The 144,179-nt window shown below is 45.3% G+C and overlaps 2 protein-coding genes and 1 non-coding gene across 12 annotated transcripts; all 3 read left to right on the forward strand.

Moving 5' to 3' along the window:
• Positions 1-402: 402 nt before the first annotated feature.
• On the forward strand, positions 403-25,614 carry ZFX (zinc finger protein X-linked). 2 transcript variants are annotated; one of them, XM_039495279.1, is made up of 8 exons: positions 403-694; positions 6,229-6,317; positions 6,838-7,404; positions 16,756-16,905; positions 17,118-17,261; positions 17,358-17,492; positions 22,050-22,190; positions 24,163-25,614. In XM_039495279.1, exons 2-8 carry the CDS (start codon positions 6,257-6,259, stop codon positions 25,347-25,349), a joined length of 2,385 nt encoding a protein of 794 aa, XP_039351213.1. In that variant the 5' UTR covers positions 403-694; positions 6,229-6,256; the 3' UTR covers positions 25,350-25,614. The 2 variants fall into 2 exon arrangements, with proteins under 2 accessions (XP_039351213.1, XP_039351219.1); XM_039495285.1 differs by lacking the exon at positions 403-694 and adding an exon at positions 1,317-1,373.
• A 2,822-nt stretch (positions 25,615-28,436) lies between these two features.
• On the forward strand, positions 28,437-106,101 carry LOC120396423 (organic solute transporter subunit alpha-like). 9 transcript variants are annotated; one of them, XM_039521276.1, is made up of 9 exons: positions 84,530-84,648; positions 86,113-86,229; positions 88,737-88,888; positions 89,013-89,086; positions 91,530-91,688; positions 95,396-95,507; positions 98,570-98,716; positions 102,829-102,934; positions 104,443-106,101. In XM_039521276.1, the coding sequence occupies exons 3-9, from the start codon at positions 88,781-88,783 to the stop codon at positions 104,628-104,630; spliced, it is 894 nt and encodes a 297-aa protein (XP_039377210.1). In that variant the 5' UTR covers positions 84,530-84,648; positions 86,113-86,229; positions 88,737-88,780; the 3' UTR covers positions 104,631-106,101. The 9 variants fall into 9 exon arrangements, with proteins under 9 accessions (XP_039377247.1, XP_039377237.1, XP_039377228.1 ...); XM_039521258.1 differs by having other exon boundaries at positions 84,543-84,694; positions 85,950-86,229; XM_039521267.1 differs by having other exon boundaries at positions 84,616-84,694; positions 86,016-86,229.
• A 10,102-nt stretch (positions 106,102-116,203) lies between these two features.
• LOC120396160 lies at positions 116,204-116,366 on the forward strand. Its single transcript, XR_005593027.1, has one exon. It is a non-coding gene; the product is annotated as a U1 spliceosomal RNA (small nuclear RNA).
• The last annotated feature ends 27,813 nt before the right edge of the window (positions 116,367-144,179 follow it).

Genomic DNA, 144,179 nt, shown 5'->3' on the forward strand with positions numbered 1-144,179 from the left:
CCCGGGCCACCCCCCTCCTCCCGAGCTCCGCTACTCAATCCGATTTTATTTCCACATGCAAAAAAATACAGAACCCCCCCCAACTAATAAAAAAACCAAAAACGCCTTAATCCCCCCCCCCAAAAAAAAGCGCGCGGGGGGAGGCCTGCCAAGTTTCCAGGATGGGCTGAAAATATATTTTGGGGGACGCGGGAGCCAGGCCACCCGATGGGTCAGTGCCACCGACTGGAGCGGCGGTGCCCAGGCCCCACCAGGCAGGGGGCCCGAGCCCCAGCTCCCCTCTCCCCGGACCGCGCTGAGCGGCTCTGAGCCCCGAGCGGAATTTTACGGCCGAGCTGGAGCGGAGGAGGAGCCGCCGCCGCCGCCGCCCTCCTGTTCGTCCGACCCCGGCAACGGCGCCGCCGAGTCCCGGGCCCGCTCCGCTGCCCGCGGCCCCGGGCGCTTGGCCTGAGAAGCGGCGCAGGTAGCGGCGGCGGCGTCTCCCTTCCGCATTTTCCTGGGTCTCTCTCGGGCAGTGACGTGACGTGCTGACGGCGGGCCCGGCCCGGGGAGCTTGGCCGCTTCCACTCAGCTCCGAGCTCGGCCCCTCCCTCCCCTCCCGCCCGCCCCGCCGCAGCCACCGCCGCCGAGCTCGGCCCAGTCGCGCTGCGAGAGGCCGCCCCGAGCCGAGCGCCGCCGCCCGCCACCCCGCACGGTAAGCAGCGCGGGCCGGGCCTTCTCCTCCCCGTGCCCGCTGCAGGCCGCGGCGCGGCGCGGCCGTGCTGGCCCGGTGGAGGCCGCCGCTTGGCCGCGCCAGGGCTCCGGCCGGAGCGGGCCGCAGGGCCGCGAGCCGGGCTCTCGCAGCGCGACTGGGTGCGGCGCAGCCGGGGCCGGGCCGTGTGGGGAACGGGGTCTGGGCCGGGCCGGGCCGGGGGGCGGCGGGGCTAGGCCCCGAGCTCGGCCGAGAGGGACTCGCGGAGCCTGTGGAGGAGGAGACAAGATGGCGGCGGGGCACAGAGGCTGCGAGAGGCGGGGGCAGGGCGCCGGCCGCCATCTTGAATTAATCGCTCGTCCCAGCAGCCGGGCTCCCCTCGTGCGGGCCGGGCCAGCGAGGGCGGCCCCAGCCCCGCTCCGCTCCTCGGCCGCTACCTCCCCCCAGCCCACCCCGGGGCTGCGTGACAGGGGCTGGTGCTGTCCGCCCCCGGCGGCTTCCTGGGCCCCTGCAGCGCCAGGGCCGCCAGCAATGCGCCCCGCACTGCGGAGAGAGGAGGGCGCCCGCCCGCCCTACCGCCACCAGCCTCGGGAGGGGGCAGGGCAGGGCGCGCCGCGCTGCAGCCCGACACACACACCCCTCCCCCCTGGCGGTGCCTGCAGCGCGGCAACGCTGCGTTGTTGTGAGTCCCGAGCGGGGTCCCCTCCACACTGCTCCCTGCTCAGCCAGGGGGCTCAGCGGGCGAGGGGGAGTCTGGTTGCCTGCCTGTGGGGGGCAGTGAGTTCTCCCCCAGCCCCGGCTGTAGAGCCCCCTTCACTGAAGAGTTTCAAAGAGATACTGGGGGCTAAATATTTCCCCGATTTAGGCTTTATTAAAATCAGCACAGACACAGTCTGACCCAAAACATCCCCGTCGCCCTCTTTTCTTAATCCAGAGGAAACATCCTTTTGCCCAGTGTTTGCAATTCCAACATCCAGCACTGAGTTAGTGCATGAGAGTGAAAATGAGTTTGGAGCCTGCCTGTAGGCCACAGGGAAACTCTGCTGCTTTTACTGCCCAAACTGAGGGAGATGCAGAAAAAGAAACAGGCAGCTAATCGTATTTTGAACATTTTTCATGGTTTTAGGACTTATTTGTGAAATTGAGCCCTTGCTTTGTAAAGGTGTAATTCTGAACATGATTTTTCCTTTGTGTGTGTGTGTGTGTGTGTGTGTGTGTGACATGCTCAATGATCAAGTCAGGCAGGGAACCTGGTTTCAACACAGTAATAAGTTGCTAAGGCATTGAACTGCTCAGGGCTTTAACCCAATTATGGGGACACAGTTAGATCCTGTCTATATTACATTTATTACACTACTTTTAAAACTGATGTGACTAGATCAGGGAAAAATCTTGTAATTGGTTTTCCTGACTCAGTTATACTTCTGATGTAGATGGAGGTCTTTCACTGTGGGTGGAAGGTAGGGAATTTTGCTCATTGCTCTTCACCAGTGGAAGTGAGGTCTGGATTTTGTTGTGCTTTTTAAAAATTTGGTACGGGGATAAGGGAGATTTTACTCTGTATATTGGTATCTTTATGGGAATGGAGGTGGGTGAATGATTTTTTTATATTATTCTCATCCATAAGGATGGAGAAATGATTTTGCTGTATCTTAGGGTTTGTCTACACTTAAAACACTAGTGGCACCCCTGCAGCTGCGCTGCTGTAGTGATTCAGTGTAGATACTACCTGTGCTGACAGGACATAGTCTCCCATCCGTGTAGATAATCCACCTGAGAGGCAGTAGCTAGGTTGATGGATGAATTTTACATGTGAACTTAAGGTCACCTTAACTATGCTGCTCAGGCATCTGGATTTTTCACACCCCTGAACAACACAGTTATGCTGACCTAATTTTGTAGTGTACACCAGGCCTTAGTCTTCCTCCTCTTGCTTCCTTTGGAAGGGGGTTGGGTAATGGAATCTGCATGTTTCAGTGGCATATTACCATCTCACTAGCTCCTGCACATGTTCTTTCTCCATTCATTGCTTTCTTGAATGATTGTATTTAAGGTCAGAGTTATGGGGAAAGATGTAAATAACATCTTGGGAAATGAAGCATTTTTTGTAGGGTATTTTTATTGAATTGCTAGCATTTTAATATCATCTGTATTCCAAATATATATTTTTCTTGTCCTCATATCAGAAATTTGCCTTGATTTTCATTTGCCCAAATAAAGTTATATTGCTTATATAAGCAGATATTATAAGCATCCTGTTAGAGCTGTCTTTATAGTTTAGCTTTACAGACTAAACTATGCAATATTTAAGGTCATTCTTATTCTACACGCACATGAAACTGACTTAGTCCCTGATCTTTCAGTTGGATCTGACTGTAGGCGGATCTGTATACCTGCAAAGAGGCTCTTTGAAGCCATTGGGGTTCCACATGGGTGCAGAGGTCTCTGCATGATCTAGTTGTAGGACTGGGGTCTTAAAGTGTATTAAGGCAAATCTTATTTATTCCAGTAGAGGCTAGTTTTAAAAAAAAATTATAAAACTTCTATGTTGTACAAGCTACAAGTGGTAGAAAGTGTATCCTTGATTCACCACACTAAATCTTAAAAATCCACTTGCTTGGAAAGCTTTCTCAGATGACTGAAATCAACATTTGCAGAATGTAAGCCTTTCCTTTGCAGAATTTCTGATCTCAGTGGTTGAGCATGAACAGAGTCAAACAGATATAGTACTGTCTTCCTGAATTTTGCAGATGGACAGCTCTAGCATCTCTACTGTTGTTGGTATCTTTACTAAGTTGCATCAGGGTGAGAACTGACCTTGAGATTTGTCAGTTTTTACTGTTACTACCCAGAATCTGTGGGCAGCCTTGAGTAATGATGAGAATCAGGTCAATTTCACACTTCTGGAACTTAGAACATCAGTACAGGAAAGCAGTGGAATTATTCCTAGGAAAGAAGGACCCAAAAGAAGCTGAGTAATGGAGACCTCCCTGTGCAGTAGCCAGAAATTTGAGGGAAGGATAGGATAACAGATGGATAACATCCATCACAGGAGCAAGGAGGCCATGGCGTGGGAGTGGGGAATAGAGAGCGTGAATGCTCCTTCTAGCAGCCAGTGGGAATTGGGGCTTCAAAGTCATCAAACTTGAACTTATCAAAGGTTAATATGTATGATAAGATGGAGCCATTAAGTAGGATCCAGAAATAGTACTTCTACTTGGCATTGCTTGGGGACAGAGCAGGTCACTCCATTTTTTTTGTCAGTTTTTGGCTAGCAGGTTTAGTTCTTGCTACTAGGTATCTGATACATTTATAAATCCTGTGTGTGTGCATGAATGAGGGGGATGCATAGAGGGATATATTAGAGAGGGTAAGTTAGAAAAGAGAAATAAATGACTGGGAGTGTAGTATGAGAAAATATAGGTAAGACAGCAGAGAACATGATGTAGGGAAAGATTGAGAGATGCCAATGGGTGGAGAAAGAGAGAAGGAAAAGAAGCAACCATAAGAAGGCACCACAGGAAAACATACTATTATAGGAAAGAAATTCTTAATAGACTTAATAGACCTGAACTTGTTTAGTTACTAAAGCTGAACAGATTTGGGACTGGTGATTAATACTTGAATAAATGATTGTCTTAGAATACCTGGGGTGCTAGAGTTCTTGCTTTTCTACGATAACAAAAGTCGACAAATCTGTGATCTTTCCCAGATCCAAAGCTAAAAAAGTTTCTTTCTAATGAGTATTTGGGGTCCTAGATCTGTGGAGGGATCTGCTTGGGCAGACCCTTAAATCAGTGCAGAATGCCATTGACATAATATCTTAACATTCAAAATGGCCTGATTGATCTCAACAGAACTCCATAATGATCTGTCAGTGCAGATTCCTTTTCAAGATCGGGTAGCCTTGGACTAGAGTCCTCCACAGTTTGTCAGTGCAGATCCTTTTTCAGAATCGAGGGTTCTTCAACTGGACTTCTCCAAGTAACAAGGGAGTCCATGGAAAAAAGTATAATTTTACATTGTACTGCAGCTGCTGTTCTCATAGTTTAATTTCTGGTTACATTCCCTCTCTTTCCCCCTCCCCCAACTTGTTTACATTATTTTTCTCAACAGGAGGATTTGTTAGCTGAGAGTAGCAGAGGATTGGGTTGTGCAAGGATGGGGTTGGAATATATTTGCTTCTGGCTGGGTGTATATGTTTGGGAATGCTTGTTTGTTTGTTTATTTGTCAAATAAAGAAACTCCCCCATGCAAAAACTTAATTAATATAAAGGAAAGATGGAGAATGAAAACAAATTGTTGAAGTTTTCAGTTAAGGTTTCCATAAAAATCTTAACTCTTTATATTGGGCTCATGCATTGTAATAAGGCACTATGGTGATAGTGGGGATGGGGGGGGGGTGGGTTACTGCCCATTATTGGCAAAAGTGTTTCGAGGGAAGAAAACCACATGCCTTCTACCTACTGGCATAATTCTTATTGGAAGAAATTTTCAAGGAGATTCTGTGGCCTCTTCCTGGTCTTACACATCAAATCCCCGTAGCTTGGATTAAGTTCAAGGGACCAGTTTAGACTGGTTTGCTCAACCCTAATTCTGATGCATATATGCCAGGGGGTCAGAGTTAAGGTTAGAGTGGTAATTTGTAATGGGAATTACTTAACCTTTAGTATTTAGATTTTTTGGGCGGTAGGGTGATTTAAGATCTAATCAGTTACTATTCATCAAATAAGTTTTGACATTGTATCAAACTATAGAGAGTTGATAGATTTTGAAATTTGATCATGTTTGAGACCAGGTGGTATTTTTAGTCTAAAAGCAAATGGATGATGGCTCTGGGGAGCCTCTGCATAATCTCATTCATGAGATTCGGCGTGCCTGTGACATGGGGGTCTGGAACCTTGTGGCAATGACCATTTGGGACCCTGAGGGCAGTATGAGATGCAAGCCCTAGCTACCTTAGTTCCTTTCTGGCTGCCAAAGGCTGTGAACATAAGTGACCCCAGAGCAGTGTCCCTTTCTGATTCTATTAGACATATATCTTTACTCACCTTGAGTAATTTTGTAATCATTATTAATTTGAGAACTCCTCAGCCCATCATCCATCTGGGTTGTATTGTTCACCAGTCTCTCATGAGTGGAAATGTGCAGAGATTTTTCTCTTTGGGGAATATCTGTATGTATTCACTTTCTCTGCCCATCTTCCTCAGAGTTTTCTATACCTCCTTGAAATAATTAGGTTAAGGAAAAATGAACTGAGGTGTTTAGGGGTCATCTACCCTTTGTTCAAGCCCTGAATGTTCAATCACATGAGATGCTTTTGAGAGTCCCAAAGGGTGTGGCTTTCCAGAGATTTAGGAACCGTACAGGCATCTTGAGTGAAATCTTGGCCACACTGAAGTCAAGAGGCATTTTGCCTTTGACCTCAATGGGGCTAGGATTTCACTTCTTGAATAAAAGTGTGAGATATGCATAGGGAACTCTCGGAGAACTATAGTTACTGGGCAAGTAACCTTTCTCTTCTTTATTTTTCTCAGGCACTGTGACTGATGAGAATTAAAGGCCATGGATGAAGATGGACTTGAACTGCAGCCACATGAGCCAAATGCGTTTTTTGACCCAACAGGTTTGACAGGAGATAAAGCATATAAGGCCCTTCATGTTAAACATAAAATAGATTATAACCAGTCAGTTGTAGTTACTGAATCGGGCTGGGCTGTTTTATTATTATTTTTGGACTGAAAGCTGCATTTGTGATTTTATTTTTAGTTCAGAACAATGTAACTAAAATGTACTGGCTATAGGATACTCTGAAAGTAGACGTGTTTGGGGTTATGGCAGAGGCTCAAAAATGGCTGACCTTATCCATAAAAAAATTTATGGTCTCGTTTAGTTGAATGCTAGAAAACTGGTCTATGTTAATTTGTCAAAGAAATGTCAGTGGCTAATAAGAAAGTAACAGTTTTCTAGTGCTTTTTCAACTAATATATAATAGATATGGTCAAAGATACCAGAAAGCTTGTGGTAGATAGATACATTGTTTATAATCTGAAGACAAATTGTAATAATTTACAACCGATAAATATCAGCCATGTTCCTTGAATTACTGTGGATGTTTTAAACATTGGTTTAATTATATTTTGCAGGATCTGATGCAGCTCATATGGATGGAGATCAGATTGTTGTGGAAGTGCAAGAAACAGTATTTGTTTCAGATGTGGTGGACTCAGACATAACTGTGCATAACTTTGTTCCTGATGATCCAGATTCTGTAGTCATCCAAGATGTCATTGAGGATGTTGTTATTGAGGATGTTCAGTGCTCAGATATCATGGAAGAGGCAGATGTGTCTGAAACTGTCATTATTCCTGAACAAGTGCTGGGCCCAGAGGTAGCTGATGAGGTTTCTTTAGCACACTGCACTGTTCCAGATGATGTTTTAGCTTCTGACATAACAGCAGCAGCATTGTCTATACCAGAACATGTACTGGCAAGTGAATCAATGCATGTACCTGAAGTTGGGCATGTGGAACATGTGGTTCATGATAATGTTGTAGAAGCAGAAATTGTCACCGATAGTCTGGGAGAAGATGTAGTTTCTGAAGAAGTGTTGGTAGCAGACTGTGCCTCGGAAGCAGTGATCGATGCCAATGGAATCCCTGTGCAGCACCAAGATGATAAGGGCAACTGTGAAGATTACCTTATGATTTCCTGTAAGTTTATGGGGAAAGCAGTAAAGATAGAGTGAATGACATTGACTGGGGTGCTGTTTGAAATTTTTTGTTCCTTTTAAATAATGCCAGAGAGAGAGTTTTCTGAAATAGTTATAAAAATAAAGTCTCATAAATATGCATGAATATTTTCAGTTATAATTGTGTTCCTGCTGAGGTGGTTTATTTATGAAGCTAATATAGATAAAGTAGTTTTTCCAGCTATCTGATTATTAAAATAAGCCTTTTAAAATAAAATACTCATGTATTAGTTTACAGAAGAATATTTTATATGAATAGTTTCTGTAACAAAGGTGTAAAATGCCATTTACTTAATAACAACTATAGGAAATAAACCTGGCATTGCTCCAGTATATGTTGCAAAATCACTAAGAAAGCAAAAGAATGGTCTCACGTAAGTGAAAGAGGGACAGCCACAGAACTGTTCTATTTTTCTGCAGTTTGAAAAATGTCTTGCACCTGAAATATTATCCTTAATGCTTTTGCTAAGCTCCTCTTTTAGATATAAAAATACAGGTAGCAATAACTTTTTTCTTTTCTATTAGAATGTTTTTTTTCTCTTGAATAAACTGACCGTGTGAAGGCACACAATTAGCAAAAAGGACAGCCACTATTGCACATAATTGGGAAGCTACCTTGAACTCAAGATTTTGGTTTTTGAATTTTTTTAAGCCCCTTTGTACCAGTAGAATGGTATATTAGAATTGCAGTATTGAAACACGTGTGTGTGTATGGGGGGGGGGAAGGGAACGAACAGGGACACCACCAAATCATAAAGTCAATTCCCCTGTGGGAAATAACCCTTTGCTCAAACTAACACTGATTTTAATGGTGTAATCTGATTAACATTCTTGTGTCCTATATAATTTATGAAAGTAATGCTATTAAACAGGTTTTTGTCATAGAATCATTGTATCATTTAGCCCATTTACACTGATCCTTGCAGGATTATTTGTTGTGTCTAGCTTTTAAAGACTAAAATAATGGGACTTAACTGACTTTATATATTGATTCTTGCTTCATTTCCAGTACAGGTTCTTTGACTAGTTGTTCTTTGAATATTTCTTTTTTAATGGAATTTTAGTTTGTTTTGGCTTAACTATAATATATATCATCTTCCGCACTTATGGATTTGCATAATTCTTCTTTGCCTCCATGATCACTTGATTTCTTAATTCCCTAACATTTGACTTCCTAGTGTCGAATACCCTTGTGTAGCTGTGTTTTAAATTAATATGGAGATCAAATTAATGGTCCCTAGCTAAGAAACCATCCTTTTGTACTTCTTAACTGTAGAGAGTAATTTATTGAAAACATGAGAGAGCCTCATCATGTTTAACAGAACCAAGGTTTTTTATTCTTAGTCAGTTACTTCTACATGGTAAGAAGTAGATCCAGAGTGGTTCCTCCACTGACTTGATTCTTTACTTTCATTGCTATTAAATGCTAATGTGTTTTTAAATATTTTTGTAATATATTTGGCCCTTCTAGCTCAGGTACTTAAGTAAATTTAGTATTTTATATTCCTCTTTTGTTGCAAAGTGTATCTGTTGTTTTCCTTTATATTTTGAATTGAAAGTACATTCTAGAATTTGAGTTAAATGAAAGTTTCCTTCATTACCTTCTACTGTATTTAAAGCCTGCCTAACAAGTTCTACTGCTTTTGAAGTCAGGAGGTTAGTACTCCCTCTTGTTAAATGGAGATTGTCTAATCTGAATAGTCAATTCATTAGAGAAAAAAAATCAAATGATTTTTAAATTCAAATCTCTCCTCTTTACATCTGTAGTGTATGTCTGTCTTGGTCTTCAGGCTCAGTCTTCTTTCTCCTTCAGTTGCACTTGGTACCAGATGGCTCTCAGAGAAGATCACCAACATCAGTCTCACCTTTGATTTCCCCCCCCATCCCTGAAATCATCCTTGATTCTATCACAACTTTTTTCAGTTATGTTTATCTAAATTAATCATTTTGGGCAAATGAGTGAGTAGAATTTTGCGAGGTTGACTTAATCTAAGGTACCTGCATCATAGTATCTAAATGCTGCCGGTTGCCATTTATGCTACAATACATGGACATTTGCCTGTTTTCTTGGGAATACTTTTGCCCTTTGTATTATGCTCTGTCTCTTGAGAGGCAGAATATTACTCAGATCACTTTATATGGGTCACAAGTTATCTATCCCATGTTCTTCAATGGAATTCCTAGGTAAGATCACTTGCCACCTTCTTTCTGTCTGTTGGTTCCCTTTCATTGTTTTTCCTTTTCTGGATAGGCTACTCTTTGTACCTGGCTTCTTCTTAATCTGATCATCATCTCATTATTCAAGATTGGTTTAGCTGTTGCTCAGGTGAGAATGGTTGAATGAGTGTGTAACAATTGAATGGCTCCACACATGCTTTGCTTATTCCCTCCTCCTATTTAGGGATTGAACCTGAATTTTCTTTTCTGATGGTACCTGTCTTAGTGAGCTCCTTTCTGTGAGACTTTCCTTCAGCAAATTTATCTACTGTTTGAATCATCCCATTACAAATGAAATCTCTCATGTATATGAGACTGTCTTGATTTCCTTGGTATGCATTCCGTTTTAAAGATAATGCTTCTTACCACTAGTGATACCCCCTTTTTGTGTAGATACTCTGTCTTTGCTTGCCTTCAGAAACTCAGTTGTTTGATCTGAACGGAGTCCTGGCTATTTATACCTAACTCAACTCTGCCTTTGGATCCCTAAGCAGAGAATGAAAACCACTGCCAGGTGTTAAGCAGCATAGGAAAGGATTTCAAAGGTTTTGATAAACCACACTTTTCCGTTTATCCATGCCAGAAAAGGTCATTTAAGGAGGACTCTTGATATATATTGGCCAAAAGGAGACAGATTATGGACAGACATACATCAACTCAACTCCTCTAGCCATAGACCAAAATTATGATTTGGAAAGCCATTTCTCCCCTAAATGGAAATGTAACATTTTACTAAAATGTTAAAAAATGGCCATAAACAGAAAGATGTTGGAGTTTATCAGGGAGGACAGTACCTTAGATCTGGACAGCCAACTGACATTAAGGTTTCTACATTTCTGATTTTATTCAGTTCGTCAAAGCAGGAGACATGCAATTAGCTTTTTGTGGCTGAACACTGGCAGTAGAAACAGCTCCATCAGAAGAGAAGTTGTGCTGGATGTTCTCAGTATGTTTTGTGTAATAAGAATGGTAAAATATAAATAATCAGTATAGGAAATCTGAAGAGATGAAGGCTAACCTAGGAAACTTTGTATTGGTCCAGTATTCCGCAAATCTAGGAAATTATATGATGTCAACAGATACAGCAGGCACATTACATTGACATCCGAATCAGGCCTAGAGTAAGAAATATTTGATTCATGTACCAGAACCAACATTTTCAATACAGGACTTTTTCAGAACCAAGGGTATTCACAAAGATGGTAACAGTGATTGTATAATTACTTAGGTTTAGAAGGGGCAAGTTCTCCCCCATCCCCCCCGGATGATATTTTTATAAAGTCAAGAGCAATGGACGTAGTCAACAGAACCATAATCCATATGACTTCAGTATTGAAGAATCATGGTTTTGTAGCAGATATAAAAAATGTTTTTGTTTTACAGGCTGTCTTCATCAACAACCTGGGAGTACAGAGATATTTTCTCTTGAGGCGATTCTTAAAGGTGCAAGACATAGTTTTTTCCCTCAAAAAAGTAACATTTTCTGTCAGACCCTATTTAACCATTATAATGGTACTGTGCATAACTGTCTTGGCCAAGAATGTTTATGAGATCACTGTGTGTTGATCATAAGATGAAAGACATTAGGATACATTGGTAAGAGTAATATTCAAGAGCGTAGTTTTTACTGTGCTGTGTAGACAGGAGCCAAATTATAGGAATTGGAGCTACTTTGCTGAAGAGCTCACCAAGACCGACTAATGGCAGATATCAGTCTTGAGTCCTGGGAAATTTATCTAAGATAGATTTCTGTTTCTTGGGATTGTAGGAAGTTCACATTAAAGAAATGTCAGGATGGCCTGGCATTGTGTTGGACACCATCATAACAGTGTTCTGTGTGGAAAAGAAAGTGGGCACAAGATATACTAGACTACATCAGGAAGTAAAATTGCCATTTCAGTGTACAGAAAGTCTAGCCTTTCAGTTGCAATACAAAGAAACAGGTAAATGTACAGATTGAGCGAAAGGTCAGTTTGGGAAATACAGCCTGTTTAGGAACCTACTTGAGTATAAACATTATGGAAGAATGCAACAACCTTTTGCGTTAAGGAAATACTAAACTAAGCAAGTTGTTCTAGAAGCTGGCAAACAACTTATCCTAAGTATTTTGTCTGTTACCTGTGATAGTGAGAATCTTTGGCAATGTAAGGACAGAACACAGGTTGTTCTTATTGTTCCTGACTGGCTCCAGAGACCTGGGGCCAGATTCTTAGTGAAATTGATGTAAATGTGGAGTTATTTTTTTTTATTCAAAAACTGGATTGATGTGGTATTTATTGATGAGTATGTACATGTAAAAGGATGGCACTTGAATTTTGCCCAATTTGTATATTTTTGGAGTAGAGAAATGTAAGAAGGTTATACCATTTGGTCTTTCCAGGGTCACATTTTGACATAATTTGTAGTGCAATTTGTTCATATATAAGAATTTTTCATTTTAGATTTAATGTTTGGTGGGAGGCAAATGCTGTAGTAGTATGATGATTGTGGGTGATCACTTGTTACCGAGTATGATCATCTTCCATGGGAGTTATGGGTCCTCCGATGGCTAATAAGACCAGTCCTTGAACCACATGTTTTATTTCAATGAGGACAGATGTTTTCAGGCTCAGCAGGAGGCTGTTGACCATGACTGGAGACCAGTCTCTTCTTCCTCCTGCGCCTCTTGTCCTCTTCCGCAAGTTCAAAATGCAGGGGACAATCATGTAGGACTTCACTCCATTTTAAGCGATCCTGGGCAAGTGTCTCCCGAGTATCATTGTCAATATTACATTTTTTTAGGTTGTCCTTCAGCAAGTCCTTATAACGCTTCTGTTGTCCACCCACGTTATGGTAGTAGTATAGTAGAGAACAGATTAATTCAATGTTATTAATATATAAGCTATATTTTGTTTTTCCTTGTACTGCTCTTAGTCATTCCCGTATTATCTCTTGGTCTTACTGTTATTCCTCCATATGGAGACTATCTAGATATGCTTTAGATTAGGGGTTCTCAAGATTTTTCATGTTGTGGACTACATTAAAAGATTCTTTGATGGACCACTTCTACCTTTGCGCACAATTGTGCAGTCCACCTTCCTCTTTCATTTGTGATCACGTAAAATCACTGTAGCGACTATAGCAATTGCATACATAGAAAAGTAACATTAGGAAAGTGTATTTTTCACCATTTTTTAAAGTAAATTTAGCAACTGGAAATGAGAAAAGAGCCAGCGTCATGTGATCATGAGCTCTATAAAGACCACCAGCAAGTGAGCATACATTCTTTGAGAAATTAAATTAACAGATAGGAACACATTTTCCTTTTTTACTTCCAGGAGGGAGAATATAAGAAAATGGCAGCATCCTGTGTTTGGCGCATTCATGGGTAAGACAGGTATGGGGTAGTACCCATGGATAGGTCATGTATTTGAATTAAAAATTCAAGCATCTAAGAGGCTTCACATTTTAAACATTGACCAAGTTGATGTTTGTAAACCTCATTTTCTCTAACTGAGGTTGAGAAGCTTGGAAAATGCGTAGAAAGTGTTCATTTAAAAAAAAATTCACTATGTAACCAAAATAACTTTTTTAGATTGCACCCTAAAATAAGTAATTACAAGGATGATACCAAAGCCCAAATAAACCAGTATAGACAGATGCTTCAGTGTGGCAGGCACACTACGTGTCTTGATCACTAATCAACCACCCAGCTACACTGTGGATAGCAGACAATGGCCAGCAGCTGCAGCCAAACTGTACTTCAGTGGAAACATGCTTTATACATAGAGCCAATTGGAGAGGGAAATGGAGTTATTCCTGCTGGGATATATTTTGTTTTCCCCTTGTTTCCATCGGACCTTCTGATTTCCTTTGCCTTCTTTCCTTGTTATTTCTGATCTTGTCTTGTACTCTTTTCTCATCCTTTCTTCCTCACTTTTCTCCTATTAAATTTACTGCACTATTTATCATATTTTCTACTCTTTTCCTCTAATCTGCCAAGCACTGCTAGCATGTTAATGCTGCAAACTCTCCCAGAAATATGTATGGGAATTTTTCTTCCAAGGGGAAAATTTGGTCCTATATTTCTACAGATACTCACATTTTAAAAGTTTGGCATGTTTTTGTTGTGTTTCTTAAATAGGGCTATTAAAGAATACTTATATTAAATAGGAGTCATATCTGAGGTGTTTATGTAATGAGAAGGGGAGTCAGGAAACAAACTAATTATAATTGTGTACGTTGAAATATGCACCAATTGTCTTAAAATTACATCTTTCACAAAGATTACTCTCCAGCGTAGGAAGACCTTATCCTTTGTCTGGAGGAGAAGGAACTGAGTTTCTGATTCATAAGCCAGAAACCTTCTATACATTATTTAAAAAAAAATTAAAAAAACAAACAAAAAAACCCCCACCTGACTCTACAATTAGAAGTTTGTTTTAAAAAAAAAAAAACAACCCAAAACAATCCCTGCCTAATATAGTATTCTGGGCTCTAGAACTTTGTTATTTTTTTCCTTGTTAAAGACTTGTTCCTGCATCCATTTAAGTCAGTGGCAAATTTCCCAGTGACTTCAGTGGTACAGTATCAAGCCCTATTGATGAGAAAGCACTATCTAGATGGACAGTGCTGATAATCAATTCAGAAGGGAGTAATTAAATCCTACAGAAGGAACAAAACAAAAAGTATACTTGAGGAATGATAGTAATACATTTCCCCCCAGAATTTTATTTATGGTTGGGGTCTCATGTATATTCCAAGGAATTTTTTATAAAAGTGCATCCAGGTAGCTGAGAACACCACCTGTAAGGTTGCATTTTCAAAGTGATCAGTAATAACGTATCACCATAATGTCTTGTCTTTTTTCTCCGTTTAAAAGGTTCTGAGTTTCATTACAGCTATGTTAACAAAGACATTATCTCTTGATCTAGGATCTTGTTTCTAAAGGCATTTCAGATAGTACTCTTGGTTTTCTAGGACTTTGGAAGCAATGTATTACGCAGTGTGTGTTCATCATTCACTTGAAAAAGTAGTGTTTGGTTCATTCCTGCTGCCATTTCTAGTAATGGGACTAGTAGATTAAAGAACATCTTTAATATTTTGTGATGTAATATAATGCATAATATTCTCTGCAAATAGTGATAGCTACTAATTTACATTCCTTGTTGAGAAATTGTATGCATGTGTAAACGTATGTATAGTACGGATGAGAGACAGAATATATTGATTGTATATGGTATAAAGGTTTTATGTTGACATAATTGCACAATAATAATAATAATACCTAATCTTGTATAGCGCTTTGCATCAGTAGATCTCAAAGCATTTTACAAAGGAGGTCAACATGATGCTCAGGCTGGCTTCATTATTCTTGAGTGGCAAAACCATGATGGACTAATGCAGATCATTCCAGATGAGCCAATAAGACTTTTATGCCATGACATCATGTGCTGTGTATATGCCACATGTTACAGAAAGCTATTAGAAAATTTTTAGTGTTTTAAAAGATTTTATTGGTACTGTTTTGCATTTCTTTTCCTCTAAAATTTGTGCCTTTTGTTACCATGATTCCAAAGTATACATAACTTTGAAGGAGCCATAAATACCTCAAAAAGAGACTTAAAGTATTTATTGTACATAATGTCACATATTTTAAGTCCAGTTCTTTGGACTCTGCCAGTGCTAGAAGAAAATGCTGGATCCTACTGGAAATGGGAAATCCCTGTAGGATTGTGAAATAGTGGACTTTGTGAGCCTGTGGAAATTAATATTTTGGGATAGAAGTCCACATTTGGGCAAAGAAATATTTTCTTATGGTATGTGTTTTAAAAAGTTGTCAGATTTCTGAAGCTGCTTATGAGGTTGCCGTGTTAGAAGCACTACCAGTACTAGTGGCTTAGTGGGCAGAGAGCAGATGAGCCAGTTAAAAGCTGCGTGAAAAATAAATTTATCACATGAATGTGGGTATATGTGTGTGAACTATATTTTCATTCTGCTGCTTGGAGGAAGTCCATTGAGGAGCAGCCCTGGAACAGGCACAGTCTTCCTTTAAGAGATTGTTTTGCAATAAATTCAAAATAATAGTGGGGAATGGATATAGGACTGTAATACTACATACAATTTAAATTCCTTTCTGTAGGGAAGTTGACAGGAATTAGTGGAATCAGAATTTGTCAGTGTTAGAGTGTCAATTCATTAGTTTGAAACTGAACTTGGTCCATTCTTTTATGAGCAAGCAGAGTCTGGGATTGCTTAAAATGCTGCTTCTTGGTTAGTGGGAAAAGACAGACCTAGTGTTTTTGTGTAGTTAACCCCCTTTCTAGCCAACTAAAGGAGCAGTATTAATAGGCTTAGAAGGGAGCTAGGCCCAGTTCTCAACTGAAGGGACATCTGTAATACGTGGCCTTATGGGAGAGGTGAGATGAGTGAAGGACAGCTCTTGACAGGAAGGGAGTTAATAGCTTGTTGGATGTGTGTGTGGAGGGGAGAAAGTTGTTAAAAATTGAAGTGTATGAAACCTGGGCTGTAGAATAATTACTAGTATGCTGTTTTTTCCCCTCTTCTTACTGCAGTTTGCTATTTTGGGAGATTTCCTGATGGTTGTCATTCATCTTCTCCTCTTTGCTCCAAATTGTAGTGCTGGTTCTCTATATTAGTGGTCAAGGAAGGGCAACCTAGAGAAGTTGTGAAGCAGTTTTGTGTTCTTCACTGTGGCTGTTTCCTATCTCTTACTGCCTTCATCGCCACTATATTTTGGCTAGCTTGGGTTGAAATAGAGCATAAGGGCTGCCCTTGTTTCATCAAGTAATGCAACAATGCTGCTGCCTTTTTTTCTAATCGAGTGGTGCAGCTTATCGCTTTTATCTTATCTAGATGATGAAAATTTTGCATCTTGGATTTGCTTCCGTCTTTCTTTCTCTCTCTCTCTCTCTCTCTCTCTCTTTTTTTAAGGACTCTTAAGCAATTCTTTGTGTGGCTTCTTCCACTGCAGTGTCAAACCAGTAACTTTATTTTCATTTTTAACCATTTTAAAACTGAAATGATAAAGTGAATCCTCTCTCATTTGCAGCTGTTCATATAGATTGTGTGATCATATCATAATTTGTCTTTGTAGTGGATGATACTGGGAAGATAGAACATGAAGGTTCTGCTGAAATTACCATGGAAGCAGATTCAGAAGGTGATCCGTGTAAAGTGGACAGCATTTGTCCAGAAGTCATCAAAGTATATATCTTCAAAGCTGATCCTGGAGATGATGATTTAGGTAAATCAGCATGGTCACTTTAGAATATTCTAACTTAACTTCTGAAATCCTGTATACTCTGAGACTATGTTTTTTCTCAAATCATTTACGAAGAGCCATGGATTCTAAATGTTAAAGAATATAAACATTTTTAATATTATTTTTCAGTTTAGAATGTAATTTGATAGAAATGTACTTTAAAAAAACACTTTTATTCTGGTCTTCTTAATTAGGAGGCACAGTAGACATTGTGGAGAGTGAATCTGAGAATGATCATGGAGTGGGACTACTGGATCAAAACAGCAGTGTTCGTATTCCAAGGGAAAAAATGGTTTACATGACTGTAAATGATTCTCAGCATGAAGATGAAGATTTAAGTAAGTAGGTGGCCTTTTTTTGGGGACAGGGTTTTTATTTTCAATTATGGGAAATTATTATTAATGCTGTTTATTCTTAATTCCTTTTTCTGTTAGATGTTGCAGAAATTGCTGATGAGGTTTATATGGAAGTGATTGTAGGGGAAGAAGATGCAGCAGTGGCCCATGAACAGCAAATTGATGACACTGAAATTAAAACTTTTATGCCCATAGCTTGGGCAGCAGCTTATGGTAGGTCATGTACAAGCACTTCTTCAAGACTGGGATTGGTGGTAGCAAAATATCTGCAAAAGCATTTACAATCAGAATGTCATGGCATTATGTGTCCTACAGTTCCAAAATGCTTTCACCCATACATCTCTAAACAGATTCCTGAAAAGGAAGATGAAAATTTTAAAGCAGGCCTCTGTTTCCATTTTAACAGGCATTTCCTTCATATAAATAATGTAGAAGGAGGTACAGCAAGAAGTACACAGTCTTCCGGCTGAAAAATTGTATCTTGAGTACCTCTGGCCTTTACAGTTTTGGTGTACAATAAAGGCTGGCTTGGAAATAGAGAGATGAATATTTTTGTCTAAAGTGACAACCAGGAGAATCTAGGATGCATGTAAATCTTAGCTGAGAAGCAACATGTGACTTTATTTTGGGGTGCCTGGATGAGTGCATAAATATATAATCTGGTACTTGGAAAATGAAATACTTTTAAAAAGCAAGCAGGAAGGGGATACTGTTACTGTACTTTCCATTTAAATAATTCTTGGGTAGAACCCAGAGTTGTTCTCCAATATTTCAGAATTGTTGTTCTTGATTATTGGTATCTGGGCACTAACTGAGATCTGAACTGATTTTTCTCCTTGTTGGAGTAGATCATTTATGTATTTATGTTATAGAAACAGGTACCTCATCAAGATGGGGACCCTGTATGCTAAGTGCTGTCCAAACACATAGTAAGAGACAGTCCTTGTCCCAAAGAGTTTACAGTATAATTTTAAATAAATTGCAACAAGTGGTATAACAAACTAAATAATGAAGGAGGAAGGATAAAGGCAACAGTGATAGGAACACATGGCTAAGTAGTTGTGTGAGTCATTTAAAAAAAAATCCCTTTTGTATACCTACCTGTCCTTTATTAGTCGAAAGTTTCATGTACTCCTCACAGTTGAAGTGAATGTTGAGGAGGGATTTGAACAACAGGGTAATGACTACAAATTAATTTAGAGACGGCAATCGAGGCTGGCATTAGCAGCAACCTGGAAGAGATGAGGTGAGAGGTAACACAGTAAGATAGAACAGTGTTTCCCAAACTTGGGACACCGTTTGTATAGGGAAAGCCCCTGTTGGGCCGGGCCGGTTTGTTTACCTGCCGCGTCCGCAGGTCCGGCCGATCACGGCTCCCACTGGCCTCGGTTCGCTGCTCCAGGCCAATGCGAGCTGCTGGAAGCAGCGACCAGTACGTCCCTCGCCCTGCGCCGCTTCCAGCAGCTCCCATTGGCCTGGAGCAGCGAACCGCGGCCAGTGGGAGGTGCAATCAGCTGGACCTGTGGACGCGGCAGGTAAACAAACTGTCCCGGTCCGCCAGGGGCTTTCCCTAAACAAGCGGCGTCCGAAGTTTGGGAAACACTGAGATAGAACAGTGGATAGGTGGGTAGGGGCAGCATACTGAAGGGCCTTAAAAGATGAGAAGAAGATTGAATTTCTGATGGGAAAAGGATGCCAGTGGATGTACTCAAAAGAGGAGCAGCAATATGGGCAGAATCTTAACCCCATGTGGATGGACATGAGTGGACTGAAGTGGATTTTCCAGGATAGAGAAGGAGGAGATAGATGATTAGGGCTTGGATGAGAGTGTTAGTTGTGCAAACAGAGAAAATTCTAGATTTTAAAAATGTTTTTGAGGAAGAAGCAGCAAGATTGGTACATATTTTGGATGTGTGGCACTAGAGAGAGTGGAATAAAAGATGACATCTCGATTACAGATCTAAGTGACATGGAACATGGTGATATTGTCAGTAGTGTCAGAGAAAAGGGGCAATGAAATGCTGAGGAAATGATTGGAAAAGATGAAGAGAACGAAGATGGTGACATAAAAGGCAAGGAGAACAAATATGTCAAGAAGGAGAATATTTGTTAAAAAGTGCTGAGAGATCAATGAAGGTGAGGGTGGGAGTTGAGACCTTAAATTTGGCTATGAAGAATTCATACAAGACCTCAGTGCAGTGTCAATGGGGATCCAGAATGGAATTTGAAGAACTCAAGTCAACAGTTGTAGACAGCACATTCAGTGAGTTTTAAAGATGAAGGAAAAAAGGGAGGACAGTAGTCAGAAAGAGGTGATACGTCTAAAGTGGAGATTTTTTAGGACGTGGGAAACAGTAGTGTGCTTGTATTGTCAGATTTGGGATTTGATAGGAGAGGTGAGAAAAGGGGAGCAGAAGTCATGGCCTGGAAGGCCTGGGTGTCACTGGAGTAGGTTGAAGATGGCTTAGAGGAGATCAGATGAGAAACCTCGAAGTCAGTGACAGGTTCAAAGGAGGAAAGAGTGATGGAGGTAATGTTACTGGGGAGAATTAAAAAAAAAAAAAGCACATTTTATTATTTTTCTGCTGCAATGTGGCAGAATCCAGTGGTTCTACTACTTTCCATTCTAGAAAGTAGGGAAAACAGTTTTCTGTATTTGAGAACATTTAGGTCCAATTTTGTCATGTCATAATCTGTAAGGACCCTTGTGTACATAGCTCAGTTATGTTTTGCGGTCAGATGTGAAATTGGTTCTCTCTTCCAAACTCATCTGTCACTTGCCACACAGACTCTTCAGCCCTTTTTCTGGTTTTCCTCAGCTGATACATGAAGTTCAGAATCCTCAGGTTATGCATGAGTCTGTTCCTTCCTGCATTTTTTCTCTCATTCGTTCCTAAAAACCCACTTCAACTCTTTACTTTTATTTAGCTGCTTACTTTGTCTTCTTCCTATTCCTGTCTTCACACCTTCTTATATGCTACCTCTTCCACCTTGAACTGCCTCCCTCTCCTGGAGCATAAAGAGACCACTCTTTGTGAGACCATTCCTTAAAGCTTACATATTCCACAAAATCTTATCAATGTTTAATCAATGTTAAACAACCAACAAAAGATGTGTTCTTAAATAAAAAACAAATCTTAATGATTTCACTTGTAATTGAACCCATTATCTGGTGTGTTATATGTCATTCTGGTACTGTTTGTATATTTAGAATGTAAGCTCCTTGGGGCATGGGTGGTATCCTCCTCTTCGTTTTATAGAGTGTTGACTTTATTGTTCACTCTCATTAAAATTACCGTATATACTCGATTATGAGCCGGTTTGTTTATAAGCTGACCCCCCCACCCCAGGTGGATAAGTAAAAATGGAAAATTTTTATAACCCATTCGTAAGCCTACCCTATAATTCAGGGGTCAGCAAACTTTGGCTCCCGGGTCATCAGGATAAGTGGTTGGGGGGCCGAGATGGTTTGTTTACCTCGAGGGTCCGCAGGCACGGAGGTAAACCTAAGTAGACAAAGTGTCCCAGCGTGCCAGCTGCTTACCCTGGCGGGCCGGGACAGCAACTGATGGGGAAATTTTGGGGGGGAGGGAGAAGTTGAGAGTCAGGGGACCACCCCCCATATGACCCCACCCCTACACTCTCCCCATCCCTTCCCACCTTACCTGGGGAGGGCCGGGGAGGATGTCTCTGACCTGGTTGGAGCTGCTCCTGCAGGCTGGGCAGCGCGACCGCAACCTGCTCCAGCGGGCCAGAGCGGGCGGCATGGTCGCAGCATGTTCCAGTGGGCTGGGCCGGGCGGCACGGCTGCAACATGCTCTGGCGGGCAGTGTGGCGCGGCCACAGCCTGCTCTGGAGCTGGAGCCCTGGAGCTGCAGCTGCTTCGGAGGCTGGGAGGAGAGCAGTGTGGCCAGAAACGGAAAGACTCTAGACCTGCGTCTTCCCTTCTGTCTCTGCTGACTGTGCTGCCTCTCCTTCTTCCCTCTGTTGGGGGGAGGGGCTGTGTCCTCCCTCTCTATACCCGTTCGTAAGCCGAACCCCTTCTCTGGTGCTTCCCTTTTTTACTAAAAAAATTCTGCTTATGAACGAGTATATATGGTAATTTGTATAAAGTTAAATCTCCAGATTTGCGTAGAGTGTGTTATGTATATTCATGTTATTCTAGTTCGTATTAAAGTCTCTGGCACATTCAGCAATGACTCCAAAATTAAAGGTCCAATCCTGCAAATCCTCTGCATATGGAACTTTCATTATCATCCAGTCAAGTTAGTTGGCTTGAACAGAATGGGCATTCACACACAGAGGTCTTACAGGATTGAACCCTAATGGAATAATGGACATCAGGTATAAAATGTGTAACTTGCACATGTTCCCTAAGATTAGAAATTCTTTGTACAGAATTACTAACCAGAAATGTATGGGAAAATCTTTTCTTAAAATGCAATATTGAGATTAGAAAGAGTGAAACCTTTGTTTTCTTCTGTAAACTACATTGGATTTGAATCCAGATCCTTCCCCATACAAATCCAGTACCTGCACCATTCAGTTTATACTCAGTTATACAGTTGTTTTAGTCCTAGATTTTGTCGTATACTGAAAAGAGTGCTTGTGGATGAATTAATTTTAAAGGCCTTTTGGTTTAACAACATTACCATAGTTTAGCTAAAAGTTATCAAGTTAAAAGGTTCTCTTGCCTATTTTTCATTTATCATTATAGTTTTTATAGTCCAAATAAATTTTAGAGTAGGTAATTTTAATCTATTTTATTAGGTAATAATACTGATGGGATTGAAAGTCGGAATGGCACTGCAAGTGCTCTCTTGCACATAGATGAGTCTACTGGACTTGGGAGACTAGCTAAACAAAAACCAAAGAAAAGGAGGAGACCTGAATCCAGGCAGTACCAAACAGGTGAGTACTTAGATGCTTAGGTAATTTAGCGATAGGGCCATAAAAGTACCTTGATAGAGACATATGGATGCTCATAAACAAATGTGCATTGCCACTGAGGACTTGAAGACACAACGTTCTGTAGAGAGAATATGGTTACTTTGTTTCTCGAATTTGTTGGCAAGATGTTCAGCTCACATACCCAACTTGTATTTTCTTTTTAAAACTCTGAAATAAAAATGTTACGCAAAGTTATCATCACAGCTTCAAATGGAAGTGAATCCTTCTCAGACAAAACAAAAGCAGTATTGTGGCAAAAAGTTACATTTGTATACATTTAATTTGTTAAACAAATCTGAATTGACTAGCATATACAACCTTTTTCAAAAACTGATCTTGGCCAAATAAAATATTGCTGTAAATGGTACTTTTCTAAAAAGCTGGTTGTCTTTTTTTGTATATACAATAAACTGAATAAAGTTAGTTATGGCAGTTAATTTAACAAGTAACTAAAGAAGTTTGAGTATCATAAGTTACTTTATCTGGTATAGCTTCTATACATGTTCTCTCATGTCTCTTAAACTTACTATAATTATGAAATAAGTTGCCCTAATGGTTTTTTCAGAATCTTTACTTGAAACCACAAGAGCAGCTGCATGGTGTTGACATTAGTAGGCTTCTACCTTCCCTGAATTATTTATTTTTCTAATGAAGTAAAAAGAGCACCTCTCCATTTGTTTAGGTGTTCTTGACTTAAAATACAGATATCAAAAACGCCTTTCCATTGTAAGTAAACTGCAGCAGTTCTAGTTCATGTAGCCCCCACATAGCAGACCAGGTGAATTAGAGGTTGAAATAATCCTTCCTTTTGCACCACAAACTACCCTGTTAATTTTCCCTTATTTGGGGAAATGTTCCCAGAAGGTAATCAAATTCAGGCTAATTTGGACAAAGATGAGGGAATGAGTTTGAAAGCTGAGGAGTCCTTACCTAAAATGTTCTCCCGTTGACCCACTCCCATTCATACCAAGAGGAGTCGAGCTTGAACATCTCTCCTGCTTGTAACCATGACATATGGCATGAGGAGAGAGGTAGTCTCTCAGATACGTAGGTTCTGGCTATTTAGTGCAGATCATGTGGCACCAATGTAATATCCTCACAGGGCGATGTTCTGCTTAACAAGTGAGCTGATGAGTTTTGTACCAGCTTCAGTCTGAGAGTGGTTTTAATGTGTAAACCTATGTAGATTTCATTGTAGTTGTATAATCTTGAGAAGAAAAAGACATGGATGACACATGTAATTTCTGCTTCCGAAAGAAATGATTGCTAACTCCTTGCCATTCATATATGAAAAAAATCCATCCTCTCCACTGCTGCAATCTGATCTCATAGCAAACAGAATGTACACTATATTACAGAAATTATATTGCATAGAAGTGTTTGTGGTATGAATGGACTTAATTCATTTTGTTAAAAAATATAACTTTGAAATCTGGAATGTTGCGGGGAGCATAAATAGTTCGCTGTGTGAGGTTGTGTCATTGATTCATAGAAGTTGTCCTTTAATATACATTTTCCATTTTTTATTAAATTGTATCAATTCTGATTAAAGACAATGTTGAGGAATGTTGAAGGACCTGTAATCACTGACATGTTAACTTATTCCTTATCGAGTTTCTACAAATTTCTTTCATGTAGTCTGTGTGACATTGATTCATTGGTTGTAAAGATGCCTTTCTCTCTGTATGTCTTATACTTGACAGTAGTGCCAAATATAGAAGTTTTGAGTCTGCACTTGTTAGTGTTGGGAAATTCTGACTATCAGTGCTATAGGATTAGTGCAGAATAGTGGTTAAAGTGAACTTAATAACATTAATGGAAGTAACTAATTTGGATTTATTTAACAGTACTACTTATTGTTACATAATATTTATTAAATGATTTGAAGTAGAATGTTTGACGGTCAATTTCATGATGCTTTGTTTATTTTCAGCAATAATCATTGGCCCTGATGGCCATCCTTTGACTGTCTACCCTTGCATGATTTGCGGAAAGAAGTTTAAATCCAGAGGTTTCTTGAAAAGGCACATGAAAAACCATCCAGAGCACCTTCTTACTAAGAAGAAATACAGATGCACGGACTGTGATTACACTACCAATAAAAAAATAAGTTTACATAACCACCTGGAGAGTCACAAGCTGACTAACAAAACAGAAAAGCTTATTGAATGCGACGAGTGTGGGAAAAGCTTCTCTCATGCAGGAGCTTTATTTACTCACAAGATGGTGCATAGGGACAAAGGAGCCAACAAAATGCATAAGTGCAAATTCTGTGATTATGAGACAGCGGAACAAGGGTTACTGAGTCGTCATCTGCTGGCTGTCCACAGCAAGAACTTTCCTCATATTTGTGTAGAGTGTGGCAAAGGATTTCGTCATCCATCAGAGCTCAAGAAGCACATGCGAATCCATACTGGTGAAAAGCCATATGAGTGCCAGTATTGTGATTACAGGTCTGCTGACTCTTCTAATTTGAAAACTCATGTAAAGACTAAACATAGTAAGGAAATGCCATTCAAGTGTGATATTTGTTTTCAGACTTTTTCAGATACCAAAGAGCTGCAGCAGCATATACTTATACATCAAGAGAGCAAAACACATCAGTGTTTGCATTGTGACCACAAGAGTTCAAACTCAAGTGATTTGAAACGGCATATAATTTCAGTCCACACAAAGGATTACCCTCACAAGTGTGAGATGTGTGATAAAGGCTTTCATAGGCCTTCAGAACTGAAAAAACACGTGGCAGCCCACAAGGGTAAAAAATTGCACCAGTGCAGACATTGTGACTTTAAGATTGCGGATCCATTTATTCTAAGTCGCCACATTCTCTCAGTTCACACAAAGGATCTTCCATTCAGGTGTAAGAGATGTAGAAAGGGGTTTAGGCAACAAAATGAGCTAAAAAAACACATGAAAACACACAGTGGCAGGAAAGTTTATCAATGTGAGTACTGTGAGTATAGCACTACAGATGCCTCAGGCTTCAAACGGCATGTTATTTCTATTCATACAAAAGACTACCCTCACCGTTGTGAATTCTGCAAGAAAGGTTTCCGAAGGCCTTCAGAGAAGAACCAGCACATTATGCGGCATCATAAAGATATTGGGCTGCCTTAAAGTCTCTTTTACAGACTTATGGCTTGGCGTTGTAAAGGATATTGCTTTTCAGGCAGTCAGCTTATTTTAAAGCCAATCACCTGCGATCACAAAAAAATAAAAATAAAAAATACTGTGCATTTGATTTATTGCTGTATACAAATAGGATTATTGCTTCTAGTTGACTTTTATACATTTTGTTCAATAGCGTGTTCTGAATTCTATTCAGTTTGTTTAATAAATGAGGAAAAGATGGCAACAATAAAGTTGCATTTAATAAAGTAAACCCTGTCTCATACTGAATTTTTCAACCGTAATAGCTTATTTAAACATTTATCTTACTGACTTTGTTGGTACTCACAGTGTCCATGTTAATGCAGTTTTGTTGTGAATTTTAAAAATATTTTAAATTTTCTCTTGCTAAAATTGTCAGACATGTACAAAATAACATGGAGAATTTTAATGTCAAGAATAATGTTATTAGGGCCAACCTACTTGTCTTATTTAGTGTATACAGAACTTGTGGCAAATTACAAACTTTCCATTTGAGCAGTTATATTTAATATTACTGAACAAAAAATACGTTTTGCATTTTTATTCAGGTTTCCTTTACAAAGGATCTCATTCCTCCCTTTATAATAAGTAAAAATGATGGGGGCATTTTTTCAATACGTATGCTTTTTGGAGTAAGAATTTATTCATAAGTATTATGTTTATTCTCTGTGCTTCTTTGTCTTTGAATGGTTATGTATCACAAAAGAGTTTTGGTTTTCTCAACTTCCTGCTGACTAACATTGGAAACATAAAATATAGCTCTTCCACTTACCTGGATAGGCTGCAACTTCGTGTGTGTACCCCCAAATTGAATATGATTATATGTATAACAACATGCAACAGCAGTATTCGGGTCAAATCACATTTTGCTGGGAATTATTTTAGTTTTATTCTAAAGTCCAACAGATGTCTCAGATAATTTTGCAAATGTATTATTTAGAGAGAGAACTTCAGGAAATAGTAGGAGCAGATGATTTTTAAGGAACAGAGATCCAATTTTAATGCAGATATCCTTAATAAAAATAAATTATAACAGAGGCAGAACTGTTTTTAAATAGAACATTTTCATGAACCATCAGCAGCTGTTCTAAGCTGCTGTTTATTAAATACTTAGTATCCAGAATTAACCCAGTTTTTCTAGTCTGTTTATAAACAAATGGGAGAGCATTACAATTGTATGTAATTTTACCACCTGAAGTCTATTACTAAGATAAAGCTGCAATGCAATATTGGTTACTAATTGCTGTATAAATGTGTAAGATATAAAGTCATGTATCTTGAGATGATAAAAGGTAAAACAAAACTGAATTGCTTAATTACAAGTCACGTATTAGGGCCTGATCCTGGAGTCTTTATTCAAATTCCCACTGAAATAAGTGGTTGATTGAGTAAGGATTGTAGGATCTGGCCCCAAATGACTATAGGATTAGACAGATTCTGCAAGCATTAATCCCACCAAGTAGCACTTACTGATAGTAGTTCCATTATCTGTAATAGGACTACTCACTGGGAGCAAGGGATGCAGAAGTTGGCGCTCAGGCCTTAATCAGACCCATAGTGAATGAGTTTTCCTCTTTCAGATGTTTGTGTCCTAAATCTTTACTATTTTGTTTTCTTATTGAGAACTGCAACTATCGCTCAGCCGGTCCATATGTTTTATTGTAAGTGTAAACACTTGAGTTTAACTTGGACTTGTCTTTTCAGGCAAGGCTAATGCTTTCTAATGCTGTTTTTCCCCATACTTTTTTGTGATGTCTGATTAATAGTGCCAGACGTACTGATCCAGTCCAACATTGGCTAATGTTGCTAATAATAAAGAGATCCTGATCATTTCACGTGTAACTGGGGAACAGACTCCTGTACCTGACTTCAATGGGAATCTATGTGGTCATAGCAGTCTGCCTGCAAGCTGTATATTGCAGGATCAGGTCCATAGTGTGTGAAAACTTGGTGCACATTTTCTATTGAAATATTGCAGAATGTCTTTGTTCAGATAGATTTTTCTCTCTAAGTGTTTTGCAAGTGGAAAGCTGAAAACTATAAATTCCACATAAATTCCCACCATATTATTGAGACGTTCCAGCCATTTTGAACCATATATTTTTAAATAAGCTGAAAGACAAAGAACACAAACACTTTACACACTTTATTTCTCTTATGTAGTCTGGAATCATACACACTTTTTTTAAAGCACAACACTGAAACCTTTTTTTTAAAGGAGTAATTAAAGGTTTGGTCAAGTGGATTTTGTAAAATGTATTTGTCTGTATAAAGAGAAAATGAAATTGTAGTTATTGTTAATGTACTGACATTAGTTACAGGCTAGTTTTAATTCTTAAATAATTTGAATAGCATATGCTATAAAATGGATGTTTCAGTTAAATGTTTTTAAAAGGTACAGATTTTTACAAGGACACAATATAAATTATTGTTCTGTAGAAATGCCCTGTTAAATATTGTATGTCCCTCCCTCTGTACACTTTGTAAAAAAGAAAAAACAAAATACATAGAATCATATAGGGATGTGTGACATTATTGTAATTGTGTACTTGATAATAACGTGGAAAAATAAAAATCAGAATATTTTCTTGTTAACGAACGTTTAGTTTACTTGGTTCCAGTACTAAGATAATATTACTTAATGATACACACTTTAGGTTTTTTTAAAATAATTTAGCCTAAATGTTTATTTTTATTCCCCCATTTCTCAACTTGTGTGCAGTACTGGATACAAAGAGTTTAAACGGTTTACATTTGTGAAGCAAATAGAATGACTAATGATCCTTCATTTGGGCATTTGATCATTTCTTATGCTTAGGTTACAGGTGCTTTGAGACCCTAAGAGGGCAGGTCCTCTGAGTTCACTTAACTTCTATTTCCATGTTGTTAAAACGATTAATTTCTATTAAACTGTTTTTAAAATGTCAGTCTCCTCCAACAAAGTGGTTAAGTACTAAGTGAAGTTCTACTACAATATCCAGACAACGGATAATTTTTATTTTGTTATTTTCCAGAAGGAACAGCATATGCAGCTATCATAATTAAACTAAATGGACCACACACAAATAACATCTAGATTACAGAGAAGGTAAGAAACATTTATCCACTGGGGGCCTAGAGAGAACATGTCTAATAATGAAAATGCCAAACACTTCAAACTAGTACCCTTTAACAGGACTCTTACTGATGGATGACTTTGTGTATGGGTGGGTTGATGGAGATCTAATCAATTGTCCTGGCCATTGCAGGAAGAAAAACTAAGACACCAAGAATATGGTTTAACTAGGCTGCAACCAGACATGCCAAACCTGTGAAAAAATGCAGAAATTGGCCTTGTTTGGCTTAATTGGCTTGTGAGTTGCTTGTTGGCGAGTTTTTGGCTTGTAGCTCGTTTGGCTTGTAGTTTTTTTTTTTTTTTTTTTTGGTCGGCTCCTGGCAAGCAGGGCCAAGGGGAGGTAAGCGGGGGAGAGAGTCAAGGGTGCACAGTGGCCCCACCACGATCCTAGACTGCATGCCAGGGGAATCTAGAGTGTTGGGGTTCTTAGAGATTGGCTTGTTTTGGCCTTGTTTTGAAATGGGATTAACTTGATCTTTGGCTTATTGTGAAATTTGGGGTGCTTATTTACCGTGTGAAAGTTGGCAACTGTGGCTCCAACTTTACTAAGTAACATATTTGGGAACTAGCCAGCAATAACCCATCCAACTCAGGTCATCCAGTGTAATCTCTACCACCTGTGATATGCTCTCCACCCTCTATTCCATTTGGTGAGTACCTTGGGGGAACTATTTGGGGATTTAGTGACCCCATTACCTTGGCCCCAACATCATTGCTGGGGCCCCATTGCCTTCCCCCTGTACTGGTGAGGGTTAATGAGGTGAGAAAAAGAGTTGTGTCACTATACCAGACATTAGGAGACCCAGCCCAATTCCCTAGCTTCTTTAGGAGATGCCTTCTAGTCTGCTTCCAATGCCAGTTTTCCAGGGAACTGGATCCTTATTGAATGAGTACATGCACTGGCATCTGTCACAAGGAGGTGCCAGCAATTTCCTTGGCTGCTTCCCGCCATGCAGACTGTTACCAATTCCTTCCTTAATAGCCACCAGAATCATACCCACTTCTCAGTTGGAGAAGCATACCACCTTTTCTTTGAATAACATGAAATTTTGTGATGGGAAATCTTTATCCTTACTCACTCATCTGATTTAGCTACTAGCTGATTTACCCCTCTCCTGGCCTTGTCCCCTCACAAAGGCCAGGTAGCTCCCCTTCCAGACCCTCTACTGTGGCATCTCTGGCCAGGTTACACTTACTCCTGGAAAAGGACTTGGCTCCACTCCCTAATCTTTGTCCTAATTCTTAACTCCACCCCTTTACCAAATCCCCGGATAGTTTCCCCCTCCCCCAGGTGTACACTGATCTAGTCACATGGCTTCTCCCAGCCCAGCAAGCATAAAAGGGGCATCTGCTAACCCCAGCTCATGCTCCTCCATTCAGGCCAACTCAGAGCTGCCTCACCATTGGGGCCCAGCTGTGAGCTTCCTGGGGAACTGGCAACCTACTTGCGGCTAAATGCACGATACTGTGCCCACATGTCTAGCCGCCAGCTCCTGGGATCCGTTCTCTTGAGCCTGAAGAAATAAACAGGAAGAACTTAGCACATTTATACCACTGAATTATTATTCCTGTCAGGAGATCTCTATACCCTTCTCTGCATTCAGATGCCACCTTCGATAGCCAGAAGCCATGGGACTCCCATTCCAAGCTGTGCTGTGGATGTAGTCACTCCAATCCTGAATGGATGGGATTCTAATTCACCAGGAGAACCTCAACAATATGTGCTCTTCTACATCATGAACTGGTTTCCTTTTCCAAGGTAACTTCCTGTGAAGAAAGAATGGCCTGACAAACAGGTTTCTGCACTATGCTAGTCTGTACTGCTTTGATTAGCCAATCCCAGCTCCCTTACTCTGGTAGTAGTATAATTCACTGTGGTCTTTTGACACTCAGGATAAGAGCCACAAACAAGACAGGCATTGCAACGTCTTTCTTTTAGGTGCTCTGCAGCCTACTAGAATCCAAAACCCTGAGTTAGGTGCCCAGGCTCCCCATACAAGGCATGGGGATAATTGGATGCCTAAGAATGGGATTCACAAAAGCCAATAAACTGAACAGCTAATAAGCTGGCCAATAAAAAAATCCTGAAGAAAGGAGCGTGACCTAAGCTCCAACCCTTAAAGAGAGTTAAGCGGACACTTTCTTCCACTTGTGATTCATAGTCATGTGCCTTCCTGGAGCCTCTGTCCTAATCACTGGGCTATGGGGCTTTCTTAGGTGGGGCTCCCTCAGTCTCTCCTGTTGAAGCTGTTTCACTTTGTATAAATAATTAAATAGTCAGTGGAACAGGTTGGAACTTGGGTTTCCCACCTCCATGGGGAGTGCCCCAACCCCTGGGCTATAGAGTCATTCTCATGCATGTTCTGGTCCAATGACTATGTAGTTGATAAAATTGGAACAGCTTCCCACAGGTGAGCAGTAGGAGCCCAGTATGGCCTAGTGGTTGGGACATAGAAAACCTAGGTTCAAGTCCCTGCTTCACACCAGGCCGAGGGGGATTTGAACCTGAGTTTCTCATAGCCTGCATGAGAGCTCTAAGCATTGGGTGATCATACATAAAGGGAGCAGTGACACCACCATCATTTTGTGTGGGGGCTCAATCTGGTAAGCATGCTCAGAGCATGCCTACCACATCAGCCAAGATAGGTGGGGCAAATGCCTACTTAGGCAGAAGCTAGGTGCTGGGCATCAGGACTGAGTTGGCTTGCATGCTCACCAGCAGAAATTTAGGCATCTATGGGGACTTGGAAACTGATGCACTTAGGGAATTTAGGTGCCTGTGGGGTTAGCTGCTAAAGTGGGGTTTTGAGGATCTAAATTTTGGATTTAGGTGCCTAAATCCTTCATGGCTCTAGCCCTCGGAGTCAGATCTCTTTCCCCCCATACAACCCCTTTGTAGACTCATAAACTTCCAAAATCTATCTGAATCCTCCCTTGCTGACCTTTAATTGCTGTGATAGAGACCATCCCTCCAATAGCCTAACAAAAACCCACTATCAGGCTTCTGGTAATTGGTATCTTTCTGTAAAGTGGGTTGTTCAATAAACAACCCAAAATACCATGTGATGCCAGCCCATGGTGTACCCACTATACCACAGCATATGGTATGCAGTTGGGAAATAAGTCAAAATCTGAAAGGGCACACACCTGCTCTCAAGCGGAGTTGAGTAAACTCCAGAATGAACCAGAATGTTCATGGGGCTAGTTGCTTTGCAGTGAAGTAAAACTGGTCACATGCCAAGGTTCTAGAGGCCTAGTTGGAACTGAATGGGCTCCTTGCTGGCTCCCAGCTGCAAATCTCAAGCTCTGCCCACCTCACACACTGAGGGTAGGTCTATACTTACTGCACTGGTCGACGCGGAGAGTTCGACTTCTCGGAGTTCGAACTATCGTGTCTAATCAAGACGCGATAGTTCGAACTCCCCACGCACTCCGGTCGACTCCGGAACTCCACCACCGCGAACGGCGGTGGCGGAGTCGACCTTGGAGCCGCGGACTTCGATCCCGCGGCGTCTGGACGGGTGAGTAGCCCGAACTAAGGTACTTCGACTTCAGCTACGCTATTCGCATAGCTGAAGTCGCGTACCTTAGTTCGACCCCCCCCGCCCCCCCTTAGTGTAGACCAGGCAGTTATCAACGTGGGCCACTGCTTGGTATTTCACTTCAGAATTGCCTATCTTGCTCCTAACCTTGCCCCTGCAGATAGCGAGTGACACTATGACAAGAAAGCACCTCAGAGAAGTATGTCTTTTACTAGCCTCTCTGATACAGTCAGCACTATGTGCTCTGGTGGACACCCCAGACTCAAAGCCAGCATCTGAATTAGGTTTCAGGTCCACTTCTGGCGTCCAATCTTCTCATCAAAAGAAATCCTACTGCACTGATTCAGAACGCAATCAATCCTCCATTCCTTGATTTGCCCTTAATAATAAATTGGGTCTGGCCATGGTAAGCCACTGCTAAAGCACAGCTTGGATTCTTTAGGATAGATCATATTTTGGGCATAGAGAAGTACTAGGACAGAATTATCTGTCACCTCCAGTATCCTCTCTGACAGTGATCAATAGCAGACACCTCAATGGAAAGCATGAAACTCCTGCAGTAAATCTAACTGCACAATACTACCGCCTAAGCAAAGATTTCTACTATGTTGCCATTCAGCAGCAGCTATCTATATCACAGCATATACCTTTTGAGGGAGCAGGGTCTAGTGATTTATAGGGATATTGATACTGAAGATGGCTCTTCACAGTTCTTGAGCCAAAAGTACCTCTCCCCTACTCCTGAGGTGTTCTTCAGTATGTTCCTGTTTTGTAGGCTTGGCTCATTTATTGGTGCTGAGGTAAATGTATCTGATCAAGATCTGTGGACATCTAGTGGGAGGAACTGACCACTATGACATGGTAATTAGTATCTGCTCACAGGACAACTGAATTTGGATTCCTCTAAAAAGAAAATCATCTGGCAGGAATAATGGAGTGGGGGAAGCAGTGGTGTTGAATTGCTAAGTTATGCAATATTCATTGGAAAGTGTGAGCCTAAAACTTCTCTAGAAATGAGCAGTTCTGCTACAAAACAGGATTATTCAGATTGCCTCACTTCCTGGTGGCTGTTGCACCTTTGACTTCTTAACGTAACTACAGCTGAGTTTGTGAGGGCCTAATGACATATTTGGAGGGAAACAGTTGACAGATTGTCTTCCTTCCTCTGGATCAAGTTGGAGAAAAGGAACAACTGCCTGCTTGGCACGTATGAGAGTTTCTATCACCATGAGTGAAAGAAGAAAAAGGCTAAAGTAAGACTCCCCTTTTTTACTAAAAACCTCTTCTCTTAACCTAGCTGCAGACACACTATACAGTCCACTGGTTTAGCTCTTAATTAGGGCTAAGTTTGGGCTGCAGAGAGGCATGTATCTCTGCAAACAATCCACAAACTGAGAGAAGATAGATGCTTGGCCATCCAAGTCATGTGAGAGGGGCCTGAGTGGATAGGTGTTCTGGAGGAGGACGAGAAGGAAGACCTGCCTTATAGCCTTCAGACTAGTGGATAGGTATTCAGGTACAGGATGTGAGAGACCCCTTGTGTGAGGCCCTGTTCCTCCTGAGTAGGACCAGAGATTTGAACAGGTTTTGGTCACTGTGATGGAATTCAGTTCATGCAATCCAGACCAGTAAGAAGTTGTGTCATCACTTGCCCTGCAGCCCTGGCTGCCTCACAATGCTTTGGTGTTTTAGCTCCCAGCCTGGGATGCTCACAACCAGCCACCAAGCATGTAGGTCACACTCTGAAGCAGAGGTGGATTAAGGTTTCCTGGGGCCCTGGGCCAGAGCAAGTGTGTGTGTGGGGGGGCTTCCCGGTGGGCCCCTCCCTATCCCTTCCACCTGTGGCTCCGCTCCTTCCACAAGTGGCTGTGCCCACGGCCCCATCCCTCTCTGCCCCCTTCCACCCAGGCCCCCCCGTTCTGCCCCCCACTGCAGCCCCACCACTGGAGAAGCTCTGTTCCCCTGCCGTGGCCCCAGGCCACAATGGGGAGTGAGAGCTCCCTCAGCACTGAGGCCGCAGCGATAACGAGAGCTTCTCTGGTCCTGGGGCCGCAGCAGGGATCCCAGGGCTGGGGCTTCCCCTACTGCCCCTCAGCTTCTGCCAAGGATGGGGTTGGGAGGGTGCCGGGGGCTTTCCCTGCCACCGTGCCTGGCACTGCTGTTGGGGAGCAGGGTCTGGGATTGTGGGGGTTCCCCCACCGCTGCACCTGGCATGCCCACCAGGGAATGGTGTTGGAGCAAGTGGGGGCTTCCCACACTGCTGCCCCTGGCAGGGGGCGGGGGCACTGGGGTTCCCCTGCTTCTGCACCAGGCTGCCATGTCCACCTGGTGCTGCTTCTCAGGAAGAGGGTCAGGGCATGGGCGCTTCCACTGTCCGCCCGGGTCTCTGAGGCCCCCAGTTGGCCAGGGCCCCTTGGCACGGGCCCTGTAGGCCCAGTGGCTAATCTGCCACTGCTCTGAAGTATCTGTGTGCTTAGCCTTGGTTCAGCAGCTCTGACCCCAGTAGCCTGTATATAGCCCCAAAGCCCTACTCTGGCTTCCACCAGCCTTAGTTACAACCAGCAAGGTGACCCCAACACACTTCCCATCCTGAACTTTCCCCAAATAGTGTACCCTACAATGTCCAGCCCTCTCCTGCACAGTCCAGAGAAACGCTGAAGTCCGTTTGTTCCTCTAAAGACAACCCAAGAGCTTGCCACATTAACTGGAGTTAATATTTACTTTAATTGAAACACAGCACTGGTGGTTGATTACTAGTAAACAAACATATTAACAATAGGTTAAGTGATTCCGAGTAAAAGGAATAAAGTTAGCAAGGGTTACAAGCAAATACAAGTGAAAATGTGCATCTAAAAGTCTAAAACTTAATCTAGCAAAGTACAGGCTTCATTCAAACTTGTTTCTCTCACCAATCTTCCTTCTTCCCAATCATGGCTGACTTTCCCTTTGTCAGGACCTTCCACAGAAGTACAAGGTGCTTGCTTAACTTTTCTTTGTAGGTGAAAGATCTCTCTGCCTAAGTAGGTTTCTCACCTATATTCAGCTCCCAGAAACGTCAAATCCCCTTTTTGGTTGAAGGACCCACCTTTCTCAGCTTGCAAGAACTTTATTCCCTTGTGTCTGTCTAGTGATGGATGCCAAAGATGTCTTCTGTGCTTGCTTATATCTTCCAAAGTTCAGTTACTTTGTTTCAAGAGGCAGGATGACTTCATGCTGTTTTTCCCTTCCTGGGGCTTCCATTGTTTTAATTCTACCATCCTTAATTTACATAGGGAGACAGCTGTGATGTTCCCTTTCTGCCTAGGCAGATTGAGCAGCCTAATATCAATAAGTATCCATAATGCCTTTTAGAGGGTTAATATATACCATTCATAATGACATTAATCACCAGCATCACGGGCTTTTGGAAAAGACCTCACTCTGCACAAACTGATAGTACAGCAATGTTATATACAATCAGTTGATTCAGTTGCTTATCACTAGTAAACCTTTGAAATGGATTCTTCTGCAAAATAAATCCCAGACCAAGCCCCTCTCCCCTGCTTGATGTAGATACCATGCTGTCTCTTCCCACACTGTTAGTGAGAGCTTTGCCTCTGCCCCTTGTGGCTTGATGGGTGTGTTTACGTGATACGTTTATAGATTCTCACTGTCTTTCAACATACTTTGGAAGTAACTCCCAGGTGGGCAAAACACATTCCTTTGTTTAGGGCAGATCTGTTTAAAACTCCCCTGACATACCTGGTTTACACACACTTAAGTTATAATTCTAACATATTTCCATAGCTTAATACCCATTGTGTACATACATCATGCAAGAATATTACCAATCAGTGAGTTGTTAGTTTTCAAGTGACACCTGACAAGGCACATTTTGTAAAAGATTGTTCCAGTAGTGTGTGGGGTGTGACTACAGGGAGCTTAGTGGCCTGGTCACCTATCTGGTGAGTGCCCTAAGCACTAGGCTATGGAGGATTCTGAGGTGTGTCTCCCTCAATCTCTCCTATTTAACTAGTTCCACTTTCATTAAATATTAATTGGGCCACAGCTAGAGTTAGAATGACTATAGCCTTGTGATTCAGGCACTTACCTGAGAGGTGGTAGATTCCTGTTCAGATACCAAGTCCTTATCAGGCAGGGGGGGCTTGAACTGGGGAGGGGTGGTGGTGATAGTGGTCCTGCATCCTGGGTTATTGTCCTAACCACTAGCCTAAGAGTTACAAAGGAACACAGACTCCTCCAGTTGTCTTTTGTGAACTAGCCTGAGGCACCTGATCGAGTAGGCATCCTTTGAGCATGCCCACAGGATCCAGCCCCCGTGCATGACTTAGTCAGCTGAACACCTATGAATCGCTCTGCGGCTTAAGTGGGACTTAGGTGTCCAGGCAGCAGTGAGGCAATAACTTAGGCACCAAGTGAGTTGAGCCAACAGCATTAGGAGCAGCGGAGTGGGAGTTTTGTGGATTGCAGTAGTGCCCAAAAATGGAAGTTAGGCACCCAAGCACCTGAGTGGATTGCACTCCTAGAATATAAAATTATTTCCGTTTAACCAGAAGGGCTTTTGCAGTACAGAGCCCTACGACACTATGCTGGGGGTCAGAAAGTTGATTAAGTACTGATGCAATGAGAAGAGTGCCATAAAGTATCACAATTTCTAGTAGCCAGTCCCCTGATCCCAGGGCTGAGGAAAATCATGTATCTAACTCCTAACCAGGCCTGATCCTTTTTCATTTGTGAAATCAAACCAGCGCACAGTACAGTGATTGGAGTTAGTGTTAACAGGATCAGCAGTAATACTAAATATACTTCTTTCTGTAGAAGAGGAGCTTGTGTTTAATGTTAAATATTTTTTCTCCTCAGAAATATATCAAAATGTTGTCAGTAAACACTTGTTTCAGAGGAAGTGCTTTCTTTAGAAACAAAGAATCTTTAACTCCATTAGCCAAAATCTTATGCATGGCTTGTGCAGTTTTGCCAAAAGCTGAATTATGAAATTCTGATCTCAGACAGGCTCATGTGGATTGTTTCTTAAAATAAATTAATGTACTCAAGTATGTGTAAACAATAATTATTTTATTAAGTAAGTGGAGGATGAAAGACCAAGGAAGGATCTTTAATTTAATTTAATCTGGTAGATTGCAGAAATCTGAAAGTCTTTTCCACTAGGTGGCAATATAGTATAAAAACACACACAAACAGCTATATAGTAGTTTTGTTTCTTAATAGGTAGATGGCATTAGTTTACCAACTGCCCCAGCCAAAAATACAGGCAGCGGATGATTTAATCTCTCTTTATTTAGAGGATCCAATGGAGCTGGTATTTGATACCCTGTTTGCTCAAGGATACTTATTTTTATGGTGTACTTCCTAGAGAGGCAGAAATTGCCAAAAGGCTAATTTCAAATATTTCTACTTTCCATCAAATGCTTTTAAATTTCATCTTTCTCTCTTTCTTGTCAGTGGACATGGTGCAGTGATTGGTATATTGAACTGTGATTCAGGAGACCTCTAATCTTGTGTCTGCCACAAACTTGCTGTGTGGCCTTGGCTAAATCATCTAAGTGCCCCGTGCCTCAGTTTCCCCATCTCTCTAAAAAGTGATAATACTAGGGCTGTCAAATGATAAATTAATCATGATTAATAAAATAGATTGTGATTAATCATGCAATTAAAACAATTGTGCTGTTAATAATAGAATACCATTTATTTAAATATTTGTGGATGTTTTCTATATTTTCAAATATATTGATTTCGGTTACAACACAGAATACAAAGTGTACAGTGTTCACTTTATATTTATTTTTTATTACAAATATTTGCACTGTAAAACAAAAGAAATAGTATTTTTCAATTCACCTAATACAAGTACTGTAGTGCAATCTCTTTATCATGAAAGTTGAACTTACAAATGTAGAATTATGTACAAAAAAAACTGCATTCAAAAATAAAACAATGTAAAACTTTAGAGCCTCCAAGTCCATTCAGTCCTACTTCAGCCAGTTGCTCAGACAAACAAGTTTGATTGTAATTTGCAGGAGATAATGCTGCCTGCGTCTTGTTTACAATGTCACCTGAAAGTAAGGTGTTCACATGGCACTGTTGTTGCCAGCATCACAAGATGTGTATCTGCCAGATGTGCTAAATATGCATATGTCCCTTCATGCTTCAACCATCATTCCTGAAGACATGCGTCCATGCTGATGATGGGTTTTGCTCAATAACGATCCAAAGCAGAGTGGACTGATGCATGTTCATTTTCATCATCTGAGTCCGAGGCCACCAGCAGAACCTGGTGGTTCAGGTTCTGTAGTTTCCATATCTGAATGTTGCTCTTTTAAGACTTCTGAAAGCATACTCCACAGCTTGTCCCTTGCAGATTTTGGATGGCACTTCAGATTCTTAAACCTTGGTTTGAGTGCTGTAGCTATCTTTAGAAATCTCACATTGGTACCTTCTTTGCTTTTGTCAAATTTGCTGTGAAAGTATTCTTAAAACAAACATGTGCTGGGTCATCAACCGAGATTGCTATAACATGAAATATATGGCAGAATGCAGGTAAAACAGAGCAGGAGACATACAATTCTCCTCCCAAGGAGTTCAGTCACAAATTTAATTAATGCATTTTTTTTTTAATGAGCATCGTCAGCGTGGAAGCATGTCCTCTGGAATGGTGGCCAAAGCATGAAGGGGCATATGAATGTTTAGCATATCTGGCACGTAAATACCTTGCAACACGAGCTACAAAAGTGCCATGTGAATGCCTGATTTCACTTTCAGGTGACACTGTAAATAAGAAGCGGGCAGCATTATCTCCCATAAATGTAAATAAACTTCTTTGTCTTGGCGATTGGCTGAACAAGAAGTAGGACTGAGTGGACTTGTAGGCTCTAAAGTTTTACATTGTTTTGTTTTTGAGTGCAGTTATGTAACCAAAAAAATCTATATTTGTAAGTTACACTTTCACAATAAAGAGATTGCATTACAGTACTTGTATGAATTGAATTGAAAAATACAATTTATTTTGTTTTTCATTTTTACAGTGCAAATATTTGTAATAAAAATAATATAAAGTGAGCACTTACACTTTGTATTCTGTGTTTTAATAGAAATCAATATATTTGAAAATGTAGAAAAAATCCAAAAATATTTAATAAATTTTAATTGTTATTCTATTGTTTCAGTGCGATTAATCGCAATTAATGTTTTTGAGTGAATTGTGTGCGTTAACTGTGATTAATCAACAGCCCTAGATAATACTTACCTATCTTGTAGAGGTAGAGCAGGAGAGGATTATTTGTGAAATGTTTTGAGATCCTTAGTTTAGAGGTATTGTATAGAAATCCAAAGAATTATTAAATTGGTATTTAAAATCAACACTCAGAAAAGAGGAATTATAATCACATCATGATGTGTTTAATTGGATGGAAGATTGGTCTCTGAAAGTGGGACTTTAGGCTATATGCGTCTTCTCACAAATCGTGGGCATCTCATAGGATATAACAACAGAATATTGTCATCATGTCATTAAAAGTTCATTCAGAGGGGTGCAGATCTGAAGCCCATCGGGTTGATTTAAAGCTGTCGGATTGAAGCACAAGCCAAGCCTGGTGATATATCAGGGTGTGGCCAACCTGTGGCTCTGGAGCCATGTGGCTCTTCAGAAGTTAATAGGCGGCTCCTTGTATAGGCACCGACTCCATGCTGGAGCTACAGGTGCCAACTTTCCAGTGTGCCAGGGGGTGCTCACTGCTCAACCCCTGGCTCTGCCACAGGCCCTGTCTGCACTCCACCCCTTCCTGCCCCCTTCCCTGAGCCTGCCATGCCCTCGCTCCTTCCCCCTCCCCCCAGAGCCTTCTGCATGCCACAAAACAGCTGATCGGGAGGGAGAGGGAGGCGCTGATGGGCAGGGCTGCCAGCTGGTGGGAGGTGCTGGGAGCGGGTTGGGGGAGCTGATGGGGAGGGCTGCCGACGTATTACGGTGGCTCTTTGGCAATATACATTGGTAAATTCTGGCTCCTTCTCAGGCTCAGATTGGCCACCCCTGTGATATATGAAAAGGTATTGAAGTGGGTGGGGGTGTGTGGAAACTGTGCGGTAGGGATCAATGTTATGCCTGGTTTTATTGAACACTTTTGTCATTGTCAGGGATCTGTCCTGAGAGATCATTTGGATCTTAATAGAAAAGTTTAACACCCCCCCCCCCCACTCCTCTCACTCAAAGGCACATGGTATGGGAAAAGTTAAAAACCAGAATAAAAGAAGTGTTGACTAATTGTGTTAGTTAGTTTCTGGAAGTCCAACGTAAGCCACCTAAGGCCTGTTTTTCAGAGGTGCTCCTTAGTGTGACAAATATAACATTTTTCCTGGAGAAATCTGATGGAATTAAGTTAAAACTTATTGAATTAAATAAGTATTTTAGGAGTCCATTGTATTGAACATGCAAATGCTTATATACTGTTGTGAGATGGTCTGGAACTTCTTTAGGAGGAAGGATGTGATTAATCAATCTCTGGAGGATATTAAGAACTTCAGTGGACTTTGGGGACAATACATGGGAGAAGTGGATTTCCTAGGAAATATTTGGGGGATGCGGGAAATGCAAACGATCTACCTGGAATTCATCCCTTTGAAACTGCACTTTGAGCAGAGACCCATTGGCTGATTATCTGTTCACAGGCTGTTCAAACATCCAAACTGGATAAGCCAGAGACTCCCAGAGTCATGGATTCTCATTCTGAGCAAAGAGAGTGATGAATCACAGGGAAAGCCCTGGGTGCGGTTTTGAAGGACTGCAGCTGCCAGTGCTCATGTTGGAGGGGTTGACGTCTGGTGAGCTTATTAGCATGCATGTAGGTTCCTTTATTGGTTTAATGGTTTCTCTGTAGTGCTTTAAGAATAAAATTCCTGCTTAGAATAATTAGGTGGTAACTTAAATGTGGGCAGTTACACTGTGATTAGTCTTTGAAAAGAAAGCAAGTCGGTCTGTTGAGGTAGACTGTCTTTTTCTGGGAATAACACAGTGAAGGCAAGGAACTGTTCAGCCTAGAGATACCTCGCTCAGAAGGAAGAGAGAAACAGGTCTCCACCTAGGAAAGGCAATGGCTGGGGAGCTGGAAGTCTCAGAGTAGGGTGCCCTGGCTGAACCACTAAAGGGGAATCCAGGTGCAGTTGCCCTGAACTGTGAGACTTAGGACTCACAGCTCCCTTTGGACAAAAGATATTCTGCAAGTTTATATTTGAAAGTTTCTGACTCCATCTTCCCTCAGGTAGGAGCAGTTACTGTTTGGTCAGTGAGGGCCACTTAGTGAACTGGGGAATCTGTGAGTAGTGCTGGCTGCAATCCCATGGTTTTCAGGAAATCCCTGTGGGGTAGAAGCCCCATTCACTGTTCTCTGAACCCTGCCTCGTCCTCATCAGGATAGGCTGTCTCTAGGCTACCTTATTCTCCAGTGACAGTGGTTCTATGCTACCTGCCTCCAAAGGGGAGAGAAGGATGGAGCAATCTTCAGCTGCCGGAACAGCCTGTGAGGCTGCTCTAAAGTACTCCGGGTCCCAGACTGGCACAGAACTGGCTCTAGGATCTGAGGACATGAAAGGCTCTTTTGTATCCCCTCTCTTTGTTGTGTCCAGCACTTACTGGGTGCAGATGAGAATTTTGTCCCATATGTCTTGCACTATGAGCCAAATTCTGCTCATCTCGCTCCCATGAATAGTCTTATTACAGCCAATGGGACTACTTGCATAAGGCAAATGTGTTTTTTGGCTCAAAATGTGTAATGTGCTGTGTAAATTTGGGGCACCATGTATTATTTTTATTAATATTTGAACAGCTGTACAGATCATAGTACAAGGACTGTTACCTTACACAAATATAGAATCATAGAATCATAGATCAGAAGGGACCAATATGATCATCTAGTCTGACCTCCTGCAAGATGCAGGCCACATTAGCCGATCTCCCCACTCCATTAGCAAGCGACCCCTGCCCCATGCTTCGGAGGAAGGCGAAAAACCTCCAGGGCCACAGCCAATCTACCCTGGAGGAAAATTCCTTCCCGACCCCAAATATGGCGGTCAGCTGAACCCCGAGCATGCGGGCAAGACTCTCCAGCCATACCCTCTGGAAAAAGGTTAAGAATAACATATCATTGACCCATTGTACTATTTACCAGTGTGTATCTCACAGTACCTGGTCTATTTAGGAAGAGATGATTGCAAGTTAACCTGGAAACTTATATGACCTTGTTGACAGATGGCTCAGCTCGTAGGAAATGTGGCAGTGTCATCCCCTAGATGCCCTAGTTATACTAGTGCTCAGAAAGAAGTGAATGAACACAAAGGAACATAAAATGCATCCAGAGTAGTAGTGAGGTATGATGCAGTGATGGAACCTTGGGCAAAACCCCCTCAACCAAATTCCAAGAGATTAGCATCTTAGAAATATCATTCATAATTCAGGGGGAAGGTTAGAAGTATCATAGATGATATTTAACTGAGCTCAGGTAAGCACACTGGGTAAAATCTGCCCACTCCATGGGCCATGGAAGTGAAAGATGACAGCAGAATATCAATCTGTGGAAAAACAAGTGCATGTCAATGCTCCCAGTTCACAAGTGCAAAGCTAGAACGGAATTACACGTTGCATCCATCGTACAGCCAACCGAGTTCATCACAGCTAATGTTATTACAGTGAATACCAAATGAATTAATAATGATTCATCACTTAATTTCCTTTTCACACTCCCTCCACCTTTTCCTTTAGCTTTAACAAACTGGGCTGGAGCCAACTGCAATGACAGTTTAGTAGTGACTTTAAGCACTATGTATGCTGCTATTGTGGCAATTTAAATTGTCACTTTCTATTAAAAGGTCTAACTCCAAATGGTTTTAGCTGAAAGCGTGCTGCACTGACAGTGCAATTAAACAACGAAACTCTTTTCTTGGGATGTCAGTGCAACCACATTTTAAATAAGGGTTCAGCAGCACCTCGCTAATTTAAACTACAGTATAGCTTTCGACTGAAGAATAATACCTGATCTGGGTCCTTTTTTCCCCATACTGTGTGACAGTTTCAATTATCACTGTAACAGACTTCAAGCAGGGAACGTGCCAAGGGGATCCAGCAGTCTTTGAAAGCCCCCTTTTCTTCAGTGCAAACGTAAATAGTGAAAATTCATTATCTCAAGATTTACCTGTAAAAAGATATTTTCCGTATTCCTACAGAGCTCTTCTTAATTGTATTCTCCCCTGTCCCCAGAACAGTTCATAATAACAATTTGTTATTTGGCATATATTTCATTTTGTATCTTTAGTTATATCTATTGCCTTTTAAATTTTAGAAATATGCCACATATGATACGTACTATGTATATTAATACTAATAATGTTCATGTATTAAGTACTTTTGATCTTAGGATCGTAAAGTGCTTTACAAGGAGTATTATTTTATAGGTGGCGGCATAGAGATTAAGCAACAATTCCAACGTCACACACCAAACCAGTGGCAAAGTGGAAAACAGAATCCAGGATTCCTAACTCCCACTCCCCTGCTCTAACAAACTTACTGTGCTTTGCCTTTTGGGGCAAGTGTATTTTAAGTTCGTCTGGTACAATCAGGGAAGAAATTTCACATGTGTTTATGTGTAAAGAATACGTTTAACAGCTTAAATGGTATACAAAATATTAATATTATCCATGACAATAAAAATAACATGTTTTATCAGCCTGGTTTATTTTCCTTACTCCTATAGCACAAATAGTGTGGAAAATATAGACATTTTTCTTAGATAGATACTACATATCAGAGAGAATCACACAATTGCAATCTTTGGTGTTTATGCCTTAAATTAGAAGTTGAAGAATATCTGAACAGCAGTAATGGTGGGTATTTTATTTTAATGGCCTTTAAGCTTTGCCAGTATATCTTGAGAGTCCCTTATGTCATGTCCAATATGCTTTCTCTGCAGTGTATTAGACTTGCTAGAGAGAAATGAGTCATAACATTTAAGCTCCCTCTGTTACATTCACAGTTGTTACAGTTATTGCTCTTAAGGACACAGATAGTCATCTCAAGATAAGTATCTATATGATGGTTATGGATGGGATTTTTACGTCTACACAATTACATTTCTAATCTCAGAGCACTCCACATTTGATCACTTTCCTGCTTTGAACAAATGTAGCAATGGAGATTGATTCATATCTCACCCTTACAAGAATAATATGCAAGGGACCAGGATCGAAATTCATTTTCTTTACAGAATTATGAACGTTTCTCTTCTGGTCATCCCATCTCAAAAAGATAAATTAGAATTGGAAAAGTACAGAGAAGGGAAGCAAAAATGATGAGGGATATGGAACAGCTTCCAGATGAGGAGAGATTAAAAAGATGGGGACTGTTCAGCTTGGAAAAGAGATGACAAAAAGGGGATATAATAGAGGACTATAAAATCATGAATGGTATAGACAAAATGAATAAGGAAGTGTTATTTACCCCTTCACATAACACAAGAACCAGAGGTTACCCAATGAAATTAATAGTCACCAGGTTTAAAAGAAACATAATGAAGTACTTCTTCACACAGCGCATAGTCAACCTGTGAAACTCATTGCCAGGGGTGCTGTGAAGGCCAAAAGTATAACTGGGTTCAAAAAAGAATTAGGTAAGTTCATAGAGGATAGCTCCATCAAGCCAAGATGACCAGGGATACAACCGCATGTTCTGGGTGTTCCTAAACCTTGACAGCCAGAAGCTGGCACTGGATGACAGAGGATAGATCATTCAGTAATTGCCCTGTGCCGTTCATTTCCTCTGAAGCATCTGGCTCCAGCCACTGTCAGAAGGCAGGATATTGGGCTAGATGGACCATTGGTCTGAACCAATATGGCCGTTCGTATGCTCCTATAATATATCTTGCTTTTTTTAAGGCTTTTGGCAGAGTCCCACAGGACATTCTCATAAGCAAACTAGGGAAATGTGATTAAGATAGGTGCTATAAAGTGGATGCACAACCTACTGAAAGAGTAGGTATCAATGGTTCACTGTCAAACTGGGAGGGTGTGTCTAGTGGTGTCCCACAGGGGTGAGTCCTGGGTCTAGTATTATTCAATATTTTCATTACTGACTTGCATAGTGGATGGAGTGGAGAGAATGATTATAAAATTTGCAGATGACACCAAGATGGGTGGGGTTGCTAGCACTTTGGAGGACACTATTAGAATTCAAAATCATGTTGACAAATTGGAGAATTGGTCTGAATCCAAGAAGATGAAATTCAATAACAGACAAGTGCAAAGTACTTCACTTAGGAAGGAAAAAAATCAAATACACAACTACAAAATAGGGAACAACTGGCAAGGTGGTAGTACTGCTCAAAAAGATCTGGGGTTATAGTGGATCAAAATTGAATATGAGTCAACAATGTGATTCAGCTGCAAAAAAGGCTAATATTCTGAGGTGTATTAACAGGAATGTCGTATGTAAACACAGGAGGTAATTGTAGTGCTCTACTTGGCACTGGTGAAGCTTCAGCTGGAGTACTGTGTGCAGTTCTGAGTGCCACACCATAGGAAAGATGTGAACAAATTGGAAAGAGGCCAGAGTAGAGCAACAAAAATGATAAAAGGTTTAGAAAACCTGACCCATGAGGAAAGGTAAAAAAACTGGGTATGTTAAGTCTTGAGAAAAGAAGATTGAAGGGAGGGGCTGATCACAATCTTCAAATATGTTAAGGGCTGCTAAAAAGAGGATGGCGATCAATTGTTCTCCACCTCCACTGAAGGTAGGACAAGAAGTAATGGGCATAATCTGCTGCAAGGGAGATTTGGGTAAATATTAGGAAAAATGTTCTAACTACAAGGGTAGTTAAGCTTTGGAATAGGCTTCCAAGGGAAGTTGTGGATTCCACGTCACTGGACGTTTTTAAAAACAGGTTGGATAAACATGTCAGGGATTGTCTAGGTTTTCTTGGTCCTCCCACAGTGCAGGGGGCTGGACTTGATGACTTCTCAAGGCCCCTTCAAGCCCTACATTTCTATTGTTCTGTATTTTTATTCTTATTGATTAGTATATATCTCAATATGGTTATATTTATATGCACATGTGCCTGTAGGCAAATGGATGGTTATTTGAATGATAGTGTATATATGGTATACAGGGATACACAGGCATGCAAAAGACTATACTGAGGCACTGTCAAGGTTCATAGATTCATAGTTTCCAAGGTCAAAAGGGACCATTGTGATCATCTAATCTGACCTTCTGTATAGCACAGGTCACAGAACTTCCCCCAAATAATTCCTAAAAGATCATTTAGAAAAACACTCAATCTTGATTGAAAAATGGTCAGAGAGAGAGAATCCACCATGACTCTTGGTAAGTTGTTCCAATGGTTGATTACTCTCACTGTTAATGTAGACCTTATTTCCAATCTGAATTTGTATAGCTTCACTTTCCAGCCATTGGATTGTGTCTACCTTTCTCTGGTAGACTGAAAAATAAGTATTCAATATTATTAAATATTTTTTCCTTATAGACTGTGAACTAGTCACCCCTTAATCCTCTCTTTATTAAGATAAATAGATAGACTCAAGGAGTTCAATCACTGCAAAGCATGTCTCACATTCTTGTGGCTCTTTGCTGAACCCTCTCCAATTTATCAATATCCTTCTTGAATTGTGGACATCAGAACTGGAGCCAGTATTCCAGAAGTGGTCTCACCAGTGCTACATACAGAGGTCTCCCTCCTACTGGAGATTCCCAAGTTTGTGCATCCCAAGATCGTATTAGCCCTTGTGGCCACAGCTCATGGTCAGCTGGTTAGCCACCATAACAGTTAAGCACTCAAAAGTTAAGATATTCCAATTTTATGGTTTAACATGCAAAATTATTTTTGTCTCCTTGTATATTACACTGTATGTGGTATGCTAGTCTTCAACTATGTGATCATGTATTATTTCTCTAACACAACACAATACAATACAATACAACTATTTGTGTTGTATGGGAGAGAACTGCCGTGGGGAGAGAGGAGAACAGGTATTGGAACTCCACCTTAACCTTAGCCGATGCTACCTGTGATCACTATGGCCCCAGTTCAGCAAGGTGCTTAAGCATGTGCCTAACTTCAAACGTGTCAGTAGAGCATCCCATTGACTTCCTTACAGAATCATGGACTATTATAGAACCTTTCATCTCTCAGGATCCCAAATCGCTCTGTGACCTTTGTATAATTTTATAATTATAAATAATAATTATATTCTACACTGAAATGCAGCCACTTCTGGGGTGAAAAACAACCTGAATATAGAATGCCTTATCCAATGAGAACTGCAGACAGCATGCAAATAGCTGCATCAAAACATCCCTGTTTTGGATTCAATCCCTCCCAGACCTGGAAGGAAAATCAGAGCAAGTTAATACAGGCTGAGGCTGTAATAAATTAATAATAATGTTAATAAGGCCTGATGCTGTATTTTGGGACAATATAACCCAAAGTTTTTAAACAGGGGATGCATTATACAATTTTTAAAAAAGAACAGGTTGAATAAATAAAGAAAAAATATTCCAACACTTTAAAATTTTTTTGCTTCTATGGCATTTTTTCTCAGTATTCCCAGCCCCAAGTGTTCAAAAACCATGACTCAGCACCTGCAACCAAATGATTTAAAAAAAATGGGTTCTTTTCATTTGCTGTCTGATTTTTGAATCTCATTACTTCAGGAACTTGGGCTTTAAGAAAAATGCCAAGTATCACAAGACTTCTGATAAGATCGTGAGAGCTGGTAATATGGTTTACTGTAATTATTCTATGCAATGGGTTTTATGGACAGGAATATTTTTAGCAACAGTAACTTCAAAGCAAATATTGAATAATATTTGTGGAAAGTAACTTTAGAATTTATGAAAGTATTTGCATTGGAAATCTGGCTATGAGAACTGTACTCATCCTGTCAGGAAACCAAAACATACCATGTGACCTGTATGTCCAATAAAAATACTATGTGATTCAAAATTTGCATCCCTGCTACTAATTGCTCATAATCTGCAAAGTGAGAATTAAATGCCAGTAAGTAAATATGAGAAAATTGTAAACTGCTTGCAGACAATTTGAGAACAGAAAAAAGACGCAAATACCATTCAGTAAATTATTGTCTCTCTAAATTATTCCCTTGGGTCTACATTTTTGAAGGCTAGATGTATAGCATATTATCCAACCATCAGAAAGAAGTGAGGCATGCTGGAAGAGCTGCGAGATTGGTGTGGACAGCTATGTGAAGCTGCCACATGGCTTGTCAAATGCAAGGAGAGGGGAAATGGGTGGCAGGAGGAGATAATATAAGTGGCTAGTGGAGGTAAATGAAAAATAAGGTGTTTGAGTAGTTGAGAGCTAATAGATGCTACCATGGGAACTAACAGACAAACAGCATGCTTGGGTCTGAGCTGTATCTCATCAGGCGCAAGTTAAACATGAAAACAATGGTTGATCCCATAGAATGAAAAGATTTTAATAAAATAAAGGATTAGGGAGCCACGACATTGGGAATATGAATGATGTGGGTAAAAAGCAGGCCCTTCCTTGCTGCATCTGAGCTGCAAGCTTTCTTGGGAAAAGTAATATAACTGTTAAAATGTCACTAACACACAATACATCTATTGTGTTTTTTTTTTCAAAGTATTTCTTTTCTCAGGAATTCTAATAGCAACAGACGAAGATGCTGCTGCTATAAATTTCACTGAAATTAGATGATGAGCTGTAGGAGGAATGCCTAACAGCTATTTTGAAAATGGTTCATGAAAATCAGAGCTGCCAACAGTACATTTTATAGCAGCTGAAAAGTATATTGAATGTAGGCCATACTTACACAATGGTGGACCCTATCCTGGGAAGCAGTGACTCTGAAAAAGAGTTGGGGGTTGTGGTGGATAATCAGCTGAACATGAGCTCCCAGTGTGATGTTGTGGCCAAAAGGGTGAATGTGTATATAAACAGGGAAATCTTCTATAGTAGTAGAGGGTGATTTTATCTCTGAATTTGGCACCAATGAGATCATTGCTAAAATATTGTGTTCCTTCCTGAATTGTGAACACCAGAACTGATGTTGATAAATTGGAGAGGATTCAAAGATGAGCCACAAGAATAATTAAAGGATTAGAAAACATGCCTTAGGGATAGACTCAGGGAGCTTAATCAATTTACCTTAAAGTGAAGATTAAGGGGTGACTAGATCACAGTCTGTAAGTATCTACATGGGAAACAAATATTTAATAGTGGCCTCTTCATTCTAGCATTGAAAAGTATAACACAGTCCAATGGCTGGAAGGTGAAGCTAGACAAAATCAGATTGCTGGAAGTAAGGCATAAGTTTTTAACAGTGACAGTAAGGAACCTTTGGAACAATTTACCAAGGGTCATGGTGGATTCTCCATCATTGACCATTTTTAAATGAAGATTGGATGTTTTTCTAAAAGATAGGAATTATTTTGAGGGAAGCTCTGTGACCTGTGTAATACAAGAGGTCCGATAGATGATCATAATGGTCTCTTCTGGCCTTGGAACCTACGGATCTATCAATTTCCTGCTGCCCAGGAGGAGATCTTGAACTGGACAAATTTGTCCTGGAAGTGAGACTAAAAGAAACACAGAAGTTTAATCATATCCAGTTCCAGGGTTAAGCAGCGTTTCAGTGAAAGAATGGAGGAACTGTACTCCTGAGCAGGGATCAGACTGGCTTTGCAGATACTGAAAGTAAACTCCACATCCTGGATGTGCTTGCTCCCTGAGAGCCTGCTCCTGCAGACCTTACTCAGGCAAAAATCCTGTGGAATTGAATGAGCTCACACCTCCCTTCCATAGCTACCACACCAGGAGTAGGCTTGGAAAGACATAAACATGATTTGCAGTTTTCTTGTAGCCGTGTTGATAGACTGGGTGGGTGAGGTAGTGCTTTTTATTGGACCAACTTCCGTTGGTGAGAGAGACAAGCTTTTGAGCTTGCACAACTGACCTGAAGAAGAGCTCTGCGAAGCTTGAAAGCTTGTCTCTCTCACCAACAGAAGTTGGTCCAATAAAAGATATTATCTCACCCACCTTGTCTCTCTCATAAATGTGGCTTGGAAAAAAATATCCTTCCACTAAACCTTGGGCAGCAGCAGCATGATCATCAGCAGCCGTCTTTTATAACCAGAGTCAAACAAACACCACTTACCTCCTTTCTTGAGTTCAAGCAAGGCTCACGTCAGCTCCTTATTCTGCCTGCAAAATGTCCAGACACTGCAGAGGGAGCACCACAGAGCATATCTGCCTGCTTTATCCCCCACCATTCCATCATTTCAGATTGCTTTGTGGATTTGATGGGGTTTACTAGGTCCGTATCCCTGTAATCAATGAGTGCGGTGCTGTACATGCTACCTGAGACAAAAAGAACCTTCTTAGCTTGTTACTCAGGGAGCTGTAACTAGAGACCAGCCCCAGATTCGGGGTTAGTGATTAGTGCAAAATGCATCACATGCCTGGGCAGTAGAAGTGCTCTCCCTAGTTTGTAGCTTGCCCGTAATTTGCTCCTACCCATATACTCTCATAAAATATCTGATCATGATATCCAGAGTGCAGAGTAAGGCTAGCTTTAGTACCAGGGGAGGGTTACTCTTTCTCAAAATAGTGAGCCCAGCCTTTGTTCAAAGTGCAGGCCCATGCCCAGAACATGTAACTTTCAAAGTATGTCAAATATGAAAACCAGCTATTTGCCCTTTCCCAATAGCAGTCTATTTAAATTGTGGAGGTTTGGGAATAGGATGACCAGATGGCCTGATTTTATAGGGACAGTCCCGATTTTGGGGTCTTTTTCTTATATAGGCTCCTATAACCACCCACCCCCGTCCCGATTTTTCACACTTGCTGTCTGGTCACCCTATTCGGGAAGTGCTAGTGTGGCTGCATTCTGCACATTGGACAACTGATGTTTATGGCTAGTAAAACCTAGTAAGAGGTGCAGAGTCCTCTGTCCTTGTGTTGGAGACTATGATTGCTTCCTTGTGGAAGGGAAGGTGCCAGCACCCCCCAAGTAAGTCGTTATCAGTTCCTTGTTCAAGAAACCATGTCTCGGTTAAAACAGTTTAGCTACAAGCCAAGGTCTATAAACCCGTGTTTAGTTTTGGCCCTGTCTCCCTAAGGACCCTGCATACAACAGTCTTCCTAAACCATCTTCACCAAACAGCTGTTCACAAGACTGTGGGTTTCAGTCCCACAGATGATTGGGGTGTGTGTATTGAAAGAGAATGTTGAATTAACATTTTAAACTAAAGTCAACAAAATTAACATATGTGAGCTGCAAAAAAAATGCTTTAAAATAAAACAGAATTTAAAGGCCAGCCCAGATATTCATGTAGGGGACAATAGCAGTTCCATTTATTCCACTCCAAATGCCTGTAATTTTTGGCAGGTCTTCTCTAATTTAATCAATGCATAATCTTCAATGTTCAGGGACTCTGAGTACTAATGCTGCTAACAGTATAATGTCAGGGTTCCCTAGGCAGTATTTCTCAACAACCAATCCATGGACTGGTGCCGGTCTCTGGGGAGACCCCTGACAGTTTAGGAAGGCAGCAAGCTGGTCCCTGGTATTAAAAAGGTCAAGAAAGACTGCCCTAGGCAGAGCTACATTAGGAGAGAAGGTAGCATCTTTGTGGCATATTTATTGAAACCACCAGAAATGAATTGCCATTTATATCTTTGTGGGGGAGGCCAGAGGAAAATGAAACCTGTAAATGTAGAAACTGTACTTGATGTACTAACTCTATTTATTTTTCAAAGAGTTGGTATTAGTCTAATCTTTTAGTTATTAGGTAATGAATTTTTGCATCTCTTCTTGCCTTTCACGCCATCTAGACTGATTTGTAGCTGCAGAGTCTAGCATCTAAGTGTGCAAGAAGTGATCTGATCTGAGCCCATCCTTTAACCAGCATCAACCCAGGATCACGTACTGGGCATTGTCTCTTGGAGATGGTGTAAATAACGTTTCAAGTAGTATACTTCAGAGTAAATTATAAAGCCAACTTTCCCCACCTGGGAACCAAATCTAAAAAACCTATTTCCAGTAAGCTGTATGTCCAATACATTTCTTGGAGAAAACATATATTAGCTTGTGAGGGATACATGTTCATTTGAATAGCTATAGAAAATTCACGTCTACTTCTTGCCACAAAGAAACATTCATTTATTAATAGCACATTCTATTTGCAAACATTGATTAATTGAACCTTGCAATACTTCTGCAGTGTAGGCAAATATTATTGGAAACTGAGGCACAACGAAATTACATGGCATGTGCAAGGTTAGGTAGGAAGTCATTTGGCAGAACCAGGAACAGAACATAAATATTCTGATACTTAGGCCTGCGCTGTAACCACAAGAGCATCCTTCATCTCCAAATACTTGCAGATACAGTGGAGACGCAGGACTGGAGTCTGTACACCGAGAGCTTCTTTTCCAACAGAAAGTTTACTGACTGACAATTCATCCAATAACACATTACTTTATTTCTTAAATTATTTTTTATAAAAAAGACAATGAAAAGTATAAGACGATAAATGACTTACAGCTTCTGTGTTTTCAACTACTGCATGTTTCACTTCTGAGTCAGCAGCCAAAGAAAGAACAACTTATGATCACTTTAGAGAGCAATTACTGTATATGAATTTGAAGAAATTGGGACCCCATTTCTAGATGCATATGGATGCTATGATAGGGTGGACACCCACACAGGCCCAGAGGGCTAGATCATGATGAGGGTATGCCCCGAGTCACTGAGAGAGAGAGAGGGCATCCGTATGAGCAACTGATGGAAGCGGGGCCCCATACGGAGCAAAAGCTAATTCCCAGACCCAACCACAAGGAGGTACATCTGTGGTGAATGGGACCCCTTTACAGATACAAATGGTGAGATAGCTCAAAGAATGCCAAACTGCCATTCCATCTAACCCCTCTGCTTTTCCCCTCCTCTCCATATTCGTGTATGTCTTTTCCTATTTTATTACCATTGCCTGCATCCTAACATGTCTATTGTAGTATTGTCTGTTCTTGCTGCTTTGATTAGCTGTAAAATTGCTTATTTCTATAATTCTACAGCAAATACTTAAAGGCACACAGCTTGACTGTGTAATATTGAGAACACAGTAGCCCAAATCATACTCTCTGATGTGTGTACACAATTTTCACTGAGGACAATGAGAGTTGTGGGTAGAACTAAACAAATCTTCCCCATTATATTCAATACAGCATTTTGTGACTTTTTCATAAAACATTTTTTTAAGGCCAGGGGGACATAAGAATGACCACACTAGGTCAGACCAAAGGTCCATCTAGCCCAGTATCTTGTCTTCTGACAGTGGCCAGTACCAGACGCTTCAGAGGAAATGAACAGAGCTGGGCAATTGACTGATACATCCCTTGTCCTTTAGATCATCTCTAGTCTGCCCTCCTGTAGAACACAGACCATAGAATTTCATCTAGCCTGTTACCCTTGTAGTGAGTCCAACAACTTGTTTGACTAAAGCAACCTTCTAGAGAGGCATCCAGTCTTGATTAGTAGACTTCAAGATGGAGAATCCACCCCTTCCCTTGGTAGTTTGTTCCAGTACTTAATCATCCTCACTGTTAGGAAATCATGCCCTGTTACTAATTTGAATTTGTCTGGCTTTAACTTCCAGTCATTGGTTCTTTTTTTGCCTTTTTATGCTAGATAGCTTGCTGCTGTTCCTGTTGGTTCAGATTGTGTATGAATTGCAAGCCATACATTTATAAATGAATTGTATTTAAGCTAACTCAAAAATCCACTGTTCACTTCAAACTCATACATTGTCTGTGGGTTTTAAATAAGTTGCCAAAATAGTAGAATTTCTCATGTACTTAAAGACAGTTTCAGGCTTGGAGATGAATAAATCAAACTCTAATAATGTTTTATAAGTGGGAATAGTCTTTATTTGTTATCTATTGGTCACTTCAGAGGGAAAAATCCTTAAGACAATTATATCTTTTCCAAATGTTGCATAGGAAGTCAGTTCATTTCACTTTGCAGGGATGGTAGTCAAAAAAAGGAAAAACACACTTAAACTCCCCTAGACAGCCTGGACTCTGCTCCAGCCCACCGATCACCTTCCATCCTGTGTGATGGTTACATCTTGCTTGTACAATGGACAGAGTGGGTTTGATAAGGACTCTCAGAAATTCACAGCCTGTGGCTACAGGCACATTAAATCCACCAAAATCAACTTTGTGTGGAATTGGCAGGCAGACTCTGAGGGATGTGGCTTTGGTTTTGTGTGTATGTATCTAAGGCTTTGTCAATGCAGGGTATTTTTAGCTACTGATGTTCTTCTGCTGATGTAATTACACTAGGGGCTAAAACACCAGTGTTGACAAGTCCTATTATAAATAGGTATATGTGACTCTTCTGCTCCATACTGATGTGTCAAATACCTAATGTTTGGTCTGGCTGTCCTTGCGAGGATCATCGTTCTAGATGTGGTAGCTACATGCGTGGTTTGTTTATCTGTTTTTTTCCCCCCTTAAATTGTATTATAAGTTGCACTCAGGTGTGTTCTCTCTCCCCCTCCCCCTGGGCGGGGGGCACCGGGGGCTGAAAAGCCATACCTGTCTTGCTGAAATCCTTGGCAAGATAGAACATTCGTTTAATGAGTTACCTCACAAGGGCTCTGAGTGCTGTGGAGACAGCCCCTAATCAGAGAGTGCTTGACAACAACTGCTTCAGCCAATTAAGGAGCAACGCTAAGGGCTTTGGAAGAGAGTTCGATTTTGTCCTTAGCCATGAAGAGAGTGGCTGTAATGCAGGGTCTTGAAAGTGCAGGGCTGGGAGGGAGGAACAGATATGAACAGTTATTCAGCAGCTGGAGAGGAATCGCTGGCAAAGAACATTTAAAAACATTAGAACACACTCCATATGTCCTCTAGACATATTTGTCCTACTGCTCATCCCCCCTGCTCCACTGAAAAAAGTCTCCTTGCTGTGAAAGGCACTGCAATCCAAGTATGTGTTACTCCTGGGGAAATTCTGCATCCAAAAATAATATAAAAAATCTGCACATAATATTTTAAAATTCTGCATATTTTATTTGTCAAAATAACACAATATAATCACACCAGTTTCAATTATTTTGGTAATTTATTTGAAAATATGTGTCAGCAAGTATATCTGTAACAATAAAGACAACAAAAAAGATTCCCCCAGGAGTTAAAGAACCCTCTATGACAACCCAGTTCCGTTGTCTCTGTTCTGCTTTTGCCAGTCACCTCAGTTTGGGTATGTCACATGTACCAGCTGGGCACATCTTGGGGGAAAACTCTAACCCTCTGGTCTTTTAGTCTGTTCTCATTTTTCTGCCCTGCCCCTGTGTTGTCAGATGCTACCGGTGTGGTGCTCTGCTCTGTTCAATGTTGATAACAGTCGGCCGTGTGCGTGTTCCCTCTGTGTGCTACCCTGACTCATCAGATCACTGGCACAGCAGACCCCGAGAGAACCCCCAATGACCACAGACTCTGATAAGGTACAAAGGCACCCGGCCAGGTTTATTGTCAAATGAAGCACAGTAATAGTTCCTCACAGGACATACTACCAATATGTGCTCCCTGACAATGGACCAGCTCAGTCAGTGGCGGGACTCTCCACTGCCCCGTAGGCCAGACAAAGACGTCCACTGAGGGATGCATTTTTATACCCAGGTACAAACAGGTTATGCATCATTGAATGCACTGAGGTACAGCCCCTCTATGCATTAGGATGCTGCCTTCTCCTGGTACAGGTTGGTTCGACCAAACAAGTCTATCCATCATGCTGTCTATCCATCATATTGTCCTTTCATATTGTCTATCCATCATATTGTCCTTTTACACTGTCTTTAGGCTGGGTCTGCCTGTTCCTTGTTATCTGTGTTCATACCTGGCTGTTCTGGTGCCGTCCTGGCACACGTTCTTTTAGCAGCCTTCCTCTTGCCAACTTCTGTGAGCAGGGCCTGCCTCTGGCCCACAGCCTAACTTTGCTTTATGTTAGCAACATCTTGACCATTACTTCAGTTCAGGCCTCAGGACTCATACCGGGCCTCTGATACCAAAGGTTTATGTCTCAGGGCCTCATCTTACTACACCCCATAGGGTTACCATATTTCAAGTTCCCAGATAGGAGGGCACTGCTGTGGGGAGGGGAACAGGGGATCTTTTGGGTACAGTTGGGGGGTGCTGAAGGGGTGTGTGTACTGGGAGGGGCTATTTGGGCTGTTGGAGGGGGTATTTGGAGGTGTTGGAGGTGTGTGCGTACTGGGAGGAAGTACAGTATTTGGGAGGTGCTGGAAGGGGGTATTTTGGGGTGCTGGAGAGGTCTGTGTGTACTGGAAGAGGGTATTTGGGTGATGGTGGAAGGGGCTGCATAGGCTCCCCCCAACCCAGATACCTGCCCCCACTCTCCCCCAGAGCCAAGCCATGGGGCCAGACACCCGCACACAGTCCCCTGAGCCCAGCCCTGGGACGACCCCTGGCCCAGACGACTGCACCCCCAACCCCACAAAGCCCAGCCATAGGCTCCGCTCCATGCAGCTTCATTACTGTCTTGCTGGGCAGAGACAATCCATACCTGCTGATAGTGGGGTGGGGTGGGGCAGAATTTGTAGGTTTGGCCACCCCTGGAACAGCTCAAGGCATGCTCCCACCAGCAACCTGCCCCTTACCCTCAGTCTCCCCTCCCAGAAAGCAGTGGCCCATGGGGTGCAGCTCATTAATACATTAATTCTGTGCACATTCTGCATTGCACAGTGACACAGAATTCCCCCAGGAGTAACAATGTGTACTTTACCATAGTGACTGAAGAAAAACATCACTTCCTCTGACCTACCATACGTTGCTGATCTCTGATTACCCACCTTACTGCCAATTTTGGATCTGAATTTTATAAATTTCCCTGTCAGCTCCTCTAGTCCAGTGTGAAATGCTGTGGATTTCCTTAGTGTCATTGTATTATTTCCAGTTGCTCAAGAATTACTTTTAAAGGATCAGTCAAGACAATCGTTTACTCAAACACTGGTTAATATGTGACTCAGTATGATTTGGTATGATTTGTTTGGTTTGTTTATTCTTCAACCTTATATTGAGATTTGACTGTTTTTTGTTTTTTTTAGTGTGTGTGAGGGGCAAATAAAAGAATGCCCCAGTGTTTAACAAAATTGATTTGCCATTTTGTGAGTGAGAAAGTCAAAACGATGTCCAGCTCTGGATTTAATGGCAGCTTTTGCTCTCTCTGCCATAACCAAGATCACCTGATATGTTTTTGGCATCAACAATCATGGGATCAGGGACGCTGGAACAGGGGGGACCAGGGGCTATGGCCCCATCACTTTTTACTGGCCATAAGCATGAGCGACGGTGGGGAGAGGGAGTGAGCGGGGGGCAGGATTTTGAGGGAAAGTGGCAGCATGAGAGCTGGGCCTCAGGAAAAGAGGTGGCACAAGGGTGGGGGCTCGAGGATAAGGGGTGGCATGGGGTCGGGGCCTAGGAGGGTAGGAGTGGCAAGTGGGGGCAGGGCCATGGTTTGGGCACTAGTGCCAGTGGGTCCCCCCCCACACACACACTTTTAGGGAGCTTCTGCCACTCCGGCATGGGATTCAATAACTCCTGGAGCAGCGTAGAACCATGGTTGATGTACTTAGGTTGATGCAGTGCGAGTGTAGACACTGTGTTATTTATATCAACCCTAACTGTCCCACAATGCCCCACAATGACCTCTCTGGTCACCATTGTGACCTCCACTGCCCAGGGATCACAGAGATGAGAAGCCTCCCCCCACCACCTTTCAAAGCCCTGTGACTTTTTGAAATTTCTTTTCCTGATTGCCTGGCTTGATGAGCACACCTAGCAGCTCTCCATTGTTGAGCACAAGTGACCATGCCAGCTACACTCTCAAGATGTGTTCCTGCCGGGAGTAGACAGGAGAAGTTGGATCTGCTGGGCCTCTTGGGAGAAGAGGATGTGCAGACACAGCTATGCACCAGGTGTAGGAACATCAACATCTATGAACAGATTGCTCAGGGGATGTAGGAGCAGGGGTGTGACAGGGATCATCAGCAGTGCTGTGTGAAAGCCAAGGAGCTGTGACAAGGTGGCCAGGGAGGTTGTCATAAACATACAGCTAAGCGTAGCACAAACTCCCTCTTTACCCTGTAAGGGGTTAATTCCTCTTTTACCTGTAAAGGGTTAAGAAACTCAGGTAACCTAGCTGACACCTGACCAAAAGGACCAATGAGAGGACAAGATACTTTCAAATCTGGGGGAGAAACAGGCTTTGTCTGCCTGTTGTGTTTTTGCTGGACACAGATCAAGGAATCAAGCAATCCAGCTCCTATTAAGTTAGTAAGTATTTAGCAAGGAAATGCGTTAGTTTACTTTTATTTTGGTTTGTGTTTTCCTTTGTGTAAGAGGAAGGTTTATGCCTGGTTTTGTAACTTTAAGGTTTTGCCTAGAGGGGAGATCCTCTGTGTTCTTGAGTCTTTTGTTATTCTGTAAAGTACTTACCATCCCTATTTTACAGAGGTGATTCTTTTACCTTTTCTTTAAAATTCTTATTTTAAGAACCGGATTGATTTTTCATTGCTTTAAGATCCAAGGGTTTGGGTCTGTGTTCAGCTGTACCAATTGTGAGGGGATTATTCTCAAGCCTGCCCAGGAAAGGGGGTGTAGGGGTTTGGGGGATTATTCTCAAGTCTGCCCAGGAAAAGGGGTGTAGAGGCTTGGGGGGATGTTTGGGGAAGGTAGGGCTCCAAGTGGCCTTCCCTAAATGTTTGATTAAATCACTTGGTGGTGGCAGCATTACTTAATCCAAGGTATACGAGAGAAACTGTGTCTTGGGGAGTTTTTAACTTAAGCTGGTAGAAATAAGCTTAGGGGGTCTTTCATGGGGGTCCCCATGTCTGTACCCTCGAGTTCAGAGTGGGGAAGGAACCTTGACAGAGGTCAACAAGCGATCTGGTGCTGAGCCCTGGACCTGTCGCTTTTACAAAGAGCTGCATGTCATCCTCGGCAGAGACCCCATTACCACCTCCCAAAGCACTGTGGATACCTCCAAGCATAGGTGCTGACTCCACGGGTGCTCTGTAGCTGGAGCACCCATGGAAAAAAAAATACTGGGTGCTCAGCACCCACTGGTAGCCCTGCAATCAGCTCCTCCCCCTCCTTGCCAGCGCCTCCTGCCTGCTGGGATCAGCTGTTCAGTGGTGTGCAGGAGGTGCTGCGGGGGAGAGGAATGGGGGGAGAGCATGCTTAGGGGAGGGCTGGAAGGGGGCGGGAAGAAGTGGAGTGGGGGCAGAGCAGGGCAGGAAGAGGTGGGGTGGGGCCTTGGGGGGAAAGGGGGTAGGGCCTGGGATGGAGTTGGGGGTCGAGCACCCCCCCCCAGGAACTCACAAAGTCAGCACCTCTGCCTCTAATAAGCCTGAGTCATAGCCCCCCTCCCCATCCCCGCTGGGAACAGAGAGGAGGAGAAGATGATGGACAAAGAAGAGGAGGAGGAAGAATATGGGGGACAAGCAATCAGGGGATCCAGCTGGACAGTGAGCTGGTTTTGACTCTACCACAGTCCAGCCAGGGCTGCTCATTGAGCAAGGGAAAGCCCAGTGCAGGGGAAGGAACCTCAGGTAAGCGTGTGGCTAAATCTTTCAGTTACAGGGATGGAACCAACACAGTATCAGGACACATCTTTTGACTTTTCATTAATTTACTTGTGCTAGAAGAGGCAGTGGCACAACCAAGAGAGGTAGAGTTGCTCTCTGCTTTTCATTCCCCTCTTGAGGTAGGTAGGGGAGCCTATGTGGAGCAGTTTGTTTATGGACACACAGGGATGTCCCTTGAATCCTCCTGAGAGATCTTGATGAAACTTTCATGGAGGCACTCTGCAGTTCTCTGCCCCTGGTCCCTAGGGAGGGCTGCCTTATTTCTTCTCCACAGTAGGACACTTTCCCACACCACTCAGCCATAACTTCAGCAGGCCCCATTGCAGTACACAGGCTAGCAGCGTACAGGCACAAGATGCCAGCAGCAGCTGTGCTAGTTCTTCATTCAGGGGTGAGACATCAGCTAAAATCACCTCTGCCTGTGGAGAACAGTGCCACTATTCAGTGCCATTACCCTATACTACTAGAATCATACAACTGAGCAATTCCCTTCTCATTTCCCCAGTCCTGGGGGGCGGGAGGGTCAGTACTCACCATGGCTGGCGCTGTGACTGGGGCCATGCACAAGCAATCCCAAGCAGAAGTGAGAAGGTCGTGCTTAAAACTTGTGGGGAGCAAGGGGAGTGAGTTCAGCATCTTCAGTTTCTCATTCTGCAGTGAATATGCTGACAATGGTACCTCTGTGCAGGGCCGGCTCCAGACCCCAGCGCGCCAAGCGCGCACTTGGGGCAACATGCTGCGGGGGGCGCTCTGCCTGTCACCGGGAGGGCGGCAGGCGGCTCTGGTGGACCTCCCGCAGGTGTGCCTGCGGAGGGTCCGGAGGTCCGTGGCTCCGGTGGACTTCCTGCAGGCGTGCCTGCGGATGCTCCACCGGAGCTGCGGGACCAGCGGACCCTCCGCAGGCACGTCTGCAGGAAGTCCACCGGAGCCACGGACCTCCGGACCCTCCGCAGGCACGTCTGCAGGAGGTCCACTGGAGCCGCGGGACCGGCGACCGCCAGAGCGCCCCCCGCGGCGTGCCGCCGTGCTTGGGGCAGCGAAATTACTAGAGCCGCCCCTGCCTCTGTGTGTGTTATCTTCAGCTGCTGCCACTGCAGCCTTAAAGGTCTGTCCCCCCCTCCACCTGGTGAACACCTGAGCCAGATAAGGAGGAGAAAAAAGAGGACTTAAGATAACATGTTCCAGGACATCCTGCAAGCCAGTGCTGCATCGGATTGTGAGCACAGAGCCTGGAGGATGAACACTGCAACAGCCTGGAGAAGGCAAGTGTGGAGAGGAGAGAATCCCAGGAGTCCCAGCAGGAAAAGGAGAGGGAGCTGCACCAGGACATAATGGGGTTTCTCAGGAATCAAACAAAGATGCTGCTGACTCTTTTGGACCTCCAGGTTAAAAACATCATGGGCTCACCCCCTTTGCGTCACATTGAGAACTCAGTATTGAGATCTCCCTATACACCCCGTCAACATTCCACATGGCACCCGGGGTCACTGCACTATGCCAGCCACTCCACCCTGGACATTAAAGCAGTGGTGAGCTGGAGCCGGTTCCCACAGGTTCCCAAGAACCGGTTGCTAAAATTAGACCTCCATGGAGAACCGGTTGTTAAAGGGCCAGGGGGTGGGCAAAGAACTCTGGTCTGTGGGCCGGACCATCCTGTTGCTCCCAGGATTCCCAGCTGGGGAGACTGAGGCTCCCCCGGCCCTTCCCCCGCTTCCCCCCAGCTGCAGCGGGGCCAGCTGCCGGCACCAGCTGGGCAGCTCAGCTGAGCTCCGGAGTCGTTCTGCTGCTTTGAGCTGCCGGCAAGGTAAGGGGGCTGCAAGCTCTAGGGCTGCCGAGGGAGCAAGTGGGGCAATTTGCCCCAGGTCTTGCAGGGGCCCCCGGCGCCACAAGTATGTCTCCCCCTGCCCTGGCCCCTCCCCCACTCTCCCCCCCTAAAATCAGAACTTTTTATAGGGAACCAGTTGTTAAGATTTTGGCAGCTCATCACTGCATTAAAGACAATTACTGTTTCACTTACACTGACTTGTGAAAGCCACATCTGGTGTATGTGTAGCTGAAATGGACATGAATGTTTATTCTCTTGCATAAGTTCTGCTCTCTTAATTTATGAAATTTTTAACATGTGTTTTAAAATTGCACAGGTTATTTTGCACTGATTTGTTACAGAAGAAAATTCTATCATTTGGAACATCATTCATCTTTATTAGTTCACAACACAGGCTGCCAAGCGTGCAACAGTTCTGAAATTACGTATTACTGCACAATGTCACACAACTCATATGATCATTCACAAACAAAATTAAGAACTGCATTGCCAATGTTATATTCTTACATGTACAGTGATCCCCACTCAATTCCTACCAGGTCACAAAAGAGCAGGGCCAGGTAAAACACACTACACTACCACCCACTACTGCCTCGCTTTTAAAATGTTCTTTCAAAGGATCTCTGAGCCACCTAGCTCTGTGTGGAGCTCTTCCAATAGCCCTTGTATTTGGCTGTTCAGATTCAGCAGACAGCCAATCCATCTCCACCCCGGTGGAAACTTTCCCCCCTTTGCTTCACAAATATAATGCAGGACGCAGCAGGCAGTTATAAACCATTGGGATATTTTTCCCACTGAGATCCATTCTGGTGAATAAACAATGCCAGCAACCCTTCTGTTGTAGGAGCACCAGTGATCTGTATGCTCTGTATAACCTGTATGCTCAAAAGGTCTGTTACACTTCCCCCCTCCCCGCCTCATGTCTCTTCTCCCTCTTTGAATACCTGTGAAGGGCTTTCTCCCTCCCGCTCCCTCCTGGAATGCTTGTAGGATGAATGGTCTGGTTGAACAGCTGGAAGATCAGAAGAGCTCCCAGGTAGAAAAGGTGTCTGGGACTCTAATTAGGCAGCACTCACACACCTAATGCATGAACACTGCATGGACACTGCCCGAGGTGGAGTGTGACTAACCAGATGCGGCCAAGTCATCTCTAGTCGCAGGCCATGACACTCTGATTAGGCAGCGATCACACACCCAATGCATGGACACTGCCTGAGGTGGAGTGTGACCAACCAGGCGCGGCCAAGTCATCTCTAGTCACAGGCCATGAGGAGCAGGTCCTTAAAAGGGGAAGGGGCTGAGTGCTCAGGAGTGCACTCACAAGCTTGTACCTCTTGTGAAGGCCCTTCGCCCGGACCGCCTGGCCAGTGGTTCGCTGCGTTACATTCCATCATGCCTTGGGAAGACTTACCTTCATCACACCGTCCACTGTGCTATGGGACACTTACCTTCATGGATCCTAACATCTCCAGTGCCATGCCTGTCCCAGGAGCGTGAGTTTGCAAGTGTGAGTGTGACACCCTCTCCCCTTCTTTTGAGCTTAGCTCACAGTATAATAAACTTGCTGCTTTCTGTCAAACTCTGGTGGCTCATTAGTCCTCCCTAAGTTTACTAGCTGGCCCAATTTCGGGTAACATTAATGGTGGAGAATGCGGGCAGCTTAGTGGAGGATTTGACCCAAGAGTAGGGGTCCCCTGGTGCCCCCCGGTGGTCTCCTGAGTGGGTCCAGCTCGAGTCTGCATGAAAAGGTGGTAGGCCAGCAAACCACTGCTGGGAGAAAAGGATGCCACTGTTGAGTGCCGGTGTAGGACAAGAGAAAGAATTAGATGTAAATCCCCTGGTGCCCCTAATAGTTTCTTGAGTGGGTCTGGCTCAAGCCTGTGTAGAAGGTGGTAGGGTAGCTACCCACTGCAGGGAGAAAAGGACGCCACTGCTAAGTATGCCACTGTGGGGCAAGGGGAAGAAAAAGGTGAAGCAGCCCAAGCAAGAATACATGCCCCCCTTGGGGAGCGGCGCTGCCGCCTGGGGTGTTGTTAGAATGGCTCCAAAAGAAAGGGGCAGACCCCTGTATGCCAGGGGTGGTTCCACCTGGGAGTACAATTCCTGACTTGGAGAAGGAATGGGATATGTGGAAGGTGCAGGCTCTGACTGCTAGCACCCAGGCATCTTCCCTCTCTGTAGTCACAGTACAGGTGGGATTTTGAAATAAAGGTGTGAAAATTATGTGATACATATAACATTATGGGATGGAGTTGGAGACAGCTGCATGCTGGGAAGTTCACCCTGTGTTTCCAATCACCCTGCACGACTTCTTTTGGCCCCATCGTGCATTGCCAAAACTTCCCAAAAGACAGACATTAGCAAGTTGCACGCCTACCCGTGTTGGTACAAGCACTCCTGGTGAGTACGTGCACTCCCAACTCAGGCCTCCAGGTCTGCACATGCACTACCTACGTACTAGCTGTGGTGGCTGTATCCAACATAACTTGCGTCAACATAAGTCTGTAGTGTAGACATGGCCTTAGTTTGTAAGGTCTTTGATAATTTCCTGAAATCTAGATCTTCACTTGAACATGCTTCCTGTAATGTGGTTTCTGCATCCTGTCTACCCTCTTGTGGCCAGAGGTCACTCTATGGCCCCCTGCCTCTGTTTTCCCCCTTCTTCAGGGCTCCTGAAACTCACTCAACATAGTGCAGAGGAAATTAAAACATCCTTCACTTGGGGTCTAATTTATTCTGTCCTCAAGTACATGCCGGCCTGCCAGCTCCCAACCCCCATTCAGTATCTCTCTCCCCTTAGTTGGAGGGGGTTTTCAGGCCTCTGTCTCAGAGCTAGGTCAGAGTTCAGTGTCTCTGCAGGAGCCAAACTTGCTCCCTGAAGCTGCTGCTTCAAGCCAGCACTAGCTCCTCAAGTTCCTGCTGCCCGACCATCTCCCCCTCACTACAGCTACCTGGTGCTCTTTTAGGGGATCAGCTACTCTCACACAGGTGTACCTCCTATGGTAATCACCCAGCCCTCCACCAAGACAAGCCACCCTGTTACACTGCCTTTTTACATTGCTATTATTATGCCTGGATGATTCCATTGCAGTGGTGTGATTCAATCTACCTTATTAGCACTTCTGCAGACACAAATGTGTAACGAGATAATCATATTTTGGGCAGAATCCTGTTCTGTGTGACACAGATGTGCAGATAAGTTCATGGAGGATAGGTCCATCAATGGCTATTAGTCAGGATGAGCAGAGGTGGTGTCCCCAGCCTCTGTTTGCCAGAAGCTGGGAATGGGCGACAGGGGATGGATCACTTGATGATTATCTGTTCTGTTCATTCCCTCTGGGGCACCTGGCATTGGCCACTGTCGGAAGACAAGATACTGGGCTAGATGGACCTTTGCTCTGACCCGGTACGGCCGTTCTTATGTTCTTATGACATTGAATCAGGCCAAGGTGGCAGCTTGTTTATTGCTTCCACACCCCTGTTGCCAAAATGGCTCTGCAAAGCTTCCCCAGCTTCCCCATACCCTAACGCTATCACAAGGGCAAAAGTTCCCTTTTATTTAAAGTTACTTCATAAATCTGGGGGAAAGGAGAGGAATGGGCACTAATGCAGAAATCCTTTTGGAAGCTGTTGTTTTTTAGAGTCTACCTTTTACAGACCAGTTAGGCTGGGTCAGGATTTCCTCAATACTTACTTTGTGCCAGGACTTGCCAGGGCTGAGCCCCGGCACCTCTAGGCTCGGCAGTTCATAGCCCCGGCACCTCTAGGCTCGGCAGTTCATAGCCCCGGCACCTCTAGGCTCGGCAGTTCATAGCCCCGGCACCTCTAGGCTCGGCAGTTCATAGCCCCGGCACCTCTAGGCTCGGCAGTTCATAGCCCCGGCACCTCTAGGCTCGGCAGTTCATAGCCCCGGCACCTCTAGGCTCGGCAGTTCATAGCCCCGGCACCTCTAGGCTCGGCAGTTCATAGCCCCGGCACCTCTAGGCTCGGCAGTTCATAGCCCCGGCACCACTAGGCTTGGCAGTTCATAGCCCCGGCACCACTAGGCTTGGCAGTTCATAGCCCCGGCACCACTAGGCTTGGCAGTTCATAGCCCCGGCACCTCTAGGCTTGGCAGTTCATAGCCCCGGCACCTCTGGGCTTGGCAGTTCATAGCCCCGGCACCTCTGGGCTTGGCAGTTCATAGCCCCGGCACCTCTAGGCTCGGCAGTTCATAGCCCCAGCACCTCTGGGCTTGGCAGTTCATAGCCCCGGCACCTCTAGGCTCGGCAGTTCATAGCCCCAGCACCTCTAGGCTTGCTGCATCAGTTATGAATGTAAAAAAATTGCTTGAGCCATGGCACCTCTTTCATTACAAATTAAGCACTGGAGAAGTGACAATATCTCAGGATAGCTAATTTGCTAACTCTTATGCATGGGCCAATCACATTTGTACATCTTAATAAGGCAGGAAAGGCTCTAATGCAATACATTTGCCATATGCTGTAATATTTTTTTTGTCTGTTCCACATGGGTATTGGAATCAGCTTCATGTGCTAACATTGACACAACCACCATAAAACTTCCACCCATGTGGGTTATCCCAGAAACCATTAAAAACTTTTTTTTTAAATCTGATAAAAATAATATAAAATATACATGTGTACTCCAACTCCTCCACCATTATTTGAATCTGAATGAAGTCAAACAAGAAACAATGTTCTTGTCTAATTCAAGCAAGGAATTCACAGAAGTGGGATTTTTCATTCATATGTTCAGTGAATGCAGAATGTTGGCACACATCCTGGGAACAGATGGGCCCCTATTGAAACTTCTCAGAAAGAGCTTTCAGAAGCCCAAGGCCAGCTTTCCATGTCAGCAAACACAGAATTGCACTTTGAGTCATGTTTTAACACATGTGATTGTCTTAACATTTCCGGATGACACAACTTCAGTAAAAAGGTCTTCTGAGCCTGCTGATGCAGCCTGGGAGGGAAAGCAGGATGTTTTAGTGGCTATTTTCTCCCCAGCTGGGCAATTACTACTTCAGGGTGTGCTGGCAACTTTTCTCTAGAAAAGAGAGACTGAGATGGCTTGGATTTCTTTGATGTCTGACACTCTGGGAAGTCTATAAATACAGCTAAGATACCACCCTGCCTCCTGCCGCTTGATGTCACAAAATTCCCACCAAATACAATTCCCACCAAGTCCTTCCATTACATTTAAATGGTGATGAGCTACTGAAAAAAAGGTGTGAACAATAATAGCGAGGATTCAGTGATAGAGAATTGTTTTGGTTCATCAGCACCATATGTACCTTTCTATTGATAACAGTATTGATCATCAATAACAGTACTCACTAACTTGTGGTCTCTACTGTCTTGCTCCCAAGTTCAGCTATTAGGCTTTTCAGAAGGCATCAATATCTTCTCATCCAAGTGCCTGATATATCAGTTTCTTCAGTAGTTCAGCATCTAGGCCACATTGATCGTGGTTCTTCTCTGTGTGCACTTTAATTGGTGGCACTTTGGATCCTGGGTCAAGTTGTCCAATTTATTCTGTCCTCCATAGAACAGTAAATCCCATGAAGCTGCAGGGGATGGAGCTATCTCTGGAGAGGCTTTGGGTGCACAGATTTCAGGGACCCTACCTCTTCCCTCTACCAAGCCACTGCTCCTGAAATACTTCCTTAAGGAGAGGCTGCAGGTTTTACAGTTTTCAGAATGGAGAGAGGTAAATAACGGTGTTCCCCAGGGGTCTGTTCTGGGACCAGTCCTATTCAACATATTCATAAATGATCTGGAAAAAGGGGTAAACAGTGAGGTGGCAAAATTTACAGATGATACAAAATTACAAAAGATAGTTAAGTCCCAGGCAGACTGCGAAGAGCTACAAAAGGATCTCTCAAAACTGGGTGACTGGGCAACAAAATGGCAGATGAAATTTAATGTTTATAAATGCAAAGTAAAGCACATTGGAAAGCATAATCCCAACTACTCATATAAAACGAGGGGATCTAAATTAGCTGTTACTACTCAAGAAAGAGATCTTGGAGTCATTGTGGATAGTTCTCTGAAAACATCCACTCAATGTGCCGCAGCAGCCAAAAAAGTGAACATAATGCTGGGAATAATTAAGAAAGGGATAGGTAATAGGACATAAAATATCATGTTGCCGCTATATTAATCCATGGTATGCCCACATCTGGAATACTGTGTGCAGATGTGGTCATGCCATCTCAAAAAAAAAAATATTGGAATTGGAAAAGGTTCAGAAAACGGCAACAAAAATGATTAGGGGTATGGAACAGCTTCCATATGAGGAGAGATTAATAAGTCTGGGACTTTTCAGCTTGGAAAAGAGATGGCTAATGGGAGATGTGATTGAAGTCTATAAAATCATGACGGGTGTAGAGAAAATAGATAAGGAAGTTTTGATTACTACTTCTCATAACGCAAGAACTAGGGGTCACCAAATGAAATTAATAGGCAGCAGGTTTAACACAAACAAAATGAAGTTGTTCTTCACACAGTCAACCTGTGGAACGCCTTGACAGAGGATGTTGTGATGGCCAAGACCATAACAGGGTTCAAAAAAGAACTAGATAAATTCATGGAGGATAGGTCCATCAATGGCTATTAGCCAGGATGGGCAGGGATGGTGTCTCTAGCCTCTGTTTTCTGGAAGTTGGGAATGAGTGACAGGGGATGGATCACTTGATGATTATCTGTTCTGTTCATTCCCTCTGGGGCACCTGGCACTGGCTACTGTCGGTAGACGGATACTGGGCTAGATGAACCTTTGGTCTGACCCAGTAGGGCCATTCTTATGTTCTTATGTACAGTGCAGAGAGGGTTCCACAAAGGAAATTACTCTGCCTCAGGCTATGTTAATGTTTTTGTGGATTTCCTGCATGAAGTTGGCTGTTTGGTGGGAAGGATATGCTTCTTCTCTGAATCCTCCTCCAGCACCTCACCTTATCCAATATCACTGTTCCAATGCATGAGTCTTGACTATGTGTAGCCCTCTTTGAGTCCAGGGAAAGTGTCTCTGTACGTCCATACTACCCGCCCGCCGGGTTGGTGGGTAGCGATCGACTTCTCAGAGTTCAATATATCGCGTCTCATCTAGACGCGATATATCGAACTCCGAACACGCTCCCGTCGACTCCGGAACTCCACCACTGCGAACGGCGGTGGCGGAGTCGACGGGGGAGCTGCAGACTTCGATCCCGCGCCGTGAGGACGGGTAAGTACTTCGAACTAAGGTACTTCGAGTTCAGCTACGCGAATTGCATACCTTAGTTCGAACCCCCCACCCTAGTGTAGACCAGGCCTAAGGCAGCTAGGAAGGGAGATATTCGCCCTGTGAAAGTGGGTCAGTCCTCTGTACAAACACATAGGATTAATTCTTGCTTTGAATTTTCAGCTTTCTTTCTTCTCCCCTGCGCCATCTCTAGGCATCACTTCCCTTTCTGCTTGCATTCAAGTTGGTTCGTCCAATTTTGCACAACATCAGGGCCGCCGGGGGGGGGGTAAGTGGGGCAATTTGCCCCAAGCCCCAGGCCCCGCAGGGGCCCCCACGAGAATATAGTGTTCTATAGTATTGCAACTCTTTTTTATGGAAGGGGCCCCTGAAATTGTTTTGCCCCAGGCCCCCTGAATTCTCTGAGCAGCCCTGCACAACATTTCTCTAGCCTCCCTCACTGTACAGCATCTTGTGATAATTTGTTTGAAGGATGTTATGCATTAGCACATTGAATTGTATGGTAGGGTAAAAAGCTAATTACAAACAAAGGATTTTCCATAGTGTGCGAGAATATTGATCCTTCCAGGGTGGTTTCCTGCCTCTGATGGTGGCTGATAGAATGTTTGAAAGGAGGCAACAAAACAAACAAACCGATAATGCCCTGGGCCAATTGCATGACACTGAATACTAGAGAAAAAAATGTTCTTGACCTTTGCAGCAATCTGTGTATTGTTTGAAGCATAAGATTTTATTACCCCACTTAAGCATGTGGAACAATAAATTTTATTATCAGTCATAAAACTACCCAGCCAGTTTTAAAATTCAAGCTAAATATTTAACTCCAAGATCTCCTGTGACAATGAATAAATTACTGGACAGGCTCTGCACTGTGTGAATAAATATTTTCTTTTCTTTCTTTTAAATGTCCTTGTCATTTAATTTCATTGAATGACCATCAGCTCTCATATATTTTTTAAAACAACCAAATCCATCAACATGATTGAGCTTGTCCTTTTTAACTGACTATGAAATATTATTTTCTGCTACACAGGTGGCACAAAGGGAGTGGAAACTGCTCAGATCCCCTCTTCTAGGGACTTCCTTGTATGAGGGAGTCTCTAGTGGGTTTAAAGCCACAACTCCAGCATAGAGGCTGTGTCTGGGTCAGGGAGGGGCTATGGCTGGAGTGTACTGCACTTCAGCTGTCTTCAGGTGAGAGACGGTTGCTTGGGGAATGTTGCCAGCTGGTGTAGGTTAGAGCAGTCATCAAGGTGCTCTAACATGGACTGGGGGTGGAGACTCAGGAAACTCTAACCAGTTCCTTGGCAACTCCCTTTCCCCTTCCCCCACTGCATTGATCAGATCTTGCTCAAGAAGAAAAGTTGGGCCTATATCTTCAGAAAGGCCATTGGTTTGTTTTGTACCTGTGGCTGCATGTTTGTCAATAGGAGGCTTATCTTATGCCTTTAGCTCAAGTGTTAGAGGTCTGTGCTGAAGATCCCAAGGTGATGAATACCCAGAAAAGGGGGTGCTAGTAGAGCTGAGATCCTGTAGAAAGTTCTGATGTTCAACATTTGCTTTTGTCCTGAGTCAGAATGAAAAAATTAAGTATCAACATTTTTCTATTAATGAAAAGTTCCAAAAAATGTTTCATTTGGGAAAAGCTGAAATATTTCACTTCAGCATCGCTGATAAAAAATAAAATGTTGACATTTCTGAATCAAAATGTTTCATTCTGGTTTGTTGAATGGACCATAAATGCTTCATTTTTGAGTCAATTTCAGCCTTAAACTATGTTTCCCTGTTGTGATGCATTGTCTTGGGGGTGTTGTACCTCAGATTATCCCCTATGGATCAGGTTCCCTGGCAAGACTACATCTCCCACAGTAGTGTAGTTGATGGTAAACTTGGGTAAACAGAGTAGACCCACTTCTCACAGGCTAGTTTGCCCATTTTTTTTTTTACCACTACACCACTGATCTCCCATCATGCATCTGTAGTTATGGGACTTTTATGATGTATCATGCTCAGTCAAAGGGTAGACTGTATTGCATCATGAGAAATGTAGTCTAGCCAGGGAGCTCAGCCCATGGGAGAAACATGAGGCCAAACTACAGCTTCCATAAAACAATGTGTCACAGTTAGGAAAATGCAGTTTAATATTGAACTGGCTCCAAACAGAGCCTTGGCTTTCAACAGTCCCAAATATTCAGAATCAGGTGAAACCAACCCAAAAGGAAATATTTCCATTTTGCTTTCCTAATAGAAAATCAAAATGGCAGCTTAATTGACATTCTCCCATGGAAAATGTCAATTTTGTGCAAAATGAGTTTTCCTTTGAAAAATAATTCCAACAAAAATTCCCAACCCGCTCTACCTGCTACAGAGATCAAATTGAAAAAATTCTGCTACTTTATGTTGTTTTCTTGACGTTTATAAATCTGCTTTCATTGTAATGTAACTCTCCCCTCCCCTCCCCTTTGTATGCAAAAAGTAGTTTTGGTTTATATGGCAACAACTCGCAAAACTGGATCAAAATGGTGTGGTTGTTTGTTTGTTTAAGCGTTGAGTAAAATCCAGCTCTCCTGTTAAATCGTTTTTAAACGTGAGGTAAAAAGTTTAATTTTCACTTGCTTTTCCCCATTTTTGGTTCCTTTAGGGGTGAAGTCTATGGTAGTTTTCCACTTTAATAGGACCATGATTTGGTCCGAAATGTATCCATTGCTCTCCCCCGCCCCTAACTTCACACAGAGGGGTAAATGCGGAGTGCAGTACATATGCCTCTCTTGCTCATAGGTTAAACTGTTTCTCTCAAAGCCTCGCAAAAGTGACTATCGCTGACATTTCAGGTGGTGTGTGGGAGGTGCTGTCTGGTGCTGGGGTGTGCGTGAAGAAGAGAGTGAAATTCTGAAGCTTGGAACTTGCACTGTAAGTGTTAACGCTGTGTGCCTTAGGGAGCTCCGTCTTTCCGTGTGTCTTGTGGAGCAGGGACATCTTTACTGTATGTCTTTAACAGCACCTAGCAAATAAATAACACAACAGTAGGGGGGGACACGGACACAAGCGTATGGGTGTCCGTGTGGAACTTCCCTGCCGACGGGATGTTGCTACCGCACAAGGCAAGAGTGTAAATTGTAACACGCGTTACTGTGTGTGGGCCCCGCTCAACACGACTTCGCCACCCAGAGTCGTTTCCTTGAGGGATCTTTCACGGGCGCCTCATTCTGCCGCAGTGTTTGAACGGAGAGAGAAAGAGCTGGCTAGTGGGACTGTCAAGCATTTAGCCAATCGAAAGGCGCTTGGGCTGAAACTGACTTTTGGCAGCAAGTCTCAGCGCCTTACTGGAAAAGCGAAGAAGTAGAAGTGATTTGCAACTCAGCCATTCCTACGCCTCTGGGGAGCGGGGACACTGAAAAGGAAGCAACCCCTCAGGGACAGCACGAGGAGACAAGTCTTAACAGAAGCTCAAGAAATGGAGAACGGGACCGATCCTGTCTGCATGGCAAATGAGCCTCCGTTCTCTAGCAAAATTATCGGAAGTAAGTTTTGCTGCTGCTTTAAAACCTGTGTGTGTGTGTGTGCGCGCGCGGGAAGGGGGATTTTTCAGGAAGATTTCTTAGTTGAAAACGTGTCTGGACTGAAAGTCCTGTTTCCTCGTTGCAGACTATGTGCGTCTAAATACCCGGGCACTCGTTTTCCGTTTTATTTTAGTGATATGTAGTGTGTGGAAGCTGGGTTAGTGTTTGAAAGGGATTCCAATAACTAAAAAGGCTAAAAAATGAACCACTGTTAAAGTGTGTGATAATTATTAATATTTGGAGGTAATTTTTTTAGTACTAAAGTAGTTCACCAGAGTAACAGAAATGTAATGGCCAAGCTAAGTATAATCTATGCTGTATTGTAATTTTGATGCTATAAAAGTAAAACATTAAGGGCTTGATCCTGCAGACATTTATTACAAGACCAAGTGCTTATACTGTGGTGAGTTACATAGGAACGGCCATACTGGGTCAGACCAAAGGTCCATCTAGCCCAGTATCCTGTCTTCCGACAGTGGCCAGTGCCAGGTGCCCCAGAGGGAATGAACAGAACAGATAATGATCAAGTGATCCATCCCCTGTCACTCATTCCCAGCCATAGGTGGCAGGTTTGTATAATTTTTGGTGGTGCCCAAAATGGTGGTCATACCCCCCCGCTCTCACCCTGTAAGCCGATATAAAATGAAGCTACAACGCGTCGGCACCACAAGATTACAAGGGTCAATTAAAAGTGGAAAGTCAGAAGCAGCACTTGCCTGCTTCAATTAAATTTTGTTTGCACCTGTTGTGACAAAGTGGGAATGTTCTTAATGTTTTCTCTGAATACTGTGTGGGTGCCTCAGTTTCCCCTGAAAGGTGCCAACTGACGGTGTTGGGGACAAAGAGATCAGGTGGCCTCCTTGTCTGGAAGAGACACAAAGGCCAGAGGAGGGAGTGTCAGTTTGGAGCTGGCTGGGGAAATGGGGAGAGGCCCAGAACTTGGGTCTAGGCTCCCCACCCTCCAAGATGGACCTGACTGAGGCGTCCTGTTTTCTGGACCTACAAGCTCTGTTTTAGACTGTGTTCCTGTCATCTAATAAACCTTCTGTTTTTACTGGCTGGCTGAGAGTCAAGTCTGACTGCAGAGTTGGGGTGCAGGGACCTTTGGTTGCCCCAGGACCTGCCTGGGCACACTTGCTGCGGAAAGTGCAAGGTGTGGAAGGGTATGCTGAATGCTCCGAGGTCAGACCCAGGAAGGTGTAAGCCTCTTGTCCTGGAGACAGTCTGCTCCGAGAGAGGAGGCTCCCCCAGAGCCCTGACTGGCTTTGTATGGAGTAGTTCTAAAGCATCCCAGCATCCGGAAGTCTGCACAGGCACTGACACTCCCTCCTCTGGCCTTTGTCTCTTTTCCAGGAATTAGGAGGCCACCTGATCTCTTTGTTCTCCAACACCTTCAGTTGGCAGCTTGCAGGAGAGCGGCCCAGGCCATCAGTTGCCCGGAGACAGGGTTTCGGCCATTCTCTGTGCAGACGGCATCACACTGGCACTCTAGGGCTCTACAACAATCACACCCCCTTATCCCACCATCTAGATCCTTGAAAAATGCATAGGGGAAACTGAGGGACCCACACAGTGTTCAGAGAAAACATTAAGAACATTCCCACTTTGTAACACCTGTATATGACTAGTTATATACTTTAAAGGGGTGTAAAATAATCAAGTATTGTGCTAAACACAATGATACTCTGTCCACCAAATTTAAGTTGCACGTTTTTCCCCTCAGGTGAGGGCTCTGGGGTGGGACTGGGGATGAGGGGTTCACAGTGCAGGAGGGTGCTCAGGGTTGGGGTGCTGGGGGCGCAGGCTCTGGGGTGGGGCAGGACTGGGGATAAGGAACTTGGGATGCAGACAGGCTGCCCCAGGGCTATGGCCAGAGAGGACTTCCCCTCCCACACCCTGTTACTGGCAGCAGCAAGCTCCAGGGGAGGAACCCCTCCTCTCCACCCCCCTCCACCCCCATAGCACACTCACTCTGCACCACAGTCACTGCACATGCTCCTAGGGACTCTCGCAGGTCCAGAAAGCCCACTCGCCTCCCCTATGGTGGGTACCGGGTGTCACGGAGTCACCGGGCGATGCTCTGGAACTGCTCCCCACCAAGCCAGTCAGGATTTTGGGGAGCCTCCTCTCCCTTGGAGCAGACTTTTTCAGGGCAAGAAGCTCACACGGCTTCACCTCCTGGGTCTCTCCTTGGAGCATTCAGCATCCTCTGCCCCTCCGTGCCCTTCCCACAGTGAGCCCGCCCTGGCAGGGTCCTGGGGAAGCCACAGGGTCCTGCACTCCCTCTTTGCAGTCACACGTGACTCTCAGCCAGCCAGTAAAACAGAGGTTTATTCGATGACAGGAACATGGTCTAAAACAGAGCTTGTAGGTACAGTGAACCGGACCCCTCGGCTGGGTCCATCCTGGGGGCAGTCAGCCAGACCCCCACTGTCTGCACTTCACTCCTCGTCCCCAGCCAGCCCCCCATCCTTTCTGCGCATTTCCTTTCCCGGGCCAGGAGGTCACCTGACCTCTTTGTCTCCAACACCTTCAGCTGGCACCTTTGCAGAGGAGGGGCCCAGGCCATCAGTTGCTAGGAGACAGTGTCAGGCATTTAGGTGCACTGGCCCTTTGCTCTGTAGCAATCACACACCCTGATCCACCACCTAGATACTTAAGAACTGCATAGGGGACACTGAGGAACCAACACAGTATTCAGAGAAAACATTAAGAACATTCCCAGTTCATCACACCGGGGCGGGAGGGTTGCCATCATGTGTGGCCTCCCCACCCCTGCTGCTGCCCCTGGGTGCCGGGGCGGGGGAGAGAGCTCCCAAGCACCTGTGTGCCTCCTTCCTCCTCCTCTCTCCCTCTTCCCCTCCCCCGGTGATCCAAGAGGCTGCCGGCTGCTGATCTCTACAGCCTTAGGCAGAAGCAGCACAAACAAAGGAGAGAGGCACTGGCTGTTTTCTTTCAGGCAGGGAAGCTCCGAGGCGGAGCAGGGGAGAAACCCAGCTCCAAATATTGGTGGAGCAGAGCCCTCAGCCTTGAACATTCCTGGTGCTTAAGCACCTCGAGCCCATATAAGAGCACCTCGAGCCCTGTTCCCAGCTTCTGGCAAACCAGAGGCTAGGGTCACCATAGAATCATAGAATATCAGGGTTGGAAGGGACCTCAGGAGGTCATCTAGTCCAACCCCCTGCCCAAAGCAGGACCAACCCCAACTAAATCATCCCAGCCAGGGCTTTATCAATCCTGACCTTAAAAACCTCTAAGGAAGGGGATTCCACTATCTCCCTAGGTAACCCATTCCAGTATTTCACCACCCTCCTAGTGAAATAGTGTTTCCTAATATCCAACCTAGGCCTTCCCCACAGCAACTTGAGACCATTACTCCTTGTTCTATCATCTGCTACCACTGAGAACAGCCGAGCTCCATCCTCTTTGGAACCCCCCTTCAGGTAGTTGAAGGTTGCTATCAAATCCCCCCTCACTCTTCTCTTCTGCAGACTAAATAATAACCCCAGTTCCTTCAGCCTCACCTCGTAAGTCATGTGCCCCAGCCCCCTGATCATTTCCGTTGCCCTCCAATTTGTCCACATTCTTTCTGGGGGGGCAAAACTGGATGCATCACTCCAGATGTGGCCTCACCAGTGCCGAATAGAGGGGAATAATCACTTCCCTCGATCTGCTGGCAATGCTCCTACTAATGCAGCCCAATATGCCATTAGCCTTCTTGGCAACAAGGGCACACTGCTGACTCACATCCAGCTTCTCATCCGCTGTAATCCCCAGGTCCTTTTCTGCAGAACTGCTGCTTAGCCAGTCATAGACTCATAGACTTTAAGGTCAGAAGGGACCATTATGATCATCTAGTCTGACTTCCTGCACAATGCAGGCCACAGAATCTCACCCACCCACTTCAATAACAAACCTCTAACCTATGTCTGAGTTATTGAAGTCCTCAAATTGTGGTTTGAAGACCTCAAGCTGCAGAGAATCCTCCAGCAAGTGACCCGTGCCCCATGCTGCAGAGGAAGGCGAAAAACCTCCAGGGCCTCTGCCAATCTGCCCTTGAGGAAAATTCCTTCCCAACCCCAATTATGGTGATCAGTTAAACCCTGAGCATGTGGGCAAGACTCACCAGCCAGCACCCAGGAAAGAATTCTCTGTAGTAACTCAGATCCCATCTGATCTAACATCACATCACAGACCACTGGGCATACTTACCTGCTGATAATCAAAGATCAATTGCCAAATTAATTGGCAAAATTAGGCTATCAGTCCCCAGCTGACTGATGGACCTATCCTCCATGCCATTACAATAACCATTACAGATGGACCTATCCTCCATCAATTTATCTAGTTCTTTTTTTTAATCCTGTTATAGTCTTGGCCTTCAAAACATCCTTTGGCAAGGAGTTCCACAGGTTGACTGTGCATTGTATTAAAAAAATACTTCCTTTTGTTTGTTTTAAACCTGCCGCCTATTAATTTCATTTGGTGACCCCTAGTTCTTGTGTTATGAGAAGGAGTAAATAACACTTTCTTATTTACTTTTTCCACACTAGTTATGATTTTATAGACCACTATCAGATCCCCCCCTTAGTCATCTCTTTTCCAAGCTGAAAGGTCCCAGTTTTATTAATCTCTTCTCATATGGCAGCCGTTCTGTACCCCTTATCATTTTTGTTGCCCTTTTTGGAACCTTTTCCAATTCCAATATATCTGTTTTGAGATGTGGTGACCACATTTGCATGAGTATTCAAGATGTAGATGTACCATGGATTTACATAGAGGCAATATGATATTTTCTGTCTTATTATCTATCCCTTTCTTAATGATTCCCTTAATGAGTTGTCTGTCACTTGTAAATTTACTCAGGAAGTTCGGGAGGGGACTCCAATACAATGAATCATCTCTCAGCTGTCATCATTGCATGATGATTTCCAGGCTGTCCAAGATAGTGGGAAAAAAATCCACTGCTAAATTGAGGTGACATTAACTTTATTTAATAGTATGAGGAGGGGGAGAATAGATTCAGCAGTGACTGGGACACACAGAAAAATTCCTGAAAAAAGAGCTGATGCTTTGTCACCTGCAGTTTATAGACCATTTATAAGAAGAGGAGTATTCCTTATTTTGGTGTATCTGTGACTGGGATGGGGAAGCTGGGCAGAGGTGCTATGTTTCTGGGTCCAGATGCCCTTTCCTTTCTCCCAAGAAGAGCAGGGTAAACAGACAGAATCTGTGCAGCAGCCATCAAGAGGATGATGCAGCAGCTTCTTCCTTGCTATGCCCACGTATGGTCTTCCATGTAAACCTCAATGCAATCAAGGCTTCCTGGACTGTGGGGTGGGAAGGAATCAGACTTGGGGAGGAGCTCTGCTGATCAAAAAGTCTGCTGGAAGCAGAATTAACTCCTTTTTATTTTTAATCAGTGACAACAGGGAAATGTGTAGCCACAGGGAGTCTCCTAATGTTGCACGACTCTTTCTGTGCAGCTAGGGGACTGAGAATAGAGAGGCATGTGGAGGAAAAGTCCCATGGGGTTGTGTTAAGCTCTCCCTGTAAGTCCTTGGGGGTCTGTACTGTCATGCCACTTCCTTCCTGTCCTCTAAGGCCATGCCTTCACTAGGAAAAAAGTGTTTTTAAAACGTTAGCTAACGTGTTAATCTGCCTGGTCTAGAACAGGATTTTAACACATGTTAAAAGTACAATTTACCCTGTCTACACTATATTTTTTTATATATGTTCAAATATCCCTTTGTTTCTACTGAAGACAAGGCCTGTGTGGTCACAGACCTCTCCCCTGAGAGGTACATGTAGCTGCATCTCTTCAGCTTCATGACATTTTTGGGAGCCCTCCTACCCCCATAGATTTTGCAATGGGAAAGGAGAAGTGAGTTTCTTATCTCTTAATGAGTGTCAGAATGGAGCATGGTTGGACATCAACCCTGACCGTGGAGTATGTCTACTCTGCAAAAAAACAACCCCCAATCCCCTCCCAAAAGCCCTACTGCAGCAAGTCTCAGAGTCTGTGTCAACAGACTCAGGCTCCCAGGGCTCGTACTACAGGGTCAAGCTCATGAGTTTTTGTTTCCTGACTCCTGAGTTTTGCATGCTTGGGATTGGCAACACTAACTCCTGTTCCACAGTGCACTGGGGTCACTATAAAACCTGAGATGGATGGCTCCAGGGAAGAGGTGCTTGTATTTCATTTCTTTGTTGTCCAAATCCCACTCAGGAATCTGGAGGTGATGTTCCTGCACACTGGGTACTGTATGACATGTCATGTACCTTTTAGTAGACGGGCTCTGAGTCTTCATCTCTTGTCTAGTACTCTAATTTGAATCATCGTCTTGGAGGGCCTGTAACACAGCTTCTGTGGTCAAGGCTCAGCTGCCAAGATAGTATCCTAAACATAGCATAGAAGAGGGGCAGCCTTGACACAGGGCAAGGGGAAGTGAGTGCCTTGTGTGCTGGTTGTAGTGGGGGACTGAGTGAGGCTGTCAGTCCAGCTGGCCTGGGGGAACTAGAGCTGGAGGGGAAAGCTGCTCTCACTAACATTCTGCTATTTATGTTATTCTTGTAAAAAGATAAGACAAAAATGACACGAAAGTGACATTGAACGTGTGACTTGGAGGGATGTGGGAGTCAAGTGTGAGGGTTTTCAGAGTACGTCTACATTTAAGCTGGGAGGTGTGATTCCCAGCTCATGTAGATGTAGCCATGCTAGCTTTGCTCAAGCTAGCACCTAAAAGAAGCAGTGTGTCCAGGATGACATGGGTGGCCACTTAAGCTAGTGCAATCCTGCCTGGCTCCTGGGTACGTCCCTAGCTGGCTAGCCCAGCCTGCTGTAGACGCACTGCTAGTTTTAGGTGCTAGCTTGAGCAAAGCTAGTGCGGGTATGTCTGTGTGAGCTGGGAACCACACCTCCTAACTCATATGTGCTAACAAAAGGCCCTTGCTGCTAATAAAATTTGACTGCTAGTCTATGATAGAGGACTACTAAGATGAGCAGTTTGGTGAATAACGGCCGCCATCTTGACAAACTGCATTTTCTTATTTTTTTCAACATACAACATAACCCAATAGTGAGCACACCTTAAATCATGTCAGTGTGGTTACACATAGTCCAGCATCGGATTATCCCCCCCACTGAACTGGCACTGCATTAGAAAGAGGGTAGTTCTAGAGTGTGTGAAGGCAGTGAGCCAGGATGTTAGGGCTGGCAAAAGAAAACACACCTTATTTCTTCCTACTGGAGGATCACAGGGTCTGAGGAGACTGCAGACTCAGGGTTGGTCTATGCTAGAAAATGATATTGACCCAGCTACGTCCCTCAGGGGTGTTTAAAAATCCACACTCCTGAGCAACTTAGTTAAGCCAAGTTAAGTCCCAGTGTAGACAGCGCTAGGTTGATGGAAGCATTCTTCCATGGAATTAGCTACCAGCTCTGGGGCAGGTGGATTACCTGTGCTGACAGGAGAACCCCTCCCGTCGGCTTAGGTAGCATCTGCAGGGAAGCACTACAGCAGCTCTGCCACTGTAGCATTTCAGGTGTGGACACACCCTCAGCTAAATTACCCAGCTACCTTAAGAACGTACAAGTCAGTGCGTGGCTCTTCACAACACAGATGACCTCTGCCAGGATCAGGGGTGGCTCTATATTTTTTGCCACCCCAGGCACGGCAGTCAGGCCTGCGGGGGGTCCGCTGGTCATGCGGATTCGGCGATTCTGTGCCGCTCCCGCGCCTTTGGCGTACCTGCCGCCAAATTGCCGCCAAAGTCGCAGGACCGGCGGACCTCCCGCAGCCGTGCCGCCGAAGCCTTCCTGCCTGCCTGCCGCCCCCTGCGGCTTGCCGCCCCAGGCACAAGCTTGCTGCGCTGGTGCCTGGAGCCGCCCCTGGCCCGGATGTTGCAATGGTGACCAGTTCCAGAATGGAATCATCAGTGTGTTTGGAGTAAGGATTTAAAACTGAAAACTGTGGAAGCCGTTACTACAGTCAGAGCAATGAATTGAGAAAGTAAAGAATCTTTTCCTACTGCCCATTGCTGTGCCCATTATGAAGCGCTCAGACACAAGGTTCTTAGGGTTCAGAAAAAGCAGAGATATTTATGTAGATAATGAGAACATCCACAGGACTGAAATGTTTGCTTTAACACGGGATGGGAACCCTCGTATGTCAGGACAGAAGACTAACTGATGGGGTTAGAAAGACACTTCCTCTTTGGGCAGTTTATTCCACAGTTGTCTAGTGTGTAGTTTCTGCTCCTGAAGCATGTGGTACTAGCCGCTGTCAGAGAGAGAGGAGCAGAAGTTAGATGGGCCACCACTTCGGTCTGGCATAGCATTTCCCATCTCTTCTGAAGACAGCTGAAATATTTCCTGTAAAAGCACAGCGTCTTGGATTTCATGGTATTGTTTACAGCTGTTGTCTCTGGATTCCCTTACTTATTCATTACTCACACTTAATCTCCTAGTCATGTACACAGTGAGTGACTGTAGGCTGCTATGCTGTTTCACCAGCCAGGAAAGGGAAGCAAATGCCCAGGCCAAGTCCTTGTTAAGGTCCTTTCATCAGATCATGGTTTATCATGTATAACAAAGGATAAACAACTCAACAGAAATGTTGGACACAATCCACAGCCAGGACTTACCTGTGTTCCTATCTTCAGCTTCCTTACACACCCTGCACAGCCATTTGATAAAAAGGGATCCCTTAACCCTTTCTAGGGTGCTGCTTGACCTGTTCCCAGTGGTCGTTCTGCAAACTTGCAATGATGCAGATGACTGCATGAAACAGAGTGGCGAATGAAAGATGGAATTATGTTTTAGTTCTGTCCTGCATAAACCAGACTGTACATCGCATACGACTGTGGGCCTGCTCACTGATATTTTTGTCAAACTCCAGGACAACTGGGAATCCCGCTTTTGTAGACTGCGGCAACGATTGTGTTTGAAAGCACAAGCTGATGGGTTTTTAAAAAAAATGTACCTACATTTATTAATCATTTATGCAGTGGTATAACTGCATTAGGCTGTATAGAACAAAGAAAAAGCAAGGCCCTTGCCTGAAGGATCTGACCTCTAATCTTACACAAAATGTGTTCAGTGATGATAATAGGGGAATTGGGGAGACAAAGGCTACAGAGACAAGATGCTCTGGTAAGCTATAAATGCTGCTTGATGAGTCCAATGTTTAAAAATAAAATTTTGATGAAAGCCAGATCAGGTTTGTTCCAATGGTTCTTTCTTTTTCGTCTGTGTACACAGTGCCTAGCTAAATGGGGATCAGTGACTGGGGACCTTCAAGCACAAAATATTTGCAGTACAAATAAAGAACAATAAGTGAGACCAGACTGATTTCACTTTAGGAACAGGTGTTTCACACTGCTCTACTAAAGGCCAAGGAGGAAGTGTAATTGTTTATGGTGTTTAATGGGAAGAGAAAAACTCAGGCTGAATGTCAGGAAAATTGCCTAATGAGATAAAATAGAGTGTGAAATTCTGAACCAGAGATTCAGTGGCAGATGCACACAGGCAACCTTCTAAGTAAATTGCTGTGCAGCAGGGCAACGTAACTGACTAGTTTAACAGATCTGGCTTGGATCAACCAAATCTGAGACTCAGGGGCCTCCCAATGGCTAGAAATGTACATAAATTCCATTGTATGACGCTTAGTAAAGCCTTTGTCCATTGTTATATTTTGACACACAAGGAGTTATGGGGCAAGAAAGACAGTTTTTGTTTTACTGTGTCGGAGAAAAACTCAGTTCTCACTTTTTCTTTGGGTGCAGCAAAATCAAATACTTTATTATTTCTCCAGTAATTACAATGGAGGGAGGGAGTGCCCTAGGACACAGGGTTGCCCCAGTCCCGGACAGGTCTCTCTCAACTGGTAAACAATTACAGCAAGCCTTTATACTTTTGTTACAGACAATAACTAGCAATAATACAGACAATAAAGAGCAACAACTGCATTTTGTTTATACATAAGCCATTCTGCTATCTTATTTGTCTCACTCCTAGAAAACGCAAGCCTGCATATTTGGTTATCAGTACAAGGTCATAATAACTTTTTACACAGTTCTTTTCCTCTCGCCTCACACTATCCTTGCTTCTACAAGTCTCACGTCATTAGGGTTACAGCTAGCCTAACTCTTGCTAACTGACTGACATGCGTTACAATTCCCTTAAAATCCTTGTTAATTCTTTCCCTGCTTCCACACTGAATCAAGGTGAATGTTCCCTGCCGAAAGGTCAGGCTATCTCATATGCTGTAAAACCAGCAAAAGCAGGAGTTTCACAAATTGGTGTTTGGTGGAAAAACATTCAAACACTGTAAACTAATTACTGAGTGCTTCCTATCCATGGCAAACAGTTTTGCTGCTGCCTCACAGACCAGAAAACAAGGCTAGATGTTACCTACCAATGGAGAAACCACAGATAGTCAGTCAGCAGACTTCTGAGGAGAGCTGCAGCTCCCTTTAACACGTGTGGGGAATTGTGGCTGCTCAGCACCCATCTGGAGTGGGTCCTGTGTAAAGGGAAGTGAGACTTTGCTAACTGTTATGGGGAGTGTTAGCTGTTTTCCAGTTGCACTAAGTAATGCACTAGTGTCATTCGACTGACTTCAGTGCTGTTCCAACTGAGTTACAGGTGTCACATGAGAAAAGACTCAAGCTCCCAGTGTCCGAATCTAATAATGTCCTAGGCTTAAAGAAAAAATCTTGGCAGCTTTTGAATATACTGACCAGAAATGAATACGAGACACTGTGCAGTCCAGCACATCTCACTCCCTGCAGTAGTAAAGAGGCAGAGTGAGAGAATCAGTCCTTTGCCAAGTGCTGCTAACCAATCAGCCGTCGTTGAAGGCCTGACAATGGGCTCCTGGGCTTGATGAAACTGGTTGCCATGATGCTGGCTTTACTGCCTTTCGCCCCTGGGGAGGGGGAAGGGCGAGATGACAGCATGGTCACTCCTTACTGCTTGCAGCCAGGATGGTGTTTGGATCATGGAATGGAAGGGAGACAACTACTGAGAGAGAAAGTGAAGCAATCCTGATAAACGTCACCTCGCTCCCTTGACCCAAATCCTAAATTTTGCTCCCAGTCACGTTGGGGTAGATTCAAAGTATTTCTGCTTAAGTCTACAGCCCAATCTACACAAGAAAGTAAAGGCACTTTTTTTTCAGCTCAGTTATCTTAAAATGACAGGGAAGTCCCCTTAGCACTTGTGTAGACACCATTTAACACCTTCTCAAACATTCTCTAGCCTAGAGCAAAGCAGTACCAGTGAGCCTTGATAGATGAATGGGTTCCTATTTGAATGGGATGTGGCGTCATTGAATTTTTTCACCTATCTCAGGCAGCACCTGTCTTTGAGAGAGTATATCTCTTAGGCCAGGGCTACATATGTTGACTCAAGTTCGTTGGCATACAGTTGCCAGAGTTAGTACTTTGCTTGCGTGCATGCATACTTGGCACTTTGTGTTGGCAGTGCATGTACTCACCAGGAGTGCTTGAGTCAATGCAGAGTGCAGTGCACTATTGTTAGGTATCCCATTGTGCAACTTGACCCTGTCCAGCGCACTGTGTTTTTGGAAATTTTGGCAATGCATGATGGGACTGAAACAAGTCGTGTAGGGTGACTGGGAATATGGGGTCAACTTCCGAGTTTGCAACTATCTCCATCCCATAATGTTATCAGTAGCCCATCATTTTTGTGCCTTTTTTTCAAAATCCCACAAACCCGCACAGGCCTCTTTGCTATCTGTCATCTCTGACAGAAGCAAGGAGCCTGCACAGCTTTGCACTGTTGTCATGAGCATTGCAAGCACAGGGTACACGATCCTGGAGCATTTGCAGAGCTGCAGGAAGAACTGAATGAGTGGGCAACATAACAATTTCTTGGAGGACAGAGTGCTGTGGAACATAGGAAGAGCCATTTCAAAGTTGTTGCTGGCATTCATGGAGCAGCTGCACATGGTGGAGCACCACTTCTGCGCCTGAGAAACAAGCACTGAGTGGTGGGATTGCATCATAATGCAGGTATGGGATGATGAGCAGTGGCGGCAGAACTTTCAGATGCTCAAAGCCACATTCCTGGATCTGTGTGCTGAGCTTGCCCCAGCCCTCCTTTGCAGGGACACCAAAATGAGAGCTGCACTTTAGTCCTGTTTTCAAGTAACTCCATTCTGAGGAGTGCTTTGTTCTCCTCTATCAGCTCATAGACAGAGCAACTTGAGGATAGCTAACTGTGAAACTATGGTCAGAACTTCCTATTTAGTCAGATAAATCCTGTGCTTTCCTATCTGTAGGTGAACTTACTTTGAAAACTATCGAGACCTCTTAAACTGGTTTTAGCTGCTGCATCTTCACTTTTAAACATTTCAATTAAGTATCTTTATAGCAGGAAACTTGTATATTGGATACAAAATACTGTTTTTAAGATTCTTAATGTAAAGAAACTCCTTGGAAAGTTTAGGTTTACTTTTAAAGCCTTTTGTCTCTGCTATTTGTACAACTTGTGTTATATTAAACCGTATATAATAAACTATATACAAGCAGGCATTAGGTAAAACCAAATAAATAAAATGTTGCTGGAATATTAGCCTCTAACCAATTAAGAACCATTAAGGCAACCATATGCATGTCTGCTTTTGCCTTCTCCCATCCTTTGGCACCGATCCAGGTTTTCTTGTTTTCTGAAATAAACTGTGCACTCTTTTATTTTAAAAATGATTAAAATTGTGATTATGAAATTGTGAAGCAAAGAGCACCAGTGAGAGAGAGACATGCCCATCGTGTAAGTGTTTTCTCAACTTGGCAGCCAAGCCTGCATCACACATTGCTTAGTCCAGTCTTTCTGAACTAAGGGAAGCTGGAAGAGAATACACTATTTATAAAAGTCTGTTGTATTCAACAATTAGTCATTTTGGTACAACTGCTGCTGAGAGGCAGCTGTGCGGCAGTGGTGCAGTCCTTACTGTAAAAGGCAAAGATGGGATTGTTTCAGTAAAGTAGTCACTGTATGGTTCTGTTATGTAGTGGTTTGTGCTGAAAGGTGCCTACAATGTGGGATAAAATTATTTCTGGGAACTCAGGGCCATACTCTGTGTTTTATAGTGTAAAGGTGCAGGAAGTATTTACCCTCGAACTGAGTTATCACAGGGCTGGGCTACACTACCGTGGGGGATCGATCTAAGTTCCGCAACTTCAGCTACATGAAAAACATAGTTGAAGTCAACGTACTTAGATCTACTTACCACAGTGTCTTCACTGCGGTGTGTCGATGGTTTACTATTTCATTGCTATGGTGCTTTTGGATTGTGTAGAAGCAACTTACAATAATTATTTCAGACATCTGCTTAGCATTCTTTGAAGTGTATAGAAGTTCTTTTTCAGTTTCATTTGAACTCCAGCTGTCTGTACCAAAGTCTATAATCAATCTGAATTAAGTTGTCCTTCTTCCCTTAATATATATCTTATTAAGTTCTGCACTGGTCTCTTAGTGAGTCTTAAAAGCTAATTCATGTAGAATTGCCATTTTCTGCTAATTCGTTTGTCAGCTTTCCAAAACCCAACTAAAATCTGATCAGAGCACCATAGGAGCCATTCCTCCTTATCTGGCTCAGGTGGTCAGCAGGTGAAGAGGGGGAGTCCTGAAGGCTGCAGTGGCAGCAGCTGAAGATAACACACACAGAGGTACCATTGTCAGCATATTCACTGCAGAATGAGAAACTGAAGATGCTGAACTCACTCCCCTTGCTCCTCTCAAGTTTTAAGCACGACCTTCTCACTTCTGCTTGGAATTGCTTGTGCATGGCCCCAGTCACAGCGCCAGCCATGGTGAGTATGGCCCCCCAGGGGCAGGGGAAATGAGGAGGAATTGCTTGGTCGTATGATTCTAGTAGTATAGGGCAAGTATAGGAATACTGACACCATTTTCCACAGGCGGTGGTGATTTTAGCTGATGTCTCATTCCTGAAGGTCTCAAAGGCTGCTGCTGGTGTCCCAAAGCCGCCCAGCCTGTACGCTGCTAGCCTGTGTACTGCAATGGGGTTTGCTGAAGTTATGGCTGAGTGGTGTGGGAGTGTCCTACTGTGGAGAAGAAATAAAGCAGCCCTCCCTAAAAACCATGGGCAGAGGATTGCAGAATAACTCCATGAAAGTTTCATCAAGATCTTTCAGGAGGATTTAAGGGACATCCCTGTTTGTCCATAAACAAACTGCTCTGCATGCCATCCTCCCCACACTTAACCCCTGCCTAACTGTAAAGGGGACTGAAAAGCAGAGTTGTGTCACTGCCTCTTCTAGCACAAGTAAATTGATGAAAAGTCAAAAGAAGTGTCCTGCTACTCTGGGAGGCCGTGCCTGTCATTGAAAACTTATCTACACGCTTACCTGAGGTTCCTTCCCCTGTATCGTGCTTGCCCTTGCTCTACTGGTGGGACTGGCTAGACTGCAGTGGAGTTAAAAATGGATCCTGGCTCACTGCGCAGCTGGATCCCCCGTCACCTGTCCCCCATACTCCTCCTCCTCCTTGTCCTCTTCCACCAGCTCCTCCTCCTCCCTGCTGTTCATGGAAGGGGCTTATGATTCGGGCTTCTTGGAGGTATCCACAGTGCTGTGGGGTGTGGTAGTGGGGTCTCTGCCGAGGATAGCATGCAGCTCTTTGTAAAAGTGGCAGGTCTGAGGTTTGGCACCAGATCGCTGGCCTCTCTGGTCTTCTTGTATACTGGCCACAGCTTGTTGGCTTTCACGTGGCCCTGCTGCTGGTCCCTGGTGTAGCCCTTCTCCTGCATCACCCCAGCAATCTGCTCGTATATGTCGGCGTTTCTATGGCTGGATTGGATCTGTGCCTTCACAGCCTCTTTTCCCACAGACCAACAGATCCAATATCTCCCGTCTATGGCAGGCAGGGGCGCATCTGGAGCGTGCAGCCAGCGGGGTCAGCTGGGCAGTTGCACACGGCAATGGAGAGCTGCTGGGTGTGCTCGCCAAGCTGGACAATCAGGAAAAGGAATTTTAAAAATGTGTGGGGTTTTAAAGGGAGAGGAGGGCTTTTGGGCTCTGTGACCCCTGGGCAGTGGAACTGTCACTGTGGGTTATTGTGGGACAGCTGCTGGAGGGTCGACACAAGTAATGCAGTATCTACACTTACCCTGTATTGACCTAAATACATTCACTGTGACTCTACGCTGCTCAGGGAGGTGGTGTTACTATCTCAGCATAGTGGTGGGAGACACATGAGTGTAGACACATGCACAACTAGGTTGACGTAAAGTGCCTTTTTGTTGACCTAACCAAGTAGTATAGACCGGGCCTTACACTGAGCCAGAGGTAAATATTAATGTCAATACCCGGTGCCAAGAAGGAGAAACACAATGATAATTTAACCTGGTCAGAAAGAGGCAGTTGTATCCCAGCCCCTGGGAATCTATGATTAATGCATTTCTTGTGCAGATAAAACTCCCACACAGACCCATGGGAATTTTGAATGCCCAAGGCATGCAGGAATAGCCCCTTAAACTCATTAAGGTAAGGAACTAATACTGAATAAACACGGCTTTGCTTATGGGCCAGCTGGAGTGAGTAAATCTCCTAGAATATTTGATGTTATTTATTTAGATTCATACAAGAGTACTTGTCCTAGAACCTTGTCCCAACATGCGTTTCTGATCCTTCCTTCATGAGAACCAGCATGGATTAATCCTCAAGGAATGTCTCTATTGCAGGCATGTCAAAGTCTGTGTTCAGGAATCTTAAGGGGATTTTTGCAGATATCACACAAAAACAGAGATACATTCTTTCTACTGTGATAAACTCAGGACAAACGGCTGTGGAGGGAGACGGGGTGGGTAAAAAGCAGTTCTGGAAGGTTAGAAGGCCCTCCTCCCTTTCAAACTTGGGCTGGGTGACTACAGGTCAATCAGGTTCAGCTGAGAAGGGGTTACCAGAGATCAGTCAGGATCAGCTGAGAGGGAGTTACAGCTGATTCCAACTAAGGGCTGCCTGAGATTTTTTTTTAACTCTTCCCCTGGTGGAGGGAAGGGGAGAAGAGAAGGACAGGGCTGTCCTTAGGATGTATGGGGCCCTAAACACTACACTTTACTGCTGGAGCTACCTGTGTATGCACTAAAATGAATATGAAGCCTGAGGCCCAGATCCTGCAAAGACTTGCTCATGAGCTTAACCTGACGCACTGCGAGGCATCCCATTGAAGTCAATGTAAGTGCGTCAAGTTAAGAAAGCCTTTGCAGGAGTGGGACCTCAAACTTCTTTCTGAGGCACTTTCTTACGTTGAACATGTTACACTCCTAAAATAAAATGTGTCTTTTTTTTCTTTTTTGCAGGCCTTGATCTAACAGGTATATTTCTCTTTGCCATCTTGACTGTAATGACACTAATAGCCAACCTGGTGTTTGTAGAGGAAGTGTTCTATATCTACAGGAAAACCCCCTCCTCTAAAAGGACGATTTTTATTTGGATAAATGCAGCAGCTCCGGTAAGAGGGGGGAGAAAGAAATTCAACTGAATATCGAAAAGACCCTTTCTCTAAAGATGCTGTAGTTAATGCACAAACCTCTTTTTATCTCTGCCCCTCTGACCCCTCCTGTCTTTCTGTCTAGGTGATAGCTACTACATCATGCATCGGGATGTGGATTCCTCGCTCAACAATGTTTACAGATTTCACTGCAGCAGTGTATGTATTCTTGTTTCTCTGAACCCTGAATTTCCCACCTTTAAACAGCCTCTAGCACTAGGTAAACATAGTCATTTTGTAAATTTAATAATGGATTTTTAGTTTGAGATGAAATCTCTTGGCAGCTGTTTTAGTGGGGAGGGAGGAAAATAAAAAAACGAATTCCCAGTACTACAGCCCCCTTAGTGTGGGAACTGCAGAATGAAAGAAAATAATTGATCCCTTTGATTGGCAGCAGCGTTGAAGTAGTAGAGTCTCTCAATGCCAGGTAGAATGAGACTCTGACCTATGACTTTTCACTGTGCTTTTATTAATGATGCACTGTATGGGCCTTTTATTAATGATGGCAAGTGAACCTTCAATGCGTATATCAGTGAGAAAATGTTCCATACATGTCCTGATAAAAGCTTTGTGTGAGGGTTTGACAGCTCTGACATGTAAAGGGGAGGATGAAGAATTGTGGTCTCTGCTTCCTAGAGGTAATGGTGCAACCCTCTAATTTTAAGGCAGAGGCTGAAAGGTTGAAGGCTACAATGTGGGATTTTCAAAGCTGTCTAAGTGATTTAGGAGCACAAGTTCCATTGGAAAGTCAATGGGACTTGTGCTCCTAAATCACATAAATGTTTTTGCAAATCTCCCCTTTAACTCCTCGTGACTTCTGGCTGCATTAACTAAGAGGCTGAGATGGAATAAAACAAGATGGAGCAATGCTAATTAGTTAAGTTGTTTTTATTTGGATGGTAAATGCAAATTCTTACTGGCTTAATCTGTGTCTGAGATAAAACCATGTAAGTCTCTGTCATATTATTAGATTCCCAACTTTGTCTAACTGTAGAAGTATGCGTGATGCTAAAAATACATATAAAAAGAAAACAAAATCATAAGAATGGCGATACTTGGTGTGATGAAGTGGGAATGTTCTTAATGTTTTTTCTGAATACTGTGTGGGTGCCTCAGTTTCCCCTATGCATTTCTTAATATCTAGGTGGTGGGATAAGGGTAAGAAGACCAGTGTGATGCTCAGGGCTGGCTCCAGCGTTTTTGCCGCCCCAAGCGGTGGGGGAAAAAAAAAAGCCGTGATCGGCGGCACTTCGGCGGCAGCTCTCCTGCCGCTGCTTCATTCTTCAGTGGCAATTCGGCGGAAGGTCCTTCCCTCCGAGAGGGACTGAGGGACCCGCTGCCAAATTGCCGCCGCCGAGCCAGACATGCCGCCCCTTTCCGTTGGCCGCCCCAAGCACCTGCTTGTTGAGCTGGTGCCTGGAGCCGGCCCTGGTGATGCTGTCTGCACAGAGAATGACCGACACCCTGTCTCCTGGCAACTGATGGCCTGGGCCCCTCCCCTGCAAGTGCCAACTGCAGGTGTTGGAGAACAAAGAGATCAGGTGGCCTCCTGGCCTGGGGAAGAGACAAAGGCCAGGGGATGGGCTGGAGGGGGTTTCAGTTTGGAGCTGGCTGGGGAAATGGAGGGAGACCCAAGGCTGGGGTCTAGGCTCCCTGCCCCCCAAGATGGACCTGACTGAGGGGGTCCTGTTGTCTGTACCTACAAGTTCTGTTTTGGTCTGTGTTCCTGTCGTCTAATAAACCTTCTGTTTTACTGGCTGGCTGAGAGTCACGGTGAATCTCAGGAAGTGGGGGGGTGCAAGGCCCTGACTCCCCCACACTCTGTGACATGGGTCAGAGCAAAGGTCCATCTAGCCCAGTATCCTGTCTTCTGACAGTGGCCGATGCCAGGTGCCCCAGAGGGAATGAAGAGAACAGGTAATCATCAAGTGATCCATCCCCTGATACTCATTCCCAGCTTCTGGCAACAGAGACTAGAGACAGCATCCCTGCCCATCAAATCAAATGCCAATCATAGGCTAGCATAGTCTAATGCAGTGCTTCTCAAAACTGGTCCGCTGCTTGTTCAGGGAAAGCCCTGGCGGGCCGGGCTGAGCCGGTTTGTTTACCTGCCGCGTCCACAGGTTCGGCCGATCACGGCTCCCACTGGCCGTGGTTCGCCGCTCCAGGCCAATGGGGGCTGCAGGAAGCAACGTTGGGAGCCGTGATCGGCTGAACCTGTGGATGTGGCAGGTAAACAAACCAGCCCGCCCCGCCAGGGGCTTTCCCTGAACAAGCGGCGGACCAGCTTTGAGAACCACTGGTCTAATGGATAGAGCACTAGGGTGGTAGCCAGGAGCTCCTGCATTCTGATGCTGACTCTCCCATCTACATGCTACGTGGTCTTAGTTAGTTGCTCTATGTCTCGATTTCCTTCTCTGTAAAATGAAATTAATGCTTAACTCAGCCTGCCCTTATAAAGTAATGTTTCTGTGCAGTTAGCGCTAAATATTACTATTAATGACGTTAGGAAATGTCAGCACTGTAAATTCCTGTAGTGGGATGGTTTACAAAGAGCACATGCACTTTGTGTATGTTTAACCTGATATTTTTTCTCTTGTAGTTTTTTTGCCATTGTGATCCACAAGTTCATGCTGATGATGATTAAAGAGTGTGGAGGTCAAAAGTTATTTCTCAGGAGATTTGCAAATGATCGTTTCAAGATCAGCACAGGTCCCTGCTGTTGCTGTTGCCTTTGCCTCCCTTACGTACACATCACTCGGTGAGTTTCGCTTTAGAACTCCCCAGCTAGAGTACTGGTGTCAGAAACCAGCAACTTAGCAGAGCCACACATACAATACTGGGTCTTCCCGCTCCAGAGAAAACTTGCACCCGGCACATTTTGAATGCGTCACCGCTGTATCTCATGCTGGCTATTTTAAGGTGTATTATCATGGGGCCACATCAACATTTATTCTTTCAGCTTGCCCCATATGGCTATCCTCCACTGTTTTGGGGTGCAAGGGCTTGGAGTTGGGGACCAGACAATCTCTGTAGCATCATTCTTGGTCAACCCAGTGGACATTCAGCCTTTCAGTGAAAGTGAGGCTGTTGCTGGAGTCGTGCTGCCAGTGGGTGGAAGGATGGCTGTCTTTGTAGGATGGCTCCTACCCAGAGGTGAAAGTAAGCCAGTCTGGTCCGGTCCGGCATGCCAGCAAGAGCCAGTACATCATGCCAGACTGGACCGGCTTCCGCAGCGGTGATTTAAAGGGCCCAGGGCTCCAGCCACCGCGGGAAGCCCCGGGCCTTTTGAAATGCTGCCGGAGCTCCAGCAGCTGGGCTCCCGCAGTGATTTAAAGGGCCCGGAGCTCCGCGGCGGCTGGAGTGCTGGGCCCTTTAATTCACCCCTGAGCCCCGGGGCTCCCAGCCGCCTCTGCAGCTGATAGCTCCGGGTGATATAAATCTCAAAAGCCCCGCCTCTTCCGGTTGAGGCCACGCCCCCGCTCAGGACTCCTGTGTACCGGTAAGTCCTTTAAGTTACTTTCACCCCTGCTCCTAGCTCTGTAGACCTATGTTGGGCTCCTTCTCATCGGTACCTAGGGTTGGGAGGCCTTGCCTTCTATCTACTCTTGAGCTCTCTAAGCTTCTTCCTGTACAGAGGATGACTTCTTGAAAATGTCATCCTCCTCTGGCCCCTCCTGCAGGTGTCTCTTGTTTGGCTGAACTTCCTTTTTTTTTTTTTAATAACAAATAAGGATGATAGATAAGACAGGCTAGTGCAGATAAGAGTGATAAGGGTCAGGAACAGAGGAAGGTACAGTAACAGGTTTCTATCAGCAACAATTGCTCTGTTGTCACACAATTCTCCAAATGCTTGAAAGGGCAAATACACTAATCGGGTGACCTGTCTCAGCCCATTTCACACTTGTTTGTACCGTTTATAGTTCTGTAATTATTTGCGGGAGTAAAATTACCACTGTAATGATGTAATTATGGCTGTATTAATTGAGCAATTATAATAAATCAAGGTTCATTAATATATCACATTACACATTAAATGGCAGCTGGCTGGCTACGGAGCCTTCATTAGGTAGTGTGTCTGACAGGCCAAGGGCACAACAGCGAAGACCGAAATAACCAGAGAGAGCGAGAGCTGGGAAATAGATGAGGAATAATCAAGTTAACAAAGGAAAGGGGAGCAGGAGCTGGACCCAGGGGTGGCTACAGGCACCAGCGCTCCAAGCCACGGGGGGGCGCTCTGCCAGTCGCTGCGAGGGCGGCAGGCAGTTGCCTTTGGCGGCTTGCCTACGGAGGGTCCACTGGTCCCGCGGCTTCGGCGGACCTCCCGCAGGCTGCCGCTGAATTCACAGGACTGGGGACCTTCCGCAGGCAAGCTGCTGAAGGCAGCCTGCCTGCCGTGCTTGGGGCGGCAAAATGCCTAGAGCCTCCCCTGGCTGGACCTTGCCCAGTGTGCACTTAGATAGTTCAGGTATACCAGCTTTCATGTATCTGAGTGGCAAGTGTCTTCCCCTTCAGTGATGAGCTGCCAAAATATTAACAACCGGTTCCCTCCTCCTCACCCCATGAGGGGGTCGTGCCCTCCACCACCCCCCGGGACTCCAGCCTCACCCCCCAGGATTCCTGCCCCATCCAACCTCCCACGTTCCTTGACACCCCACCCCCAGGACCCCTGCCCCATCCACTCCCCTTCCCTGTCCCCTAACTGCCCCCTGCTGCCCCATCCAACCCCTCCTCTTATTCCTGATGGCCTCCCGGGACCCCTGCCCCATTCAACCACCCCTTCTCTCTGTCCCGACTGCCCCTGGAACTCCTGCCCCTGACTGCCTTCCACCGCCCCATCCAACCCCTGGTCCTTCCTGACTGCCCCCCCAGGACCCTTGCCCCCATACAATTTCCCTGCCCTCTAACCGCCCCGAGTCCTGACCCTAATCTACCCCCCGCCCTCTATCCAACACTCCCTCCCTGTTCCCTGCCCCTCTAACCGCACTGCCTGGAGATGGGGGCTGCGCCACCCAGAGTTGAGGCTGGGAGCCGCTGGCGCCGGGCCGGAGTTGGGGGCCGGGCCAGAGCCGCTGGCCAGCCCGAAATTGGGGGCCGGCCCGCAGTCGGGGCCGGGGGCCAGCCCAGAGCTGGGGGCTGGAGTCGGGGGCTGGCCCGGAGTCGAGGCCGGCCCGGAGCCACTGGCCAGGCCAGAGTTGGGGGCCGGGGGCCGGCCTGGAGCCGTGCCACCCGGCCGGAGTCAGGGCCGGGGCCAGGGGCCGGCCCAGAGCCGTGCCGCCCGGCCGGAGTCGAGGTCGGGGGCCGGCCCAGAGCCGCGCTGCCCAGCCGGAGTTGGGGCCGGGGCCGGAGACGCGCAGCACCTAGAGCCCTCCTTGTGCCCCCCACCCCAGCTCACCTGCAGGAAGCTGCTGCTTCCTTCTCAGCCCTCCCAGGCTTCCTGCGCTAACAGCTGATTGGCGGGAAGCCTGGAGGGGGAGCCTTCAGAGGAGGAGGCGGCAGAGGCAGAGCTGGAGCCAGGTGAGCTGGGGCCGGGGGCAGGGCAGGGCAGGGAGCTGCTGGAGCTTTTGTTAAATTTAAAAGCCCTTTACAACCGGTTCTAAAAGGGTTTCTAAATTTAACAACCGGTTCTCGCAAATCGGTGGGAACCGGCTCCAGCTCACCACTGTTCCCCTTCCCTCCCCCCCGCCCTTTTCTTATGGTATTTTTAAAACAGCATTAAAATCTGAAGGATGTTTTTTGGGTCTGTGATTATGACTCACTGAAGAGAGGGAAGCGTGCACCAGCTGTCCTGCTGGGGCTAGGTAGTGTAGTGATCGAAGGTGGATGATTTCCTCTAACCTAGGAGGAAAAGTGGATGGCTGTTGAAGAATGTTCATGGAGGAATACTCCGGAAAATGCTGCTCCTCTCTCCTGATCCTGCAAAACCCCTGCTTTCCTGGACTACCGCAAGATTGGGGGTTCGCTAATCAGGAAGACCATATGTGACATTGTTTTTCTAGACAAGGATTAAAGATCGATGGTAACTTGCCATTAAGTTTAATGCTGGTAGTGAAGCACCAACTTGCCCACTGTAGCAGAAGGTTGGGATAGTATAGCTGCAGCGGAGAAGCTAATGGCATATTTCAGGTGCTAGCTATTTTGCCATTGGCTCCCCAGTAGACCCTAATACATCACCTTTTGCACAGCTCCATTAGTTATTTAACTGCTGCTGCAGAACCAGCAATGGAGCAAAAAACATTATTTTGCGGCTGTTCTGCCAAGTCCATGTCTACATCTTTCAATATGCTGTGAAAAAGTAGAGAATTCTAGACAAGCTATTTAGGTTCTAGATGATGTTCCTTGCCAGATTTCACCCATGTACAGTATATATGGAAAATGTGGGGCCTCTACCATTAAACAATATCTAGTGAAGTTTTGTTAAGCTTATTACCAAGGTATTGAGCAGTGGTGGTTTTTTTGACTTGTCAGACGAACCCTGTTTCTGCTGAAGTTGGGGACCTTTCAACTTGCTTTTCTTCGACCTGTGTTAATGTTTCTGTCAATAGTGCTTTGGACCAATGGAAACTACAACCTTTCTGATGTAAGTAAATATTCTAATCAGCCATTGCTCACCAAGCTCGTACACTTTGGCTTGACAATTAGTATCTAAAAGGCCAGGTTTATGTACCAACCAGCATCCTATAAACAGCAGACCCAAGTCATCATTCCGCTGCATATTGTGCTGTCATTTATACTTGTGTGAACTCAGTGTAAAGTAGCATTGTACATTCACTTTGCGTGGCTGCCGGTTGTCATGCAACAGGATAACGCTCACAACAGGTTCAAGTTTAGCTGAAGGAGTGTCCAGCTTTATTCTAAGAGCGCAGTACCTAGCAGGTGAGGAGCCAGGGACTATGGCATTGTGCTGAGTACTATTCAGCTGGCGTGGATGGCCTCGGGTGGGCAATGACCAATATGGGGCAAGCTATACTAATTCAATTACAAACTCTGAACAGGCTCTTTGAGTTCCTTACAATAATAATTACCAGTACATAAGATGCAAGACCACAGAGAATGGGCTCAGTGTGTTTAAACAAATGTGTTGAACCAAGAATCAGGACCATTTAGACAGCACTAGCACTGTCACAGAATTTACTTAAATGGTAGTGTCCACATTAACCATGCCCCAAACAAGGCTTCTCAAACTTTTTTGTAGTGCGGCCCACTGCTTGAGGTAGACATCATCTCACAGCTAGGTGAAAAATACAATCTCTCTCTTAGAAAGTTCTGCACATTCGAATGAGTTTTCCATTCCATTGTATTTTGCGATGATCAGATTTTTCATGTTCTCATTTTTCAGTTTTGGCAAAATCCCATCACGTGGTTCATCTGATCACTTCAAGTTGGCAATAGAAGATCTCCAAGCCCCTCAAATATATTCTGACGACTAACCAAGTGGCTATTATGTATTTATCTTATATAGCACTTAGGGTATGTCTACACAACCCACAGTGGCAAGCTTCCGAGCCTAGGTCAACAGACTTGGCCTTGAGGAGCTTGCACTACCGTGCTAAAAGTAGCCGTGTAGATGTTGCAGCTCCGGTTGGAGTTCAGGCTCTAAAGCCTAGGGAGAGGGGTGGGCTTCAGAGCCCAAGCTCCAGCTAGAGTCACAACTCAAAAGCACTGTCTACACAGTTCTTTTTGGCATGGTAGCACAAGCCCAGGTCTGTGTAGACTTGCAGCTCTGGGCTGCCACTTGCTGTGTAGACGTACCTTTAGCAGCCATAACCAAGATCAGGGCCCCAGGTGCTGGGTACTGTACAAACACATAGTGAGAGATGGTCCCTGCCTGGGAGAGTTCACAGTCTAAACAGACAGGGCAGACCAGAGGTAGGAAGGCAAACTGAGGCATACTAAGCAGAAATTACTTGTTCAAGGTCACAGAGCATGTCAATGGCAGAACCAGGAATAGAACCCCGGTTTCCTACCTCACACTCCAGCCCTACCCACTAGACAATGCTGCCCCTCAAGGACTATTTTTTTTTCATAAAACATTTCCACTGAAAAATTTTCAAAAAAATGGAAAATTACAAAAAAAGTATTTGTGAAACATTCTATTTTTGTAAAAAGTTCAGATTTCTAAGGGATTTAGTTTGAAAAATGCCAGCCAGCTCCACTTGTGGATTCAAAATCATCATCATCAGACAACCACCTTCCCTTTACTCCTCTTCCCTTTAATCCTCCTCTGATTCCATTCACACATTTCTGTGGCACCCATCGTGCAACTCACTCCGCATAGGCCACTGCCTGCTTCTCCTTCCCACTGTCTGGTGGCACCCTGGAGGATTACCCTATCTGTGGTAAGATCCCCCTGGCCTTCCTTGAACGAAGGAACTGATTTGAATGTTCTCTGTAAAAACACCAAGCCGAGAAGCAAATGAATAAAGGTAAATCTGAATTGCCTGTTGTATTGGCTCTGTCCTGTAAACCTGAATGGATTGGTAAAATACCAAAAGGCTAGAAATCTCTGGACAATTACACCATTGCTAAAGCCAGTGGACTCAGCATGTTCTCTCCCATTCACAAAAACCAAAAAGACTGTTTGCAAGCCAAATTTTTACTGCTTTCCACTGTAGCAAAAATGCAATTATTTGTAGATGAAAACTCCAGCAAAGGAGGTACCTGGGAAAAGTTTTGCAAACAGGACTATCCCAAAGGGTCCCCTGCAAACTTCAAAATAAGGAGCCTCTCAAAATATGTTAAAAGGATGGCCACTGTAAGCCGTACTTCACTTGATGGGCTCCCTGGTCACAGGATCAGTAGGTGCTGAGTACTGGCCTGGAATCTAAATGGCTACATCTACTGAAAAGTTTGCACCTCAAAAATGACATGATGCACGAGTCAGAGTGGTAATAAAAAAGCCTTTTGTTTTATTTTACAGCAATAGAAATATAACTTAAAATATCTTGTCAAGTATCAGGGAGTAGCCGTGTTAGTCTGTATCCACAAAAACAACAAGGAGTCCTGTGGCACCTTAAAGACTAACAGACTTATTTGGGCATAAGCTTTCGTGGGTAAAAAACCCACTTCATCAGACGAATGGAGTGAAAATTACAGATGCAGGCATTATTATACTGACACATGAGGCTCTCTGTATCTGCAATTTTCACTCCATGCATCTGAAGAAGTGAGGGTTTTTTTACCCATGAAAGCTTATGCCCAAATAAATCTGTTAGTCTTTAAGGTGCCACCGGACTCCTTGGTTTTTTTGTAAAATATCTTTGAGGCTGCTGACAATTTGTCTTTCAGAAGAAGCTTTTGGTGAGTCATTCTGGGCTTGATCCTGCAACATGCTGAGCACCTGCAATTCCCTTTGGTGTTGTTGGGAGGGGGACGGTGCTCAGGTCCTGGAAGAATTTAGCTTTTCGTCACCTTCCCAGGTCCTACCAGTTTTGCAGGTCACTGGCTGCTTGTTGAACAAGTACTGCATTCTGTATTATATCCCTTCTGTTGGCAGTGTCCTCAGAGCAGTTTCCAGTGCTAATCCCAGTAGCCTCTGCTGTTGATTTCAGCTTTCATAAAAATAGAAACAAACATTTTATTTTTTGCATGTTTTCACAGTTGCCAAGTCTTATCCATATGCCTGTTCAACTTGCTTTTTAGTTAACTCCTAATGGAGCTGCAATATGGATTAACTGCTTCGTTGGTGTCCTTACAATCATTGCTCTTTGGCCAATTGGAATCATGTTTCAACAAGTTCGAGTTCTTCTTAACTGTAAGAAGATCGTCCCTAAGTTTGCACTTTATGAGGTGAGAATCTTCACATTTCAGTTCAGAATTTGCATTGCTGTTGATATAGAATAACCCAAGTCCTGGGCAGAATTTGGTAGAGCTTATTGCTTCTCAGTTCAAAGACTGTAATTTAAAACTTACTGTACAAAGGCACACCCTTTGATTGGTTAAAGATGTAGTTTCTCTTTGAAGTGGTGTTCTTATTCATTCTCAGCTTGTATTAACTTGCATCTGGTGTTTATATAATGCTGGAGAATTGAGAAATGTTTATAATCCATTCTTCCTTGGGCTCTGGGGAAAAAATAGCACATAGCTGAACTTTCTTTTCTCCGCATAAAGGAAGCCTCATATAGTAGATGGTGTATCCTGTAATACAATGTTAAAATTCTAGTGTGTACTTTAACAGATGGGAAGGGTTCTGGAACTAGGGGAGTAAGGGGGGGGGGTCTTCTTGTTTCTTGTTGCAACATGCTGCTGTTTCTGTGATGTTAGTTATTTTTCTTGGCCAGTCTACAAATGAGAATAAGACAATAATAAAAATATTGGTAGGAAACCACTAAATAATAGAGTGGGGCCGATTTAGTTCTACCCTTTTTCCATATTAAAGAAACCCATGAAAGATACCGCCATCTTCAGGAAAGGACTGAGGCAGGATCCTTTTATTTGGGCCCTGCCATCTGTGGGCATCCCTAGGAGGTGGTGCTGTAAGGCCTTGTCTGTGTTAGGTTTTAGCCATCGGCGAAAAACCTTAGTGTAAATGCAATGGCCAGAACTGTAAACCATGACTCACACCTGGGCAGCTTAGCTCACTAAGTTGCCCTAGTGCAAGTCACACTAAGTTGTAACTTTAGTGCCCTCATGGCCAAGATGGAGTCTGCTCTGTAGACAGCTCTGGCCAAGAAAAGGCGCATGCAGGAACGCAGCAGGGAAAGTCCGCCCCCAGGGGTACATCGTTCCACTCCCCCCCCCGCCCCGATGTGAACACATGCACACCGGAATAGTACAATGAATACAGGAGAGGGAAATATTGATTTACAGAGAGATGAATGGAGAACAACAACAAGAGGGAAGATAGGGCAGTGGTAAAACAGGGTTACACCTACCACGAGGCGCCACAGGCCCAGCGGTACCACAGTCTGAAAGAGCAGACACTGAGCACTACGTCTGCACTCAGAGTTCAGGAGTCCTGGGCAGAGTTCCAGTCGGGCAGTGAGTCTTGGGTGCTCCTGGTCATCTTGGGCACCAGTGAACTTTCCCCAACAAACCCCTCCAGTGCCCTCTCCTGTCACTCTTTGCAAACCCAGACAGAGTGGCAACCTCCCCACTTAGCTAGCTACCGCCTCTCTCCTTATTCCCAATGTAAAGTCACAAGACCCAGTACTCACCGCGCCATACAGCTCTGGGCAACAGTGATCCTGAGTCCAGCTCCTGTTTCTCAGGTGATTCCACCCTGGCACAGGGCTCCTCCTGGCTCCTGTCCTGGGGTGTTGTGTCCCCGATCGGCCGCTCTGTCCCTCCCAGGCTTTAGGCTGCTTCACTGTGTGAGGTCCCGCTTGCTGCAGCCCTTCTGTCTGGAGCTACAGACACACATACACCCTGTCGTTTCCCTTCTCTCCATGCCCACTCCCTCAAAACAGAACTTCCTCTTCCTGGAACAATCAGCACTTCCTCCCCTCAGGACAAAGATTTAAAAAGGGCCATTCTCTCTAAACCCCAAAGGGGTTACGCACTAGTACATTGTGTCTACACTAGGGGTATACACTCAGTGTAGAGAAGGCTTAGGCCAGTGTATAGCAGGCTGCATAGTCTCTCTGGCCACATGCTGTCAATGAGGAGGTGCAGCCTGTGTGCATGAGGTACTCACAAGTAGTCAGTACATGACCTGAAGGAACAGGTAGGAGGCAGGCAGCAGCTGGATGCCATCCAGCAACACGTCAGATATTGCTGTTTGTCTGGCAGGGTGGAGATGGCAGTTTTTTTGGGATCTGGGACCAGTACAGTTTTAAATTCACTCTGGTATTTAGGATTTGCGCCATCTAACACAGTACAAAAGCAGCACGTAGTTTTCACTGGATCTTGCTCTCAGGTGTAGATCTATGTCTGATAGTTTTAAGGCTAGTTCTCCCAACCCTATTTAACTGAAGTCAGCCTGTACCTTTCCATCAACACAGAATTAAACACAGTTTCAAGCGAGTGAGTCACTGATACTCCATATGTATCCTGTAAATATTTTGGATGCCCACCAAGATATATGACTAGGGCCAGCACAGACGAAGAGGTGTTGCACCTCTCTCTATTCTGAGATCACATACATTTGTTTGTTTTTAAACATTACTTCATCGGGTGATTCATCCGGATGACCTGGACCTGAAATCTGGTCTGCATGATCACAGCTGGCCTTCGCATTACGTCCAGTAGTCAGACTTACTACCACAAAGAGTCCCATTAAACTCAAGGCACTACTCACAGAAGTGAATATTACACCTCATATGATGTGCTTCAGGCCCTTAGATTACAAAAGCCTTAGGATGGGAACTATGTCTTTCTCTGTGTCCTGCACACTGTCAGCACTAAACTAGTAAAGACAATAATAACTGAGGTGAATGAGAACATTTTTGTCTTTGTATTTTTATGGGAAATGTATTCATGAGGGAGTTCAGATCATTTTAACCTATGCAATGGATTTTATAATGTTATTTTGAACCACTGGTTTTCTTTCCCTCCTCCACACTTATCAGTTCCCAAGAAAGCAGTTGAACGCTATTCTGTTCTCACTGGCCTTAAAGAATTTCTTGATTTTTACATCTGTTTACTGATTACTTTGTGGGCAGGGCTGAGAACATGCTAAGACAGTGAATGCTCAGCACTAAATGTATGCAAAGCTCAGTTTTCCTGGCTGATTTAAAAAATGATCTGGTCACACACCAACTAGAGACATGGGTTCAGAAAGAACTCCTTAGTGCGACGCTGACTAGTACAGGGGGAGAGTTCTCAGGTCAGGAACAGTTCAGGAAAAGTTCAAGGGAGCAGGCCGTGTTTCTACCCTGCTTTAAGAAGAATTTATACACAAAAGGCCAGATTTACAAGGGTATTTAGGTGCATGAAGATGCAGATAGGCACCTAATGGGATTTTCAGAAGCACCTAAGCAGGCCAGGTGCCTACAATGGCTTCAATGGGAGTTAGGCACCAAGGCCCAGATTTTAAACGTGTTGCCTATTGACTATCAATGGGATTTAGACTTGTGTGTGTCTAAATCCCTTTTGAAAATGAGCTAGGCTCCTAAATCAATTAGATTTTTGCAACATTGAGCACAGCAGTGCCTAAATACCTTTAAAAATCTGGGCCCTAATCTGTTTAGGCATGTCTGTGAATCCCACTAGGCACCTATCTGCACCTTTATGCACGTATACAACTTTGTAAAGTTGGTCCACAGAATTTAGTCCAAATTTACTCCCTTCCCAACATATTGGCTTTATTGGTTACTCAAACAACAACAACAACGCACACACACCACCCCGCTCTTTCTTCCCCTAGCTTGGCTTTCCTAGAGTTCCACTGCAAAGACATCTGTCCTAGAATCTAGTTTCTTCTGCACCAAAAGCCACTTCCCTTCTAACTAGGGGATGGTTTAAAAGTCACCCCTGCCACAGTGAGTTAGCAGGAATCAGTCAGCATGTGTGTGTGTGTGTGTGTGTGTGTGTTTTCCAACACCTCATACTAGAGTAGTGCAACAGAAGAATCTTGCCCCCTTGTTACAGGTGGGTACAAATTAATAATTACAGTGCTGGTAAGACTCCATTTTTCTTATGTTTTATTCTGATATGAAGCAGTAAATATTGATTGATACCCCAAATGGAAGCCTCACAGACATTGCACCTTTGGACCGAAGAGCTGGGGTCAAGCCTTTTTTACAGCTAGGAAGTTTGCTTTAATTTTCAAGCTGTGCACCATATCGCCTCCACCAAAAGATTTATTCTGCAGGGGAGGCAGGGGAAGGAGATGAGGAGAGGAGAGAAACAAGGTGGAAGAGGATTTTTATATTCTTCATGAAAGCAAGATCACAGTGCTAAAATACAACCCTTCTGTAGTACTGAAGTATCAATCTCCTTTTCTTTGTTTCTCCTCACAGTTTGTCCTCATTCTGAGCCAACTCCAGGCAGCCATCATCAATATCCTGGCTCTGCGAGGAGTTATTCCCTGTGCACCACCTCTGGCTTCTTTAGCAAGAGGAGCATGTAGGTTCTTTTGGAAGGCGGTAGAATGGGGAAGGGTTATTTTTTTTTAAATGTATAAAGGCCTGGAAATCGGTGTTGCCAACACTCTCGATTTTAATGTGTGCCTTGTGACATTTTGGCATTTCCCTTAAACATCTGTTTCCTGGCATCTTGCAGTTAAGTGAGCATTTTAGTTTTCCCAGAAAAACCTTTCTATCTCTCCTGGTTACAGAGATAAGTGATAATGACTCAGAAACCAGATGTCAAAGAAAAAAAAATCCAACACATATTAGGATTAAAAATCATGAGATTTAAAAAAAAACCGTTCTCATGTTTTTTTGGGGCCCATCTTATGATTTTTGAATACTTGAGGTTGGCAGTACTGTACGTTTTGAAAAATGACTCGTGATTTTGAGTGTCTAACTTGAGATGTGTTAAAGGGTCTGCTCTCATAAAGTACTGAACATCGAGCCTTTGAAAATTAGGCCCCTTCAAAGGTTTCTGAAGTTGGACACCCACAAATCTACTGGAGGTAAAGTAGATGCTTCCTACAGTGATGGAAAAGGATTTTCTATTGCTGTCGGTCATCTACCTGCCTCAGTGGTGATAGCTAGGTCGATGGAAGAATTGTTCCATCAACAAGGCCGCATCTATATCAGGGGCTAAGTTGGCACAGCTAGGGCGCTTGGGGCTGTGGATTTTTCACATCCCTGAGCTCCATAGCTATGTCAATCTAAGTGTAAACCAGGCTTTAGACCTTCACTCCCATCTCCCAGCACTGTAACCCTGAACTAGGTCTCCCAGCTGCAACTCACTCAGAAATGGGAGGCAGTAGCACCAGTCTCATCCTTGGAAGGAGCCAAGAACAAGGAACCTTCCCCCCACCCTCCCCAAGCCAACACTTGCTAGGGACGGGGGAGGCCTGGGCATCCAGGAGATGTGCTGATTCAACCCATCCCAAGGCAACTTTTGCCTATAGAGCATCTGTGGATCTTTAGCAGCTTAGCCTGCAAATCCTGGCTACCCTCTGCAGGGGTGAATCCCACCTGGGCTACAACAGCCACTTGCTGGCTTAGGAGGAAGCTGCTTCCCTTGGCATAGGTGCTGACTCCCTGAGTGCTCCAGGGCTAAAGCATCCTTGGGGAAAAAATAGTGGGTGCTCAGCACCCACCAGCCACACCCAGTGGCGCCACTGATCAGCAGTTTGGCGGCCGTGGAGAGGCTCTCAGGGGAGGGCGGATAGCAGCAGGTGGGTGGGGGCCCCCAGGGGAGGGGTTGAAGCGAGGGCGGGAAGAGGCAGAGCGAGGGCAGAGCCTCAGGGAGAGGGCGGAGCGGGGATGGCAAGAGGCAGAGCAAGGGTGGGGCCTCAAGGGAAGGGGTGGAGTGGGGGCAGGGCCTTGGGGCAGAGCAGGGGTGGAGCACCCCCAGGGAAAAATAAGTCAGTGCCTATGCCCTTTGGGCAAATGGGGATGAGTTAAACCTACGGTTCTCTTCTTCCCCAGTTCTGACATGATTTCTTTTTTTGCCAGATATGAACCAACAGCTCCTCATAATGGAAATGTTTCTGATAACACTGATCTCAAGGGTGGTGTATAGGAAAAGATATGATGATCTGGAACTTCCAGAGTGCACTGACCAGGAAACTAGCGACAACAAACAGAACGCCAAGATCAACCTAAATGGCAAAGTTATTGAAGATGGAACCCAAAATGTTTAGAAGATGGATGGATGTGCTGTCTTCTGAGAGCTGGGACAATACTTGTAGCCCAACTCGGCTTGCCCACGGCAAGATCCTGACTAATGTATATGCTTTACTTGAGGAGATGTCCATTGCAACTTCTATATCCTTATACTGCAAATAGCAGATATCCGAGCTGGAACAGCTTCTGGTATAAATTCATGTGAGCTGGACAGAAAGGACCAAAAAGTGGGAGGATAAACCTCCTTATTTTCCAGAGATACATACACAGAGTGAAAGATTTCAGTCTCTTTATAATTTCATGCAGTTGTCAGTTTGGGTCCCATCAGCTTGTTTGAACCCTGCAGTGTAATTGTGAATTGATATAATACAGTATTGCACACATTATGGTGTTTATACAATGTGGCAACACTGGAGACTCACTCTCTTTTTTGTTTATTCCTCATTTCATGTAGCCACCTCTGTGTTTGGAGCTCTCTCCCTGGTCCAACACCTCCACCACCCTTTATTCAAATCCCTCCTCAACTCTCACTCTTCTCACCAAGCCCGCAACAGCTAACATACCTCAGTAAATATATCCTCTCAAACCCCAACACATCCTGCATGCACTATCCACCTCAATAGATGATAAGCTCTTTGGGTGAGGGCTGTCACTTTTTCCTGTCTTTTTTTATACCCGTGATTCTCAGTCTTTCAGACTACTGTACCCCTTTCAGGAGTCTGATTTGTCTTGCATACCCCAAGTTTCATCTCACTTAAAATTATTTGCTTACAATATTGGACATAAAAATACAGAAGTGTCACAGCACACTATTACTGAAAAATTGCTCACTTTCTCATCTGTCTGCATGAAATTCTAGTTTGGATTGACCTTGCTATTGCTTTTTATGTAGCCAGTTGTAAAGCTAGGCAAATACCTAGATGATTTGATGTACCCCTCGCACGACCTCTGGGGTATGCGTGTCCCTGGTTGAGAACCACTGTTTAATACCAGTAAGCACACAGTAACCATTCATGACTATTTAATAATAGCTACCAATAGTCCTCCCTATGGGAGGCAGTGTGATCCAATGGATCAAGCATGGGACTGGGAGGCAGGCAAGGTGGGTTATGTTCTGTGCTCTGCCACTGACCTGCGGTGCCTTAGTGTCCCCATCTGTAAAATGGGGATAATGATACTTAACTATCTTTGTGAAGAGCTTTGAGATAATGTATACAATTTTTCTATAAAGCTAAGTATTTTTATTAAAAGGAATCATTTTCAAAGAATTGCTCCCCTCCACCCCGCAATCCTGAGCCATCCTGAAGCCCACTACGGACAGGGGTTCTCAAACTTTTTTTTGCTGTGCACCCCCTTTGAAAATATTTCAAGCTCTGACGTCCCTCCCTCCATACCACGCCATGCTTATTTCTGCACTGCTGCTTACTTCAGAGCTGGGCACCTTGCCAGCAGATGCCACTCTCGTGACCCACCGCAATAGTCTTTTGGGTCGGGACCCCCAGTTTAAGAAACACTGCACTAAGACTTAGACTGGTTTTAGACTTGTTGGTCCAAATACTGCCATCATTGACACCCATTGGTTAGCTTCATTTCGATGAATTTCCATCTATTGTAAGGGGTCCCTGGAAATCCAGTGTTCTTGGAGGAGGCTAATTGCTCCATTTTGGTTCAATATAACTTCTGACACCATGTAATGTTTAGTAAGCTGCCAGGAGTTGAGTGTGTCATGAGACACCAGCATTCAGTTCCTTCTCAGTTTCTTCTGGCTTCTCTAGTTCACACTGGGCATGGATGCTTTGGCCATATGTACACAAGGAAAATGTATCTGTTTTAAATACATGATATCAGATATGACTTAGCTTCTAGATTCTCCCTCTAAAGTTAATCATGACCAGCTTACACCTTTTAAACACGATTGTACTTGTCCATGCTATGTACCAAAGCATGTTTAACATCTTGTTATTTAACGCATTTTCTAACATGATGTATTTTCCAAGTGTAGACAAGGCCATAGATACTTAACCACAGCAATTAGCACAGTTACTCCCATAGTTGTAATCTAATACCTATTCACTGTGACAGACCCAGACCAGTGGGGTACAGGAGTCTGGTCCTATTTGGTATCCAGGAAGTGGGCGGGCAAAGCCTGCCCACTACTAAAGGACCTCCCCCCAGCCTAAGGGGGGGATCCACAGGTCTGTGATACCAACTAATTACGGGGGACAATAAATGAAAAAAACAGGATCGGGAGTGAAGTCAGAGGGCTAAACGAATGGAACCTGATGGGGACACCGAGCAGAGAACCCCGGACAACGCCCACTGCTCGGAGTCAGTGAGAGGAACTCTGCCCGGATGCGTGAATGGACAGAGGAGCGGAAATAGGCCCCACAGTCACAGGAAATCCCGTCGGCCAACCTCCTCTCCCTGGTTTTGTAGATGGCTAGTTTGGCCAGAGCCAAGAGGAGGTTGACAAGGAGATCCCACGACTTTGTGGGGTCACGGATGGGGAGTGCATAGATGAACAGGTGAGGGGAAAAGTGCAACCAAAAACGCAAGAGGAGAGCCAAGAGGAGCCGGAACAGGGGCTGCAACCTGGCGCACTCTAAATAAACATGCGCCAGGGTCTCCTTCATGCCGCAAAAGGGGCAGGTGTCGGGGACAAGGGTAAACTGCTCACGGCCCCGTGAAGGAGCCGCCAGCTGACATCCCCCGCGGGCCTCGGGACCAGGGCAGAATACAGGCTGGCCCACCGGGGCTCCTCACCCTCGAGAGGTGGCAGGAGGTCCCGCCATTTTGTATCGGGGCGGGATGCGAGGGTGAGGTAGTGAAGAGTGTGGAGTATGAGCGTGTACAGATGTTTTCTTGGCGCGATCTGGAATAGAACCAGCTGCAAACCGGGCAGCCGGCTCACAGTGAAAGGGCGAGGGGGTCGATTGGGTCCACGGGACAGGGGCCCAATAAAAAGGTCCACAGGGCCTGGGGTGGAAGGTGGGTGGGGCGTGCCCTCTCGCAGGACCCGGTCGAGGTAGGCCCGAGCAGCGGGCGGCCTTCACCTCCTCGCTGAATGAGCGTCAGGGGATCCAGCCAGTCTCCCCAGTCATAGTCCAGGAGGTCTCCGACCCTGGTGACTCCTGCCAAGACCAGCCTCTGGTGCAGCGCGGGGGACTCTGCCACCTGCACACGGAGCTGGGGGTTATGTAGCAGGGGCTCCACGAGGAGATCAACCCCCACGGTGGCCGCCACGGACCTGGTCGTCAAAAAGAGCTTCCAAGTCCGGAGGAGGTCTTGGTAGAAGACCGGCAGCCCAGAGAGGTCTCGTGGAAGACCTCTCGGATGGAGATAAAAGAGCTGCCAGTCGTCGGCGGAGGAAGGCGCAGGAGCCTCTGCAGGGCCTGGAGGCGGAAGATGCGGACCTGAGGGCGCAGGCACTTCAGGCCCTGCCCCACCTCCTCCAGGGGCAGGCAGAGGACCCCTGCAGAGACCCAGTGCGTTCCTGGCCAGAAGAACTCCAGAACCGCCGTCCGGAGGTTGGCCAGGAAATCCGGGGCCGGGACCAGGGTGTTGAGCCGGTACCAGAGCATGGACAGTACTAGTTGATTCAGCACCAGCGCCCTCCCTCGGAGAGAGAGGCACCGGAGTAGTCCTGTCCATTTCTCTAAACCATGCCAGTTCTCCGGCGGATGCGTGGCAGAAAGGTAAACGCCGAGATGGAGCGCGGGTCCGCTGCTCTACCGGATGGCCTGAAGCGCGGGTGGGAGGGAGCTCGCCTGCCACCCGTCCCTGACCACCAGGCCAGAGCTCTTGACCCAGTTGACCCAGGTGGAGGAGGTCTCCAAATAAATGGCCTGGCAAGCCTCCACCGGGTCCTGGACCACGACAGCCTCCGACGGAGGAGACAGAGGAAGGGCTTGATTGCCAGAGCGCTGACCCGAGAGGGCACCCTGCCATTGACCGGCTCTGTCAGGGTCCAGTTGAGCCTGACCAGACACTACAGCACCTGGAAAACCCACAAACTGGGGTCCGCCAAAAGCGCTTGCAGAGTGCCCAGGAGATACCCGTGGTCCACCCTGAACGCCTTCTCCTGATCCAGGGACAAGAGCGACAGACCATCCTACACCCTAATTCCAGAAGGTCCCGGACCAGATACAGATTATCAAAGATCGTGCGCCCGGGACAGTGTAGGTCTGGTCATCCTTCCGTCGGCTGGCGCCCGGCAGAAGAGCCGGCGCGCACCTTCCCCAGGTCCCACCATCGCCGCGCCTCTGCCCTCGCCAGGCCAGCCAGAACGCATCCTCCAGCAAACTATTATTAAAATGCCATGGCCTCTCCCGCAGAGAGGCCATCACGGTGGCAAGGTGGTGATCGCTGGAGGAGTGGGCTCGTGAAAGGTGGAAACGTGACAGGTAAATGCGGTCCAGCCGGGAGTGGCGCCACCGATGGGCCTCCACCGGGAAGGTGCGTCATCTGGGTGGTGGTCGCCAGGCGTCCACCAGGAAGTGCCATTCGACGATCTCGGAGGACATCTGGTGTTAAAGTCCCGCCCAGGACCAGGCACTCACGAGGATCCAGAGAGCCGAGGAAGGCGGACGCCTGCTGATAAACGCAACCTCTCCAGGCCAGATGTCGGGCGTTTGCGAGACTAACCACAAGCCCCTCCATGCGGACCCGGAGGTGCAGCAGGCGGCCCGGCACAGCCTCGCGACCCCAGCACCTCGGGCGTGTCGGGGGAGACAGGGTCGCCCACTCTGCCGAGTGAACTGAGAGGTGGCTAAAGTAGACCCTGTCCCCACTCCAGCCGCCAGCTAGCTTCAGCGGCCGGATCCGTATGGGTCTCCTGCAGGAAAACCACAGAGTACCCCGTCCGAAGTCCGAAGGAGAGCACCTGGCTCCTGTGGAGACCCATCCTACAGCCCGGGCGTTCAAAGTGGCAAAGATGATCAGCGCCATGAGGAGTGCTGGGGGTGACCAAACCGTAGGTGTGCAGAGAGTCACGGAAGAAGGGAGGATCAGGTAAATCCCCACCGCTGGAGCGCAAGATGGACTTTCCTCATCACAGCCCCATGGCCCACCGAGGCGGGCAGGCAGGGGCAGACGTCCGCCCGCTCCCCAGTTCAACAGGGGCGGCGGAAGGAGAACAGCAGCCCCTGATGGGTCAGGGCAGGAAAACCAACTAGGCCGCGCCTGGGGAGTATCCCAGGTGGAGGGGACAAGGTGGGGCCAGGGGTCGATTGCCCACACCCAAGAGGACACCGCGGGCACCGGCCGTTGCCTCAATGGGCTCGGCGGCGCCAGTGAGGTGCCACCTGCAGCCGGGCTGATGGAAGATCCCAGGGGACCCGGAGGGCGGAGCAGAAGCATCAGTCAGGGTAGGGAACCCGGGGACAGGGGACTTACTCAGATCGAGGCCCTTGCAAAGGTCGTCCTCCCCTGTGTAACTGGGGTCAGACCCAGGGCCTCGATCTCCTCATAGATGGAGACCTCAGCCTTCTTCAGGAAACCCCGGAGGAGGGCAGCGTCACCGTCCGGTGCTGCTTTCCTGCTCTTCGGGGTATCCAAATCCGAAAGATGTAATGGGGCCTGAGCCTTCCGGGACCAGCCCTCCATGGCATCATCTGGGGCTGGCTAACAGGGTCAGGTCTGGGGTGGCTCAGAGACTCGGGGAAGCAATGGAGGGGCAACAGGAACAAGGGAGGCGTCTCCCTGGGGCAGGCCCTCTCCCATGCCCTGCGGTATCTCCGCCACACCCACCTCGCCAGCGGTGGACTGAGAAGGAGGAGGGGTAGCTTCAGGTGCCAGGCAGCCAGGGGCACTGGCGGTGACAGGGCCAGTGCTGTTGAATAATGCACCCGGCAGTTGAAGCTGCACTTGCGGCTGATGACGGAGATAGGGCGCCCCAGGGCAGAAAGGGCGGGCAGCAGGGCGGCATTGGGCAGGAAGGGAGGGGAAGTCAAGAAAAGCGGACCCCAGGTCTTCCAAGGGCGATGCCAGGAAGAAGACCACCCTCCCGTACATTTTGGAGGCCACCACGATGGCCGTGGGCCCGGTCTCCACGGTGGGCGGTGTGGGCCAGGAGGCAAACGGACGCCGTGCTTCGGGTCAAGGTGGGGAAGGGCCCGGCCGCTATAGATGGTAGAGAGCGGCAGTTGGAGAAGCAGCGGCAGGCGGGGCCGCCGCCACCTGGGCATACGCCCTGGGGCCGGGGAGGACACGCTGGTAGAGGAACAGCGGGAGGGATGCCGCGGCAGTGGGGTAGTCCCTGCCATGGAGGGCTTGGTCTTGACCTTTCCCACTGGCTGGGGGGGCTCCCCCCGAATCGGAAGGGGTGAGGGACATGGCAGCAGCGGACGTCTCCCTGGTACTTGCCGCTGCAGGTGCCCCAGCGGGGGTGGTGACAGATAGACTGGCAGCGGCGGTTGAGGTAGTGGCTCGGGGAATGGACATGGGGGCTTCTAGAGGAGGGGCGGAGGGAACATCATGAGGGGTCTCCCCCCGCCATAACGAGGCGGGAGGGGACAAACAGCGAGGGGAGGAAAGGAGAGGAGGCAATCACCCCTCCCGCTAGGCTGCAGGCAGGGAGGAGGGTGCCAGAAAGGGAAGGCTAAAGGGAGGGGAGCAATCAAGGACCCAGGGGCAGGAGGGTGGCAGGCCACCGACCCAGAGGGATCGGGCCCTCTAGTTGCACTAGGGGATCAGGGGCTAACAGCATAGGGGTGCAGTGAACAAGGGCAAACTCAAAGGGGAAGGGCACAAGCGCATGGGAGGGGCATGGGCCGAGCGAGGGAGGGACCAATCAGGGCTGGGGATCACAGGGCTGGGGGTGTCGAGCTAGGAACAGGGCAGAGGGACCACGGGGCTAGCTGCAGGGCTGGGGCAGGACAAGCAGGGCCGCAGAGGGAAATGGGTAGGGCAAACAAATGTGGCAAAGGAGAGGGGGCCAGGCCAAAGGGGTGGGGGTGGGGGGTGCGCCCACGGGCACTTGTGCAAAAAGGCAGTGGTGGCTGCTGCTGTTGCAGGCCCAAACGGTGGAAGTGGGCATGGCAAGCCAGGTGAGCAGCTCAGTCCCAGAGGCAGGAGGCCAAAGCAGAAGGAAAACAGCCAGCGGGGGTGGTGGAGGGGGCAACGATGGTGGTGGGGGCGAAGGGGGACACGGATGGACCGGGGGCGGGCTCCACGCCACACCCCCGGTGTCCCAACAGACACAGTCCAAACCCCCACCACAAGAGCACAGTCCAAAAAATACTCAGTCCTTTAGTGCCCCCTCCACGGTGGTCTGCAGAGTCTCCACATGGTCCTCCAGCAGCAGACGGTCCTCTCTTTCTCCTCCTCCTCCTCGGGGCTCCAGCAGCTCCCCAGTAGCAGACACAGTAGCTCCAGCAGCTCCAGGCGGTGGTCTGGTGGCCAGGCAGGAGGGACCCCGCTCAGAAGATGGTGGTGGTGGCGTCCTCAGCAACAAGGGCTGGAGCTGGGGTCCCTCACTCCCCTCCTCCGGGGAGCAGGCCAGCAGCCCCCCCCCAAGGGGCTGTAGGTGGAGTAACAGCAGCAACTGGGCGGTGGGGGGGAAATCCACTAGCCAGCCAGCAAGCAGGTAGCAGAGAAAGGGGGTGGGTGGTGGTGTCTAGCCCAGCCAGGGGAGCAGCCGGAGCAGTAGCAGCAATGAGGGCCCAGCAGGAACAGCAGCAGCAGCTCTCTTCCTCCTACCCTCTACAGCAGAGAAGTCAAAGGGAGGTCTGCTGGCCACTGGAGAAAGAGATTTCTGTTTCCTGAGTGACCAGAGCAGGGGCTGCACTAGAGTAATCAGGAACCTGCTAGAACCAATTAAGGCAGACAGGCTGATTAGAACACCTGCAGCCAATCAAGGCAGGCTAATCAGGGCACCTGGGTTTAAAAAGGAGCTCACTCCAGTCAGGTGTGAGGGGAGTTAGAGGAGAAGAAGTGTATGTGAGGAGCTGGGAGCAAGAGGCGCAAGGAGCTGAGAGTGAGAGTGAGAGTGAGAGTGAGCTGCTGGAGGACTAAGGAGTACAAGCATTATCAGACCCAGGAGGAAGGTCCTGTGGTGAGGATAAAGAAGGTGTTGGGAGGAGGCCATGGGGAAGTAGCCCAGGGAGTTGTAGCTGTCATGCGGCTGTTACAGGAGGCACTATAGACAGCTGCAATCCACAGGGCCCTGGGCTGGAAACCAGAGTAGAGGGTGGGCCTGGGTTCCTCCCAACTCCTGATCAAACACAGGAGGAGTTGACCCAGACTGTGGGTTCCACCAGAGGGGAAGATCACTGAGGTGAGCAAATCTGCCAGTAAGTGCAGGACCCACCAAGGTAGAGGAGGAACTTTGTCACACCACATAAAATGGCATTTGCTAGTGTTTTATAATGGCTGGCTGTGACTTCATGGGACCCCACATAGAGAAAATAGACTATTTAGAGCCAACAAGTCTTCTCATGAATTGGGGTTGGAAACAGTTTAATTGCTAGTGCAAATGAGACAAAATCATTTTCAAAGGTTATGATTTTTCTCTGAGGTTGAAAATTGTCTTGTTCCATACATTAAATTAAATGGCTTTCAGCATTGCTTCACTGGGGCCTGTTGCTAATAACTGATCAATTTCCTAGTATATATGGGTATTTAGAACTCAAATCAAGTGTTGGGAACAGGCATGGAGAATGAATTACTTGGATCTTCCCCCACACAGTTAAAGGTGTGTCATCTGGGCAAAGCAAGAAGCCTTTTCTGATACTTCCTCTGATTAACCTATTCTGTGGAGAGAAGGCTTCATTTTCCATCACTGTCAACCAAGCATTTGTCACAATCACATATCTGAAATGCTCATTAAATAGATTTATATTTAAAATCAATGTGAGCTTAGTTTAACCATGAGAATCTCTTTGGCTTTTAGAGTAGATTTTTAATACTTCTACTATTATCCATGTGTCATATTTGATCAATAGAAAGATGAAGTGGGTGAGCTAATATCTTTTATTGGACCAACTTCTGTTTGTGAGAGAGACAGGCTTTCGATCCACACAGAGCTCTTCTTTAGGTTTGGGAAAGCCGGAAAGGTACTCCAGTATCCCAGCTAAATGCAAGGTGGAACAGACTCTTGAGCATCAGTAGTTAGCATATACTCTAAGGGACCATTCAAGGTAGGACTGACACAACTATAACTACATTGCATATTTGAGCAATTAAATTTACAGCTTAGGTAGTGATTAGCAAATGGATTAAGTGGACTTTTCCGCTGTCAGCTAAGAAGACAGATTTCCACTGAAATCAGTTGAAGTTAGGAACCTAAATACCGTTGAGGATCTGGGCTGAAGGCCCCAGTTCAGAAAATCATTTATGCATATGCTTATGTATAACCCTAATTAGGTCAGAACAGGACTTGTGTAATTTTAAGCATGTGTTTGTGTTTTCCTGAATAGGAATGCTTTCCTGAATCGGAGCCAAAATGATCATGAAAGTGGCAGATTGTATCAAGTTTGTTCTTAATGTTTTATTTTAACTATCCAAAAATAAAACATGACAATGTTTTCTACTTTAGTTTTGTAATGTGTCTTTCCTCCTAGCTTGACCTCCGGCATTCTCCTCATTGTGGTAACAATCACTTCTCAAAGAGTAAGAACATTTTGTTTCCAATGGTGTGTATTTGTGACGTTAAAGGTTTACAAATACTATAACGTCAAGGCGCTCTCGGCCAGAGAGTGACTGATCTGCAAGTTCTGGGAGTCAAATTTCAAACAGCTGCCATAAAATGAGAGATCTCAGAGTTAACTTCTCATATCCTTGATGCCAAGCCTACTTCAGATTGTCATAATAAAGGATAAAGATATTTTTATCATGCCTTTTGTGATGATAAAAAGCACCATCCATATTAAACAAAGAACTGGAGCGAGAAGTGCAGGGGACATGCAATCAAAGGTTAAAATGTTGTAAGCATCTGGAAAATTAGTGAGACTGAGGAGAATAATAAACAGAAAAGAACAAGAGTGACAGTACAGTTCTTGTGTGGTTATATAGCAAGGTGTGTCCATGTGTGGACAATTCTCTTCAAGGGTTGGGCTTTTTATGGTTATTTTTCTTCCCCCTCACTGTTAATAGGTGAGATGGCAGAAGTGCCTTTTTAGAATGGTTTGAATGGGGTGAGGGAGCAGCAGCTCGGCGCTGACCCTGCAATTGCACCTTCACAGATGCTGCTGCAAGATCAAGGCTCTAGGGCCCAGCACCATTGCCAACCCCATATTTTCAAACACAAGTTGGGCCCCCAAAATCATAGAATATCAGGGTTGGCAGGGACCCCAGGAGGTCATCTAATCCAACTGCCTGCTCAAAGCAAGACTGATCCCCCAACTAAATCATCCCAGCCAGGGCTTTGTCAAGCCTGACCTTAAAATAGGGTGACCGGACATGGGTTGGAGGGTAATAGGTGCTTATATAAGAAAAAGCCCCAAAAATCGGGACTGTCCCTCTAAAATTGGGACATCTGGTCACCCTACCTTAAAAACCTCTAAGGAAGGAGATTCTACCACCTCCCTAGGTAACCCATTCCAGTGCTTCACCACCCTCCTTGTGAAAAAGTTTTTCCTAATATCCAACCTAAACCTCTCCCGCTGCAACTTGAGACCACTGCTCCTTGTTCTGTCATGGCTTTAAAATCATGAGGATTTTTTAAAAATAATTTACTTGCCTTCTGCTTTCTGCACCTTTATGGTTCATGCTTTTAGGCTTTTCTACACAGTTATAAGAAGTGGAAACTTACTTTTAAAAAAATGAAAGCTGAGATTCCCTTGTAATCCTATGAATCCAGGGGCTGGGGATTTAGGAAAACAATCAAATTTTGCAGTGAACTCACAAGCATTGGCAATGCTGGAACAGGGAATGGAAGGGCATGCCAAGCATAAGGGCAACATGGAAGAGGCCTCAGATGTGGCTGGCGGTGAGAGGAGGACACAACAGGAGTACTGAGGCTGCTGTCATTGGTATAGTGGAGAGGGCAGGTGGGGTGATGTAAAGGGAGACTAAATCAAAGAATATCATTTGCAAACATCATTACTGTGTTGTTTATCATCTCCAGCAGATCATGACTGGTAAATAAAGACCACAGATCTCTCTGCTCTCTTTCCCCCAAACTGATACATTGCTATTTATCATCTTTACTCTTTTTGTACAGTCTTGTAACTATTTTGGACCCTGATTCTCTTTCTGACCCTACCACTGATTTGCTTTCTGGCCCCAGGAAAGTTATTTAATCTGCTTGTGTCTCTGCATCCCCAATGTAAAAGACACACATTGTTATAAAGCAATTTAAGACTGATGGGTGAAAAGCAGAATATATGCACCATTATACTGCATATTTTGAAAGTCCTTTAAAAATGTTAACTAGCTAATCCTACCACCACCATCACCTCTGTGAACTTGGTGAGTATTATTATCATTATTGTACAGAGGGGGAGATTGAGGCAGAGAAGTTAAGTGAGTTGCTCAAAGCTACAGGGGGGAATCAGTACCAAAGCCAGGATTAGAACTCAGAAGTTTTTAGCTTCTGCTTCTGTGCACTGTCTACTAGGATAAATGCAGTAGGATAGTGAATTAACCTATCATACTTACTTGGCAGGGGAGATACCATGATCACGAAGGTGGCTTTCCCAGGGGGAGGCTCAACCATTGCACTGCAGGTGTGCTGGCCCCTGCCATTTCCCCAAATGCGGGAAACTCGACTGCAAATTTGTGGTAGTGGGGGACTGTGTTCGTGCTTTCCCCTGGCGGAAAAAAAAATAATCTTACTGGCAGTTAAGGCCTTACTAGGCAGAACAATAAAATGATTTGCTGTTTGCTATGTTCAAATCTCCAGCCTGTATAATCTTTGGGTGAGAGGTCATCTAGATCAAGTTTCACAGCCTGTAGAATTGATGTGAGGAGTGGACCTTTGTACAGTTGATTCATAAGAGAAAATATGCAGGATACTCCTGTGCTCTTTTCTCTTTAAGGCACACCTTAATGCAGTTCCAGAGAGGTCAAAGTGCAACCTCATAGGTAGACAAGCTCTACTGTCTCCTTGCATAAACATAGCATCCTTCACTCCTGAGACTCTCAGCTTCTATTAAAATGCCTACTGCTTCAGCACAAAGGCAGTCAGAGGCACCATGTACAGGTGTAGCTCTCAAGTGTCCTTTGTTTTCTGCAAACGATTCTCTTCACCCTTTCTCTGCTGCATGTTGTCCTTTTTTAACTTGCTGACATGTTCTCTGGGAATATTCTGATGCCAGTTACAGTGATAAATGATAAAGCTCTTGGTATGCCAGGGCTGCACCACTCTAGGACAGGAATTTTTCTAGAGTGGCCAGAGCTAATTGAAAACTTTTTCATCGGAGTTCCCAATAGCTGTAAAATGTTATCTGCTATAAAACGCTGGTTTGAAAAGAGCAAAAAGCTTTCCCAAAATGTTGACAAAGTTTTGAGGGGAGGGGGGGAACCTGGTGAGATTTCAAAGGTTTTCAACCAGTTCTAGTGTAGATCACAATTTAACAGTGAGATTATCTTGTGGACATTTTCCCTTGCATTGACTGTTGCGTTCTGCCGTTCATAACTATGTACGGATCTCCTCTTATCTCATACCTGATGGCAGAGCACCCATCTGGCAACTACAGCAGCTGCTCATGTAGAAAAGTAACATTAGGGAAGTAATGTGGGGTTTTTTAGCACCTTTTAATGCAGTTTAGCAACTAGAAACAAGGAGGAGAGCCAGGATCATGTGATCAGCCAGCTCTTCAAGGACCACAATCCTTGAACTACCAGTCTAAGGGCTATGTAGAGAAGTAGGGTAATATTTCTGGGTTTTCACCGAAAATCTTTGAATAGGTGAGTTTCTGAGCCTTTCTGTAGCCCTATCACATACATCCAGGAAAGGATATGAGCTAATTGTTAAATTCAGTTCAACAAGTTCCTCATTAGGGGCAAATTACCTGAGTTTGAAATCTGCTAATTTTCCAATCAGGGTGAGTGTTTGCACTTGTGATTTGGAAATAATTACCACATGGTATACCATCTAAACCTATGTGAAGGTGAATGGGTAAAGGATTAGTTTTCTGAGAATGAGAGAGGGTGTGATCTATGTTCCCCAAGCACTTTGTTGCCATACTTTTAGAGGTCTAGAATGCATAATGTCTGATGTTTATTATGTAGTGAACTTGATTTTGTACTTACTTGTATCTCTTAGTGTTAGTGTGGATAAGTAATGTGGGCCTCAGACTTGGATTTTGTTTGCTACAGGCCACTAATTTTGAATGAAGATAGCTCTATTTCCCCACCCTTGTTAATCTGTTTTCTCCCCACACCCACCCCAAATTACTGGCCCAATCCTGTAATGAGATCTGTTTAGGTGAACCTTATTGTTAGACCAGAGCCTTGGTTTGAAGCCTCTAGATTGCAACAGGACAATTCTTATGGCATTTCTGAAATATGAATATACAAATGCATGGTAACGCTTCTTTTGGATTGCTATCTATGTAGCAGTATTGGATGGTTTAAGGGATTAGCAGAGAACAGGATTTAATCTCTAGATTACTAAATCTACACTACTCCAGAGGGTTCATTGGCCTGTGTAGTACAGGGCAGGTTTTTGACAAAAAGGTGCTAGCTCAACTCATGAGAGGACTAATCATGTTCTTGTTGTGAGCCAGGGGGCTCAGGAAGTGGTGTATGCAGTCTGGTCATGGATGTTACCCACCTGCTGCCATTATCTAAGTCTTCATTCACTATGTTCCCCTTGAGAAACAGCATTTTTTTTTTTAAAGGCAACTGAAAACTGCTTAAAGTAGCTTTAACTTGCAGCTCATTCACTCTGAATGTACTGGATCCTCAGCAGTAATTGGTGCCCAGGTAGGGTTCCTAATCCCTGGGAGGACTTGGGGTGGATCAGTGACTAAGACAGTAAAGAGTCAATTATTTATATGCTGGTCACATTACTATCCTACAGACTAGGCATATATTGGAAGCCGTCTGTGTAGGGATGTGTACTGCTGATCATTCAGGGGTATGTAACTAGTGTAGTGTGGGGGCACTTTCCTATTGAATTAATGTTTCATTTAACCAAGGTGTTCTGAATAGGTCAGATACCTGTTATAGGCTAGGGCCTTGGTCTTTTTTTACTGTATTTCTAAATTAACGTAAACAGAGACTAAATTTCCACTCCATGAAAATGCTATTGCCAATCATACATGTGCATGGCTGTCCAGCAACATTAATGCTGTGTGGGCAGTGGCATTGGATAGGATGTTAGCAGTGGGAGCTGTTCACATTCCTATTTGCGTCATCTGTGAATTCTCTTCTCATGCACGTCTGCTTTAGGGTACTATTAGGTATGGATTATTTTTCTGCTTGGATTCTGGATTGCAGTTCCATTATCCATTCATCTGTTGCACTGTCACTGTGTGTCTGTGCTTTTGTCAATGCCATCAGCAGCTGCTACCTGTGTGCTACATATAATACAGATCTTGCACATTTGATTTGGTTGCGTTGGTTACAGGCAGTTTGCTGAATGTAAGATTCTAAGAGTCATAAGTGAGATTTTATGTCTTGTGGTTCCCCGCCCCCCCCAACATTTAGGTAAACATTTTCTCTTCTTTATGTGGAACATCCGCCCCCGCGAGCCCACCCCCACCAGCTACAGATCACATTGCAATCATGTGTAGACTTGATGGGAGAATTGGGTACAGTTCAGGTCCCTTGTTTTGAGAATTTCTATACTTCAAAGAAGTGGACTGGGTCTGAACTGAGCTATCATCTAATGCCAACTTAGTACTCCATGAGAAATAAATTAGTGCGCTCAGGCCAGTTCTGACTGAACAGGTCTCCATACTAGCAAAACTAAAATTGGCAACTTAAGGCTAAGTTCTTTTCTTTCATTGGTGCAATGCTCTTGAAAGTTGATGGGAATTTTGCCTGTCTGAATGAAGGCAGAATTGGGCCCCTTGTTAATGTATCTGTTATATTGGGTCCTGTCTACTTTCCCATCCTGGATGGAATATTTTTATGAGACTAAGTTTAAAAACAACCACCCACTCTATTTCCCTCTCCTCTTCTTATCTTTGAGCATAATCTATGTATCCCCTTCTACCAGGAACCCCCTTCCTGACCTGCTCTGCCATGGTGCTGCCGCCTCCTCCTCCTCCTCGACTCAGTCTCTCTTTTTAAAAAGTACTTCTTCATGGCTTACAAACTTAAGTTGTCCCTCATTGTGATGGCTTCATTTTAAAACTATCCACAAAGCCCTCAAGCTCTGCAATGTTAATACAAGTACCTGCATTATTTTATTTACCTCTTGCCCTCCCTATCCCGGATTTTTGTTACATCCCCTTCTCGTGTTGTGTCTTCACTTGGCCCTTGATCCTGCAAACCTGTGACTGATTTCAGGGGTAGTATCCACTGTAGTAAATATACTCAAATGAAACTATTTGGGCCCTTAGATTGTAAATAGTTTGAGGCAGAGGCAATAGCTACAATTTTCAAAGGCAATTGTTTGGCTAAATGCCCTATTCAACTTTGAAAATTTCAACCAACCTTTTGTATCCCTCCATAAAGCACTCAGCACAGTTATGGTGATATACAAATGGCAATAAAGCCCTTCATAGTATAAGCCCAAAGCTCACGGGGTGAAATTCACCCCTGGGCAGAAGGTTAGCATGTTGTTCTATGCTTCATGTTCATCCTATTTTGAGAGCATTAGTGGGATTTAGCCCTGATGAATTTCACCCTGAGGCAACTGCCGCTAATCCAGGATACCTACCTGGTTATTATAATTGGCCTGCTACACAGGATTTAAATCAGCACTTGGTTCTGGAAGTTCATATTTTGGTATCTTAAAGATAGTAATGAAGCAGATGTCACCAGCAAGCAGAAAATTACAACTACAGGAGTCTGAATAGTAAATCATTCTACTAAATATCTGTTCTTATAGTCTGAGACTTGATTAAATCTTGAGATGCTTCTCCAGTAGCAAAAACGGATTTTTTCCCCCTGCGGTAGCTTTTCTATTTTTGATTTAGAAAGATTTTGTTGAATTAGGTACAAAACTAGCAAACAAAACATAGACAGACAATAGGCTGATACAGTTGATAATGCTGGATGAAAAGCCTACTCCCTGGCTATATATGAACAATCTAACATATAAATGACAGCATGGAAATATTGTTGGAAACCTTTTCTAGATAATATGCAAACATATCTATAGTCTTCATTTATTTTTAACTGTAAATTGACTATAGCTGCCAGTCTCTTAATAATCTTTATTTTTCAGTCTAAAAAAAATTAAATTTGTTACAAAAAACTGACCAATATATGACGTGTGTGTATACACACACATTATCCACACATTAGTATTCATTAAGCACAAATAGTATAGCAGTGTTATAGCCTAAATTGGTCATGATTTTTATATAATCCTGCTCATTTACACTAAGAATCCCATAACCCCTTGCACTGACTGAAGTAAGTTTTGCCTTGAGCAAATATGGAAGCTGTCAATATCAGGACAGATGAGTGCTTTACCATAGCAACAGAAAGGAAGTTACTCTCACAGGCTACTACTGAAATATCCCAAAGGAAGAGGACAAGATACATGACTGTCCAACCTTGATACAAACAGAGAAGGTTCCTTCATGGATGTGCCTGCAATATTATTATCCAAAAGAAAGATAAAGAAAGGAACCAGGACAAACTGATAGGTTGAATTTTAGTGACTTGTAAAATCATCCTATACATACTACCAGCTAAAATTTATAACTTTGGGAGCACTTTCTGTGTAAGGTGAACGTAACAGTGATGAACGAGATGGCTTCCTGGAGACTAGTATTATATTGAATTGGTTTCCTGTACTATATTATTATTATTGGCTTTTAACAATACACTTGACTGACATTGGTTATTTGATCTCCTGAATATATTTTGTAATAAACCGAAATATAATCAATCCCTTTACCACACAATTTATCAACAAAATACACTTCTAAAGTGATTTTTAAACATATATATGTTGTGGATCTCTCTCTCCAGCCACTGTTGTCTTTTCTTGCAACATCTTCACTGTGAGTGGCTTAACATGGGAGTTGCTGCACTAAAGTTTGACACATTATTTACCAAATCTGGTATAAGAAGATCATCCCTGCTAGAAGAAAAGTGAATGGCATGCTGTTCATTTTTTGCCTATTTTACTAGTTTCAAATTAGCTGTATTCAACATAGAAAGGCACAGAAAAATAGTTGTATAACAATCACACCAAAGTATACAAAAAAACTGCATTTCTTCACACAAAGCACAGTCAACCAGTGGAACTCTTGCCAGAGGATGTTGTGAAGGCCAAGACCATAACAGGGTTCAAAAACTAGATAAATTCATGGAGGATAGGTCCATCAATGGCTATTAGCCAGGATGGGCCGGAATAGTGTCCCTAGCCTCTGTTTGCCAGAAGCTGGGAATGAGTGACAGGGGATGGATCAGTTGGTGATTACCTGTTCTGTCCATTCCCTCTGGGGCACCTGGCACTGGCCACTGTTGGAAGACAGGATACTGGGTTAGATGGACCTTTGATCTGACCCAGTAGGGCCGTTTTTATGCAGCCTTTTTCTTTTTTTCTAGAAGTATCTTTGAGAGCTTACTGCAACTTAGAAAATGCATAATATTTCAGGATCAGCTCCTCAAAGGTGTTTAGGTTCCTAACCCCCTGAACATGCAAAAATTTACACATGTGTAACTGCATGTATGCAGTGACTTGAACAGAACTATTCATTTGAGCAAACTTAAACACTTGCCAAACTCTTCCCAGGATCAGGACTGAGAAAGTTAGGGCTGAAAAAAAATCTACTTCTTCACCTCATTTCAGCTAAAATGACCTCTTACCTACCTTTGCTTCACCATACTTTTGTCAGAGCCTCTGAACACGTTATTTAAATCCATATGTAAATTACTAACGGGCAATGGGCAGCAAGATAATATATGAATCTTCCAAAGAAATGGATAGAATTGGAAATCAGTTTTTCCAGTCCTTAGTGTCACTAATTTACGAATTAAAACAGCCCCAGATTGTAATTCTTCATGAATTATGCAGGTTTGTCAGGTATGGAGGGTCCAATCTGATCTCTTCTTCATCATAAGATGTTGATATAGAAAAACGCATTGATTTTTAAGCAATCTCACATTTGACTGGATAATCTCCACAGTATATAATTAGTGACAAGATGTAAAAAGCTTGTAAAGTATATATAACATTATTATTGTGTCATAGCAAATATTCATGTGGACTTCATTGTAGTACAAATGAGTACCACTAGGTGGCACACTTGAACAGTTCACAATTGTCAATTTCTTACCTTTTTCAATATTTATCCCTAGAAAACGTTATTATTGAGAGAAGCAAGAGGTGCCTTAATAAGCACACAACCTGATTAGAGATTCTTTGTACTACTTTAGTTTTTCCTTCAGTTTTCTTCTTTAATTGGTAAAATTGCAGTTTAATACACAAGCTCAGTTTCTGTGCTTCTAAATAAGTCTCAGTGACTGTAATGTTGAAGGACTGTGTGCTCCTCAGTTGCCTTGAGGAATGTCCGCAAAAAAAGCCATAAACCAGGCTTTCCACTCCTGCTGCTGCCGTCGCTGCTGCAAGACATGGATTACTTGTTGTGACTTGTTTTGGGGGAAATAATGACTTGGGGCACCACACACACGCACCCTCAGACACTGCTATTATATTGGAAACAAACAACATTCACTGATCAGTTTGCTTTCATGGGGGGAAGGAGGAACAACTTAATTTACAATTCCAAATATTTTAACACTGTAAAAGCCGTCATGATTGATATCATTGCCACAAATACTGCATGTAGTAGCCTAGCATCACACTGACTTTCAGTTACCATCAGAAAAAAAATGTAAGCTCAAACTGCATGATGGAAAGAAATGTTGACAGATAACTTAGTATGCATCTATCACATAAGCTTCTTCAGTCTGGGGACAAAGGCTTTCTCTTTGTACTATGCAGCACCTAGTAGGCTTGGGTGCTGTAAAACCCCCAAATAAATAAATCATCATTAATGCTGTACAAAAAAATACCCCCTTACAGCTTAATTCTGGGTGAAATTTTCACCTGTGCAGAGGACCCACAAAAGACTACTTATAGGGCATGCCCATTTGCAGGATCTGACCTATGTCCTCAAATCAGGGTTTAGTTGAATGTAAGTGGTGCACAACTTGTACCCTGGTATTACTATGTCCCATTAATTATCATCATTCCAACAAGTGTCTCTATTGCCTGGCCATTTGTGCAGGGATGAATTTTGCTCTTTGTCCAGTACAGGTTAAAAGCTCCTCCCTTATATTGTGAAGCACCTCTTCCCTGGGTCAAATTGTACCTTAGGGATAACAGAAAGCTTCCTAGGTCTTCATCCTTTTCACCAATTGGTCTCCATTTCATACATTTACTTCAAATTTATAGATTTCAAAATGATTCTCCCCTTGGATTAAGGAGAATATCACTTCTTTGTTTCCATGTGATGCCAGATATGTCCATCACAGGCTTTGCAGTCCTGAGGTGCTTATGGACATTGCATAAAGAATCTAGATAGATTCTATTCTATGCTGCGGGCAACTGGTTATGTTTCTGTTCTGTATCGGCCTACAGTGCCCAGGAGAAGCTGAAGATTCCTACAGAGAAGCTCTGTGTTCAGCCTTGCTAATTTTCACCTCATCTGCCTATGTTGGAATAGCAGTCAGCCCACAGAGATGTGCTCCTTAACCGCTTTAGTTCTTTCCAGAGGTGACGTGTGGGAGAGGTCATGTGGAGTCACATGCTGCCCCCCACCCCCGATTTCTGCCAGGGTGGGAGTCAGGCTGAGCACAGCTGAGGGGGATGTGCCTGAGAAAGGCACCGGCACCTAGATCTTCTGCTGAGCCCCGCTAGGAGGCACCTGGAGCAAGGAAGAGAGACCGGGCTGGCAGCTCAGCTCTGCCAGACAGGGCAAGGGGAAGCCGGTTTAGTCCTGTCCCTTCCTTGCCCACAGTCGCGGTTATTGATGCTCAGTAGTAGGTGTCTGGCACCCACCCTGGCCTGCGCCATGCCCACAGCAGGGAGACAATGGGAGCAGTGGGGAAGGAGCTGTGAGGGGAGTGGGAACTGGGTGGTGCTGATATGGAGGCATGGGGGGCATAGGCACAAACTCCATGGGTGCACTGGGACTGGAGAACGCAAGGGGAAAAAAACAGCGGGTGCTTAGCACCCACCGGCAGCCCCACAGATCAGCTTTTTCCCCCTCCCTCCCAGCACCTCCCACCCAGTGCAAATCAGCTGTGCAGGGGGTGAGAGTGGACAGAGGGTGGGCGCTGGGAAGAAGCGGGGTGGGAGTTGGGTGGGAAGAGCAGGACTGAGATGGGGTCTTGGGGAAAGGGGTGGATTGGGGGTGGGGCCTGGGTGCAGTGGGGGTCGAGCACCCCCAGGGAGATGAGGAAGCTGGCACCTATGGTGGGGGAAGTGGGTAAGGGGCCAGAAGCAATGCATGAGGCCGTTTTGTGCCACCCATCCTTTACATTGTATCTGCCCACTATCAAGAGTTACGTGTCACCTCTGGTTCTTTCCCCGTCACTGGGATCTCTTCTGCTCCCTTGGTTGACTAAACGTGGTTTTGGGTGGCCTAGGAGCAGTAGTCAGGCTGGAGAGACAGTTGCTCCCTAAGGGTGGGTGGAGATAGTCTGCTGATAGCACTTAACAGAAGACGAATTCCTCATGACACTTATCAGCAACCCCTTTGCCATTCAAGGAGTGATATCGGTGTGGTCCAGTGGTGCAGTCAGGTTTTCCCAGGGGTCAGCAACCTTTCAGCAGTGGTGTGCCGAGTCTTCATTTATTCACTCTAATTTAAGGTTTCATGTGCCGGTAATACATTTTAATGTTTTTTAGAAGGTCTCTCTCTATAAGTCTATATATTATATAACTAAACTAGTGTTGTATTGTAAAACAAATAAGGTTTTCAAAATGATTAAGAAGCTTCATTTAAAATTAAATTAAAATGTTGATCTTACACCGCCGGCCCGCTCAGCCCGCTGCTGGTCTGGGGTTCTGTTCACCTAGGCCGGCAGTGGGCTGAGTGGGGCCTGTGGCTGGGATCCCAGCTGGGAAGGGTCTGGCAGCCAGAACCCCAGACTGGCAGCGGGCTGAGCGGGGCCAGCAGCTGGGACCCCAGACCGGCAGTGGACTGAGTGGCTCAGCCCGCTGCCGCTCAGGGGCTCCATCCGCCGGCTCCTGCCAGCCGGGATCTCAGCTGCCGGACTCGCTCAGCCCGCTGCCGGTCTGGGGTCCCAGCCCTGCCCACATAGAGTGGGTACCTACCTTCTCCCTGGTTCTGGCCCATTCTCTTCATCTCTCTGCACTGAGCTGAGGGTTGGAGTGCATTGAGCACAGGGCTGGGGGTGAAGGGTCTGGCCAGGAGCTAGAATGAGGGAGGGGGCTCAGGGTTGGGGCAGGAGGTTTGGGTGTGAGGCACTTACCTGGGCAGTTCCCATTTGGTGTGAGGGGTGCAGGTGGGAATGTGGGGGGGCATGTGCAGGAGCTCCTGTTTGGTTCTCAGGGTGGGGGTGTGGATGTGGGGGGGTGGTGCAAGAGTCAGGGCAGAGGGATGGGGGCATGTGAGGGGGTCCAGGTGTCAGGGAGGGGGTGGGGTATGTTTGGGGGTGCCAGAGTCAGGGCTGGGGTCGTGAGGGGGATGAAGGAGCCAAACAGAGGGCTGGGTGTGTATGAGGGGGGTACAGGGCTCAGGGCAGGGGCCTGGGGTGTGTGCGGGGCACAGGGCTCAGGGCACAGGGCTGGGTGTGTGTGTGTGGGGGGGGGTCAAGGCAGGGGGCTGGAGGGGATATGCCCCTATTCACCCCCCTGCTTCCCCAACGCCCTGCCCCCGCTTCTTCTCTGCCTCCACCAGGAGCAGTGAGCACGCCGACTCTGCTCCTTCCCGACCCCCTCCCTCGCAAGGGCCATCAGCTGATCAGCCGGCAGGGAGGGAGGGACTAGGGTGACCAGATGTCCTGATTTTATCGGGACAGTTCCGATTTTTGGATCTTTTTGTTATAGAGGCTTATATTACCCCCCACTCCCGTCCCGATTTTTCACATTTGCCATCTGGTCACCCTAGGAGGGACGGAGAGGCGGAGGAGGGGCAGGAACCCAGCACACTAGGGGAAGAGGCAGGGGAGCCCGCAGGACCAAGCTTCTGCCCATAGGCGTGCGCAGCACATTTCGTTAGGATGTGCACCCAGGAAGCCCTGCCCTAGCCCTGCCCCCGCCCTGCCCCCATCCACTCCCTCCTACTTCCTGCCCCCAGACTCTCCCCTCAGAATCCCCAACCCCCCCACTCCTTGTCCCCGGACTACCCCCTCCTGGGACCCCTGCCCCTTACTGCCCCCCATGACCCCATCCCTTATCTAAACCTCCCTGCTCCTTGTCCCCTGACTGCCTCCCTAGGACCCTACCTCCTACCTGTCCCCGGACTGCCCCAACCCTTATCCACCCCCCACAGATAGACTCCCATGCCCCATCCAACCGCTCCCCGCCCCCTGACAGGACCCCCAGAACTCCTAACCCATCCAACCCCCCCCCCTGCTCCCTGCCTGCCCCCCCAGAACTCCTGACTTATCCAACCCCCCAGCTCCTTGTTCCCTGACCACCCCCTTCAGAGACCCCCCACCCTAACTGCCCTCCCAAGACCCTCCTTACTCTCTGTCCCCTGACTGCCCTGACCCCTATCCACCCCCTGCCCCCTGACAGACCCTGGGACACCCATGCCCCATCCAACCCCTCCTGCTCCCTGACTGCCCCCTCCAGAGACACCCCCACCCCTAACCACTACCACCCCCACCCTCTATCCAACCCACCCTGTTCCATGTCCCCTGACTGGCCCTACCCCTTATCCAACCCCCCCAGCCCCCTTACCATGAGGCTCCTAGCAGCGTGTTCTGCTCCGTGCAGAGCCAGACACACTGCCCCGTGGGAGCAGGCAGCCCTGCCCCTCGGAGCACTGCGCATGCAGCGGCATGGCTCCAGGGGAGGAGGAAAGGTGGGGGAGGGGCTGGCAGCTTGTTGCGCTGGGAGAGTGGGGCCATTTGCCCACCCCTGCATCAGGGTGTGCCTGTGCACACCCTGTGCACACACCTACGCTTCTGCCCCCTGCCCCTGCAGGGTGGGGGGGAGCGGAGGGCGGAGAAGAGCAGGCCGGGCTGGGCAGGATTTTTAATGGCACACTGCTGCCTGCTGGGACTCTGGCATGCAGCAGCGTGCCATTAAAAATTGGCTTGTGTGCCATAGGTTGCCGACCCCTGGTTTATCCACTACTATCGTAGGTAATGATAGTAGGACCTGACCTAGGACCTTGAGATTGATGTGTACGACAGGGACGAATAAAGCAGGGAAGAAGAGGGCATGCCTAGGACTGCACCACTCACATATGGGACCCCCTGTGTACTCAAGAGAGGGATCATGATCCAGCGCATAAAGCACAGGACTGGGAGTCTGGATACCGGCATTCTATTCCTGGCTCCTCTGCTAAATTACTTCCCCCACTGTGCCTGTTTCCCACATGTAAAAATAATTGGGATAATAATGCTTTTCCTGATAGGAGTTGCTATTGCAGAACACTGAACCCTTTACCAGTCAGCACTGAGAGATTCTTAGGGTCACAGTACCACACACACGCTGGAGAGGAAATGGGGGTAAAGGAAAGTGTTTGACAGCTAGATATAAGTTCCCATCAAAATGGAGATGCATGTATTACATCCCTGATTATTATGTCACCTATACTGACGTCTCACCAGTCATTAAAACAGTATCTTTAACTGGTTTTTGAACATAGCATTTAGATGATTAGATTCTGCGACCAGAAGGGACCACTGTGATCATCTAGTCTGACCTGCTGTGCAACATAGGCCATGGACCTTCCTTGGATCAATTCCTGTTTAAACTAGAACATACCATTCAGAAAAACAGTCATTCTTAATTTAAACATTTTCAGTGATGGAACTTACCAACCCGTGGCAAATTGTTCTGCTGGTTAATTGTTTGTGCAGGATAAGCAGCATCTAATGTGACCAAATAGATCAGATACACTTTCAATAAAAAGCCTGGTTTCTGAAATCGGCTGCAGAAGATATGAACAATTGATTTTGTGAGGGGATCTTTTTGTAGCGTACAAACAAGACTTTTTAAAAAATTGATTTTAATACTCAGGCTGATGGGAAAGAGAGGGGTCTCCATCTTAGTCACCGTAACAGCAGAGTAGAAATGCTCTTAGCTATTTGATAAAGAGTCCTTTTTGTTATGAGAAACCACATCTGGAGAGAACTAAGCTTGTGATCTTGATATTACAGCTGGAAACAAGCTCTTTGATTTGACAGTTAATCAAAATTTACTGCAGAGAAATCAATACAATGTTAATCATATTTGCTATTGTACCTGCCTTCAAACTCTCACTGGCTCTGATGGGCCTATAATATCAGTATGCTCTGTCCTGGAGGAGACTGCTGTGAATTTTAGTACCTGTGCTCCCAGATATTCAGATATTGTTCCAATAAACTCTTCTGACAGTAGTTGGGACAGGCTTTCCATTAAGACTTTTGACAAACTTGGAAGAAATAACAATGGGCCAATTTCAGTGCTGATAAAATGAGTATGTCAGTTATATGTGCAAGAGGTAAATGAATGCAATTTTCACTGACTGGGTGTGGAATACGAGTGTAATTACTTGCTGAAAAGCCTGGAGTAGAGTAGACCTTTGAAGTCTGTGAAAAACATTGCTTCAGGCCCCCTAGTTTTTGTGGATAACAGCATGACCAGCTTTTTACCACTGACATGATTTTAGCTGTGGAACAGAGAGATGAAGTGACTTGACCAAGGTCACCCAGAGAGTCTGTGGTGCAGCCTAGAACTGTACCCAGCTCTTCTGAGAATCAGTCCACTGCCTTAACCACAAGACCATCTTACCACCCATGATTTGAGCTGGGGCTAGAGCTGATCTGGTGACGAGTAGCAAGAAGTGCCAGCCTTCTAGTAAATTCAAGCTCTCTGATTGGCTGTCTGCTCCACTTGCTCACCTCATGGGGCAGAATCAGAACTACTGCAGGCCCTCTCCCTATCTAGCAACCTGAAGCCATTCTCACAAGAAGGGAGGAGAGAACTTAAGAGTCTAGCTGCTCAGGGTGCTCTGCCCCTCCCTCCCTGTGAGCAACAGGGACAGGATTCTCCCCCCCTATAGCACCCAGCCTGAAAAGGGGCAGAGGAGGGTGAAGAGCCTCTGGAGCTGTCCCCCCAGAAGGGGGCTAGGGGATCCCATTGCAGTCCCCCATAGGCCCAGGAGAGGCATATGAAGAGTCCCTTGGGGAGCATAGGTGAGGCTGGGTAGGGCTGATCTCTTGAGGTTGGCAATACTGGAACATAAACATGTGAACGAGAATCTCTCCCTCGCTCTCTCTCTGTCCCCCTCCCCGCTCCAGGGAAGCATCTACACCAGGGGTGGCCAACCTGTGGCTCTGGAGCAACATGCAGCTTTCAGAAATTAAGATGCGGCTCCTTGTATAGGCACCGACTCTGGGGCTGGAGCTACAGGCACCAACTTTCCAATATGCCGGGGGTGCTCACTGCTCAAACCCTGGTTCTGCCCCCACTCTACCCCTTCCCCTGAGCCTGCTATGCCCTTGCTCCTCCCTCTTCCCCTCCGAGCCTCCTGCACACCACCAAACAGCTGATCGGGAGGTGCAGGGAGGGATGGGGAGGCGCTGATCTGCAGGGCTGCCGGTGGCCGGGAGGTGCTGGGAGTGGGGTGGGAGCTGATGTGGGGGCTGCTGACATATTACTGTGGCTCTTCGGCAATGTACATTGGTAAATTCTGGCTCCTTCTCAGGCTCAGGTTGGCCACTCCTGATCTACAGCTTTGTCTTGCAAAGACAGCCTTCACATGGAAACCAGTCACTAGGACTTATGTTCTATTACTGTGACTTTTTGCAGTAAAGATCATGGGCTATTCATGATCCTCCCTGCACTTGGAAAGGGTGGCCTCTAGGACGCTAAAACATGTGGTCATGGGTCTGTAGGCTCTGGAATCTTTCCAGGTAGTAATGTACAAACTGAGAAAAAGAAAAAAAAAGCCACAGCTTTGCTTTTAAATCTCACTTTGAGCTTACAAGGTTGGCAGTTAGCAAAAGAACTTGAAAACTGAGACTTTGATCTGGAGACAATAAGCATGGACCTCCCCTATACTTTAAAAAAAAAAGGACTGTACCTTTTTCCTAAGAAGGTCAACCTTACCCAGATGAATGTCAGCTTCAATCTGGCAGGTGTGTATTGCTGAATGAGCTACCTTGCTGACACCTCACAAGAGAGTGCCGGCTGAGGGGAAAAGATTTGTTTAGGTGCAAATTTAAGGAAAATTCTTGGTACAAGCAGCTGTTGGTAGTTGCACATAATGTGCACATAAGGACTAGGGTCTTCAGAAAGATTTGAGCTACTGATTCTAATATGTCAAAGAGCTCTCAGTGGAGATGAAGGCAGTCTTCGGTCACTTGGGATGGGGCTCCTGGGAGCCTTTACAGTGAATGTAACTCCATGACAGACAGCATTTCTTTTCTTTCTCCTTTACAATTTTGATTTTTTCCCCCCACTTACCCTGTTCCTCTGGATTGGCCATAACAATCTGACCAAACGGGCTAATGCGTTTATAATAGCTGCTTACAGTTGCTCTATGGTGTGTGTATTGTTTGCTTTTCTTTTTTGTATTTTATTAGCAGTTTATTAGAAATAGAAAAAGCTACTTAACAAAAGCAGCTACTGTAGATGGGTAAGTGCTTCGTGCAATAAAAAGAGAAGAATTGGCAGCAAATCTGCCTTTGTGGCACTGATGTGTCTGCCCCCTGAGTACAAGACTTGGGCCCTGCTTTGTCGGAAGTACAGATTATGGTACTCCGCTAGAGCTGGAAGTGGGAGTCCTGTAAATACACCATCTCTCCACGCAGGCTGCTTTGGTCTGTTAACCATTGCCATTATTTTCAAAACCAAGTAGTGTTTGAATATGGCTTTGAGATTTTTCAGTGTTAATCCTCTCCTTTATTTGGGATAAATCTACTGAGCTCCATTTTTCCTGCGAAGAAAACTGTTTCAAGCTTCATATCAGCTGCATGTTCCATGAACAGAGCACAGTGATTAAAAAACACTTACTTTGTGCTACCAGTTGGGAAGATGGCAGGAGGTGCATTTAAATTATACTGTCTAAAGGTTGGAAAGTTCTTTTATCTTAGGCAAATATTATTACCTCATCTATTGATTAATTTGTGGATGCTATAGCAGCTCTGTTCTTAAAGGGAAATGCAAGTCACTCAGCTGAATGAGGGTTTACAGTTGAGAGTGCAATACAAGGTTATTTTTGTTTTAAATTGAGCCGGATGCTTGCTTTCAATATTGCCCCATTAGGCTGGAAAACTGCTCTAACCAGTATGGAGGAATCCTAAATTGCATAGACCCAGCATTCCACCCCTCCCTCTTGCAGCCCTCTCTGTGGGAGGAATGTTGCATTGCAGCCAGTTAGGGGAGGCATGCCAGAATGGTGCTGCACTTTGGCTAATCTCCAAGTGCCAGGTTGTGCTACCTTCATGCTTCCCTGGGCGAAACCAAGAGATTCTACCATCCTCAGACTGGATCTCTGGGCAGCAGCCCCATTTACCAACCATGTTCACACACCTGCAACTATATTTGTCAGCTGCAAGAAATCCCTCTGGGATCTTGTGACCAACAGCTAATTAAACGGACGCAAAACAACTTCTTCAAAACGAACATTGTTAATTCACCCAAATATACAGAACAATCAGAGAACAGGGATATAAGAAGGAAAAATGCCTCTGTGCCTTGCTCTTACCTAAAGCTTATAATTTCCCTCCAAGCTTGGGCAAGCCTAGTTGCTCCAGACCCATCCCGCAGGGCCTGTGTCTCAATCCATTGGCTCTCTGTGAACAGCTCCCAGACAACTGAACCCTCCTCCCTTTCTAGAGAGACTTGTTAACTGTTTAGGATTATATAATTTCCTATATTAGTTTGATCAAGTGTTCCTACTTGCCGTTAGGCTCTCAGTGTGTCTACTCTGCATGGCTGCCTCCTATTCTGTGCGGTAGCTCATTTTGGGAGCTGTATCTTAACTGGCAAAAATGAGATCTGTAATTTACCACTTATGCTCCGCCAATGGTAGCTGCTGCAGAGTAGACAGGACTCAGGCATTTTAGCACCATATTTTCACTGGACTCTTAATCCTCTTTTGCTACAGCTTCTACTAGTGAAGCTGTATGGGTGTTTCCATTTTTGCCAGTACAGACAAGACCTAGGACTACTTATATGCTCTCTCCTATCCAAAATGCATACTGAACACAACCTCAGAAGTTAACACTGTACTGCTCTATCTTAATTTTTAATGATATTTTCTGTAGGGGAAATTATATGGTACAAACCTCTCTGCCAATGACTCCGTCCACCTTCCTACAAGCCATTTTGGAATTTTCCTAGACTCCTGCACTACACAGAGCAGGTTCCTTATGTGCTAGTACCAAACAACGTGTTTCTTGATTTTTGGGGCGGTGTTACCAAGGGGATACTATGGCCCCTAGCTTCTCTGATGAAATCTATTGGGAAATGTGACTTAATTTGTATTCTCTCATCTAAGGCTGATTTTTGCTCTATTCTGCAATAAATACTGTAATTTCTGAAGGATAAGGTCAAACATCAGTAAAATTGCAAGATAGAAGAGGCGTTCTTGTCAATGTCGTATATTAAAATAAAAAATGATTTATGACTTCTCTAGTTACCGAGCCCTTGTTTGAGATGGTTGTATTGGGCTCATGGTTCAGAGACCTGCTATGCTATTCTTCAGCTTAGCCTCTTATAACTGTTAGAGCCATCTTAACATTATGGTAATTGCCTTAGAACAATTTAAAAAACAAATGTACCAAGGGACGTGGATCTCTTCAGCAGTAGATCACTAACATTAATGCAACCCACATTCAGGTTAAAAGTGATCAAAACTTTGTAATAATAGTGACTGCTCAGCACTAGAATACACCAAACCTCTAGAGCAGCGGTTCTCAAACTGTAGATCAGGACCCCAGGGCTGGCTTAGACTAGCTGGGGCTTGGGGCCGAAGCCCAAGCCCCACAGCCCTGGGCATTGAGGCTCAGGTTATAGGCCACCTGGCTGGGGCTGAAGTCCTTGGGCTGGGGCTTTCACCCCTTCCCTGCCTGGGGCAGTGATGCTCAGGCTTCGGTCCCCCGTCCTGAGATCATGTAGTAATTTTTGTTGTCAAATGAAGTTTGTTGCAATGAAGTTTGAGAACTCCTGCCCTAAGGTGCCAGTAGGATGCCAGGTGTAACATACCTCAGAGGCAACCATTGTAGATGCTTCAGCAGCAAGGCCTTGTAGGCACCAGGTCTGTGGGTCCCAATAATCATTCAGATACATGTCTAAGTGAAAAGGTTTTTAACTAGGGCTTATGAAAAAGAGGAAAGGTTGCAAATACCTTAGGTACAGAGGCTTAAACAGTTCCTGTTCAACATGAGCAATAGCAGTTCTCGTTTGGGTCCCGGGGACAGTCCAAATGAAAGTTAGGGCTCTGCAAGCTTAGTGCTTGGAGTGCCCTCTACAGCTCAGTCACTGTTCAACAAATGGGGGTTTGCAGGTCTCCAGGCTAGGCTCAGTTAGTGTCTCTCACTGGGCCTCTTCTACACTGACTCCCTGCTCAGCTGCTGCTGCTTCCCCAAAAGTCGCACACAGATCTGCGCCCAGTTGTATCATCCAGCAAACTCCGCCTGTTCCTCATGTGGGTCTGCATATGGTTCCTGGGGCTTCTACTCTGCATGCAGTTTCTCTCCAGTTCCTGGCTTGCATGCAGCTGTTGCTTTTCCAACAGAGCTAGCTGTTCAGGACCTTCTTACATGCTGAGGGGACAGGGAAGTGCATTGGGGTCTAGAAAACTTAGTCTCTGCGTAGCCAGGAACAAGGTATATTCAGTGGGGATGGGGCTGAATTGTAGTTCCCTGCTTGTAGGGCCATTAGAACTTACTGCCAATTAACAGTTATATTACACATAAAAAACTGATAAAAGGACATTGTTAAGATTCCAAATCAACTGCTCAAAGATTGGGAAATGTCAGAATTACACTTGCCAATGCAAGCTTAATTTGGCCCCTATGATACACTCTTTAGTTACATGATCATTTCATTTTTTCCATAGGACCCCCTACCTCATTCAGTGCACAGGCTGACTGGTTCTTAGATAATGAGCAGCTGTTCCATAATTTGTTTTCTCTTCACAGTTCATCATGTGGCCCCCATGCATTATTTACTGTACGCGCTTCTAACCTGGCTCTGAAGACAGAATTATTAATTTCCTCATTCTGCAGCACTTTGCATTTTAGCAGCTGAATGCTTCACAAACATTACATTAATTTAATTGCACCAACAACCTTAATTCTGGCATTTCCTAACTTCTGAATGCTTGACTAGTAACCCTAATAATGTTATTTTAACACAGGGGTGTGTGAGATTTCTTAGATTTTTAGAAAAGCAAACTGAACCCCCCGCCCCTCCCAGAAATTCCACCATGTAGCATCATATTGACATCTGCGTGGGTCATCAGCAGTGTTGGAATCTTTAGGTCCACCACGCAGATCTCTGCCAAGTGAGCTAATGGAATAACTGTCAGCAATAGTGGGTTGTAATTGTCTATGTGACCCAGCATTAGAGGGGGAAGTGACACACACTTTGCTGGTGAGTTTCACAGATATTTGCTGATAGCCGAGGAATGTTGAAATTCGGGAATCTTGGGTTCCTTTCCAGGCTCTGGAGGGGAGCATGCTCTAGTGAGCACAGACATTTTTGCTCCATCCTTGACCCACTATGGTCTCTTCATCACTTCTGGCTCCTTCTCCTTGTCCCACTCTCCCCATCCCAGTCCTAGTCTCCCTCGCTGAGCTTGCTTTCCCAATGTCCTCCCTGATTTCCAGTCTCTCCTACTCCCCACACCCCATCTTAGTCTCCTTTCCCAGCTGTCCCAGTTCCTCCCTTCTGGTTCATCATCCAATCTGTCTTCCCTTCTTCCCACACTGGTTCCCAGTCCTAATTTCTCTCCCCAGGCTCCTCATCGAGTTTCAGTCTCTCCTTCCATCTCCTCCTCAGCTCCTCACTCTTGTCTCCCCACTCTCTGGCTCATTGTTCCAGTATCTTTTCCTAGCTGGTCCCAGTTCTTTCCCTGCACCCCAGCTCCTTGTCAGATGTTTCTCCTCTCTGCCACCCCAATTCCTGCACTCACTGGCTCCTAGGCCCAGTCTCCTTGTACAGCCAGTCCTACTCTTCCACTCCGCCCCAGCTCCTTAGCTGATCTGAGTTGTCCCAGTGTCCCCCTTTTCCCTTATCAGCCCCCATTCTCCTCGTCCAGCCTCCTCTTCCTTGGTTCCTAGTCCCAGTCGCCTCACCCAGCCAGTCTCCATATCACAAGACTACTTGTCACAATCTATTCTTTTCCCTTCACCCTGGTCTGGCTTATGCACTCTCTGCATTCAAATCAGGTGGCTTCCTCTTCCACACTGCCTGATTGTCAGCATGGGGGTTACCGAGAGCACAGGAGATGGAGACTTTCTGCTCAGTACCAGTGACGGGATCCACCTCAGTCCAGAGCAGCTGGGAATAGCCATTACAGGGAAAGCCTGGCTTCACCCCTGTAGCTATGGGCTGGAGGGAGCATGCTCAATTGGTCTTATGGGGACGGAATACGCACAGTTTAATCATCAATAGGAGGCGTGAGGGGATGCAGCATGCACAGTCTGGTCAGCAGGAACAGCCGTGAGAGGCTCAACATGCTCAGCGAAGACAGAATGTTCAGAGATTTTGGCTGTTAAAACTGAAAGTCTCTGAGCATGCACAAACTCTGTGTTTTTTCCCCAGAGGCTTACAATTTTGGCCAGATTTGGGGGGATTTTCCTGGGGACAGCAAAAGGCACATCTCTGACACAAAGGCCACAATGTCGAGTTTGTGTTGCAGAGCCTGGGGGAGGCTGTGGTTGTTCAAAGAAAAGGCAACCAGAATTAAACATGTACTAAATCAGTGATTCTCAAAGCCAGTCTGCCGCTTGTTCAGGGAAAGCCCCTGGCAGGCCGGGCCAGTTTGTTTACCTGCCACGTCTGCAGGTTCGGCCGATCGCAGCTCTCACTGGCTGTGGTTTGCCACTCCAGGTCAATGGGGGCTGCAGAAAGGGCAGTCCAGGGCCGGCTGCAGGCCCCAGCACGCCAAGCACGTGCTTGGGGCAGTACGCTGCGGGGGGCGCTCCGCCAGTCGCCGGGAGGGCGGCAGGCGGCTCCGGTGGACCTCCCGCAGGCGTGCCTGCGGAGGGCCTGCGGATGCTCCACCGGAGCCGTGGGACCAGCGGACCCTCCGCAGGCACATCTGCAGGAGGTCCACCAGAGCCGCAGGACCGGCGACCGCCAGAGCGCCCCCTGAGGCGTGCCGCCATGCTTGGGGCGGCGAAATTGCTAGAGCCACCCCTGGGGCAGCCAGCACATCTCTTGGCCTGTGCTGCTTCCCGCAGCCCCCATTGGCCTGGAGCGGCGAACTGTGGCCAGTGGGAGCCGCAATCGGCCAAACCTGCGGACACAGCAGGTAAACAAACTGGCCAGGCCCTCCAGGGGCTTTCCCTGAACAAGTGGTGGACCGGCTTTGAGAACCACTGTACTAAATAACATATTTTTTTTCAGTAGCCTCATTGTCAGAAAAAGCTGAACTGTTTTGGCTGAAATTTTCCAAAACTGTTCAGTCTGAACCAGACACACAGCAAGGAAAATTTCAGCCCTTGGAGAGGGAAATGGATTGGCCCTGGAGAGCTGGCTGCACTGGGCCTGCCTGGACTGGCTGGAAAGCCTGGCTGGCAAGGGCAGCCAGGAGCCAGCCAGGGCCAGGCAGCATCCAAGGAGGAGGAAGACCCAGAAAAGACAGAAAAAGAAGGCAAAGAAGAAAAGCCTGTAAGAGATGGTGTATAGTATAGCTGGTGGAAGAAGTCTGTCTGTAAATGTGAAAGGTGAATAAACCATGGAGAAAAGAGAGGAGCAGAGCATTAGAGGCCCAGACCACCAGGGGGCAGGCCAGGGAAAGGGTCGGTTAAGGGGGGGTTGGCGGGATCCTTGGATGCAGTGGGGCATGCCAGATAAGGTGTGGCTGCAATGGCTGTGAAGGCACAGGGCTGCTTATCCACAGCAGCAGAAGGTCTGAGTCACTGGGAATCAAAGCGGTCCCCCGCTCCTCGCCTGGCAAGCTGAGCCCCGCCAAGCTGGCAGACACTGCTTGAGGCGGTGCTTCCAGCAGGCAGCGCAGCAGCAGCAGCCAGTGCAGCAGCTGTTCCTGCGGCCCCAGGTGTGGTGGGAAGGGTGTGGGCCCGCCTGCCGGCCAGGCGGCCTGCCTGCCGGCAGCCCCCTGCCTGGGGGGTGGGGGAGGGTTGGCCCTGGCCTGGGTGGCCCTGGGCCTGGCTGGACCCTCGGCCCGCTCCTCCCCTGGGCTCAGGCTGCGTATGGCCCCTGCTTAGACCCAAGCCTGGGATTATGAAGGCGGGGCCTTCACAAGCTTGAAGGGCGGCGGGTTGCGAGCCCAGAGACGCCGGGCCAGAGAGAGTACAGGCGAAAGGCGGGAGAGCGATGGACAGGCCGTGTGCGACCCGCCAAACCGGTGGTTGAGGGCCTGGGGCCCCCGGTGTGGGGCGCCCAATGACCCCCGTGGGTGGGACACCAAGTGCACCAGGGGGTGACAGTTCCTGGGCTGCCTGGTGTGGTGCCGGCGTGGGTGGTGTGTGGGCAGCAGCCATCGGAGCCGGTACAAAGAAGGGGCTGATTCCCCAGCCTGGAGCGCGACATCAGCCAAAGACTCAGAAGGGAACAGAGGACCCAGAGGCTCAGAGAGGCGAGGAACCGGCCGGCAGACGGAGGGGAGGAGCCCAAGGGGACCCCTAGCCGGGGGGGGACCCCGTATGCTGGGGATGTGGTCAGCCAGGACACAAAAGTCGGGAGGCCCGGTGATGGGGTGTGCGCGGCAGACAGACTTGGTGGGGTGGAGCTTTGGCTGGGGGGAAAGAACTATGGGGGGGGAACCATTGAGGTGTGGGGGGGGGAAAAAGGACCCAGAGGGGTCTGGTGTGAGGACCGGCCTCCGCCCGCTCCACAGCGGCGCCGTGCGTGCCGCACACGCGTATGGCGGCCGGGGGTGGATGTGGGGGGACTGATGTGGGTTGGGGGATGCATGTTGTCCGTGGCCCCCCAGAGAGGGCCCAGGTTGCCTGGGTGCAGGTGGGCAGTTTGGGGGGGGGGGGTCGGGAAAGTGAAGCGGGTCCTAGAGTGGTCCTAGACTGAGGGGCCCCTGAAGAAGTGAAAGAAGGCGGCAAGAGGAAGCAGGAAAGAAGGGGGGGGGAAAGGGAGGAAGGGAGCGGGAGAGGTGACTTGGTGGCTGGGGAAAAAAAACCTCCAACTCCCGGGTAGAACTAGAGAACCAAGAACAGCCAGCAGCCAGGAGGAAGGAAGAGAAACAATGTCTGAGGAGCCCAGAGAAGCGTGGGGTCCTCCTGGGGAGGAGGACCTCCTGGGGGATAGGCGCGGGCAGCCAGAAGAGGCCCAACAGAGGCAGGGAAGCAGACCAACCAGAGGGGGGGGCCTGACAGAGGGGGCTCGGGGCAGCAGGCAGCAACCCGGAAAAAAAGAAAGGAAGGAGCCTCTGTGCCAGCCAGCCATGCCACGACTGGGGTGAGGACCTCTGGGGGCGGTGTGGTGGGGTGCCTCCCGTGCCTCCCCGATGTGGTGCCTGGCCTTTGGGAGTACACAAAGGGTTGGGGTTGGACAGAACCCCTGACTGGGCAGGGGTGCAACAGCCAGATAAGGTCCCCGGGCCGTGGGCGCGGGGGAGAGAGGGAGGGCCCTGCACCAGGAGGGGGAGGCATGTAGCAGGGTGTGCTGGCAGAGCAACCAGCCCCTGCTCCAGCAGCCAGCCTCCATCAGAAATGGATTGGGGCTGGGAGGGAACTGGGGAACCTGGACTGGCTGCACCACCTGGCCTGCTGCTCAAGGAGCTATAAAGCTGGGCTGGCAGCCAGTGCAGGAAATGCCAGGAAGGGTTAGTATCCAGACAGAAGGGAGAAACCCTGTAGAGGAGAAAAAGCTGAAAAAAGTTTGTATATAGTATTGCTGGTGGTGGGAACTATTCTGTGAATAAACCACAGGTGCTGCAAAGGAGAAGCCTGACGGAGCATTATTAAAGGAGCCCAGAGCACCAGGGGGGCAGGCCAGGAAAGGACCCGGTTACAAGCCCACATAGTTAATTTGACAAAGATATAAAAAACTGAAAACAGGATCTTGTCATGCGAAGTGTCAGAAAACCTTAATATGAGGTGGTGCTACTACTCTGCCTACAATGATAGTTTAAATCTCAGTCCAATTTCCAGTAGGTAGGTATCCAAATCACAAAAACACACTATTCACAAAGAAGTGAAGTATTCTAGCTGTAGGGAAAGTGGAAATTTTTTTAACCACTTGATTGTAGAACTTTCTAGGTTGGTTGTTAACTATTAATGTGGTATAGATGAACTTGAACCCTGGCTCCCAATCCACTGAAACAGCGGTGCTGTTCCAAGCAATAACAAATATGTCAGAGAAATCTAATCCACCCTATAATAAGCTACCAAACAGTACAATGGTTTGCATGGGGGCAGGAATGTCTTGCTTACAGTCAGATTGGTATATATTATCAGTTTATGTCCTGAAACATAGCATTTAATTACTTTTATTATCATGAGGCAGGTGCAGCTTGCAGATAAATGCGAGGAAGTTGCATTTGTGCTGTTTGTGCTGTACTTACTCTTTGGAAGGAGGATCAAGTTCCAGTGTTTGTGATTTTACACCTTTCATGCGGAATAAATCCACTTAAATGTCTCCAATCTAAAAAGCAAACAACCAAATCAAGGTTTTCTTCCCCAGGTGTGGAGTGCTTTGGGCACTGTCTTGCTTACTGCTCACCAGAATAGCTTGCAAGATAAGATTTTGTGTGTTGCTTAGTGGTTATATTCACTAGTCAGATGAATGGCAGGATGTTGCTTGCAGGAGAATGGCTTTTGGATGTACTGTAGTTATGTTAAAATAATGTAATCTTTAAAAAAAAGTTAAATACGTTAAACAGCAGAACACATATAGAACTTAAGTCATGAAAATGTTATTTCTGTAGAATGGGGAAATTTATTTTTAAAATTTTGTTTAGAAATTTGGGATTTTTTTTGTGGCATTCTTACCCTTAGTGCTTTTAGGAAACTCTTTTTTTAGGGACCCATGAGGAGTACATGAAAGATAACATTGGAATAGCTGTCATCTAACCAAATTAGAGATGGACCTCAGCCCCTGAATTCAGATCCAGATTCAAACTCTCCCAAGATCAGGTACTTGAATATTATAGCAATAAGAGTGGTATACATAGCTGGAGGGGAAGGTAGAAATTTCTGAAGGTTTTGATCTGGGGTTCATCTTGAGTTCCATTACATACATAGGTCTGAGCTGTGACATTTATGCCCTCATGTGAACTTTGCCACTGTTTGTTTGAGTGGATTAGGAGCCAGGATTCTGGACTAGACAAGGAGACAGGCTTGTAGAACTGTTTTAAAATGATGGGCACAAAGCTTCAGTTTGTGAAATGTTATAGAAAACCAAACAAAATCTGTATTACAATACACTGCTTATTGCACACTTCAGTATGGAGAAATATTCAGGGCCTTCAGAATCTGGCAGGAAGCATTAAATCCATGCCAAAGTATCAGCAGAAGGTGCAAGAGTATATTTGAAGGTCATGATATCAGAGACAGGTTAAAGATAATATTTAACTTGCGTTCCAATGCAGGCAGTTTTTCTGTGGTGAATTTGCAAATCAGCAATGTAGAATGAACATGTGAAACAAACAAGGGAAAAAAACCAACACTTGGAAGAAATAATTTAAGAGCAATTAAAGATTTACTGGTCACAATAATGTTGTAAAACATTTTAAAAACGGAGACAGGAAATTATGACCCAGTGAGTTTAATTTTAGTCCCATGTAAAATCTAAAATGAATAACTAACAAATCTACGTGTAAACAGTTATGGGAGGGAACCCAATGAGCAACAAGGAACACAGGTTAATAAAATGATCAGGTCACACTTGCTATCTAAAAGGTTATAATTACATGTGTATTAGACAAAGACAATCTGGTGGATGTAATGTACATCAATTTCAGTAAGTACTTGATACAATGCTGGATTAAAAAATCTTTGAAGTTTGAAGGATGAGATATGCCTAGAAATACCATAATAGGGGAGAAAAGACGACTGATTACAAGGAGCAACCTCAAACGTTGGGGAGAGGCTTCTGCGACTGCAGTGGAGGCTCTTACTACCTGGCCACGTTTGCCTATGACCCCAGCCCTGGGAAAGGAGAGAATAAGAAATGTATCTGTGATTACCTGAAAATGTCCTTTCTTTGAGTAATGAGATTCATAGATCCATTACGGGGGGGCGGGGGGGTACTACAGCCTGCTTGCAAGGTGGGGGCAGAACCAGATCTGTTGTGGCAGCAGGGGAATGCCCTGTCTCCAGAGTGGAGCTGGCTGTGGAAAGAATTTCAGTTCTATCAAATATTTTTGCATTTTCAGATTTTTTTTTATCCCAAATCAAGACAAACAGCCTCCACACACACACACCCCAGAAAAAAAATTGAACATTTTCACAGAACTGAAATTCTGCAATATTTTTTCTTGGAAACACCAAAATATTTCCATAGTGGGAACTCTTTGATGTTCCTGAAACAAACTGTTTTCCCTGAGAAGCTCAGCTTCACATCTAACCAGCTGCCACAGAACCAGGGAGCTTGGAAGCCCAGGCTCCTCAGCCGCCTGATCTGGGCCGGCTCCAGACCCCAGTGCACCAAGTGCGTGCTTGGGGCGGCGTGCCGCGGGAGGGCGGCAGGCGGCTCCGGTGGACCTCCCGCAGGCGTGCCTGCAGGAGGTCCACTGGAGCCGTGGGACCGGCGACCGCCAGAGCGCCCCCTGCGGCATGCCGCCCTGCTTGGGGCGGCGCAATTCCTAGAGCTGCCCCTGCGCCTGATGGTAGGCTGATGAAAAGCAGGGGAGCCATGAAGCTGGGAATTATTTTCTAATAAAAAAAATCAACATTTTCAAGCAAAACTGAAATTTTTCTATAGAAAATCTTTATTTTGTGGGAAGTGAAATTTCCATCAGAAAATCATTCTAATGGAAAATTCCCCACAAGCTCTATTCCTGAAGTTTCCTCCAGCCGAGATAACTTCCACAGTCAGGATAATTCAAATCTATTTCCTAAATTATAGACTGCGTTAAATATATCTTAATGAAAAAACATAATAATTTCTCCTACCATATAGCATGGTAAATTCCACTTAATGACGACAAACCCCAATCCAAAATGGATGTCAATTTCTATCTCTATTCTGGATCCATCTGTCTCCAGGGTGGGCCAGATCTGTGGACCTTATTACCTAAAGATAGGAATTTGTCAGGTAAGCATGTATAAAGTTTCCTATTCTTCTTCATGTTACAGTCCACAGGACTGCTACAATGGGATTTTCATAGTGCTGTGCCTCCAGGGTGTGAAGCAGGATCATCCTGTAAATATGGACATCCATCCACAAATATGCAAATAATTTCAGGTTGACTGATCCTGCATTTTTCAGTGAAAAAAATATATGCTGAAAAAATTTCACCCAACTTCAATTGTATTACAATCAAGTTTCAGAATTGTGTTTAATAGTTGTTATTGCAGTATAGACAGGGCAGACAAGTACAAAGATTTTCTTTCACTATGCACACCTCTCCTTCCTCCTCTAAAAAATGCTGATAGGAAAGGGGCAAGGTCAAACCCTGTGGTGAGGAAAAAGAAAGGAAATGATGATCTCCAGCCAAAAAACAATTACAAGAAAAATCCAGAATAAGGGAAAGGAAAAGGCTGGAAGAGGCTTTATCTAATAGATGTCCTATGTAATTTAAGAAAGGAATCATTTTCTCTCTTGACCTAAATCATCAATAAGTTAACTCAGAGTGCCTGAGTAGTTAATGGAGGAAAACAGTTTGTACTCTAAAATCCATTGTAATACATCTGAGTTAGTTACTTACACCTTTTCCCAGGTGCACATTCTTCCTATGACTACAGATAAAGAACTCCTTTCACTGGAAAATCCCTGATCTTTTACAATCTATTATACAGGATGGAGAAATCAAAATATAATGAGTTTCAGCCTTTGCTAAGGAGTGTATTGGGATACAAATGGAGTTTCCCCAAGTAACAGACAGAAACGGCTGAGAGCTAGATTCTAATACAAGTGCAACTCCTTGGTAACACCACCTGTGGACTTCTAAATGTAAATACTGTATTTTTACTTCATGTGAAGTACTTGTCTCTGTATGCTTTTAGGCTTTTGAGCAACATAGGCAATAAGCCACCCAAACTTA

This window comes from Mauremys reevesii, linkage group 1, assembly GCF_016161935.1.
Source record: "Mauremys reevesii isolate NIE-2019 linkage group 1, ASM1616193v1, whole genome shotgun sequence".
In the NCBI taxonomy this organism is placed as follows: domain Eukaryota; kingdom Metazoa; phylum Chordata; order Testudines; family Geoemydidae; genus Mauremys; species Mauremys reevesii.

Excerpts from the sequence above, each read along its gene's own strand:
- ZFX (XM_039495279.1), top strand. The coding sequence starts at position 6,257 with ATGGATGAAGATGGACTTGAACTGCAGCCACATGAGCCAAATGCGTTT. Across the intron at positions 6,318-6,837 it reads TGCGTTTTTTGACCCAACAG|GATCTGATGCAGCTCATATG; the intron begins GTTTGACAGGAG and ends TATATTTTGCAG. Across the intron at positions 16,906-17,117 it reads TCCTGGAGATGATGATTTAG|GAGGCACAGTAGACATTGTG; the intron begins GTAAATCAGCAT and ends CTTCTTAATTAG.
- LOC120396423 (XM_039521253.1), top strand. The coding sequence starts at position 72,285 with ATGGAGAACGGGACCGATCCTGTCTGCATGGCAAATGAGCCTCCGTTC. Across the intron at positions 72,352-88,736 it reads CTCTAGCAAAATTATCGGAA|GCCTTGATCTAACAGGTATA; the intron begins GTAAGTTTTGCT and ends TCTTTTTTGCAG. Across the intron at positions 98,717-102,828 it reads CTAAGTTTGCACTTTATGAG|TTTGTCCTCATTCTGAGCCA; the intron begins GTGAGAATCTTC and ends TTCTCCTCACAG.